Source organism: Lepidochelys kempii, chromosome 1, assembly GCF_965140265.1.
Source record: "Lepidochelys kempii isolate rLepKem1 chromosome 1, rLepKem1.hap2, whole genome shotgun sequence".
Classification (NCBI taxonomy): domain Eukaryota; kingdom Metazoa; phylum Chordata; order Testudines; family Cheloniidae; genus Lepidochelys; species Lepidochelys kempii.
In genome coordinates, this window is record NC_133256.1 from 141,772,077 (window position 1) to 141,916,255 (window position 144,179).

At 42.5% G+C, this 144,179-nt stretch overlaps 1 protein-coding gene across 1 annotated transcript; it reads left to right on the plus strand.

Annotated features, from left to right (window-relative positions):
- The first annotated feature begins 42,332 nt into the window (after nt 1-42,332).
- On the plus strand, nt 42,333-88,995 carry PTCHD1 (patched domain containing 1). Its single transcript, XM_073357350.1, has 4 exons — nt 42,333-42,634; nt 44,024-44,327; nt 58,270-58,930; nt 86,701-88,995. The coding sequence occupies exons 1-4, from the start codon at nt 42,519-42,521 to the stop codon at nt 88,353-88,355; spliced, it is 2,736 nt and encodes a 911-aa protein (XP_073213451.1). The 5' UTR covers nt 42,333-42,518; the 3' UTR covers nt 88,356-88,995.
- The last annotated feature ends 55,184 nt before the right edge of the window (nt 88,996-144,179 follow it).

Sequence of the window (144,179 nt, forward strand, 5' to 3'; positions counted from 1 at the left end):
AATTCTAATTTGGACACAGGGAATGTATGTGTGCAAATCCCTTTGCCCTGAGATGTGTAGGTACCTCCTTTAACATGACATTATTTCACATAGTGTACAATTAGACTATTATTAATAATAAAAATATTAAGAACCAGAATTTGCCATAGAATACATTAATCTTAGGAGAAATAAGACTGACCAAGGAAGGAAAGAGACACAAGGATCAAGGCACTCTTTCTGTCTTTGATGTTAAATCTGGCAGAAAAGAAGTGCAATGAACCCAAGAAGAACAAAATGAGTGATCTCTGAGGCAGTTCCTGTAAGTAATACCCTCCTAGGGTATGTCTACACTAGCAACTGTACACGTATACATATGCATAGTTGTGCCATAACCCCTTACTGTCTACATCTGAGTCCTTGAAGCATGTGCAGAGGGAACAGTGAAAAAGCTAGCATGCACGAGGGGTGTCGGTTTGCAGTGCTATAATCACCGCTATCAGGGAAGTATGTGGGCATAAGTGCCAATGTCATCTTGCGTTTTTCCCCAAAGCAGCGTAGGGTGACAAGTCCCTCCGCACAGTCACAGAAGTTACCTCCTGGATCCCCACTGTTCCAGGATTTGTGAACGTATGGCATCCTGGATTTCCCTTCCCTGCTGGGAAACCAGGACCAGTGTGCATGTGGGAGGGATCCAGTTATCCATACCAGCTTTGCACGCCTGCTCCATATGGAAGTATTCTCTTTCTCCTTCACAGCACAGCATGCCACGATAATGCAAACCATGTTGGCCACACTAGCCTCCAGCCGGGCATGCAGGCATTGTCAACAAGTTTCAGCCACTCAGACGCGCCCCCAACAATGATTCTGCAGCTACTCAGTCTACAGTTAAATTCCCTTTTGTCTCGGTCATTGATGTTGAGGTAAGGCTTCGTGAACCAAGTTTGGAATGGGTATGCAGGGTTCCCCAAAATAATCATAGAGAGACAAACACTGTACAGAACCACATCATGTCTGGGGGGAAAAGTCACTTCTTCCCCCATTAAATACAATCCCAATCTTCTGGAAGCATGAACCTTTCCTGTGTTCCAAATGTTTGTGTTCATAAATGCTGTTGCCCATGAAGCCCTGGAGAACAAGTGAATAGAATCCTTTTCAGTTCACGTATTCACTTGCGCCTTTCGGTGGGCAATGTATGGGGGTATGGTGCCATCAATGGCTCCTGCACAGTTTGGAAAACCCATCAGCTGAAATCCAGCTATAATTACTGGTACTTGGGCTATGGCAACCATCCATGGGTAGATGAGAGGATTGATTGCCTGGCAAACCTATACAGCCACCACCACCGACAGGGGACTTCTCTAACCCTGAACTGTTTGCAACTGAGTGAAGCTGTCAGGTGTTGCCAGCACGCAAAGAGCAATAGCCAGCTGCGTGTGTACTGGTACGGGTTTCCAAAAACAGGTGGTCTGGCGCTGGACGGTTGGTGCAAGTTCCTTGTGTAGCTCCATAAAGGTATACTTCCTCAAGTTATGAAGCTACTGTTTATCATCCTAGGTTTCCAAAATGATGTGATCCCATCACACCATGCTGGTTCTGAACCAGAAGAGGCAGTCCACCTATAGGCCGACCGTGGCAATACCAGCAGTGACAATCTCTGTTCCATGGGACTACAGTGGATTGTCACTCATTGTCTCAGTCAGCCATCTTAGGTGCATCAAAAAGTTCTGCTCTGATTCTGTCAAGTATCTAGTGGACTGAGTACTGCAGCACATGAACATTGGTACCATGAGAAGTAGCAGGAACAGAACCACATCATCCAGGACTTGGTCCATGTCTTCCAGCAGAAGGGAGAGGTAAGTGGGAACTGCCATCACCCAATGTGTGAAGGCAGCAGACAGTTCCAGCACCACACAGCAAGGCAGCTCCTAGAATGTCTCCTGGGATTCATAGAAATCTGGGATACTGCCCTAAAATGGTAGCACTAATGTCACGTGCTAACAAGGGGCAGTGTGGACACAGGTATACAGATGTACACAGTAGGTACCCATGTCCAGAGCAGCATATGTGGACATGCGGTGTGGCTACAGGGTACATGCACTAGCGGTACATGGACAACTACTTGTACAGCTCACAGGCATAGATGTAGCCTTAGAAACAAGTTAGGATTTTGAATACAGAAAAAGAAGTCTCACATGAGGTGGAGTTTCCTTGTAGCAGAAACAGATCTAGCTGCAAAAGAGCCCTTCTCTTCACTGATGTTGGAGTAACATCTTTAAACTCCTGAATGGTGGCATGGCCACCCTGCACCTCATGCAGTGGCAGAAGGGAGCTCTGGCACCGCTTTGTGGAAAGCTATATCATCACTCCCAGTGGGGAGAAGCTGTAGAAAAATCAGCTCTTCTTCTCTCCTTGTCAAAAGCAGCTAATCCCAGAGCAGGAGCCAGGAACTCTTCCTTAACCTTTCCCTGGGATGTACTGGGAATTCTCTTCTGCTCTGCTCAGCAAAACCAAGCAGGAGGGGGAAGTGATAATCTCCTTGCATTCTTCATTTAACATCTATCTGGTAGGCAATAATTACCAGCTTTCCTGGGAACTAGTATAATGGAACCATGTTATATCTCAGAGAAACTTCACTATATACTTCAACCTCCCTGGACACTCAGCTTTTAAAAAGTGTCAATTCTTCAACAAAAAAAAAACTTCAAAAACAGACTCCAACGAGAAACTGCAGAACTGGAATTAATTTGCAAACTGGATACCATCAAATTAGGCCTGAATAAAGACTGGGAATGGATGAGTCACTACCAGAAATAAAATAAAAAAAAATTAATTTCCCCATGCTAATTTGCCCCTACTGTTACTCACACCTTCTTGTTAATTGTTTGAAATGAGCCACCCTGATTACCAGTACAAAAGTGATTTTTTCATCCTGATGATAATAGTCCACTTTAATTGATTTGTCTCAACCGCCCACTCGGTAGAGCAACTCCCATCTTTTCATGTACCGCTATATATATCTTCCTACTGTATTTTCTACTCCATGCATCTGATGAAGTGGATTTTAGCCCATAAAAGCTTATGCCCAAATAAATTCGTCAGTCTATAAGATGCCACAAGTACTCCTTATTGTTTTCACTATATACTGTGCCACATGCAAAGCCATCATTACATGCCTGATTCAAATCCCACTGAAGGCAATGGAAAGATCCTATAGGGACTTGTCCTTCACTGCTGGTGAAATATGTCTGTCAGCTTAGGGAACAGGGAAGGCCCCAAACATGATGAACCATTGCTGATGTGTTCTACAGAGGAGCGCACCCAATGAGCAGCTGTGCAGAAGGATTCCCCACACACTGCAAGGAGCAGAGCTGGGCTTTGTGTCAGCTCCATATAGCAGACACAGAGCAGAGTGGCAGTGAGTTAGATGGATGGGGCATGGTCACTGGATCCACAGTTACATGGATCCAGTGGCTACAAATGCTCAGATAGGGAGTAGGGGTTATGCGCAGAGGTTACAGCTGCTACACAAGCACAACGGGGGTGGCAAGGGAGTTGGAGAACAGTCCTTCCTGTGCTTTGAGTATGCTATTATATTATTTGTATTACCATAGTTCCTAGAATTCCATCCCTGTCTCTTCCTGCAGAGTCTGTTCACACAGAGCTTGTGCCTAAGCAAAATTTAACTATCACCAAGTTCACTACAAGCAAGTTCCACTCTATCATTAATAATGCTAATAGCAGAACAAGTCCTATAACAGATGCTCACACTTTTTTTAAGGGTTGTTGTGCTGCGAGAAAGAAACGTGTGCCTGGGAAACAGAGAAAATAAAACGGAAGGAGCTATGTCGCTCCAAGAAAGGAGCATCCTGCAAAAGGACCTAAATTTAGAAGCACTGTGGGAATCACCCTGACTAAAATTATATTTTTTAAAGTACGCTCTTGGGGTTTTTTAAATATAACTATAAACACTATTGTTAATAATTAATACTATTTCAGTAGGATCTAGAGCCCCCCGGTGGGATTTTTGCATCATTGTGCTGGGCACTGGACAATCACATGTTGCGCAGCTCCAGAAACAGACTAGAAAACAGTGGGGTGGGAGGAGGTATTGTTTCATATTCTCTGTGTGTATATAAAGTCTGCTGCAGTTTCCACGGTATGCATCCGATGAAGTGAGCTGTAGCTCACGAAAGCTCATGCTCAAATAAATTGGTTAGTCTCTAAGGTGCCACAAGTACTCCTTTTCTTTTTGCGAATACAGACTAACATGGCTGTTACTCTAAAAGAAAACAGATTGTGACTCAGTGGGTCATAATCTGCCTTCCAGTCTCCCCCTGCTCTGTGAGAGATCTATCCTCTGCCAGATTTATCCCTGGTGCAATGTACTTTCCCCCCATGTACCGGCCAGCTGTGGGGTGAGCAGAACCAAGATTTCCTCTCTGCCCATATGGAGAGTAGAGGAGGTAGCATCTCTCACTGGCTACATCTCCCCATGTGCTGCTACCCATAGCATGAATAGACTGCATAGCAGAGTCAGGAAACACCGGATGCCCCTCACTCTACTATGTGCCACATGAGCTGGCCAATGAATTTACCCATAGTAAGAGACAGGGAACATTTATAATCTAAATAGACACCATCGACCTGGGATAAGAGAAAGGGGGTATTAGTGTCCTGTTTTTGAAGAGGAAATACAAGTCATTTTGCCCAAGGTTATTCAGTAAGAGTGTGGCAAAGCCAGGAACTAAGGCCAGATCTCCTGAGCCATAGTCCAGTGCCTTAAACACAAGACTATCTTTCCTGTTAAATAAAAAATTTGATCTCTATTGAAGAATAGGTAATCATGTTTTATGTCATTTTTAATAGAAACAGTTTGTGACAGGGTTTGGATCACTCAGCACTGGTAATGGGTTAGTAAGCCTTTCCACTTATAGGTTACCAGTTCAAATCCAACCGGGTTGGTGGAGACGAAAGGTGATTGCTCTCTTTGATCCTATGGCCACAGAAATAGCTGTGCAAATCAGTGCCCTGTTGCAGAATCCTGTCCCCAGCACTGCAGGCCAGCTCATGCTCTGCTATCCCTTGTATTGAACAAGTACATCTCTGCAGTGCCTCTAACAGGCACATACTGTCTCTATGGTAATGGGAGACAGGAAGCATCTATGAAAGATGCTGCAGAGAAACAGTGTGTATGGGGGCCAGCAGGAGAATGGAAGAGTATATAGAAGCCTGAAAGGAAACATTCCCTGCAAACTCAAAAAAGTGATCCTTAGTGCCAATAGGATGATATGGAGTGACAAAGAGGATCATAACAATAATTTGCTGTTGTTATCTCTTAGTTAATCTTTTAATCTACTACTGAGTGTTGTTCATCATTTCATTATTCTGTTTATAATATGTTAATTGTTAATTACCAAGTGCTACAAAAAGTGTTTACAGATATTATCCAGAACATTTAGATCAATTATTGCTGTAAATTGAAAAACGGGCCACAGAATTTACAGTTTTCTTTGGCAGAATTTAATAATACATTGTTTGCTTGTTTGTATTGCAGGAAGGGCTATTGTGAAATTTCAGGTATGGGTATAACTGTGCCGTTAAGGCACTCTCTGTATTTCTAGTTGTGCCGTGCTTTACTCAATCTGGAAGCGCGAAAATAAAAGGAAGTGTCCGGCTCAAAATCATATGTTAAAAAAATGAATTCCCTTACTTGTGTTACTAATAATGTGTCAAAATATTAAGGCAAATAATTATGAATGATTTAATTCACTCTTCATTCTGTTTGGCTCCTTTTTAATATTTCATTCAGACTGGACAATGAAATGGTCTAATCAGAGGCAATTTTTGTTTATAGTCCCTTTGTGGTTCTTATGCACTAGCACAATCTTACAGTGTTTGTACTGAAAAAATAGCATAGCTATTTTTAAAGTGAAAAAAAGTTTGTTTGTTTTTTAAAATGTCAATGAAAACATTAGCGTGAGATTCTATACCGCTTTGAGGGGCTAAAACTCCCATAGACTAAGCAGTTGTTTTCTGGACTGCAAGGCTGTATAGCTGGAGTTATTGCTCATCTTCATTGTTACAATTAATATTCCTTAACAGATAAGGAAATTAACAGAAAAGGGAATCCTGTGTGCACACAATTGCGCTCAAAAACTAACAGCATCAGAGAAGACAACTGTATATAGGACATTTTCTAAGTCCCCATTAGAAGGAAATTATCCACAGGTGCTAATGCAGTTTGCATGTATAATTTCAGGGAACAGATTAGGGAGCAGTGTAAATTTTGCCTGGTTATTTGTACCAAATAGAGCAAAAAGCAATACAGCATGTGTTTAAATGCTTATTCACCTTCTGTACATTCTTACTGCATGCTGTTTCATAGCCGCGTAATCTCTACATATGAAGGATAAAACACTGGGCACAGTACAAATATATAATATTGGAACCACCGAGGAAATTGGTGGCTATATCCAAATTACACATAGGTGTAACTACAAAGGATCAGAACGGAGCCATAAATATGCATGTGGTGTACAGGACATTTCCTGGAACACCTTCCTTAGGGCACACACTGCTGTCTGCTGCTGCACATTTTAAACCTTAATCTTATTTTAAGGGGATAATATCTGAGCCCAATGCATTCTAACTTTGTGTGGGTGTTTAATTGGCTCAGTTTCCAAAGAAACTGAGCCAGTTCTATACCATTAAATGTTCTATACCACTCAGAAGTAATATTACTGGTACAATAAATACTTCAAAGGGGAAAAAACACCCATGACTGCACTGCAGATTTGTAACAACCAATTAATGGCCAGAGAGAGAAATGTTTCTGGAAATGCCATAGCCTCTGTCACAAAATTTTCAGTCTGTCTCCCTGCACCAACCAAACAAGCCTTTGCTCTTGATGCAAATATTTCAAAACCAAACCTAGACTGCTGTCTTCATGCACCACTGCACTGCCTACATGACGTGTTTTCTGCATAAGTGAAAGAAAGTTGCAGACATCTTGTACTGTTGCCAAGACACTCTGACACTTGCTCAGAGACACTCCTCTGCTGCTGCTAGTCAAAGATGCTTTTACTCCAACACTTCAGCGTTGCATCAGTGTGCCCCTGGCCGTTTAAGCTTTATATATTATTTTTCAATGGTTTTGGATGTGCCTTCTTTCAGTGCAACAGGGTCCACCCATCTCAGAAAAATGCCCCCCAAGAAAAAACCCTGACAATTTCCCTTTGGCAAAAATATGTGTGTATAATTCCAATTATGGTATGCTAGATCAATAACCTCCACATATTTATTGCCGTTTAATGCAAGTGAATAATACATCCTCTTTCATCTGAACTGTTTCACTATTGTTTGGAGCTTTTGGTTTATAAGGCAGTATGTGATCCAGTGATGCTATGACAAATCCCATAGTTACTGTGCTTTTACAATCTGTTCAGTGCATATATTTGAGAGATGTGGGGGAAATGCTAGCACACAGTAAGAAGTTATTTGGACAACCACCATTATTATTTGTGTTTTGTTTTTATTGTGGGTTACTTAAATGCTCATTAAAGCGAAGTGAGAGACAGGAACAGAACCAAGCAGAATCTGTGCTAGCTTGGCTACTAAGCTTTGCCAAACCTTCTCAGTCTAACCCGTAGCATTGTTGTCAGCCTAGTACAGCCCCTTCTCTCAACCACTGACTGCCAATACAGCGTGGACCAGTATCCACTGGGGACTAGGATGAAATCACCAAACTCAGTGTCACTTGTGACCTAATAGATAGTGGAACCTGCCCTTCTTTAATGTGTTTCTTAATGGGAACGGTCAATGTAGTTCCCAATACTTCATGCTGGGAACTGTTCCCCTAATAAGAGAATACACTTGTGGGACTCAGCTTGATCATGCTGAAATTCACACCCCCAGACTCAGCGCCCCTTTTGAAAAATCATGGCCTTTCAGTTCTGTGCTCGTGGAAAGTGCCAGTTTATGGTGCTTTTTCTAATACTGGAACCAGAAGTTAGGTCTGGGGGGTGGGGAGCGGGAGCTGGGCAGCAAAGCCTTACCTCCACTGGTAAATTTAGTGGTAATGTCCCTCATCTTCTCCCTTCCCAGACCACACACCAGCACCTCTCCCACCTCCTGACAGTGGGCTGGACTGGCCTGTTCCTGGGCCTGGCTGGAGACAGCTCCACCGCCGTTTCTAGAGCACTCCCACTAGGGCTTGGCGTGGCTGCTGCGGGTGCTCCTCAGGCTGTGCCTGAGAGCATGCTGCACAATGCCGTTGAGCAGCTGCACTGCTGCAGCAGACCTGCTGGCCCTCCCTCTCCTCACCCCACCCCACCCCACCCCAAGAGAATACTAGCCTGGCCAGGGCACAGGAGTTGCAGAAAGGAACAGACAGTTTACAGATGCCCTTCTCCCAGAGGCCAGCGGCAAGGGGCAGCGAGCAATGGGAGGTGTGATGAACACACTGCCATCCCCGGAGTGTAAAGGGGAGTGTTGAGGGTGGAGATGCTCAAGGCACTTCCTACTATTCCCTGGGGCTCTCCCTTACTCCCACCTGGCTGGGTAAGAGAGGACTCGGCAGGCTCAGAAACCTGAAGTAGAAGCAGCAAAAAGAGCCAGTGTCTGGCTAGGAAGCATTTTGGGTTTCCGCACTTCCTATTAGTTGGCAGAAGAGCAGCAGCACCGGACAGAAAAAGAGGAGGTGTCCCAGCCAGGATTACCCTCTCTGCCTCTACTATGGGAAAATCTGTCCCTTCCCGCACATCATTTTCTCCACCCAGACCTCCAAAAGGTGAAACCATGTGGCATTTACTCCCCTTTCCCTCCGAGGCAAGAACAAATACAGCAAGAGACCTCCTACACTGTGACTGGCTCCCTCATCCTCTCACATGGAAGGGCTGCAGGTTACGAGAAGGTAGCAGGGAAAGAGAGAATTGGAAGAGAAACTCCACCACACTGTCAGCTACAAGCTCCTCCTTTCCTCTGTAGAGAAAGATGGGCTTAGTCAGATCCCAGTGGCAACAAAAAGAACATACAGAATGCAAGGGATGGACAGGAAGAGGAGAAAACTGGGATGGAGGAAACAGGGGGGATTGATCATAGGGTAAACTCAAAGACTAAGGAAAAGAGACAGGAAGATAGAGGAAAGGGGGGAAGAATAAGAGAAGGATGAGGAAGGACAGAAAACTCAGGAGTCAGAAGTCAAATATCGTTGTACTTTTGTATAGAACGGGAATAAACAACTGGTGGCACAGGAGCCGCATCTATCTTGCCAGATCATTTTATTTGGTCTGCCACAGCCTAGCTGGGGACAGGTGATCCAAAAGCACCAGGGCCAGGAGGGGGAAGGTGGTGCATGCACATCACATGACACTGTGGCAAGAACAGGCCAGAGAGGGGAGCCGGGTCCAGCCTGGCAGGACAGGAGCCAGCACTGCAGCCTGCATGCAGGATAGACTCACTATCCAGACCCACATCCACCCCTGGGGCAGGACTCAACACCCCTCCGCGTCACACGCACATCTCAGGGGCAGGATCTGAACCCACTGCCAAGGGGATGCGATGTTTTTATGGCCTTCTACTATCATAAAGGTGCCCACCCCTGTTACAGAAAGTCAAGTGCCAAGACAGGACCCTAAATTATACCTACGCTATGAAGGTTTATATTTTTATTAATAAATGTTGGTAAAAGTTGATTTCACTGTACACACACAAGCCAATAAAAAAAATATTTTATCAATAATAATCAAAATGTGCAATTAGCAAAAGAAACATGCTCCTTGAGAAATTAGCAGCATTTGATTTATGGATATTTACTTTGTATATTTTGATATGTGATGTGGGCAATTTGTAACTTTTTGAATCTCAGCATTTATTGGCCTTAAATAATTATTGTCTGACCCCCACTATTGTCTCACCACCATCCCATAATTTCTCACTTGACAAAAATGCTTAAAAATAAACATCAATATTATCTATCACAATTATACAGAAATAAAAATTGAATTCTGAAGGCCTAAATATTCTTTAATGTTAGATTTAAATGTCAGAGGCCATGACAGCGTAGAAAGAGTGGGTCTGGAAAGACCTACCTGTAGGTGGGAGATGAGTAAAGCTGGTCAGAAAATGGGAACACAATTTGTGAAAAATATATACTAAAAATACTTATCCCCATTTTCACTGAAAAAAAATTCAAAATGAGAAATGATTTGACCAGCTTTAGAGATGAGCCCAGTATTCTGACATATAAAGCCTATAAACACCAGGGTTCATTTCAACCAGGAACATCAGAGGCGCTCAGCTCGGGAAGGGAGCTGTGGGGGTGTACTAAATAAGTGTCATGGTGCACTCCCCAAGCAGCATCCATTAACTCTTTAGGCTTTGTTGGCTCCCCAGAAGCCCCAACTACAGGAGGGCTGAAGGCTGCAGCTGTCTTTTGCTATTGAAACACACCCCCTTGGTCAATTATGTGTCGCATGCGTCCTTCCAGCCTGGTTTGTCGTCAAAAGTCAGTGTAAAATAGGAATGAATTTGGTACATTACAGGTTTAATAAGCCTAACAAACCTTGGCCTTATTTTATTCTTTAACTTGTATTCATTTGTCAAATTAAATGCCCCAAATATGGGGAAAAAATTACCCTTGCTCCCTCAAATGCTCCTTTCCTCTTATGTACCGATAGATTATATGGTATATTCCTATATATTCACCTCCTTTTCTCCTTTCACACATGCACTATTTTTACTCTTTTGCTTTTTATTTTGCTCTATAGGGTGTTAATGAAAGGAAAGCTAAATTCAGGTGTCATCTGGGTTTGGACTGACTAGACAATGTGGTTGCATAGGAGTAAGACAGGATTTGGCCCAATGTGTTATTTCTTGCCATACTAAGCAGATCGCCTTTCCATTGTGTTTTTTTAAGTGTGGTGTGAGGTAAGCCTGCTGCAACCAGAGCAACTGTAAATGGAGGATGTTGTCTCTTTATACTAAGCAACCTTCTTCCTTCCAGTCATCAGTCCACTTAAACTCACCAGGTGCTGATGTGGGAACAGGCTGACGTTATCCAAAGCGACTGTGACCACTGCCAGTCTCAGTTATATTGCTGCCTAACGCTAAATAACCTGGGTAGAAATGAGAAAGAAATCGTCCCCAAGAGAAGATGTTTGGCAATCACTTTCATACTTAAAATTCCACCATACTGAATGGTCTCCCATTCAAAATATTTTTTAAATTAGATGCTGTGCTTATGACAAACTATCAGCTACTATTCATAGCATCCCCTTACATTTCTTCCTTCTCCCTGTCTTTCAGGCTAGAGTTGGTTTCATTTAGTTCCAGACTATAGATTCAATTAATTCCAGCCACCCAGGTTTCTGGCTCCAGATCAATGACCTGGGGATGGGTGCTTTTCTTATCTTGATTTTCTCTTTCCACTTCCAGACTGTCCCCCATCCCTGACAAGAAGATATATAGCAAATTTCAGGAGTCAAGGCTGAGTTCAGTCACCCAGTGCAGTTCTTTCACTACTGATGTATCCTCCCCATACACTTTAACACTGATGAAATTATACTTACTATATTTGTCAAGTGGTAAAGTACATGGGTAGGAAGACACAAATCCTCTTAACAGCACCCAGTCAAAGTAACTGGTCTTAGTGGTGGGGAGGAAAGGCTAGGTCAAACTCTGAGGCTCACCTCTTTGGGGAGGGACAACTGGAAGATACACATACTGCTTTTTCCACCTCACTAGGTCCTGCTCACCTTTTTGCACAACAGTTCCACTGTCAGGGGCTCTCCACAGAGAGATGAGGGCCAGATTTTCCAGACTTGAAGAAGAGCTCTGTGTAAGCTCAAAAGTTTGTCTCTTTTACCAACAGAAGTTGACCCAATAAAAGATATTACCCCACCCTCTTTGTCTCGCTAAGAACCTGGAACCAACCCAGCTACAACTACCCTACATGCACTACTTTTCACATGGGCATTTCTCTAGTGCTCTCCCTGCACTATCTGAGTATGTCAAAAATATCTGTGATTTTATCTTCACAACCTCTGTGAGATCAGGTGCTATCATTATCCCCATGTGCAGATGGGGAACTAAGACAGAGAGGTTAAAGCTAAAATTGTCATAAGTGTGCACTAATTTTGACTCCCCAATTTAAGACAACAAGGACCTAATTTTTCAGACTTTATATGTCCACAGTTCAGCTCCAGTTGACCTCAGTTGTAAGTGCTAGCATATGTGCAAATCAGACCCCAGAGTGCCAAGTCAGGCTCTCAGAAAATGAGGAACACAGAGTTAGTGGCCAATGTCAAAATTTTGGTTTAAATGATTAGCCCAGCATCACATACAAACTCCATGGCAGAAGCAGGGATAGAATCCAGTTCTCCAGGGTGGAATTCAATTGTCTAAGACCAGGGACGCTGGAATAATTTTTATAATGGGGGTGCTGATTATGGAAACCATGTATTTGGTGTTTGTCATTATTACTTCAAATCAGGAGGTGGCAGCAACCCCAGCACTCCTACTTCCAGCACCCCTGTCTAAGCCACAAGACCCTCAGTTCTCTTCCTACATTTTCCTGCCTCATTCACTACACACCTTCCAACTTCTGCAGCAATTGAGAGAAGGCACTACATTTTCACACAGTACACAACCCTGATTTGTTCCCCAAGTATCATTCATCTTGTGCAGTCAATGAGGAAGGGGTCCTGTGAAAAAAAAATAGTATGTGATCATGTATTTCAAATGCATAATCACAGGGGGGACAAACCAAGGTTGCATAGGCATAGTTAATTCTTACATTCCCTAACTTTTGAACACTTGACTTTGAAACTTTAATGTTCTTTTACTAGATATATATAATTTCCCAAGTTTTTAAAAATTCAAACTGAAAAAACAAAGTCCATCATGTTCACATCAAGGTGGGTAATCAGCAGATTTGGAACTTCCATGTCTCCGGCCACCACTACTTGAGCCAACAAATGATAGTAGTAGGCTGTCATCCTCTAGGTCAGTGGTGGGCAACCCGCGGCCCGTCAGGGTAATCTGCGGGCCACCAGGCAGTTTGTTTACATTTGCATGGCCGCCTGCAGCTCCCAGTGGCCACGGTTCACCATTCCCAGCCAATGGGAGCTGAGGGAAGCGGCATGGGCCACAGGGACATGCTGGCCGCCGCTTTCCACAGCTCCCATTGGCCGGGAACGGCAAACCACAGCCACTGGCAGCTGTGGGCGGTCGTGTAAATGTAAACAAACTGTCTGGCGGCCCGCCAACAAATTAACCTGATGGGCCGCATGCAGCCTGCAGGTTGCTCACCACTGCTCTAGGTGGACCAGCCACTAGCATGTGATGAGACACACACTTTGCTGGTAGCTTTCACAGCTGTTTGCTGACAGTAGAGGAATGCTCAGACTCATGAATACTGGGTTCTGGAGGGGGATAGTCTCTAGTGGTTAGACCCCTGTCCTAGCAGCCTGTATCCTTCTTCCTCTGTGCCCCCCACCCCATGTGTCCCTCCCAGCCTGCCCCCATCCTCCTCCCCTCCTCTATCCCCTTCTGGTCCTATTCCCCCAGCCTGCTCCTGTTTCCTCTCAACCTCCTCCTTGACCTCTTGCTTTCCCTTCTTCTTTCCAGTCAGGCTGATTCCTCCTTCACATTGTTAAGGTGTCAGTAGGAGGACCACTGAGATCACAGAAGAGGAAGTCTCCCTGCTCTCAGTTCCGGTGCCTGGCATCACAGCAGCCCCTAACAACCAGGAGAAGCAATTGCAGGGACAGTCTTATTCAACCCTTGCAGCCCTAGGCTGACGCATGCTCAGTGCTCAAGGAACACTCTGCAATTTTTAGTGGTCTGTCCCTAAGAACCTGCTACTGGTCATGTGTAATTTGTGATTTTTTAGATTCTTATAAATTGGCCAAGTTTGGGTAGATTTTGACAGGGACAGCAAAAGGCCCTAGTACAATGGGACCCTGCATTTGGCTGGTGCCTCTGGATACTACCATACCATAATAGCAATAATAATGCTGCTCTTAATCTTAGTAAGCACAAACATTTACCATAATCTGAAATGTATGCTTGTTGCAGCCTTGACTAAAAAGGCTTACAAATTGTTCAGACCTTCAAGCAAATTTCACTGAAATAGAAGAGCTTTTCCTGTTCTGATTTTCCCATACAGCCAAAAAAAAAAAAAAAGTGAGTGTTTTCAGGTGCAAAGCCAATCTCAATTAGTATTGTACACAAAACAGAACATAGCTTGAATTCTGATTAGAGTCAAACGGATGATTCATACTGCAATGGTCTTCATCTTCTTGTTTGTTAGGAAAGCCAGTGTATGAATGGATAAGGGTTTTCCAGGCTAGAAATAGGGATATATATCAATTTAAACATTTTCTCTACAAACTGAGATTTTGTCACTGTGGCTTTTATTTTATGTTGTCTAGCATTAAATGCCACACATCATGATAGAACACCAGCTCCCCAACTAAAATATAAAGTAACATGCTATAGTTACAATAATAATGTACGTCTATTTTCATCAGGGAAAGCTGTATTCTGTTTGGAAGGCAGCCTTTCATAGATGAAAAATAAAAATCATCATCAAACGTTCTTTGTACAGTAGTAAAATCCCTTGCTGCTGTTTATATCTCAGGAGCATTTAAGAGCTATTGGAAGATCAGCCCATCCCTACAAAAAACAGAGAGGAACACAAGCACCAGATGTGGTGTGTTTTTTCTTTTAACACACACCTGTTTAATTATTTCAAGCTCCTGGTCAACCAAATAACTGAATATATGCAATATATAAACAAGTACGTATTGTCAGAAATTGTATTTATACCTGTGGCCTGCTTCAGTGTTTTTACTTGCAATGCGGTTTTCTCCTGGGTACAAAACAAGACATTTTAATCCCATCTACACTTCTTATTTCTAAAAATAAAACACTCATGTTTTGTACACAACCATAACAAAAAGTTCTTTAAAGAGACCTTGTGTTAGTCTCCTGCACACCTCAATACAACAAAGGAAGTAGGAAGTTATCAGGGTTATTAATATGGCAGGTTTCAGAGTAGCAGCCATGTTAGTCTGTATTCACAAAAAGAAAAGTAACCAATTTATTTGAGCATAAGCTTTATGAGCTACAGCTCACTTCATCAGATGCATAAAGTGGAAAATACAGTGAGGAGATTTATATACACTCAGACCATGCAAAAATGGATGTTTACCATACACATTGTAAGGAGAGTGATCACTTAAGATGAGCTATTACCAGCAGGAGAGTGGGGTGGGGGGAGAGTAAACCTTTTGAAGTGATAATCAAGGTGGGCCATTTCCAGCACATTTGCAGGAGTTAACAAGAACGTCTGAGGAACAGTGTGGGGAGGGGGGGGAGGAATAAACAAGGGGAAATAGTTTTACTCTGTATAATGACTCAACCACTCCCAGTCTCTATTCAAGCCTAAGTTAATTGTATCCAATTTGCAAATTAATTCCAATTCAGCAGTCTCTAGTTGGAGTCTGTTTTCGAAGTTTTTTTGTTGAAGAATAGTCACTTTTAGATCAGAAATCGAGTGACCAGAGAGACTGAAGTGTTCTCCGACTGGTTTTTGAATGTTATAATTCTTGACATCTGATTTGTGTCCATTTATTCTTTTACGTAGAGACTGTCCAGTTTGACCAATGTACATTGCTGGCACATGATGGCATATATCACATTGGTAGATGTGCAGGTGAACGAGCCTCTGATAGTGTGGCTGCTGTGATTAGGCCCTATGATGGTGCCCCCTGAATAGATATGTGGGCAGTGTTGGCAACGGGCTTTGTTGCAAGGATAGGTTCCTGGGTTAGTGGTTCTGTTGTGTGGTATGTGGTTGCTGGTGAGTATTTGCTTCAGGTTGGGGGGCTGTCTGTAGGCAAGGACTGGCCTGTCTCCCAAGATTTGTGAGAGTGATGAGTCGTCCTTCAGGATAGGTTGTAGATCCTTGATAATGCGCTGGAGAGGTTTTAGTTGGGGGCTGAAGGTGACGGCTAGTGGCAGTCTGTTATTTTCTTTGTTGGTCCTGTCCTGTAGTAGGTGACTTCTGGGTACTCTTCTGGCTCTGTCAATCTGTTTCTTCACTTCAGCAGGTGGGTATTGTAGTTGTAAGAATGCTTGATAGAGATCTTGTAGGTGTTTGTCTCTGTCTGAGGGGTTGGAGCAAATGCGGTTGTATCGTAGAGCTTGGCTGTAGACAATGGATTGTGTGGTGTGGTCTGGGTGAAAGTCCCCCCCCCCCAACTTTCTTGTTAACTCCTGGAAATGTGCTGGAAATGGCCCACCTTGATTATCACTTCAAAAGGTTTACTCTCCCCCCACCCCACTCTCCTGCTGGTAATAGCTCATCTTAAGTGATCATTCTGCTTACAATGTGTATGGTAAACATCCATTTTTGCATGGTCTGAGTGTATATAAATCTCCTCACTGTATTTTCCACTTTATGCATCTGATGAAGTGAGCTGTAGCTCATGAAGCTTATGCTCAAATAAATTGGTTAGTCTCTAAGGTGCCACAAGTACTCCTTTGGTTATTAAAATGTGGCTACAGTCCATTTTTTAAAAGATTATCATCACTGTTCAGATAAGTGAAGGGCAAGATGTGTGAATGATGGAACTTAGCCTTTACAACTGTATTTATTTTTGGCATTTAGGTGTCCTGACTGTCCCTCCCCTCTCCCTTTTCTTCCTGATTGCAAGTAAAAGCCCTGACCTCTGGACTTCTACATTATGGCAGGGGGCATGCAAATCATTGCCTGCCCGAAGAGGCTGCAGTAGCCCTCACAAGACCAGGGAAAGAAAGTGGAGAAAGGCATACCCAGCCTCTCCTAGGCCTCAAAATAAAATAAAATAATAATAATAATCTAGTTCAGTTTAAGGGAAGAAAGCCTCCTCCCACAAGAAAGCAGCAAGGCGAATGGGCAGGATCATCTGTACCCTCTAATCACAGGGCCCTGGAGCAGTTTGAATAGCAGGGAGGGAATGCGCCCTGCCAAGAATGTAAGAGATAAGATCCTGGAGGGGGAGAGCTTGGGAAGAGGCACTTCGAAGGCAGGTTGGAAGCTGCGTGAGGCAGCTGTGGGAGCAAGGAAAGAGACAAGCTCCCCTCAAAAAATAAAAATAATAAAAGCAGATTGACAATTAAGCCACTCCAACTGTCACTTTTCTGAACAGCAATCACTGTGATGAGAACCACCCTTTTAAATTATTTGAAAAAACTGCACAGTGAGTCAGCACCAAGTTATATAGCACTATTATTTCTGTAGCTGTGACACCAAAAGAATAATCACAGTTTAAATGGGGCCCTCCAGCTCACACTTCTACATATGTGGTTGTGATGATTTAGGGAATCTATGTACAATTTATGAATTCAAGTTCGATTTTATGAACGGTCAGTATCCTTATGTCTTATGGCTGCCTTTTACTGTGGCCTTACTTTATGCTTTTTGTGCTGGGGGGAGGAGGCGGTGATGCCAGGATGTCTGTGTATGAATAGTCTGGGTGAGTGAGAGACACAAATTAAGCTTGAGGTAGGAGAGAGAAACAGAGGAATAGGCTTTTGGAGGGAGGGGGGATTTTTTGGCCGTGGAACCAGCCAAGGCTGAAGTAAGCTGGCTGTAGGAGAGAGAGGCACTCCATAAACCAAAGAAGCGATGCACAGCAGGATGGGAACCCTGGACACTCCAGAGGATGCTGACCAAATCCCAAAGAATGCACAGAAGTCACGAGGAACCTGAAGCAGGGAAGGTCCTGTAGGGTGTTTTACTGTTGTTACCTACATCTGTGTATCTCTTGTATTGTCTAAAGGTATAGAAACCCCTTATGAAAAGCCTACAACTATTTGTGTCAACATCATGTGTGAAGAGGTAAACTATTAAGCAGAGTGCCCACAAGACTGGAGCTCTAGGAAAGAGTGTGCTTAAGCACCTGAGGAGTTTGGGGGAGGCAATACCTAGTCTCAGGGCCTACGCACTTGGACTGTGGAATCTCAGAGGGGGGGCGGGTGTTAGAAAGAGTTTCAGGACCCGGGAAGTGTGCCTAGAAACCCTGTGTACCCTGAGTGTATGCCTGGACTCTGCTCAGACTCAGGAAAACTTAAAAGCACATGGGTTCCAGTGTGGTGGCCTGTGACAGGCTAGCTGGGCCTTTAAGGGAAGCCAGGCTCAGCCTTACCTGTGACCTAGCATCTAGCACATACACACACCCCCACTGATGGTGATATGGAAACCTAATGATAATTAGCCAGCCCAGTTTCAGGGACTCAGGCAAGACTACTTAAATAGAGCTGGAAATTCAGTGAAGGGCAAGAGACTGCCAAGGAGGTAGGATCTGGCTGCAAAGGAAGCCTGGGAGTTGGGTGCTGGCTGTGGCTAGAGCTGATCCCCAGAGGTAGAGCTAACTCCTGTGAGGGAGCTGCTGGAAGAAGGAGCAAGGTGTCCAGAAGAACAGTTCTGGGATCAGTGTTCTGGAAGTGAAACAGGGGATAGAGGAAACCAAAGAGAGCAGAGTAGCCTCCTGCGGGGAAGCACTGTGATAGGGATGTCATTGCTGTGAAGCTGCCAGCCTCCCTGGGGAAAGAAGGCTGTGGAGGAAGCTCTGCAGGAGATGAGGCCAAGAAGCAGAAAACTTTGGTTTCGGCATTTGATTTAGACCAGTTGTTCCCAAACTTGTTCCGCCGCTTGTGCAGGGAAAGACCCTGGCAAGCCGGGCCGGTCTGTTTACCTGCTGTGTCTGCAGGTTCGGCCAATCACGGCTCCCCGTGGCCACAGTTCGCTGCTCCAGGCCTGGCCCGCCAGGAGCTTTCACTTCACAAGCAGCATAACAAGTTTGGTAACTACTGTTTTAGACTTTCAGCTGGACCTTTTCTTATCCCAGAAAGAGAGTGAACTTTTGTGTGACTTGGCTGATGGGGCAGGTGATAGAAGACCCGGTGAGACAGGCCATTGCAGGAGTGAGGCAGTGACCATTGCGGGGGTACCAGAGATGAGGGCCTCTGGCACCCTGATACAAGGGGGCACTAGTCAGCATGAGGCTGTGCCATTACAGGGCCCAGACTCAGCAGCCTGGTGAATATTGAGAAGGGAGAACTTGACCAGCACTGTGGCAGGGTTTATTTATGATTAATATTTTGGATGGTGACATGAAAAACAGTGGCTGGCTCAAGGCCAGTTAAATCTTTCCCTCTTTTTTCTATTCTTTATTTCTTTCTTTAGCACATAACAGCAATCAACTAATTATTCTGATCCTGTAAACCCTTATTTACATAAATCCCATTGATTTCAATGGGATTACTAATAGGAGAAAGGGCTGTTCTTATGTGTAAAGGTTTCCCAGAGCAAGCTCTGTAAAGCTTACCAGTAATATAGCAGTATATTTTCGAATCACTGTAAAAGTATCAAGAAATTACCCTCACAACACTCCTGTAAAGTAACTGAGTAAACATTATCCAGGTATTAGAGATGGGGAAACAGATGCAAGATGCCCAAGATCACACAGTGAATCAGTAGCAGAATTAGCTCTTAGCAGATTCTAGTTACCTGTCCCATGCTCACCCCATTAGATCATGATGCATCATTAAATGATCTATAAACTATGTGATGAGATATAAACACAGATCATTTGAAGATGGGAAGAAAAGCCTTCTAAGAAGCCAAAATATGCAATTCATTTATTCTGAATCTGAAAATCTCTCATTTGATTGCAAAGTACATAGGCACAGGTGAAAGAATGTGCCTGAGGGTGACGATTCTGAGTCAGAAATACATTGTCCTGAAGTTGGGCATCTGTTGTTTATATTTACATAACTGGTTTTACTAACAGCATTAGAGATACAAAATCTAAGCAACAGACTAAAGGGAAAACAAGCCAGGTGGTGGAAAAAAAAAAAAAAACAAAGGTGGGGAGGCATGCTCACCATAAGGGAAAGCAACAAGCTATGTAGGCAGTATATAAATAGATTAACGTACAAATTAATCAATCATTACCCAGCATCTAGATATTCAGCAGATGGGTGTTTTAGAAATACTATAGATGAGAAAACAGATTAAAATTCAGTTTGTTTGTTAATTATACATTCAGCTACCCAGGACTGCCTTCTGGTGATCAGGGACCCCAATCTTGCAAAGACATACCCGCTGAAGTCTTTGGGACTATTCAATGTGTGTAAGTCTTTGCAGCATCAGGGCATATCCAATTAACTGACCTACCAGTGGTATTCAATCAGGCTTTATCTAACACCGATTGTCCTGGTGTCAACCAAGAATTAGCTTTCTCCTGATTGAAGGAGATTGTACCCTTGGAGCTGGGGAACTGTCCACTGTGCTGAAAAGTAAGTCCAATATTAGTCTTTGGTTTTAGATCCCTAAATATTAAACCAGGTGCCAATTAATCTGTTTGCATATGGTGAAATTTACATATTCAATGTGTCTATTTTATGTGAATAAATATAAACAGAAATGAAATAGTCAAGATGTATGGACAGAGTTATTCTTCCCCTGCCAAAATATTAATGTCTGCATACTTTAAATATCTACAGAACTTCCTAGTTATAGTCTGTGACACTGCACCCCATATGCTTCATAGTGATAGTATGATATGATTATGACATAGTTATGATGTATTTTATGCAAGATAAGTCTTGTGAGATGTCATAGAAAAGGTTATGATTTGCTGAATACAGTTATCCTATTTGTATGCATGTATCATTTTTGTATCTATTTCAAATGCAGTTATACCTGGGTAACGCCCACTAGACAAGATGTTTTCAGTCTAGATAGCTGGTTGGGAAGGGCCTATTTGGGGCAATGGGCCATCAGGAAAAAACAATAGGCCTAAGGAGAAGCTTATCTCCCACCTGGTGAGCCTTACTGTGAACGCTCCAAACAGCCTGTGAGTGATGGCTGCTATGACTCTACAAGGACATGTGATGAGACCACAGGTCTCTAGCCTCCATCTTGGAATGTCAGTATTTTTCCACAGACTGGTCTGGGAACCAAACTTTGAAACAAAGGGTTCCCACCCTATGCAAAAGCTATACAAAGTGAGGAGTGACATCATCTGATGTTCTTTGCTCCCCACCCAGGAAGACACCTGAGGAACAAAGACTGAACTGGGGGAAGTGCTGGACCCAGGCTAAAGGGATTTTTAGCCTGAGAATGAAACACCTGGGGATTCCAAGCTGTAAAGCAAGTGAAGCTTGCCCCTCAAGAATCTGTAGCCTGCTTGTATCATCTCTTAGGGTGAGAATCTGCTATTCATATCCAATCTATTTAGTGTATTAAGTTTAGTTTGTATTTTTAGTTTATTTGCTAGGTAATCTGCTTTGATCTGTTTGCTATCACTTAAAAAAAATCTATATTTTGTAGTTAAACTTGTTTTTGCTTTATCTAAACGGGGGGTGGAGGGAATCATAATTCAGGGGCAAAAGACTGTTGCATATTCCTCTCCCCACTGAGGGAGGGGGTGAATTCTATGAGCTTATCCTGTACAGTTCCCTGTGCAGCACAAGACAGTATAATTTTGGGTTTATACCCCGGAGGGGCTGTGTGCCTGAGGAGCTGGGAGTAACTTTCCCATGCAGGGGCTGGTCAGAAAATGCAGCTGAGCGTGTAGGGACTTGTATGAAGGCTGATGAAAGTTCAGGCTGAAGGGCTTTGTAGTTTGTTACAGCAGTACAGTGTGAGAGGGAACCCAGGCTGGTGGGTCAGGGGGCTCAGTGGTACCCCACTTCCAGGTGGCACCCCAGGAGGAACCCATCACATAGTTTACCCTGACTTTATAACTTGTTTGCCATTGTACTCTTAAACCAGACTAACTGAGTATTTTAAAGAATTAACTTTGATAGCTAGATAATGAAATCCTGTTTCCCCAAAATAACTGTACATGAATGCTGCCACATCCCCCGCTCTGTCTCTTTGGGTCACTTTTACATCTCAAATAGCAAAACTGTTTTACTAACATTCACACAGGAATCAGGATTACCATTAGGATGTGAATTTTGTGTTTGTGAACAAAGGACAGTATCTCTAGACCTGAATCTTTCATACTCATATAGCCTTTCATTTACATCAATATGTTTAAATCCATTCACAGCACCTTCATAAAAATTCATGTCCTTGATAAAAATATTTGCATTCTGTATTTTCTAGTAACTTCCATCACCCACCTATCTGATCTAATGCTGTTTAATGTCAACTGGAGTGGTCCACCCTAAAGGCAGAGTTATTGTGCAGTCCAGTCTGCTTGTTCTGTCTGTTAAAATGTAGTAGGAAAGCTGTAAGTTGACTCATTTTTTATATTTGCTATTCCCTTTCAGTACATTGAGATCATTAGGCTGCTTTTTAGAATACAAAGGTAATTCATCTTTCTGCAAAAAAAGGACATTGTGTCAGTCTATCATTGGTTTTGGTGAAGTAAAGACCCTCCTAACAGATCTGAATCAATACGGACATGGATGTCTGTCAATAGCCTGTGTTCTAAAATAAACAGATGAGGGGGCATCCTGAACAATCTGGACTGTCATAAATGCAAGCTATATGTGGTGAAGGTAAGAAATACAGTAAGAGCGGGATGCTGTGCTCCAAAGATTTTCATGTAACATCTGAAGAGCTCTGACTGATGAACTGTGTATTCATGCAGCCTGTGCCACTCTGTAAGTGGAATAATTTTCCCCACTATACGAGGCTTCATACAAGCAAGCACCCACACACACACACGTTTTTCTTTCCGTTCATACTAATGGGGAAGTCAGGGGAACTCCAATCCAATTTTAGTATCATCATGGCCAGAAGCAGGCTAATGGAGCGTCTCAGAGATGCCCATGAAACTGCATTTCTAACAACCTCAGGTATTTCCCTTTTTTTATTATACTTCATAAAAGATAAGTCACCCAGGCTCTCTCTTAGCAATTGTCATGAATCAGCAAAGAGCTGCCAAAGAGTGACCATTAGGGAGCACCCCATAAAGACTCATGTGCCAGCTGTCAAAGTATATCTTGGTGATTTATATTCTTTTAATATCTACTTATCTGGAAGGAGGGACAACCCAGGCAGAAGCATCAGGATTTGCATTTTATAGAACATGCTGCAAAAGATGATATTTTCAAGCAGTATTTAGATTTGGGCATTGCTTTAATTTTTGCTTATGCAAAAAGGAGCCAGTTCATGTGATTTCTCCCCACAAGGTAAATTTGCAAGTTCAGTTGGAATCTGTGTACTATTATCAATAGCAGACCATCAATGTATGAGGGCGTAAGGAATGCAGCTTTGAGGTATACCCAGAATTGAAGCATTAATTCATTCTTTACCCCCTTTTTCTTCCATTATCTGTAGTTAACACAAGAGGTTCATCTACCATAAATGAAAAGTCAGATGAAATTTTTCAGCTGTCCATTGCAGCAGAGGAAAGCAAAACTATGCCCTGCTCTAAATTGTGTCTGCCAGAAGTTAAGAAGGCCAACAATGAAATCTATGACTGCAAATTATCCGAGGTATAGCTACTCCTCAGAAAGCGTATAGTCTCCTTTTTGTATCCCAGGTCCATAAAGAAGCACATCCCTCAGAAAAATCTCAACCCTAATATTGTCATCCTAACTCCCTGAAAGGGCATGTTCTGAAGGATACTGCACATCCTTAAAATTCTTCTCCCTTAATCGGATCCTTCATTGGATTTCTATTCCCCCCCGCCCCCGCTGTTATCACCAGGATGAAAACAATCCCTCTGTGGCAGGGGTCCCCAGACTGTGGCCTGCACAGCACTTGCTTATGGTTTTAAGAGTGCTAGCTAGACCCATTAAGTTGGCTCTGCTCCTTGCTGCCAGCTGAGAGAGAGAGAGAACAGATGGGAAGGAGTAAGCAAATAAAGAGCAAAAGTAAACAGTGTGATTAATTTTATTCAAAAAGGAGAAAACATGTATCGCATCAAAACAAAGCTAAAAATGCAGCAATATCAATTTCCCGTATAAGCAATTCCTGTAGTTGCCACAGAGATACTATGTGAACATGGACAAAAGCTGGCAGGTGGGACTCAGCAGATATTCTGCCTATTAAAATGTGACTCACACTGTGAAGAAGTTTGAGATCCTCTGCTCTGTTTTATATGTTAATTACAAACTGTCTAAGACTAGAAGTGTGAACTTTCCTCATTCACCATTAGTAGGGTGTTACCTTTAGAGCCTTCTCTGCACAGTTAGTTTCTCCATTGACTTTTAAAAACCATCAGCTCAGATCCTCAGCTAAGGAGTGCACAGCAGAATTCACTGAGGGGATGTAAAAGTGGTCACTGTGCTCCTGTAATACTGACAGATGCTGTATCGAACCTGGGACCTCTGGAGCTAAATGCATGAGCCTCTACTGTATGGGTCAGGAACCTTTGGCATGTGGCCCATCAGGGTAATCCATTGGCAGGCTGTGAGAGGTTTTGTTTATGTTGACTGTCCACAGGCATGGCACCCCCAGCAGCTGCTGTTTGCTGTTCCTGGCCAATGGGAGCAGCAGAGAGTGGTGGCCAGCACATCCCTGTGGCCCATGCCACTTTCCACAGCTCCCATTGGTTGGGAACGGCAAACCGCAGCCACTGGGAGCTGCAGGGGGACCGTGCCTGCAGACGGTCAATGTAAACAAGATGTCTTGCAGCCCACCTGCTGATTACCCTGATGGGCCACATGCCAAAGGTTGCAGACCCTGCTCTACAAGTCACGTGGCCCTTAGCTAAGGCTGTAGAGCAGATGCATTAATCTTTAAGTGTTCTCTGTGCCACTAGAGGGGAAAAGAACACCGCACCCAGGAGGTGTGTGAGTTATATAACTTCCCCTAGCTGAGTAAGGGGATCTGGAGCTTCAGAGACTTCCTAGTTGATATCTTGGACGAGCCCCCACTTGTAACACTGCCAGACCCTGGTTGTCAGTGGGCAGGACTGAACCTGGGACCTCTCAAGCTAACTGCATGAGCCTCTATTGCATGAGCTAAACACCACCTGGCCCTTAGCTAAAGCTATAGAGCAGACTCATTAATCTTTAAGTGGTCTCGGGGTCATTGGAGGGGACAGAGCACCTCACCCAGGAGGTATGTAAATTACATTCCTAGCTGCATCTCAGTTTTGTCCCCCAGCACAAATTTGAGCACCTTCTTCATTAGTTCTTAGGTGTCACTCTCCTTCATATCCTCATATGGATGCTGGGCCAGATTTTCAGCTGGTGTAAACTGATGTAGCTCCAGTGACTTTGATGGAACTGATTTATACCAGTTTAAGGATCTGACCCTAGATCATGCAGACTTAATCTCCCCAACATCACTTAAAATCTTCCTTTTCCTCTCAACTGTCATCACAAAAATCTTTAGTATCATCTTCACCCTGGATTCCTGTAAGCCTAGTCTCTTCGGCTCCAGCTGAAGCCCACATCACACAATTTGCTCAGTAGTCTATTACAAAAATCACCTGCCTTTCCCCACACTAAGACCACAGTCAGATACTCCCAAGGTGTCTGCACTGACATCCTAAACCTAACAAAACAAATACAAGGTATGCACATTATCCGCCACATACTTCTGCTCATTACCTTTTATACCCTTTCATGCCTTCTTTGCACAGCCAAAGCTGCTATTGGGATGCTTTCCTTCATGTCTACCTCTTTTGGCTTAAGAAGGAAACTGAGATCATGTCAATCCTTATCTTATAAGTATCTACATGGGGAACTTAAATTTAATAAGGCTCTTCAACCTAGCAGACAAAAAATGTATCATGATCCAGCAGTTGGAGTTGAGACTAGACAAATTCAGACAAGAACTAAAGCACAATTTTTATTTTTTATTTTTTTAAACACGGAGGATAATTAACCATTGTGACAGTTTATCAACTGCTGAGGACGATTCTACATTAGTAGCAATTATTAAAAGAAAGATTGGATGTTTTCTGAAATATCTCCTCTAGTTCAGGGAATTAGTTCAGGGAAGTTCTGTGACCTGTGTTATCTAGTCTACCCTCTTAGATGAGCACTGTGGTCCCTTCTGGCCTTAGAAACTGTGAATGTCCTTACAGCTATCTATGCCCGGTTTTAAATGGAGCTCCCTCTTCATGAGCTAAATCTAACGTGTTAGTTGATGAACCAAACTCCCATGGTTCTCTGTACATGAACCAAGTTCCAGACTAAATCCTTGTGTGTTATCAAACAATGGATTGTGTGTCCTTTTGCTTTGATCTGTAGACCCTTAGAAAACATGTCCAGATGTGCAGGAACCCAAGAAATGGAATTGTTACACATGGCTTCTGTGATTAATGATATAATGACTTGCTGAACAGATGTCTTTAGCTTATTGAGTCTGTAAACTGAGATGTCACAAAAGGAACATCAACAAGTAGACCACGAGAATGAAAAGAGTAAGAAATTCCATAAACAAGTATATAAGGGGATAAATTTCTAAAAGATAGGTGGAACAGAGGGATGCAGAGCTGCTCCCTGGCTTGGTGCTGTATTAATCGATTTGTTATCTTTCTGTATTACACTGATTAATCTTTGACTGATAATATTTGATTAATAAAATTTAGCCTGCTTACCTGACCTCTTATTACTAATAGAGCTGAACCTTTATCCAATAAATATCTCCCACCTCTTGCCTCTTGTTTTCTCAAAAGAAACTCTTATCTCCCCAAAAGACACACTGTAACCTCAAAAGGGAATGCATATGCATATTTTCTTCCTCATTATCCTTCTTCCTATCCTATCCTTCCAGCCCACTGTGTTCTCTCTTCCTGTTCTTTTCTTAATTAGCTGTCTGGGTATGAAACATTGTGTTGTAAAGCACTATGAATATTTGTGGAAAGAATTAATAAATAGAAACTATTGTGACTTTGTATTCCATATGATTTTATAAAAATATGCTAATAAGTGTGAATATAATGTAACTGGAATATGCTTCATGCAAAAGGTCTCTTGTAAGGTATCATTTCAAAGTTTATAATCTACTGAGTGTGGTCATCCTATTTGTATAAATGTTTCACTCTTGTATCTGAAACTACAAATATGACTGAGGGCCTATTGTAATTATGTAAAGTGTGGGCCATTAATGGTGGTTTGGAATCTCGATGGCTCCCATCAACTAGAACAATTGACTGTAGATGGTTCTGTTTACTTGTAAGCCTTCTTGTATACCTGTGTGCTGACAAGTGGGTAATGAAGTGTTAGTGACATGTGATCATGTCATCTGAACTGGAATCCATCTTTAACCCTGGTGCTTTTCCATTTAGAGAGAGGGACAAAGGATTCCCGCCTTGTGCGACAGATATATAGGGGGCTGAAGTCATGAGAAAGCCCCTAGCTACCACCTGAGCTGGAACAAGGACTGTATCAGAGGCCAGGATTGTTCCCAGATTAGGAAGACATCCAGTCTGTGATAGAAGCTTATTGAAACGTCTGAGAGTTATATTTTATCTGTATTCAGTTTTCTTACTGAATTAAGCTTAGACTTGCGTGTTTTATTTTATTTTGCTTGGTAATTCACTTTGTTCTGTCTTATTACTTGGAACCAACCCATCACGATCATTCTTAAATTGCTCTTAAAAAAAAAGAAGATTTGTGATGGTAAAGCTGGTACTGTCTAATTCATGGGAAGCATAAGGGCTCTGAGCAGCAATAAAGAGATAAAGGCAATCAGCCCAGATCTTAGAATATGAGAATGGCCATACTAGGTCAGACCAAAGGTCCATCTAGCCCAGTATCCTGTCTTCTGACAGTGGCCAATGAACAGAACAGATAATCGTCAAGTGATCCTGTTGCTCGTTCCCAGATGCTATGGACACCATCCCTGCCCATCCTGGCTAATAGCGATTGATGGAACTATCCTCCATGAATTTATCTAGTTCTTTTTTGAACCCTGTTATAGTCTTGGCTTTCACAACATCCTCTGGCAAGGTTCCACAGGTTGACTGTGCATTGTGTGAAGAAGTTTTAAACCTGCTGCCTATTATTTTCATTTGGTGACCCATAGTTCTTGTGTTATGATGAGTTATTAACACTTCCTTATTTACTTTCTCAACTCTCATCATGATTTGAAAGATCTCTATGATATCCCCCCATAGTAGTCTCCTTTCCAAGCTGAAAAGTCCCAGTCTTATTAATCTCTCCTCATACAGAAGCCGTTCCATACCCCAGTCATTTTTGTTAACCTTTTCCAATATATCTTTTTATGAGATGGAGCAACCACATCTGGATGCAGTATTCAAGATGTGGGCATACCATGGGTTTATATGGAGGCAATATGACATTCTGTCTTATTAATGATTCCCAACATTCTTTTCGCTTTAACTGCTGCTGCACATTGAGTGGATGTTTTCAGAGGACTATCCACAATGACTCCAAGATCTTTCTTGAATGGTATCATTTTATACATATAGTTGGAACTATGTTTTCCAATGTGCATTACTTGGCATTTATCAACATTGAATTTCATCTGCCATTTTGTTATCCAGTCACCCAGTGTTGTGACATCCTTTTGTAGCTCTTTGCAGTCTGCCTGGGACTTAAGTATATTGAGTAGTTTTGCATCATCTGCAAATTTTACCACCTCACATTTTATCCCTTTTTCCAGATCATTTATGAATATGTTGAGCAGGACTGGTCCCAGTACAGACCCCTGGGGGACACCATTATTTATCTCTCTCCATTCTGAGATCTGACCATTTATTCCTACTGTTGTTTCCTATCTTTTAACCAGTTACCAATCCATGCGAGGACCATCCTTCTTATCCCATAACAGCTTACAGAAAAGGAGTACTTGTGGCACCTTAGAGACTAACCAATTTATTTGAGCATGAGCTTTCGTGAGCTACAGCTCACTTCATCAGTGATTAAGTGAGCTGTAGCTCATGAAAGCTCATGCTCAAGTAAATTGGTTAGTCTCTAAGGTGCCACAAGTACTCCTTTTCTTTTTGCGAATACAGACTAACATGGCTGTTACTCTGAAACATAACAGCTTACATTGCTTAAGAGCCTTTGGTGAGGGACCTTGTCAAAGGCTTTCTGAAAATCCAAGTACTGTACACTATATCCACTGATTCTCTTGTACACATGCTTGTGGACCCCCTCAAAGAATTCTAGTAGATTGGTGAGGCATGATTTCCCTTTACAAAAACCATGTTGACTCTTCCCCAACAAATTATGTTCATCTACGTGTCTGACAATTTTGTTCTTTACTATAGTTTCAACCAGTTTGCCCTGTTCTGAAGTCAGGCTTACCAACCTCTAATTGCCAGAATCACCTCTGGAGCCCTTTTAAAAAAATTACATTAGTTATCCTCCAATCATTTGGTACAGAAGCTGGTTTAAAGGATAGGTTACAGACTACAGTTAGTAGTACTGCAATTTCACATTTAAGTTCCTTCAGAACTCTTGGGTGAATACCATCTGGTCCTGGTAACTTACTATTTAGTTTATAAACTGGGGTCAGCACCATGTTGCACAACAGACACTTGACAAAATTACTGGACTTAGTGACAGACATTGGTGGGGGAGCCCTCTGGGCTGGAGTAGGGAGTTGTGGGGGAGGGCCCCAGCTGGGGGTGCAGACTCTGGGGTGGGGCTGGAGATGAGACACTTGGGGTACAAGAGAGTACTCTAGGCTGGGATAGAGAGATTTGGAGGGCGTGAGGAGGATCAGGGCTGGGGTGGGGGGTTGGGGCACAGGAGGGGGTTCAGGGGTGCACGTGCCAGGCAGCGCTTACCTCAAGCAGTTCCTGGCAGCAGCATGTCCACTCTCCAGCTCCTATGCAGAGGCGCAGCCAGGCAGTTCTGCATGCTTCCCGTCTGCAGGCGACACCCCTGCAGCTCCCATCGGCCACGGTTCCTGGCCAATGAGCTGGGAGCCGCAGAGTCAGTGCTCAGGGACGGGGGATAGAGGCAGCATGCCTGCAGAGCCCCCTGGACATGCCTCTGCCAGCAACAGCAGGGATGGGGAGCCACTTGCGGGGAGCTGCTAGAGGTGACCTTGAGCGCTCCCCATGGAGCTCAGAATTTTTTTTTTTTTAACCACAGACATGTTGCTGACTACTGTTTATCAATTATCTTCTTGCAGAGATAAGTGCTAGGCCTCAGCTAAGCTTCACTATCTAGGAAAGGACATTGGAGGGCCTGCAGCTGCTTGTGAACTGCTCTTCTCCTTTAGGCCATAGCACACCTCAGTTGGAGAGTGTGTAAGGCCTCTGTCCATCTGAGAGGGAGGCCATGCCCCCTTAATACAAGTCCTCTGGAAGAGCACAATTCAGGGGGAATTAGCATCAGGGTCTCCGCCACTTGGCAGGGTAACCCAGTATTGAGTCTAGGAACCCCAGTCCTCCGACCAGACAGGGCACTAAACACTTAGGGGGCTGTACCCTACAGTCAGGGTAGAGCAGTAGTGTCCATAAGCCAGGGGTGGGCAAACTTTTTAGCCTAAGGGCTACATCTGAGTATGGAAATTGTATGGCAGGCCATGAATGCTCACAAAATTAGGGTTGGGGTGTGGAAGGGGGATGAGCGCTCTGGCTGTGGATGCAGGCTCCAGGGTGGGGCCAGAAATGAGGAGTTCAGGGTGCGGGAGGGGGCTCTGGGCTGGGGCACAAGGGGGTGCAGGCTCTGAGGTGGGGATAAAGGGTTTGGGGTGTAGGAGGGTGCTCCGGGCTGGGACTGAGGGGATCGGAGCAGGGGCGGGGGGGATCAGGGCTGGGGCACAGGGAGCTGACTCAGGGGTGCAGGCTCCAGGCAGCACTTACCTCAAGCTGCTCCTGGAAGCAGCAGCATGCCCCACTCTGGCTCCTGTGCGGAGGTGCAGCCAGGCAGTACTGCTGCACGCTGCCCCGTCCACAGGCGCCACCCCACAGAGCCCATTGATCACGGTTCCCTGGCCAATCGGAGCTGCGGGAGCAGCACTCAGGCAGCCTGTGGAGCAGAGCCCCCTGCATGCCCCTATGTGTAGGAGCCAGGCAGGGGACATGCTGCTGCTTCTGGGAGCCATATGCAGTTGCCCCTGACCCTGCTCCCAAGTTGGAGCACCAGAGCAGGGCAAGCCCCAAACCCCGCTCCGCAGCAGGAGCTTGAGGGCCAAATTAATATTGCTGGCAGGCTGGATGCGGCCCACAGTTTGCCCACTGCTGCCATAAGCCCCAGCCCACTGGTAGGCCAAGGCAGCAAGCAGATAGGCAGCTCTGGCCGGTATTCAGGACAGAGCAATAATGAGTCCATCAGCCCAGGCCCTCAGGCAGGGCAGGGCCACAAAATCAGGAGACTCTGGCCCATAGTCAGGACAGAGCAGTAGTCTAGATGCTGGGCCCTCAAGCAGAGCAGGGCAGCAAAACCAGGGAGTTCTGGCCTGCAGTCAGGACAGCACAGTAACAAATCTATTAGCCTGGCCCTCAAACAGGGCAGGGCAGCAAAGTCAAGCCTGTACTCATAACAGAGAAACAACGAGTCTAAGCCCAGGCACCCAAACAGCACAGGTCAGCAAATCATTGGGGGTCCTGGCTCTCAGAGGCCACCAACAAACTACAGTCTCTTGGCCTGGGGTGGGGAGTCTGCTCCCCCCAGGGGTGGCATGGCAGGGGGATGCAGGCCCACCCAACTCCACTGCATCCCAGCCCAGGGCCCTACAGTGGCAGACTGGTCTGCCACTGGGTCAGCAGGGAAATCTGACCACAATACACTGGCCATCTGTCAGTCAGCAACACAACCAAATGGTATTCAGTTCCCCTGGGCTACATCCTACACTCCCATTCAAGGGGGGTACCTGGGTCCCAGGGTCTTCATCCATCTCACTGGGGTAAACAACTAACAGCAACTCCTCAATGTCTCCAGCAAACAGTAGCCCTGGCAGTCCCTCCATAGCTCAGGTACTGCAGTAGTTGCTGTCAGGGCTGAACTCCAGCAACAGATGAAAAATGTCCTTCTCCCCCTTTCCAATTGACCTGGAGGGCCAGCCTTTTATACTTCCGGTTTCTGTCCCGCCCCTCTGCTTCTGGTGGGGCAGGTGTGGGTGTCCCAGCTCTTCCCACCAGGGGGGGCTCACAGCTGTCCCTCCATCCATCCCCGAGGGAGGTCACATCCCCTCGCTACAGACAAGCAGAGCAAGGGGCAGCCCGTTTTGATGGGGTCTCATTTCTTGTGTGGTCTAAAGCATGCCAGCAGAATTCAATTGCCAACATTAAGACTGTGTCGAAAGTAAAATTGTGATTTTGTCAGACTCTCTTCTGACCCACTTACAACAATGATGATTGAGTTGTGTCTGCTCAGCAGCATTTTTCAAGCTACATTATGTCTGACACCAATGTATGTGCATGTCCATGTGTCCACTATGTGTCCCCTGGCGGCAGAATATGGTGTAATTTCCCTGCACTGGGGAGAGGTGGAATTTGATGGGGAAGGGGCATGACACCAACATCATGCAAATCTCTTCTCCAGGATGGCTCTCGGGATGACATTGTGCAAAAGACGTGAGGTGGTAGGACTGAGGCAAGAGTGGGAGGAGTGAGAAAGGCTCCAGATCTGAATCCTTCTAACCTCTCTGCCCGAGTAAAGTGATTGTTTTAGGATGGGGGGCTGTAGGATTCTTACAGGGTTCATGCGCTTGGCAACATTCAGGGCACACCCTGAGTGTTGTGTAGGAGCAGTGCACACACGGCTCCTCTCAAGGGCATGAACCTTGGAAACTCGCCCAGATGACATGAACCGTAGGAAGCCTCCCAGGACTGGGCTCAAGGCCCGAGAGCAAGGAATGCGGTAGATAGAAATTGTTAAATAACAATATTAAACAAAGCCAGTGTATTCCTTTTATCTGTTGGAGTATGTAATGCGCAGGAGGAGGGAGAGAAATAAAAGAAAGGGTGGAAAGCTGACAGGCAGACCAGCCCGTCGGCAGACCAGCCTGCTTGCTTGCTTAAAGCTTTGTGCTGTCTTGTATTTGAACCGCAACAACTGGCGCCCAAACGTGGGGCCCTCAGCACTCACCTCCCCCGGCCAGGGTTTCAGACACGTCACTCATCCGCTTCGCAGATCCCGGTGAGTATTTTTCGTCGTGGTAAGTATGGGAAGCTCCCTCTCTGCTTTGCAAGTGCAACACTGCAATGAGCTACAGTATTTGCTGCGTAAGGCTCAGCATGACTGCCCCACTCGAGAACTCACTCTTCTGCTACAGGAGGTGAGTGCCCAATGCCCATGGTACCCTGAAGCCGGAACCCTTAAGCTAGCGGACTGGGAGCGGTTGGGCCAGACATTGCACAAAGAGCCTCGGGCGGGCTTTACATGCCTGGCACCTCTGCCGCGACATGATACAGCGTGTCGCCTCGGACAGGCCCTCCGTCGCGCCAATAGAGACGCTGATGATCTCGCCACTCCCGTCCGCTCCTGCAGCCATCCCCCCGCCTGGCGATGCGACACAGCGTGTCGCCTCGGAAAGACCCTCTCCCACGCCAATAGAGGGGCTGCCGATCTCGCCACCCCCGTCCGCTCCTGCAGCCATCCCTCCTCCTGCTTTGCCCCCAGTGCCTCAATTACTGCTGCCTCCTTTGTCTTCCCCTCTGGAGCCAGTGAGTGGTCACCATCCCCCCGTGGGGCTCCATGCTCCGGGGCCCCCCGGGGGGTCATCCACATCTGCTCAGGGGCTTTCGCTGGTGCAACAAATGGTTCACGCAGCGAAGACTCGCCCAGATCTTACAACAGAGGAATTAGCTGATCTGGTCTCAGTTTGCCCGGTGACCTAGCAGGATGATGGCCAGGGCAATCAGCTTGCAAACTGGGTCAGTTTGCCTTACTCGGTGATCTGAGAGGTAAAGAAAGCGATTCGCGAGTTCGGCCTCACTAGCACATATGTACGTGGTCTCCTTGAAGGGCTAGGTACTGTGTACACCCTGATCCCTGAAGATTGGAAGGCGCTGTTGCGCATGATGCTGACGCCCAGTCAGTATGTTATTTGGCTTAGTGAGTATCAGCAGATGGCGGAACGCCAAGCCCAGGTATATATAGCGCAAGGTGTCACTTATGAGCAGTTAGCAGGGGAGGGCCCGTTTGCTACCGTTCAGATGCAGTCTCAACTCCCTCAGGCCGTCTTCCCCATTATTTCTGCCTGCGCCCAGCATGCTTTCCGGAAGGTCCCGGATTCTGGCAAGCCTACCAAAAGCTTTGCCAGTATTCGTCAGGATGCATCTGAGTCCTTTATGGATTTTACCAACAGATTGCAGGAGGCTATCCTCCGACAGGTAGATAACCCTGCGGCAGCTCAGGAGATTCTTTTAAAAATGGCGGTTGAAAATGCGAACGAGGATTGCCACCGTGCTCTCCAGGCGACACAAGCCGCTGGCGTTCTAGAGCTGTCGGACATGCTGCGGGCTTGCCAAAACATCGGCACACAAGCACATAATGCTGGGGTTCTGGCCGCCGCCCTGCGGAAAAGCGGGAAGGAGGGGAAGCGTTGTTATCGCTGTGGTAAGGAGGGTCACTTTCAATGGGAGTGCCGCTCATCGACAGCGCCCCGCCCGCCCCTCAAAGAAGTGCCCCAATTGTTGGAAGGGCTATCACTGGGCTAATCAGTGTCGTAGTGGGTCGGGAAACCACACGACGGGTCCCCCCCGAACTCAGGGCCAAACGGGGGTGTTCCCCACACAGACAACTGTTCCTCTGCCTTAAAATCCATAGACTCTATGAGGGTGGCGACTGCCGGAAGTGCAGGGCTTGATTTGATTATGCAGGAGGATGCTGATTTTCAGTTGCCGGGGGAGGTTTGTGCCATACCTACACAGGTGACGGGACCTCTACCTGCCGGATTTGTGGGTCTGGTTCTCCCTCGCTCACACGCTGGGAAACAGGGTTTTTTTGTCATCCCAGGGGTCATTGACGCTGATTACACCGGTGTTATTAAGGTTCAGGTGTGGACCCATCTTCCGCAGTCGCTCCCACGTGGACGGTCAATTGCACAATTGATTTTAGTCCCCTATCAGGTGCCAGCCACAGAGGATCGAGCCCGGGGCGGAGGCGGCTTTGGATCGACGCTGTCTCAGTCGCCGCCTCACAACACGTCCTCTCCACTTGTTGCTCTAACAATGTCGGTCCGCCCCTCGAAACCTCATTTAACACTTCTCTTAAATAATGTTCCTTTTACAGGGCTGGTGGACACTGGAGCTGACGTTACGGTGATTCGTGATCAGGACTGGCCGGTCAGTTGGCCAACAATTCCTTCTAAAGAGTTGTGGGGGATCAGGGGTAGCAAACCCGGGCGCCAAAGTTTGTCTTGGGTCACGGTCTCTAAACCGGGAGGCCGTGCCCTTGCTACAATCTGCCCTTTTGTGCTCCCTGTCCACCTCAATATCTCGGGGCCGTGACTTATTTGTAAAGCTGGACACCACCCTCGATATTAATATCTAATGGCCCCAAACCCTCCCCCACCCACCTTGCCTTCCACATTACCATTGGTATGGCAATCCTTAGAGCCCGTATGGATTGACCAGTGGCCCCTCCCTCTAGAGAAGCTAAAAGCGCTTCATTCACTTGTGCAGCAACATTTGCATGCACAGCGCTTGGAGAGCTCCACTAGTCCTTGGAACACCCCGGTGTTCGTTATTAAGAAAAAATCGGGTGCATGGCGGCTGTTACAAGATTTAAGGGAAATAAATAAACGCATCCAACCCATGGGCCCCTTGCAGTTTGGGTTGCCAAACCCGAATTTAATTCCTCAAACCGATCAGCTTTGTGTGTTAGATTTAAAAGATTGTTTTTTCATAATCCCCCTTTGCCCACAAGATCGCGAAAAATTCACGTTTACGGTGCCAGAATATAATAATCAGTGACCCTCTCAAAGGTATCAGTGGAAGGTCTTGCCCCAGGGAATGCAAAATAGTCCAACCTTGTATCAATTTTTTGTGGATCGGGTCCTTGCCCCTTTTCGTGCCTGATACCCCACACTAAAGGTCTACCATTATATGGATGATATTTTGCTTAGTGGTCCCCAGGTCACGGCACAACAGCTTGAATATTTGTCTCAGATTCTTGGCCAAAATGGCCTGTTAGTGGCACCAGAAAAAATTCAAAGCTCTTATCCCTACCAATATCTCAGGCATAAGGTTTTACAAACCTATGCTGCCCCTGTTCGCCCGGAAGTGGTCCTACCCCAACCCCTAACCCTCGTTAAATTACAACAAATTTTGGGTTATTTAAATTGGATTCAACCCTACTTCTGTCTCCCCACATCGATGCTGCAGCCGTTGTTCGAGCTCCTATGTGGAGCTCGGGCACCGGGCACAGTTATTGCCATCACTGAGGAGCACATTGCCTGCATTCGACAGATCAATGCAGTGTTGAGTCAGCAGTTTGTGGATAGACTCAATGAGGTTCGTCCCCTGCGGTTAGTTCTCCTTGCCACCCCTCATACGCCTACTGCAGCTCTGTTTGTACCTCATACAGACACAGCCGTCTCTATTATAGAGTGGATATATTTGTCATCCACTCTTCCTCGGAACATTTATCCTTATTTAGACGCCCTCTCCGACCTTGTTCGTAAAGCCCGCCACCGTGCAGTGCAACTCACGGGCACTGATTTAGTTGCCATTGTTTTCCCCTTATCACGTAGTGAATTTGATTCCTTGTACCACACCTCCTTGGCCTGGCAGGTTGCTCTTTGTGATTATGTGGGAGAGATTTCTTATAACCCCCCAAAAGATCCTCAGTTGGTGATCACACAAAAGGTGCCACTAATCGTACATCGTCTTAGCCGCTCTCGACCTATTGTTTCAGCTATCACTCTTTTTACTGATGGCTCTCCACATCGTGGTGTTGTCACCTATCAATTAGGTGACCCCCCCTCGTTGGCATTCTCGTTTTACGCTGCCTCAGCATTCTGCGCAGCGCTCAGAACTGGCTGTTGTTATTTTGGCCTTTCAACTTTTTGCTGATTGTCCCTTTAATTTAATTGTGGACACCCATTATGTTTATCAGGTAATTGATCATTTACCCCTTGCCCTCATTACCCCTCAGGTCGATGCGGACCTTCTTCGCCTGTTTTTGTCCTTACAGTATCTTATCACCACTCGTAATTTCCCTTATTTTGTTGCTCATATTCGCAGTCATACCCCTCTGCCTGGGCTACTCACTGAGGGCAATGCGCGCACTGATCGCGCATTACATGGTCAGGTAAATTCCCTTTTTTCTGACCCCATCGAAAGCCATTCCTTTTTTCATCAGTCTGCCTCTGCTTTGGCCCGACAGTTTCACATTCCTGCTGATCATGCACGTTCTATTGTTCGTTCCTGCCCCCACTGTGCCGCTGCTGCGCCTACCTTTTCTTATGCCGTTAACCCCAGAGGTACCACGGCGAATCAGCTGTGGCAAATGGATGTCACTCACGTGCCACAATTCCGCCCCTATTCGTTTTTACATGTTTCCATTGATACCTATTCGGGATTCCTCTGGGCGACCCCACAGCGTGGGGAAGCCACTCCCAAAGTTATTCACCATTTGCTAGCCTGTTTTGCTGTGGGGGGGTCGCCCGACCCAGATAAAAACGGATAATGCCCCAGCCTATTGCTCCACAGCCCTCTCCACCTTTTGTGCCCAATGGGACGTCCGTCTCAAACATGGGATCCCTTATAATTCCACAGGCCAAGCTATTGTTGAACGTGCAAATCGCACGCTAAAAACCTTGCTTGACAAACAATTAAAACAAGGGGAGCTACGTCTCCGAACCTTAGGAGACATTCAGCAACAATTGCATGTCCTTTTGTTTATTTTAAATAATTTAACCCTGAATACAGATCAGCAGACCCCCGCGGATTGGCATTTTCATAAGTCCAAGGTACTGGAAAGACCGCGTGTCTATTACCGTCAGCTGCCTGATCCGCAATGGTTGGGCCCAGTACCTTTAATCACTTGGGGTCGGGGATATGCTGCTGTGTCTCTCCCTGCAGGACCGTTGTGGGTTCCGGCCCGGTGTGTGCGACTGGCACTGATACAGCATGGCGTGGCACCAGGGACTATCGAACCCCATTCCGGAGTTTTAGCTGACCTTGGAGGAGAACGCGGTGCCTCCCGGGTCGACAATGGCGGGACGGAGAAGGAGGAGACGTAGCGTCCCAAGCCAGCCCGTGACATGAGGAGCAGTGAAAGCATTGGTCACCACGGCTCAACAAAGACTGGCAGCAAACCAACAGCCAGAGACTCCTGAGACTCTGTCTGTGGCCATTCTCGCCCAAATCACTGCTAATTCTGTATTGATTGTGTGCCTTATGTGCCTGCTATTTCCTGTAGAGGTTGACTCGGGAGCGCCTCCTCCGTTACGGGCCCGAATGACATATAACCTATGGGAAAGATTGGCCTCAATAGCAAATGTTACCCACTTTTGTTTATTTGATTTTGTAGCAGCAGAAGAATTGTTAGGTACGTGCCTTATTCCAGTATGTTGTCACCCTGAGGAAATTGGGAATGAGATGATGCTCGCTGCTTATGCGAACCTCTCTTCCCAGTACTCTAGCATGGCTAATTGGGGCCCAGCCAACTACACTTTACCTTCTTGGGCTTATTTCTTGCTGTTGCTGTGTGCAATGTATTTCCTTTTTTGTTAAGGCTTTGTCGAGAACCGCCCTGGCAGGCTCCACGAGTTATGACCTTGTCTGTCTGGGAGTTAATGGCTTGCAAAAGCAAATTGATGGCTACCATGAGTTGGCCGAGCACAAATAAAAAAGGAGGGGATGTAGGATTCTTACAGGGTTCATGCGCTTGGCAACATTCAGGGCACACCCTGAGTGTTGTGTAGGAGCAGTGCACACCCGGCTCCTCTCAAGGGCATGAACCTTGGAAACTCGCCCAGATGACATGAACCGTGGGAAGCCTCCCAGGACTGGGCTCAAGGCCCGAGAGCAAGGAATGCGGTAGATAGAAATTGGTAAATAACAATATTAAACAAAGCCAGTGTATTCCTTTTATCTGTTGGAATATGTAATGTGCAGGAAGAGGGAGAGAAATAAAAGAGAGGGTGGAAAGCTGACAGGCAGACCAGCCCATCTGCAGACCAGCCTGTTTGCTTGCTTAAAGCCTTGTTCTGTCTTATATTTGAACCGCAACAGAGGGGGGCTGCTGTAGTTTGGGACTGGATTAGTGACCCTGGAACTAATTAGATTGGGAATGGGTTGAGGATTTGGACCTTAAAGTCACATTACTGGAAGACCCCAGATTTACTTACCCAAAGTAAAACCCAGATTTGTGAATCAGCGGTTTGATATTAATAAGCAATACAATTATGTAGCCACATCATACAGAAGCACATAGTCACAACATTACTTTGTTACTCTACTAATTAAAAAACCTGACAAAGGCTAATACCAAAACATTGTTATGTGTCTGTGCAGGGCCAGCCTTTGGGGTGGGCCGCCAAAGAGGGCCAAGTGCTCAGGGTTTGGAGTCCCACCTGACCGGCTGAGGGCCAGCTAGGCTGATGGACGCGGCAGGCAGGCGAGCAGCAGTACTGGGAGTGGGGGAGCGGGGAGAGACCAAAGCTGCAGGGGACAGTTGGACGACCAGCCGTCCAAGCCAGGTGAACAGATGACTCCTCCTGCTCCACATATGCAGCCGCTGATGTTCCTGCCCAGAGCTGCCCGGCCACTGGGACTGGGAGCATCCTCCTGTCTGTTGGGGGAGGAGGGGCTGATGTTGGGGTGTCCCCTCACCCATGCAGCCGATTTCCACTGAGCTGGGGTGATGGGACATGGGGGATCAGTGTGTGTGCTGCTGCCCCACTGGGTTCCGAGCTGTGGCCGCTGCTTGTGTCTGAACACAAGCCTTCAGGTTACTGACCCCGAGTGCTTTCTTAAAGAGCCAGCACACTCATACACTCAGGCTCACACACATTCCCCTCAACACAACACACATACTCTGTCACACACCCACACATTCTCTCTCTCTCTCTCCCCCTCCCCCCCCTCCGCAACACACTCAACAGCAGGGGTCCTTGCATTCAGGTCACTTCCCCACCTGGGCTGTGCTGAGGCATCAGCAACTGCTGCTCTCCTGCCCTCTCCTTAGGCAGCCCCGGGGGTGCATAGGGCAGAGGAGCAGCAGTCCAGGGGGGAGCAAGCAGCAATGCTAGCTGGTTTGTGCAGCCAGATGTGTCAGTTTCCCCACGTGCATGCAGAAGGGGGATACAGAGGTTAGGGGCTCAGGAGGGAGGTGCAGGGGTAGGAGTGAAGGGGGCACAGTGAAGGTTAGGGGCGCAGAAGAGAGGTACAGGGGTTGGGCTGAAGGGGGAACAGTGCAGGGGTTGGGGGGAAGGGAGGGAGGGTGAGGAGCCCACGGGGGACCAGGGGCAATGGGGAGCACCATGTCCATGGGGGCCAGGGGCACCAAAATGCAAGTTCACCCAGGGTCCCTAAGGCCAGCTGTGTGTGTGTGTGTGTGTGTGTGTGACATTCCCAGTTAAAATAGCAAAGATCACTGTTCCACGCTGATGACAAATTACCATGCAAAGCATAAGGCGTGTAATGCAAATCAATTCTACACTGTAAGCCATCTATAGCTACAGAGAGGTGGCATAGTCTAGTTGATAAGGCACTGGACTAGGAGTCAGTAGGCGTGAGTTTTATCCCTATCTTTGCCACTGACCTGCTATGTGACCTTGAGCAAATCACTTCTTCTGTTTCCCTTCAGACCCTTTGTTTGTCTTGTCTCTTTTAGATTAAGTTCTTTGGTACATGGACTGTCTCTTACTATGTGTTTATACAGTGTCTAGCACAATGGGGCCTCTAGGCACTACCATCAAACAAATAATAATAACATATCAGTAGATTCAACAACATATATGAAATTGTATTATGGCAGGGTACTGGATATCACATTTGTTGCAACTGAAAAACACCTACAGACAAAAAAAGTATGAATTCTGGTGAAGCATTACAATTAATGAAAGCATGGCATGCAATAACTTAGTAGTGCCATACTGCTCAATCAAGCTCTCATTTCCATGGTTTTCACATTGGAAATCATCAGGGACAAGGTCTAATCCACATGAAACACAGAAACCAACTCTGCACTCAAGTTTGTATGGAGATGATATGAAACTTTTCATATGCCAGCTGTCCATCAACAGACCATTAATCATCATTGTAGATCACACACTACTGAAAGCTGATATTGCCATGAATACCAGCTTATTGTACAATAACCAAGACATGAAAGTGCCACTATTTGATTCAACAATATGTGCAAAACTAAATAGTCACCAAAAGTTTCCTTTTTCACTCATTTTAATATTTCAGGGATAGATAGTAATTGGTTTATTAACAATAAAGTCTCTATGATTTGGGCAGTGATGGCTGGGGTGAAGCTAAGAAAGATGGTTTAACTGTAACAGAAATACACATATGTGGATATCTGGGTATCCAAATATGAAAGCTTTAAACTAGCTGCTAATGTATTTCTGATTTTTTTAAAAATGATTTTATATGGGTATAGTTACACCATTTATTCAGATTAGACTGTAGGTGGAGCTAGGTATACAAATGTAATAGGTTATAATATTATACATTACTAGAAAAAAGTTGTTTTGTTTTTTTGAAGAAAGAAAGAAAGAAAGAAAGAAAGAAAGAAAGAAAGAAAGAAAGAAGCATTGGTAAGGTGCCCCATCAACTAAATCATTAATATCTATAACAGGCAGCAGATTTTTGACAGAAGCAACAGAAAATCTGTTAGTGAAAGAAGGGAAAAAATAAGCCTTAAACACCCAACTCAAGTTAAAATCCAGCCATAAAAATACTGAAAGGAAACCTGAATCAAAACCAAAATTTGAGTCACTCAAGAGAGACGCTAGTATAAATCTTAAATGACTCATCTGCTCACTACCCATACCTCACGCTATGTCATCTCCAAGGGAGAACCCCACTGTGACATCACTACACACCTACCAATTCATCAGAGGGGTGGGGGGAATGTCCAGGCACATGGGGATGCCTGTGTCAGTGCCGCTTCAACTTTTTATGGCACTCCTGCAGCCTTTGTATGCCCCACCCTCCCACGATGGCAAACCCCGACGGGAATTCGATACCCTGCTCCGATTTAAACATTCCTTCGGCTCTGCATCGCCTACACCCAACCTCCTCCCCCCTCCCGATCAGCTGCTCAGCTCGCCCTCTCACACGCCGCTCGCGGACCCTTTCCCGCGGCCGGCGGCTCGCCAAGGGTGCGTTTGGGGAAGGGGGGTTTTGCTGCCGCTCAGGGCAGAGGCCAGGGGAAGGGCACCAGCTTCAGCGGGGCTTCACTTTGGCAATGGGCATGTGCAGACACTGTGCACATGCCCATTAGGGCCGCATGAGGCCGGGCGGATTCTGCTGTTCCACCGGCAAAGCCCTCGCACAAGCCGCATCCTGAGAGAGCGGCAGAGCCAGACAGGGGGAGACCCACGCTCGCACTCACACGCGGCCAGACAGGGCGGGCGGAGGAATCGCCTAGACGTTTCTGGCTCCTGCTTTCTCCAGCGAGCGACTCCCCCGCTGCATGTGTTGGCCAAGCTAAAGGATCGCGTGATCCCAATGAAATACACAAAACTGTATCTCTGTGCTGATCCTGTGCCGGGAACAATGGGACCCGCGGCCGCCGGCGTGGGGCCCAGCCCCCAAAACGTGCTGCTAAGAGGATTTTTGGCGAGGTGAGGCTGGAAACTTTCCGGAGGAGCGTGAATGTACCAGTGACATGCCTGGCTCCCTCCTTCCCTGAGCGCCTGGTGATTTTCTGATTGGCAGCTTGTCCCTTGGAGGCTCACGGCGGCGCTGTCATGGGGCTGACATAAAGCGGTATCATCAGGTCCTCTTATTTCAAAGTGTGTGTGGTGGGTGGGGGGCGAGAGTCCTCTGCCTCGATCGACTCCGTTCTTAGTCATTTTGCTTTGCAACCGATCCGCTGTGACTTCTTCCAGCCAAGTTCCCCGCCCGACAGCTGCGGGAGGCGGTCAGCAACGCAACCCACCCGCTCCCGCGGCGGCCAGCTCCGGCGGGCAGGACACTAGGAGCCGCGGCTGAAGATGGGGCGAGGAGGCACCGCGGCGAGCCGCCGGCTGCCCTGAGGACTGACTAATCGTTTTCTGGGCGGCGGCAGGTGGGGAGGCAGAAGGGGGCGGGGGGTGGGGGCCGCCTGCTGAGCAACTCGTGCTGGAAAAGCCAGGAAGGCAACTGGCCCTGCGCTCCACGCGCGGCCACCTCCAGCCCCTCGGTGCCACGGGGCGCTGGTGTGATTCCCTCGCAAGCGGCGATTCCCCTCCGACGGGCGCGCTGCTTTAAAGCCAGACGGCGCGGAGTGTGTGGCAGGGGGCGGGGGACTGGCCGCCCGCAATCCATTCAGCCCAGCCCGGCTCACACGGGGGATCTACAACCGAGCAGCCGCAGCCCCCCTCCCCCCCCCCCCCCCGCTGTGTGCTGTGTGGGTCTGTGTGTGTGTGTGCGTGCGTGTGTGTGTATGAGGGGGATTGTTGTTGTTGTTGTTGTTGTGGCGAGCACGCCTCCCCTAGCCGCTCCATGAGGGGGAGTGGGCGCTCCGCTCTCCTCGCTGCCTGCGCGGGCTTGGAGACCAGGCGGCAACCAGCGGCCAGCCCCCGCCTCCCCGACAAACTCGGCTGTGCGCTGGCGACAGCCGCGGTGGGCTCGGGGCTTCTGGCGCTCGCCCGGGCTTCCCTTCGCCGCCCCAGCCCCGCTGCCCTTGGGTGCCTGCTCCCCGGGGCCGGCTGGCGGGTGGAAGTCAGACAATGAGGCGCTGGGAAACTCCTCTAGGGCACAGCCGCGTTCCGGGAGGCAACGAGCCTTAGCAGCCCCCCCCAGCGCACACACCCACCGAGCGCCTCGGCTCGGCCGGATTTTTTTTTTTTTTTTTTTTTTGCCCGGGTGTATTTCAGGCCGGAGGGGCAGCTCCCGTCTGCCTGGGCTCCCCCGATGATTTTGCCTCGGCTCCGGGAGAGCTTCAGATCGCACCTCGCCCTCCTGAGCTCCCTCTGCACTAGGATGTTGCGGCAGGTTTTGCACAGGGGGCTGAGGACGTCTTTTTCCAGACTCGGCCACTTCATTGCCAGTCACCCGGTGTTCTTCGCCTCCGCACCTGTGCTGATCTCGATTTTGCTGGGCGCCAGCTTCAGCAGGTACCAGATCGAGGAGAGCGTGGAGTATCTCCTGGCCCCCAAACACAGCCTGGCCAAGATCGAGAGGAACCTGGTGAACAGCCTTTTCCCGGTGAACCGCTCCAAACACCGGCTCTACTCTGACCTGCAGACCCCTGGGAGGTACGGCAGGGTCATCATCACATCCTTCAGGAAGGCGAACATGCTGGACCAACATCATACTGATCTGATCTTAAAGGTAAACCTCTGCTGTATTCCGAGTTATTCGCCTCCTCCACACCTCATCTCTCTCTCCATCCCATCCCTCTTCTTTGAGCCAACCTTCCCCACCTTCCCAATGTGTGTTATAATAACACAGACACTGTCCAGATACACATTTATGCCTCTTGGGGTATGCCCTACCTTCCATAGACAATGTGTGTCTTGTGAACACAGCTACTAAGTCACATCCCAGCAACAGTTGGGATGACTACTTATTTTAAAAATCAGAAATCTCCCTTATTTGTGGATGAAATAACCTAGACAACACTGTGTATTTTGGTGAATAAGGAGGTCAGGGCAGTTTGTTAAACAATTCTTCCAGCATTCTTTATTATTCTTACAGTCATGCCTGTGAGTTAAGTTCACTCTGAATTCAGTAACTGTTTTTGAAGTTTGAGTACAAATCTGTAAACTGCTTGGGGGAGAGGGGGGTTGCTCTGTATGGATTGCCAGGTATGGACTGCCTGTGACTTTCGGGTACAGAATAGCTTGAAACCTCCATTTCTCTTGGAACCAAATTACATACCAGATTGATCATTTTTAACTGGTAGTATTTCCTCCTACACTCATTCTCACAAGCCTTTTTTGCGTTTTTGTTTTTTTTTTATAGAAAAAACAGCCTGGTTGTAAATTTGAGGCATTGTACAGTTTGTGATGTAGAGGATCAAGTTACATCAGGTTGCATCTTGTCATATAATTTATGTTGCATGGAATATGTAATCTGATGTAATGTGACATTTCATAATACAATTTAGCCTAACGTGTCAGAAATATGAATTTCTTTAATTTCATTATCTGGTCTAGACTGCAATAGTTGAGTAGGTTTTGGGGGGCAGGGAGGGAAAGTGGGATGGATGTAAACATTGAGCTGCAAGAGGGTCGAGTTCCAGAAAGAAAGAAGAATCTCTGGAACATTTGGAAATATTCAAGGTGTGGCTCTTAGAATCTACACACTTTAGCATTAAACTGTACGAGTACATGTTAACATTGTTCCCCTGTGGAAAGCATAAAGACTGTCAACACTTTTCTCTTTGCTGAATGTCAAACCATCAAAACACGCAAAAGATAATGTTAATGTGAACAGTAGAGAGTGTCTCTCCTAAAATGAGAAGGGAAGTAAAAAAAAATATATTCTGACAGAGTTCTGGGAGATTTCACTCTTTTCACTAAACTAAATGAGTTTCAGTGGATTAATTTTTCTTATTTCAACTATAGTACTATTGCACTGATCCACCCAAGTATTTAATATTTTTCCTTTTTGTTGGTGACATATCAACAAACAGCAATCAGCAAATAGACTTAATGAATGTAGTCTCAGTAAGTCTAGTAACATTTCAGTGGTAAATAAGAAAACTCCAGAGAGGACAATTTTCATTCCTTCATTTTCCAGTTTTTTCTGAACTGCATTTGCATCCAGGATGTGCATATTCATTCAGTCACAGATTAAAAGTTATAATGGATTTTTCCTCTGTAGTGCTATCTCTAGAAATCTGTAGTTTAATCAATAGAATAGTGACACACAAATAAATGTTACCTTGAATCTTTCCACAAGCAAACTTCTGCATTCGATTTATCATATCAGGGAGAAAGCTATAATTTAGAAAGTTCTATCAGTTTTAAATGCTGCCTCTTTTTTTATAGCTGAAATGTTCCCACAAAATGATTATTTTTCACTTACTGAGATCATGATTAACCACGCTATTGTCATTTGACTCCATTTACTTATTGTTAATCTGACATCATCAAGCATATAAAATACATTTTTACAGAAAATACAAAATACATTTGTTCTAATTATTGGTCTGTTTGTGGGCAGACCCAGGCACAGATAGCAGCCTAAAGAACCCTGTAGATGGCTCAGGAGATTGGTTATGAGCAGTGGGTCTAAACAGATCAAAATAGGAGGCGGAGCTCACAGCTCTTGCTCTTATGTGGTCATGCGGCATTGCATCGTCTTGTGGTGACAGGGCGCAGCAAGTGAAAGAGAATGAGAACTAGATGTAGGTTTTTATGCTGTACCTATCACCACTATATCTGAGCACCAAAAAGAACAAGAGCACAAATGTAATCTGAGGGGAGTTCATGTTTCCATGCAGTCCAAAAGCCAGCCAAACAAAGTACTGTGACTACATATAGTGTGGGTGATGGCGAGGTGCTTACCCCACCTGTTTTATAACCGCTGCCACATAGACATGATCAGGATAGAAAATGTGTTTAATAATATCCTGCATTTTAAAAGGTTAAGACATTTCAAAGAGAGAATTTGAACAAATCATTGTGCATTGTTTGTCTTTTCTTCTGTAGTGGAGGGGAAGTTGGCCTAGGGACAACAAGCTTTAGAGCAGTGGTTCTCAAGCAGGTGTACGCATACCTCTAGGGGTACACAGAGGTCTTCCAGGGGGTACATCAACTTATTTAGATATTTTCCTGGTTTTATAACAGATTACATAAAAAAACCATAGTAAAGTCAGCACAAACTAGAATTTTCATACAGACAAAATGAGAAAGTAAGCAATTTTTCAGTAATAGTGTGCTGTGACACTTTTGTATTTTTATGTCTAATTTTGTAAGCAAGTAGTTTTTAAGTGAGATGAAACTTGGGTACCGCAAAACACATCAGACTCCTGAAAGTGTTACAGTACTCTGGAAAGTTTGAGAACCACTGCTTTAGAAGAGGCAGATGGGAGACTTCAGGATGGGACACCCTGTCTTCTCACATCAGTTGCTGCTGTTCCAGCTACTAGCTGAAGCACTGGGAGTCACAGAAACTCCCCAGCCAGGCACCAGCTGCTTTTGCTGCATCTCCTCCAGATTCCCCTACCTGCTTTCTCCTTCACCTCACCAGCCAAGGAGAAAGGGGAGAGCTTTGGAGTGCTCGCATTCCCCCACTCACAGAAGGAGAAGAAGGAGAGCTCTCCCCCTGCTTTTAGCAGAAGAATGTGTGCTCCCACACAGTCACCCTGGTAATGATATGAAACATTTAGTCTGGTTGGAATCAGAATAAGGTTGATAGCACTAATACTTACCATCTAACAGCTTTTTGGTGGCCTATCTAAAATGGTTTGGTGGTCTGTGTCCAGTTCCCAATGGACAGATGTCCACAGTGAAGCGGGGAGGGAGAAACTATCTTCACAACAGGCGCTGAAGGACACCTTGTTGGCAGTCTGGGAAATGAGGTATGAAATGGAGAATAGAATGGAGTCTGAATCACCCTATCACTGGACCAGTTCAGACAATGCTGCCAAACCTAGAGACACAGCCCTCTGCCCCCAGTGGGCATACTGAGTGTTAGTGTGGTGTAGGTGCTCACGCCTCAGAGCCAAGTACTGATGAGTATAGAAGCTACTACACATGTCCTAGCAGTTTTGTGATGATAACTAGTGCATTCTAGAGAATCAGGCCATCTTGCCCTGTATAACAGCCTGGCATGGACACAATGCTGATTACCCTTTTCCTATTTAAGAGGAAGCCTCCATCCACTGTTCTCCTAACTCCCACCACAAACCAGTTCTAAACACACTGCTTGTTGCCTCCCCGAACTAGCACAGAAATTACAAAGTAGCAACAAAATAGCTTTATGGGCCTGTGACATTCATGAAATGTCTAATCCCTCTCACATCACATTGAGATAGAGAGATAAAGGTAGTAGGGCAGCACAGGAATTTTATAATTCCATTGCCTATGCTGTGCCTGTTCAGTAGTTAAATACAGGGCACTGACATCCTGCATTGTCAATCCAGACCCCTTTTCTGTCCAAAATTCAGTATTTTGTAGAGAGGAGAGAGAAATGTAATAAAAATATAACCAAATATATTGTTTTCACATCTGCACCTCAACACAGACCTGCAAGAAGAAAAAAATATTTGGATATTTGGTCCAGGTCATCATCCAAAAACATTCAGAGATCTTATGCAAAACTTCTCCCATTCTCTTTCATCTAGAAATGAAGCTGACAATACTGCAAGGGCTTCTTCTATTTTAGTATGGTATTTCCACTTTCAGAGGAAACCAGGAAAATTAAAGGCACACAAAATCTGCAAAAAACACTAGTCAGGCACTTTAAAAAAAAAGTTTGATTTAGATTCAGCTGGAGTTTGATGTCAATATCTGGGTCTTTTGTTTGAGCCTCTTTGCTCAGCCCTAGTCACAGTGAGCCCACTGTATTGCACATTAATTTTAAATTAATCTTTTTTTCTACTCTACCTCTGTTATTATATTGATAAGAAACACTATAAGAATATTTTTGTTAAATTTAAAGTGGCTTAAAGTTAAGGTAAAAGAGTAATATGCCTGAGAGCAAAAAAGGATTTTTATATTCACAGTTGTGTATATACAGATATAGAGATGCTGAGTTTTTGAGAACTACACTAACCTCACATTTTCAGCAGCAATGTTTATTTACCCCTTCTTTCACATAGCCTGCCATAGTGAGAGATAGATATTTAAGTAAATATCTAGATATATGTGGAGGTAAAAATTAGGATAAAATATTTATTTCTGAAATTCATAGCTCCTACTTATTAATAAACAGGTTAATTGTAGGGGTTTTGTACCATTGTACTCCCCCTTGTTATTTGGTTGTTGTTTCTTTAATAGGTTGTTATTTAATTATTTCATATGTCAGTAAATATCACATCTGCATATGGTAGATAATATTTTCTACGATTTTCTCGTTCATATTCCGGATGGATAGTTTCTACAGATGGTGAAACTCATGGGGAAAATAATTCAGTTACGCTCCAATGTTTGCGTTATCTATAATCATTATCTTATAGATATGCTGCAAGTATAGAAAATCATTTTCAAAAGTCAATGGGGGCTGCTGGCTGCTCAGCACTTCTGAAAATAAGGACACCTAAGATTTTGGAGCGTAATTTTAGGTACCCATTTTTGACATCTTGGCCACCTCTTAGCTATAGTTAGTTTTACTAATACAAACACACATACAAATGTACAAGAAATATAGCTACGTGACACTGCATAGGTATGTATATAGCAAATTTTAACTATTTTGCTCAAAAGTTGAAAAACAGTTCTAACTGTGGCCAAACTGTGAAGTGAGCTGAAAATAAAGGGCCAAATCATGCCTTTAGGAAAAGGCTGCAGAAAGAAGGAAAGAATCCTCATGTAAGAGGAAAGTGTATGAAAGCAGTGGAAGTGCAAGACATTTGTCCTAACAGCACAATGTCATGAGGCTAAAATGTGCCTTATGCAAAAACCAAGTGGAATTAAGATATGCAGTTAAGATCTGGGTACAGCCAGGTGAGAAAGAAAAATACATAGGAACATGGTACAAGAACAGCAAGGAAATACAAGTGCAGAAACATCAATGTCAGCATTAAGTTACAGTGACTTCTGTGTGTGAGATGATACAGGCTGTCAGGAGCAGATCTGTCTGTACCAGGACCCATAAAGTTCCCTGCTGCCTTTAATTCACAAAGACCTCTAATTTACTCCCACACATGTATCCCCTTCTGCCACCATTTAACAATAGCTCCTCCAGCTATTCTTTGCCTTAAAGAGGTCCCCTCTGCACTTCTCCTTTGGCCCTTTGATGATTTTCAACAGCAGCCACTATCCCTTCCCTGGGATGGCAAAGATCATGGCACAACCTCAACAGCATGATGCCTCAGGAACTGAGTGGCTTCAAAGGCACAGAACTTTGAGTAATGCTCCTCTTCCAGTGGAGGAGATGACACGGACCAAAGTTTGAACTAAAATGATCATTGATGACTTTACAGCTTGTGACAGACTCCTTTCCCAAACAGAAAGAGAGTTTTATTTGGGACATTTGCCCTCTATAAAGACACGTACCAAGTTGCCAGCCTACCTTAATAATGACTCAAGAATTAGAACAAAAATTGGGGGGTGACCTAAATCTTCCCATCTGAGTGTTAAAGCTGCAGCATTTTATCTTAGCTGTAGCACAAATGTTCTTCTTTCAGATGCTCCAAACAGGGATCTACCTTGGCTGTGCACCATGTGCCTGTTGGAGCAACAGCATCTGAAACAGGGTAGCCAAATGAATCGTGTTCAGCTCAATGTAGCACACATTCAGCCTGAATTGTCATGACATTGGTTGAAATGAAGATCATATTGGGTACAAAAGCTTTTTTCCCTAGATTAGAAAAGAAAATTATTCATACAGTCTCCTTGAATTTGGAAAAAGAAAAGGAGTACTTGTGGCACCTTAGAGACGAACCAATTTATTTGAGCATGAGCTTTCGTGAGCTACAGCTCACTTCATCGGATGCATCCGATGAAGTGAGCTGTAGCTCACGAAAGCTCATGCTCAAATAAATTGGTTCGTCTCTAAGGTGCCACAAGTACTCCTTTTCTTTTTGCGAATACAGACTGACACGGCTGTTACTCTGAAACCTTGGATTTGGAGCCACTAGGAAAATGGATGGAAATATGTATACTGGAAAAGCACACATTCCTGTAATACTCAATTGTTAATGCAAATAATATAGTAACTTAAGTAACTTTCTGTATTTTGAAAATCACTGAAGGATTTTAATTACATTGAAAATTGTTTAGTAGTTCTGTTCCCCTCATGTTTTGTGCAGATTACAAATAGTGCTGGTGAAAACATGACTTATTTAATTAATTGTAATGTCTCATTCAGACTTTACAGTCTGGGTGAACATATATATATATATACACACACACATATATATAAAAGTCCAGTATCCCATACTGTTTGTTTATTGCATATTCTCAAGTTACAGGTGAATTGCCGTTAGTCTTTAATATTTACTTATGAACTGTTATGGTCTGTTGGTTTCATCCATCTGCTTTGCATGCAGGTTACAAACGCATACTGGAACTTCTTGTGCAAGACAGTGCTTTCCATCGCATTGGTGTACACTGTTACTGTAGACACACAAAAGTGAGGCTGAGAGTAGAATCTGGCCCATTATGAAATGTTTATGGCACAGTTACACATCTTTCCCCTTCATCCTTCATGTGTTCATGTTTTTATAATGAAGAACCCTTATTTAAAACATTGCTAAAGATTCAGGGCTCATTTCTGTCCACATTTGTACAATATGCAAAGTATTTCCCCCTGTAAATTAAGAGAGCTGTGTAAATATGTTCTCTCACTTAATTCAGATGGATGCATTCCTCTTTACTGGGACAATTTTCTGAAAATATTCAATCAAAAAGCACTATGCAAAAATAGATGGAGATCATAGAAAAACAGAAGAACTTTACAGTAGTTCAATAGAGGTTTTTTCCTCTTTTTCCTTTCCATTGGCACAAGTTACCCGTAAAAATTACCAACAAAATAAACTAGACAAAGGCAACTTTAACTTAAAATGAAACCATAGGCTTAAGTAGCATTGCCAGCCGCAAGCATTCAGAAAATCATGAGATTGTAAACAATAATACATTTGGAGTTCTTTGTTTGCCTTCTGGGTTTTAAGCTTTGCTCGATAGCCAGGAAGGTATACGTTTTTTGGTTTTGTTTCTTTTAATGAAAGTTGAGATGATCAAATAACCTACATGACTTCAGGAGCTGGGGCTTTAAAAGAAACACCAAATACTGTGAGAATCACAATACAATTGCAAGAGTTGGCAACATGTAAGGTCATCTCCAATACTGACCCATCAGATGCCCATTGATCCTGCAATTTAGAGACTAAACAAATTACAGTAAAAATATATTTATGATATGGCATCACAAAGCTCAGACTCTCATAACAACGTATGTCCCTATTTTTGTCAAATTACTCATTTTAGGAGGAAAATATTTCCATCTAACTAATTTTATTTAGCTAGCTATTTCTCTACGATAGGTCAAGTGACACAGCATAATCCAGTGTGACGCTATGTATTGTCACCCATAAAATATTATACCACATCATTTGAAAACAAAACCAAAAACAAGTACATTTTTGAAACCCAGACAGCAAGCTGCAAACATTGTGTGAATCAGGTAAAGCACAGTTCACGCATTACCACTATCCAAATTATGTCTGGCTAGTTTTACACATGCTTAGTTTTAATAATCTGACTCCATTAAAGTCAGAGTCTCTTTAATGGGAGTTGAATTAGGCCATAAGATTCCAGTTGATTTTTGGTAACTCATTTGCCTGGAAGTAAATTTATACCATTAACCACAGAGCCTTAAAACCTGTAACAGACATGGGACTATATGTGGTTCTTCAGCTGCTTTCTCTGTGCTGTTCAGCCATGACTTTGATCACAGTACCATGTTGTATAGCATGGTTTTACAGGATTTCTTGGAATGCATCATTTTGCAAATGAATCAGCAGTTTCAACCCTTTCATCTGGAATATAATTTGTTTACTTTAAAGGGACATTGCTAACTTGAATTTTTATAATATGTCTTTTGATAGAGCCCCATTTACATAGTATGTGCAGACTTCTAAATCAGAAAGTTCCTTTTTTAAAAGGGGAGGAGGATTTTTCCCCTTTCTGAGTTTAAAAGGGCCTTCTGAATAGGCATAAGGGCAAAAACAAACTGTCTCCTTTGTCCTGAGCATGCCCCTGACTGCTGCCTCTTTGCTTTCAGTTCCAGAGTTGCTGTTACTGATGCTACTGGTTAATGCCCTCTAGCAGTTCCTGGAGAAGGACTTCACCATCATCAGAACAGTGAAACTGACTGTAGAGAAAGGTCCTTATTCTCAGTTTCTCCATTCCTGCACTTGAGGCAGATATGGGGGGACTGGGAGCCAAACGTTACTTTAAACTACCTTTGCATTTCCCATATTTGGAGCTATGCAGGGATCTAGATGATCACAGTGGTCCCTTCTGGCCTTGGAATCTATGAATTCATGCCCTGCCCAACCCAACCCCTGCCCTAATGTAAGTTATAGCAGCCTTACATTCTATTTCCCTTTGACCTCCTATAGGTCTTGGGAAGCAGAAAAGTGGGGGGACTGGGAATGTGAATTTTAGTTGACAATGCCCCTCTAAGCAAGAAAACTTGAAGGTTGTCAATTATTATTTAATTCATGACAGATGCACTTTCAGGTACAAGAGCAAAACCAGCATGCTATCATGGCTGAAGTGATATTACAGAATTCTCATGTGCAGTGCTTTGCTGCACCAGCGATATGCTGGGTTCTAAAGTTACACCGTTAGTGAACTGAGAAACCTGTACGCCATGATGAACCAGCACCACTTGCCCTTTGAGGATCTCGGATAAAAAATATTTGTGCAGATTATATTCATATTACTTCAATTCTCCCTTTCTAGGTATAAGACTATGAGGGATGGGAAAACTGATTAGGAATAAATAAGACTGTCTGACCCGTCCTTACTCCAAGCTTCGAATGTCACATCTTTTTAAATCCTTATTACTCACCATTAAACTACTTTGCAATGTCTAAATGTATCCTCATGCTGTCCCAATTAAACAGTAGTCACAACTATTCACTAAACTAAACACTTTCCGGAAGGGATGTCATAATATACCTTGTTCAAATGAAGTTGTATATAGTGTAATCATTTAACTTCATAGCACCTTTCAGCACAAAGCATTTTACATATTCTGTATCCTACAAAACAAAGAGTTTGGATTTCTGCTCTAAATGAAAAATTCAATGCCAATCTAACAATCAAGTTCCTAAAATGCCTTCATATAAGGAGAGCCATGGAACTGCAGCTGTCTCTGGGAAAGAGGGAAGTAGCCAACTGACACACAGGCTGATGGATCAGCGTGGAGAGGTAGATATTCTATGATGCTGTTGCACCAAACCAAATTCTTCCCGAGTGTTCCTTAGTATTCACACACAAGCAAGAGTGGTTTAGTTTCTAAGATCTGGTCTGAAAACAGCACATAGTAAACTGGAGGGTACTGAATGTATCTGCTTCCAGGATGAAGGTGTGAGTCAACCTTCTTTATGGCTGAAACAGTGCTCAGTGCATGTAGTGGGTGGGGAGGATATGAAGGGAAAGGTGGTTTTACACCACTTTTCCACCCATCTCTGATTCTTGGCCAGGGGTCAATTTGGCTCTCGGCACAATTTAGAGCAGCCTCAGCGCTGCTCTAAATTGCACCATCTTGTAATAACCTTCAAGGGCCGTTATACTATCCAGGGATTGGCAGAGCACAGTGCATTCTGGTTGCTCCCCTTCCTTCCCTGATGCATCCCTGGAATGTTCCCTATGCTGGCAGAGTGGGGAAGCCCAATAGCCATCTCCAGGTTACTTGAGCCTTCTCCTAGGTCAGAAGATATCCCGTCTGTCTGGCTAAGCCAGTATTATAGCCCATTTGCTCTGCCAGTACGCAGAAAAAAGACCACACTACATGATATGATCTGGTCTCTGAATCAGAAATGATGGCCTCCAGGGAGAATGAGTATTTCAAATACCATGTTTAGCTACTAGCTTTTTAGTAAAGATAAACAGAATTGTTGGCAATACAAATTATTTTCTAACCTAAATAAGAAAAGGTTTCGGACACACAAGAAAAGGAAATACAAGAGAGTTGAGGCAAAATAGGTAAGTAGAGTAAATAATATATATTTTAAATTATATATAATATATATTATTTTAATATAGATTTTAAAATAATATATATTATTTTTAAAAGTTATATCATTGTTTGGGGGGGGTTAAATTGCAGCATCCTACTCTGTGCATCCTTCCTCAAAGAGATCAGTTGCTAATCTAATTCAGGCAGCAAATAATTCCATTTTAAAAAGTATTTTATTCTTGTCAGCTACACTTCTATAAATGGCATTTGTTTTTACAAATATAGTTGATGAAATATATTTATTGGCTGCTACCACAAAAACTCTAAACAGATATCTACATTTGATTTCAGGACACTTCCATAACACCATGAAGTTGAAGGATATATTCTGAAATAACTGTTGCATTAGTTTTCAAACAGAACAGAAGCCTTTCAACTTGGGACAGTCTCAGAAGACAGGAAGATGACCCATTACCTCCAGCATTTTCCTGTGAAGTCTTCTATTTTGTTTTGCAGGACTGTTGTGCAAAAATCTTTAATCACAAATTCCTATTTGTAATCTCTCCATGAGGGAGAACTTAGCCTGCATACTCTGGTTAACATTATATCCTTCCAATCCTCTGGAGAGGTTTGTTGTTTCATTTCCTTTTCCCAACCTAGCTTCACGTTGTCAGTATTGCACTATAATTTTACAGAAAATAAAAGTTACTCAAATACAAGTGAAACAAGCCACATAATTGCAAGACAAACAAGTTCAACGGGCAGGAATTTTGTTTCTTCTTACACATATTGTTTATATCATAAGAATTGGAGACAATTTCAACTAGATTTATCCCAATAGTGGACTATGTAAGATAATTACAAGATAATCGAATCACTGGTAAAATAAATAATACATGGTATGCACGTTTTTCTACAAATATGGTGAAATTCTGGCTACACTGAACCCACTGTGTTTAGACAGCTAATCCATCTCCACCAACAGAGCCTGCAAGCTCCATTGTTATTGTGGGTACCTTCTCTCATTTTCTTTTTCAATCACAGTTTTCTTCTACAGAAAACATGTGTGCTAAATATTGCTTGAATTCAGTCCCTTCACTGTCTGTATAAACAGAGAATCCCCCGGGATTCTGTGGATGGCAGCAAATGTAATATAAAGAGGAAAGGATTTTTTTCTTCCCTAGGACAGTGCTCTCTGTCCTGCCAGGCAGCAGGTCAGATTATAATTACTCATCATTTAAAAAAAATTAGAGACATTTCTAATTCAATCTCCCAACTCATCAGTAAATGTGTGTTAATATCCCTGCTTTACAGATGAGGAAACAAGAGACTTTCCTGACACCAAAGAATCAGGAGAACCAAGATCTTTTGATTTACTGGCAAACCCCTGCACTTTACAAGCAAGTCATTGAGCTTTTCCATCTGTCAGTTTTCCTGTCTTTAAAGTTGACCTAATGAGAACACTTTGCACCTACAGAGGGCTTTTCCATCTATAGATCTCAAAAACGGCAAATGTGGTCAAGCAAACATGAGTAGACAGCTTTCATAGGCTATACACACACAAGCACTTAGACTGGATCCTTTTTTTCTAAGAGGAACTGTGCTCAAGTGAATGAGACATGAGTCTATAATCTGATTCTGTTCACAGCTCTGCCACACACCAAGTGATCCTGGGCAAGTTAAGTCAGCTTTGTGCCTCAGTTAACCCATCTGAAAAATGTCAAAGATATTGTTGGTCTTCTGCAAGGAGTGTTGTGAGCCTTCACAAAAAAGGGATTGGGGAGTACATTGAATTATTAAAACCAGTCAGATAAAGGGATGGAAATTGAATTTGGGATATTCTGGCTCCCAGCCCCATGTTTACTCCCCTACACTTTGAGAAGGCAAGGGGTCCCTTTGACCAGATTCCATGTTTCCCTGAAGCATTTTCACAGCAGTCTTGATCATTTCAGAGTAATTCAGGGGCCTATGGAGTGTAGCACTTTGAGCTAGATCCCCAGGTGAGCCAGAGCAGTGCACCAGGAGAGGAAGGGAAGGACACCTTCCTACCTTCCTGATTTTGAGAGCTGCCAAAGACCAAGCCAGCTCCTGGTGCAAGTTAGAGCAACCTCAGCACTTTTCTAACTTGCACCAGCTGATGATGGCCCTCAAGCGGTTGCTCCATCAGCCAGGATGGTCGGAGTACATGACATTCTAGCCCAAGCCACTCCCATACCCTGTGTAAAGAGTGGCTATCATACGGGTGGCTTTTCATGGAATCTTGCCTCCTTATGGCAGGTTTAAGTACCCTTTGCACCACTACAGCAGCACAAAGAGGACTTAACTCGTCCTGAGGATCTGCCTCTATAAGTTTATCAGGGTACCATATGCAAAATAAACAATATAGTTTGCAAAGATTCCTAACACTGCCAAGTTAAAACATTTTTTCACCAGAATACTGAATGGGCCTTCACTACACTTAAGGCTATTCCCCTGCCAAATTTCAACCTTCTAACTCCACCTGATTTAGCTGGAAGCTGATTCAAAAGAAGTCACAAGATTTTATTTTATTTTTCCCATGGGGACAGTGCAATTTTCCCACTCTTTTCCTCTTTCAAAAATAACAGCCTTTTTTGCTCACATTTTCCAGAACAATTCACTTTTGGTCAGAGATTAACCATGGAAAATTTCAGCCTAAACAGTATGCTTCAGAAGAATACAAGCACCTCTGAAAAGGAGCTGGGATACAACTGTAATGTAGCAGGCCCCAACCAGCAACTCCTAAAATAAAAGGTTTTGCCAGCTAATATGTTCTTCCAGGAGGCTCTAACGTCTAACTTTAGCCTCCCTCATCATCTCAACTCTTTGCTGTAGTTTGGGTGGATAGGACTACAATTTAATTAATGCCGGATAGTTTGGTCCTGCTATCCTGACAATCCTGGCACATAGGACATGCAGCTGTGATCTTTCCTTTGTCCTGAGAGAGGGTTAACTCTCCCACTACCAGTCAACAGGGTCTACTACACTCACCCTAGTGGCACATTGAAATGACATGTCATGTTGCTTTTCTGTACTGCATTCCTGATAGTTGTCTGATGCAGTGGTCATTTAGCAATCCTGATTATTATTACATTGCCATAATGTAGCTGGTCTGTAGCTGTGTCTTTTGCTTCACTTGGAAATGAAGCATTCTAGTTTATTGGAATGATGTTTTGTTTTGGGAGAGGGTGAACAGCAGATGCACCTAGCATTTATAGAAGTCAAAACATAATTGAGTTATGAGTAAAGGAAATTGGGGGAAAATATCAGTACTTTAGTGCATGTTTTGCATTTTTATAATGTGCTTACTATTAATATTGTAGCAATTAGAAATTTTTTTTGCCTAGAGTAAATAGGAAATGGACCGAGATGACAAAGCTGCTGTCATTCTGCCTGCTATGGTGCACAATTAACTGATGAATAATGTGTGTGATTTTTCTCCTCCTTACAGTTGCACTCAGCTGTGACCAGGATCCAAGTACAAAGACCTGGTTTCAATTACACATTTGCCCATATATGTATCCTGAATAATGACAAGACTTGCATAGTGGACGACATAGTGCATGTACTGGAGGAGCTAAAGTCTGCTCGATCTTCTAATCGAACTAATTTTGTTATCACATATCCAATCACTCGCTTAAAGGATGGCAGGGAAGTGTATAACGGGCACCAGCTTGGCGGGGTTACCGTGCACAGCAAAGATCGGGTGAAGTCTGCAGAAGCCATCCAGCTCACCTACTACTTGCAGGCGATCAACTCTCTGAATGACATGGTAGCAGAAAAGTGGGAATCCATCTTTCGTGACACTGTCGAACTTTTCCAGAAATCCAACAGGAAAGTCAAAATGTATCCCTTCACTTCGTCTTCGCTGAGGGAGGATTTCCAAAAGACGAGCAGGGTGTCAGAACGTTACCTGACCACAAGCCTGGTCCTTGTGGTCACTTTGGCCATACTCTGCTGTTCCATGCAGGATTGTGTCCGCAGCAAACCTTGGCTTGGCCTTTTAGGATTGTTAACGGTGAGCTTAGCCACACTGACTGCAGCTGGAATCATCAATCTGACTGGTGGGAAATACAATTCCACCTTCCTGGGAATTCCCTTCATCATGTTAGGTAATTATCTCATTCTATTTTTTGGTGGGGGTTTCTGGTTCTTTGACATATTTCATGGGCAGCAGAAAAGAAGCCAAGTATCACTGCATGAATCCCAGTACCCATTCACTGTGACACTGCAGTGTACTCCTCCTCATCATGAATTCATCTGGTATTTGCAATAATAATGCTTATGGACATTAAAAAAAAAGGCTCCACAGGGACTCGGTTGTTCTGTAGCACCATTTGGTGTGACATTCTGCTCATGTGGCAGATAGAGACAAGTTTGTGCTAGTGAAGTATATTATGCAAGAGAGGGGAACCAACAGCAGCTTCTCTGTGGAAATTTGATTATGTTTTTTGGTACTCAGCTTTATAAGGAAACCTTTGCACAGGACCCTTTTGTGAAATTAAAATATCAGCTGCCTTGGTAAATAAAAGGGGCACTTTTCATTTACAGAACAATAACTGTATCCCCTTGAGTACACACTGTTGTTTTATCATGGGCTTATGTTTTAATCAGTCTGTTTAGGGAATAAATGCAGTAGTAGGCAGTTTTTTGTGGCATTTCACTTGAAAAAAGTGAATTTGCCAAGGCACTTTAAGTAGCAATATGCACTGTCTCTTGCTGACCAGGCCAGCTCACACCATTCAGCATCAAGCCCTGCAAATGATTAAAGTATTGACAGACAATGAAGATTGTCCTGTGCAGACCTGGTGGCTGGAGGCGTTAAAACAGAGATTTCTGTCTGTCTCTATTTTTATACTCCACTCACCCACCATAATTTTTTGGGTATCAAGACTAGGAGAGTCAGATTGTACCTGATCTGAAGTCAGTGGAAAGACTTTTATTGACTTCAAGTGTCTTTTGATTAGGCACATTTTGAGGAAACTTGGCACTAAATCAGAGCAGGCAGAGGACTTCACTAGTGGACATAAAAAAGATAGCTGGAAAGCTCATTCTGTTTGCTTTTGCATTTAGTCCATGAATGGTAAACACTTTGTACACTGCAGGTGTCTGATGTGTCCTTGTTCGCAACATTATTAATTTGTGAAGAATACCTCATGCATTGATTTGATAGTTTTCCCAGCTGAAAATCAGTGTGCAGTACTACACATTTTCAGCACAAGTGAATCTCCAATTATTAAGACACATCATGTAGTGATGTTACATGTTTCAGTAGGATTGTTTTATATTCAAAACTAGGCCTACTATGATGTTCATATAATATACTTGTGCTCCTGACATGTTTAATTGAAAGGATGTTACATTTTATAAAGCAGCCATTTAGGTGCAGAATATACGTAGTGAAAAACAGAAAGCAGACCCTCAAATGTCACATCAGAGGCAGCATGTAATTCTGATTTTCAAATCACATCCAAAAAATTAAAATAAAATGTAACATGATCAAAAAGAAATATCTTGCAGGAATTTTCAGTCACAGGGAGGCTAGCCATCTGCCCTGTTTTCATATATTTGACTTTATGTAATGTAAAAACGCCTTGATCAAACTAAGGAGATTATGCAAAATATCCTGTTTTTCTGTGTGTGTTATAAAGAGAATATTCACTGCAAAAATTAAATCTAAAAGTCCATCCATAGAAATGAAAGTATTTTGCATGGAGTGACTTTGAAATATGAAATGTTAGCTAGATTAAGGGATCAAATCTCACTCTGCTTGAAGACAACCTTTCACATTTTTAATTCATTGGCAATGAATATGCTGCAATATGCACTTCTTGGGGGGGTAGAAGGGGCGAAAAGTTAACTATGGTAAATTTGCATGCAGTGTTGTTCTAGCCACGTTGGTCACAGGATATTTGAGAGATAAGGTGGGTGAGCTAATACAGTTTTACTCCGGATCTCCTCTGATTGCCAAACACTATAGACCAACATTATTTTTTAATTCAATTGTATTACTCTTTTTTTAGGAGTGAGCTTCTAGCAAGTAATTAAACTCTAAATAACTGTCAGAACCTAATAGCCCATTTCACTTGAATCCTCCATATGCTTTGCATGGATTAATATAAACTCCTAAAAATCAGACATGGACATGAAGGACAGATATACATTTTTTTAATGAGAACTGGTTTAATCAAGGGGACAATTGGAAACACAATTTTTTTTCTTCTGACAGCAAAGTGAAGCAGGACATAGAATGATTCTGAACAGATTTCAACAAATATTTCACATATATACATTTAAAATATAAAGTCTCCCTTTAGGTAACTGAAGGCTAGAGGTTCAATCTAACATTGATTGTAGTCAGTGGAGATACTCTCAGTTAACTTCAGCAAGGACTAGATCAGACCCTAGATTTACTAACCTTCAGAGAATATAGATTTCTGATCTGTGGTTTAGTGTGGTAGCTACTACTTACCCATGTTTTCCTAGCTGAACATGGGCTCCCAGAGTAACACAGTGGCCTAAAGAGTGAGTGCGATCCTGGGATGCATAAACAGGGGAATCTCAAATAGGAGCAGAGAAGTTATTTTACCTCTGTATTTGGCACTGGTGGAATACTGTGTCTAGTCCTGGTACCCACAATTCAAGAAAGATGTTGGGAAATTAGAGAGGGTTTTGGAGAGCCACGAGAATGATTCAAGGATTAGAAAACATGCCTTACAGTGATAGAGCTCAATCAATTTAGTTTAACAAAGAGAAAGAAGGCTAAGGGGTGACTTGATTACAGTCTCTAAGTAGCTACATGGAGAGCAAATATTTAATAATGGGCTCTTCAGTCTAGGAGAGAAAGGTGTAACATGATCCAATGACTGGAAATTGAAGCTAGAGAAATTCAGACTGGAAATAAGGTGCAATTTTTTAAAAGTGAGGGAATTAACCATTGGAACAATTTACCATGGGTCATGGTATATTCTCCATCACTGACAGTTTTTAAATCAAGATTGGATATTTTTCTAAAAGATCTACCCTAAGAATTATTTTGGGGAAGTTCTGTGGCCCATCATATATAGGAGGTCAGACTAGATGATCACAGTTGTCCCTTCTGGCCTTGGAATCTATGAATCCATGATCTCATGACTACAAGCAAAAAGTTGACCGAAAAAAAAAACTTATTCCTGATACAAATCCTGACCTTACACAGATGCCACTATGCCACCACTGTGATCAACTACAGCTGGTCAAATAATATTTCTCAAATAATTTATTCATAACATTTCACAATATTTGTCCAGTTATTCACTGAATGTTTTTAGATGATTTGCCCAGTTACATACAGCCAGACTGATAATTCAGGTTTCAGAGGGGTAGCCGTGTTAGTCTGGATCAGAAAAAACAATGAGGAATCCTTGTGGCACCTTAGAGACTAACAAATTTATTTGGGCATAAGCTTTCATGGGCTACAGCTCACTTCATCAGATGCACGGAGTGGAAAATACAGTAGGCAGGTATAAAAATACAGCACATGAAAAGATGGGAGTTGCCTTCTAAGGTGCCACAAGGATTCCTCATTGTTTTTACTGATAATTCAGGCAATATATTTGCAAAACAAAGTATTCAGTTAATTTTGTACTATTTTTAATAGCTTATTGACAAATCCTTCTCTTAATTATTTACCTTGTGTCTGCCTCAACCCCTCCAACAGTGAACAATCTGTAGTGCAGAAAAGGTAGCTTCAGTTTCTGTATTTATTGAATTCTTTGCCTCACTAAGTCTTGATTGTGGTGGCTTTTATGTTGTTGTCAGGCTTCTGTACCACAATTAGGATTCATCAATGCTTATTAAAACAAAGCAGAAATCAAATGAAGTCATTGAAACAAACAGGCTTCTGAGATATGCTATTCAGTGAGCTTCAGCACTAGTCAGAAGTGCAACAGGAGCCTCTCCACCTGGTCCCAAAAGGGCAAGATTCTACTCTCACCATATACGAATGAGGTTTTAGGCACAGGGAGGACAGGAAGAGCTGCAAAGATTGGAATCTTATATGGCTCTGACAAGTGCTGTCTCAGCCATTGAGCTAAATATGGGAATTTTTGCAACAATCTTGTTTTCACTGTGAACATTTTGCACAGCTCTCGGTTAAATAACTGCTTCTTGGAGCAGCTAGTCCTGGAACCCACAAGAGGAGAGGCAGTTCTTGATTTAGTCCTAAGTGGAGCACAGGATCAGGTCCAAGAGGTGAGTATAGCTGGACTGCTTGGTAATAGTGACCATAATATAATTAAATTTAACATCCCTGTGGTGGGGAAAACACCACGGTAGCTCAACACTGTAGCATTTAATTTCAGAAAGGGGAACTACACAAAAATGAGAAGGTTAGTTAAACAGAAATTAAAAGGTACAGCGTCAAAAGTGAAATCCCTGCAAGCTGCATGGAAACTTTTTAAAGACACCATAATAGAGGCTCAATTTAAATGTACACCCTAAATTAAAAAACATAGTAAGAGAATCAAAAAAGAGCCACTGTGGCTAAACAACAAAGTAAAAGAAGTACTGAGAGGCACAGAGGCATCCTTTAAAATGTGGAAGTTAAATCCTAGTGAGGAAAATAGAAAGGAGCATAAACTCTGGCAAATGAGGTGTAAAAATACAATTAGGAAGGACAAAAAAGAATTTGAAGTACAGCTAGCCAAAGACTCAAAAAGTAATAGGAAAAATTTTTTAAGTACACCAGAAGCAGGAAGCCTGCTAAACAACCAGTGGAGCCACTGGACGATCGAGATGCTAAAGGAACACTCAAGGACGATAAGGCCATTGCAGAGAAACTAAATGAATTCTTTACATCAGTCTTCACAGCTGAGTATGTGAGGGAGATTCCCAAACCTGAGCCATTTTTTTTAGGTGACAAATCTGAGGAACTGTCCCAGATTGAGGTGTCATTAGAGGAGGTTTTGGAACAAATTGATAAACTAAACAGTAATAAGTCACCAGGACCAGATGGTATTCACCCAAGAGTTCTGAAGGAACTCAAATGTGAAATTGCAGAACTACTAACTGTGGTCTGTAACCCAGCTTCTGTACCAAATGACTGGAGGATAGCTAATGTAACGCTAATTTTTAAAAAGAGCTCCAGAGGTGATCCTGGCAATTACAGGTCAGTAACCTGACTTCAGTACCGGGCAAACTGTTTGGTTGAAACTATAGTAAAGAACAAAATTGTCAGACACGTAGATGAACATAATTTGTTGGGGAAGAGTCAACATGTTTTTTGTAAAGGGAAATCATGCCTCACCAATCTACTAGAATTCTTTGAGGGGGTCCACAAGCATGTGGACAAGGGGGATCCACTGGATATAGTATACTTAGAATTTCAGAAAGCCTTTGATACCGTCCCTCTCCAAAGGCTCTTAAGCAAAGTAAGCTGTCATGGGATAAGAGGGATGGTCCTCTCGTTGATTGGTAACTGGTTAAAAGATAGGAAACAAAGGGTACGAATAAATAGTCAGTTTTCAAAATGGAGAGAGGTAAATAGTGGTATCCCCCAGGGGTCTGTACTGTGCCCAGTCCTATTTAACATATTCACGAATGATCTGGAAAAAGGGGTAAACAGTGAGGTGGCAAAATTTGCAGATGATACAAAACTACTCAAGATAGTTAAGTCCCAGGCAGGCTGCGAAGAGTTACAAGAGGATCTCAAAACTGGGTGACTGGACAACAAAATGGCAAATGAAATTCAATGTTGATAAATGGAAAGTAATGCACATTGGAAAATATAATCCCAACTATACATATAAAATGATGGGGTCTAAATCAGCTGTTACTATTCAAGAAAGAGATCTTGGAGTCACTGTGGATAGTTCTCTGAAAACATCCACTCAATGTGCAGCAGCAGTCAAAAAAGCGAACAGAATGTTGGGAATCATTAAGAAAGGGATAGATAATAAGACACAAAATGTCATATTGCTTCTATATAAACCCATGGTATGCCCACATCTTAAATACTGCGTGCAAATGTGGTCGCCCCATCTCAAAAAAGATATATTAGAATTAGAAAAGGTTCAAAAAAGGGCAAAAAAATTATTAGAGGTATGGAATGGCCACTCTATGAGGAGAGATTAATAAAATTGGGACTTTTTAGCTTGGAAAAGAGACGACTAAGTGGGTATAGATAAGAGGTCTATAAAATCATGACTGGTATAGAGAAAGTAAATCAGGAAGTGTTACTTACTCTTCTCATAACACAAGAACTGGGGCCCACCAAATGAAATTAATAGGCAGCAGGTTTAAAACAAATAAAATGAAATATTTTTGCACACAACGCACAGTCAACCTGTGGAACTCCTTGCCAGAGGATGTTGTGAAGGCCAAGACTATAACAGGGGTTCAAAAAGAACTAGATAAATTCATGGAGGATAGGTCTATCAGTGGATATTAGCCAGGATGGGCAGAGACGGTGTCCCTAGCAGAGTGACCAGACAGAACCAATAAAACAAAATGTCAGACCAGAGACCCTTTTCTTGAATATCAGCCAGGTAAGGTTTGGACTAGAAGAGAGGGAGTTGGAAAGTCTGTGGGCTCACTGACATCTGGAAGAAGCAGATCGAGATGGGACAAGGGGCTATATGAAGTCAAGAGAAGGAAAATGGGGAATTAAGTTGATGACCAGATTGACGTGAGCATTGTGAGCAGGAGAAGGGAAATTAAAAAAGCAGGGTAGGAATTGGCTGTGTTTGAGGGAGAGAGGTACAAGGGCAGAATGTGAAAGTGAAAAATGGAAATGAAAGGAACTCTAAAGGTCTAAAGATGTTCAAGCTTGTGTGTAACTAAACAAAACCATGAAAATGTGAAGAGCAGTGGAGGTTCAGGTGGCCCTTCCTAGCATAGTTTGAAATACCAAGTGCAATTTCCTGCACTTTGGAAGATTTTAGACCAAGATTTGAACAAACAGGTAGTCTACCTGCCATTTCTCTGGAACTCTGAAGTAAACTACTAGTGGTGAACTGCATTCTGTTAAAATGTAACCATGCTCAAAAATATCCCGGGCTCTAAAAGCACTCATCATATTCTTCATCAGACACAAAAAATATTCATATATTCTTTTAAAACCCTGTGTCAACATTAATTTCACATACAGAAACATTAGTGTCCCATACTAAGTTCCTGAACAGCGCTCCCAAATTTCCTTCATTCCACATTTAAAGGTACAATACACACAAATGTTTGACTTTGTAGAGTATTTTGCCACCAATCTTTGTCATAAATTAATAAAAATGAGAAGCTTATGTGTCTCCCTTGTTTTTATTCTTTTCACTCAGCTTTCTTTCCTTCTCTATCAGCCTGTCTCTCTTCCATGTCTTTTTCTCCTAAGGAGAACTTTATCTCCCCTCTAAATGTGTGTCTCCCCAAGTTTCTGTCCCTCCACCTCTTCCCCTTCCATCTCATTCATTCCTGTTCTCACTTTCCCACAGTCTTCACTCCCACATCCCTTTACCCTGCCGAGGTTTGTTTTCCCTTGCTTCCACTCTGCTCTCTGTATCCTGTTTACTGTCTCTCCATGTTGTGTCTTCCAGCTCCCACTTCAACCCTATATTCTGATTTCTCTCCCTAAGCTTCCCTCATCATTTTTGCTATTTTTCTCTGCCTTTGCTTAGGCTCCCATCTCTTTCTTGACTTCATCTTCCATTTCTTTCCCATTCTCCACCAGCTCAGTCATCTGCCCCCAGTCTAACTTCAACAAACCCCAGCCTAAACAATCCATCCTCTGCCTCCTAAACTTCTAAAATTGCTACTTTGCCCACAATCCGTTCCCTTTCCCCTCGTCTCTCCAGTGAACGCTCTGGCCCTGAACAGTTCTTTGCCCTGATCCATCTTCTGCCCCCACTTCATCTCTGAATACAATATCTGCCTCCTCAGACCCCTGATCAGTTCCCCAGCCTGTCCTCCGCCCATCCCACCCCTGCTTATCCCCAATGCATTTTCTGCCCACAAAAGTCCATTCTGTTCTTCATCAATCCATCCTCTGAACCCCTCAGTCCCTCCTTTGCTCTTCCAATCCAATCTGATCCAACTGCATTCTGTCTCCAATTGATTTTTCTGCTTCTCTCATCTCCCTGCTCCCTAATCAATTGATTCCCTACCTACCCCAATCATATTCCTCTTCCCAATCCATCCTTTTCCCCTCACTCACTTTAACAAATTTTCAGACTTCCAATCCATCTTCCGCAGTCCCACCCCATCAGTCCTGGAGCAATGTTTCTAGTCCTTTGATTATATGAGCATAAATCCCCCCCACAGCCATGCCTGTCCCCCCGTTCCCCCGATCTCAACCTATACTTTGTCCCCACAGATCTCCAAACAAATTCATCCTCTACCCCCAAACCCACTGGCAATTGATCACCCTTCTTCCCCAAACAACTGCTGCTCTCCCTCCCTCCATTCTGCCTCCAGTCCATTGAGGAAAGCAAAGGAGGCATTAACATTTGAAAAAAATGTATTTAAAAATACAAATAGTTCCCAAACATTTTATGCCATGTTCTCCCAGCTCTCTTCAAGTGCAAAGAAAATACATAGCTTACAAACTGGGGTGAGATCCACGGCAAATATTAGTGCAGCAAGAACTGTGTTTTCCCCTATAAAAGGTCAGGAAGCAAAAGTATGTTGTACTCAGATACATATCCTTGTCCCAAGTGAAACATATCAGAGATGGTTCAGCATGGGTATAGGAATCAATTTAGGAATACAACCTCCGTTTGCCAGAAGCTGGGAATGAGTCACAGGGGATGGATCACTTGATGATTACCTGTTCTGTTCATTCCCTCTGGGGCACCTGGCATTGGCCACTGTTGGGAGACAGGATACTGGGCTAGATGGACCTTTGGTCTGACCCAGTGTGGCCATTCTTATGTTCTTAAAGGTGTTCCTTGCAAAAAAAAATTCTTTTTAAAAAAATCAATGAACCAAATTCTGATCTGTTACATCTGTGCAACCCCAGCAGCTTCTATGACTTGCCTGAATGTAAGTGGGAGCAGAATATGGCTGAATAATTTAAACATTATGGCCCCAAATCATCAGCACACTTAAGCATGGGCATAAATGCTTTGATAAACAGGAATATAATTATTTAAATGCTTGAAGTTAGATACTTGAATAATACTTTGCTAAATCAGGGCCTATATACTTTTAGCCTCCAGAAGTATGTAATGACAAATCAAATTCTTCATAATTATATTAAACAAATTATATAGGTGGGCATGAACTGCAAAGCAGAGATCCAGATTTTGATTTACCATAGCCTCCCCAACCAAAGTTTTGGGGTGTTTGTTATCTGGGCCCAGGCCAAAGTGATGTATCAAAATACCATGGATCACCATATCTAGTAAGTGTCATTTAATGATTCCTGATCCTTAAAAGTATATCCACTTCCTCAAAAGCACTGTGTGTTACATATCAAACCATTTAAAAATAAGCTGTGCTCATGAGACAGTCTACATGTTATTTCATATAGCTATAATTACACATTGATCTTAGACAACTGAAATGAAAATTTCAGTGTTAATCTTTCCATTTTAAAAAGGCAGTCTGTTATTCCTTTAGAAAAACTGTACAGTTTGTTCAAGAAGATTCAGCTCTTTTAACTAGCCACATTCACTGAAAGAAGCATCCATGTAAAATAATTGTGGGATGTCAGACTGCCAAATATGGGGAAAGATGCAGTAAATGTTCCACTGGCTTATATTTAGCTTCTGATTTAAAAGTGCATGTAATGCATTAAAATAGGCATGGAAAAAACAGTTCATCAGAAATAAAAATGGCCTAAACTTTCAGCCATCCATAAACTGATCAAACATTTTGCTAAGTTTGATAAAATACAGATATGTGCAGTGCCAACACTCACAGTCCTCTACAAGCCTCTTTCCTTTGTCAAAACATTCTTTGCAGTCTCAGCAAATTGAGGAATCTCTGCTGAGCCAGCAGCAATCTTCAAAATATGCAACTTCTCAAACTTCCTTAGGCTCAGAGGAGAAGGTAGTTCACATGGCAGTTAAAGGTCTAGAACATGTGAAATTTTAGCACGGGTATAGGCATCAATTTAGGAATACAACCTTTGAAGCAAAATTAAACATTGTCAGAATCTACCTGGTTTTGATCTCCTGGTGTTTTTCCCATGTTTCATGAAAAAATGTTCCATGACCATGAAAAAATTTAATCAAATTTGGGCATGAAACTTTGTTTTAAAAATAACTTTCTAGAATCTGAACATTTTGAGGAAGTTTTGTGATGCATTTTGAATTTTGAGCTGGGCTGGTCCCTGGGCAGAAAGGGAAGTTACATGGCATATATTTATGTTTGCTGATTGGCTGAGCCTGTCTCAGATACTCAAGAGGGTGAGCAGAAACCAATTTGACTCTTTTTCTCGGGGGGGGGGGAGAGTGTGTGTGTGTGTGTGAGAGAGAGAGAGAATCCCATGTGTCATAACAGTCTTGTGGAGGACAGCGGATGTATCCCTGAAATACCAGAGCGGGGAGCAGGCCCATCTCTCTCTCAACCTGATGTAGTCCAAGGATGCAGTATATGACAAAGGCCCAAAAGGAGAAGCATAGAAAATTATTTATTTAGGAAACATGCATAAATGCTGTGGGGTTCCTTCCTTTAGTGTAAATAACTTCAGTCATAACATCAGTTTCATGATCCTGTTGTAAATAATTTTCAAAAATAAAATGTCAGTTTTCAGCATAACAGCCGTGTTAGTCTGTATTTGCAAAAAGAAAAGGAGTACTTGTGGCACCTTAGAGACTAACCAATTTATTTGAGCATAAGCTTTCGTGAGCTACAGCTCACTTAGTGTACACTGTAGCTCACGAAAGCTTATGCTCAAATAAATTGGTTAGTCTCTAAGATGCCACAAGTACTCCTTTTCTTTTTTCAAAAATAAAATGAGACACCAAATTTGTATGGAATATAACTCATTTTGGACCTAAAGTGAATGACATTTCTCAAAATGAGAGACAACTGTGAGGTATGTGTAGGCCTGTCATCTTTGGGCAATCGGACAGGGTGCTGGGAGGGACAAAGGAAGAGAATCTGTGACTAGGCCTGTTGGGGCAAGGGTGACTGTGTAGGGACAGAGGTCCATGGCAGGTTCGGGGAGTTGCCTATAAATTTGGACATTTCAACTAAGTATCCAAGATAATCTCTAAACCTGAGATTTCCCCATCACTAAATTTACTCTGTCTCCTATTTTTATGAAGTTTTTCAATGTTATGGGCAGTTTACTGTATGGTTTTCTATGTTAATCTGTTCTATTCATTATCCTGGATGCAGGGCAAAAAGTATTTAAAGGGATAAAATTAGTGCATTATTGAATTATATTGGTTTCAGTTTTATTAGGCAGATGGGGAAATTGGAAGCGTTTAAACTACTCCATATTCCAGTAGACCATGGATCCAAAAAAGAAAAAACATAACCCAGAATCAAAGATGCTTTGGCTTCTGAATTCAGATCCAAAACCTAAGATTTTGCCCAAACTAAAATACACCCAGCCTCATTCCATCCTTTGGTAGTATTCCTGTGTACCATACCCAAACAGTGGTGTTTGGCTGTTGTGTTACACACAAAAATTATTTTTACATGGGCAGGTTGACACGGCCTCAGTTTTCTTTTTGATTGCTGTTGCTTCAATTTTATATATTTCATGTAAGGTCTGTCAAGAAAACTCATTTTATTCTCTGTTGAGAAGGTCAGCTCACAGTACCTTCTGCTCTTGCCTAACAGTTATTTTATTTAACTTTCATTTGCTAATCTCAAGTACTTTGAATATCAGTGGATAGAATAAAAGGACGAATCGGTAGTACTTTGCATATGGTGACATGACAGCAATGGGAATCTGTCTGGGAGGTCTGTCTTACCTTGTGCCTGCTGCCCTACGCCAGCTGCTGGCATTCATGCTGAAAGCTCTTCTCTCTTGATTAAACGTGGTTTGGCGCACCTGAATGCTAGGGAAACTTTCTCTGTTTGCTTTTGCTGTGTGTCTGCAGTACCAGTGTCCCCTTATGTTTCCTAGCAGCATGATTGAAGTCTCTCACATTCTATGCAACTCACCCCATTCCTCATGCAAGGTAAAGTATCCCTAGATATTCTGTGGTCCAAACCTCTGCACCATCCTCCATCCTCTGCAGCCACAGTATACTCCCCTCTTCTTCTCTGTATCCATAACAGGTGTGTGGTTAACCAAACAGAATGTTTCTCTTTCTGTTCCTTTCATGCTCTCTCCACAGCTAAGAACTCAGCCACAGTACTGTGTGTTGGAGGGGGTTTGCGCATTTTTCACACATTTCAATGTGAAAGACCACCCAGTGGCAGATTTTTGAGGGCACAAATGGCAATTAGGCCCCCAGCTCCCATTGAATATCAACATGAGTTAGACCCCTGGCTGTCTTTTGTGTCCTTGAAGATCTCCCCTTTAACAATCCAAAAGTTTGTTTTGAAGTGTAGACCAGTATTTATTAGTGATCAGCAAATCTCCAAAAAACTTTAAGAACAGATTCAGTTCAGAGAAGCATATAAAAAGTTTGGATCGTCATACATAAATAAATAACCAGCCAGCTAAAAGCACATAGCTAAAGAGCAGCACAAATCTTTTTCAATGTGCTAAAAGAAACATATGATCTGACATTTCAGCCTCAGCCAGTTCTCTCTCAGAGTGAGTGGAGTAATCCACAAGTTGAAATAGAATTGACATTCTGACGTTTAAACACCAAAACAAGCCTTTGACATGGAAGCGTATTGGATTATTTTCTTAAGACAAATATTTGAACTGTAGGAAAAAGTGGTTTTCTCAAACGGTTTTCTGCTACCAGATTAAATATTCAATTTAAATAAAAACAGATTTTGAACCATATTTTGCCTTGCTTATCTCTGCTTCTCAAAATAAACTTGTCTCTTAGATGTTTTTCTATTTATAAAATGTGCTGACATTTTGCTGTCACAATAACAAACACAAACATTGCATTGGATCAGTATCCAAAAATGAACGCTGCAAAAGAAACAGTTCCAACCCACATTAAAAATATCATCCTCTGAACTCCCAGTCTACCCAACCAGGTCTCTTGACTCCATTAAAGTCAATGGGACTACACAAAGGGCATAAAGTTAGCCATGTGCAAATGTCTTTGCTGGATCGGGTCATAATTCCTATACAAGCTCCACATGTAGAGCTTTTGTCCATTTATTTTAATTGGATTTGGTATGCTGCATCATACGCTGATTGGGAAACATAATATATGGATAGAGATTTTTTTGAAAGTGGACATGATTAAAATATGTTGTGTTCAAAGTTTAATGATTAAAACATAAAATAGAATCTATCAGATTATAGGTTTCTAGTGTTATTGCTCATGATCATATTAAAACTAGGAAGAGAGATTGTGACTAGATCATTGAAAAAAAAAAGAACTAGTTAAATTCATGGAGGATTGTTCCATCGATGGCTATTAGCCAAGATGGTCAGGGATGTAATCCCACGCTCAGATGACCCTACACCTCTGACTGCCAGAAACCAGGAGGGGAAGATAGGGTGAGTCTCGCCAAAGTTGCCCAGTTTTCTACTCTCCCCCTGAAGCTGTGGTACTGGCCGCTGGAGACTGGATACTGAGCTAGATGGACCAACGGTCTGACCCAGGATGGCTATTCTTATTTCACTCCAGTACTTTACACGTACTTCTCCTTTTCCATATTCCTCTATCTGTTATATAGATCAGGGTAGAGAGACAATGGAGATGAAGTATACATATCTTATGTGCATGTGTTTGTACATACTAAGGACTTACATCTAGACAGTAATTCTGGTTTGAATGGTACTACAGATAACATAGTTTGTTCTTTTTATAGCCATTCCTAAAGTGTATGTCCATTGTTATTTGTCTGTCATGATAAAATACTATTATTTATATTATAGTAATTTATATAAATATTTTCATTTTTAGCTTTAGAAAACTGACACCACTCACCCTGGTTTATTATTCTGTGATAGGAAATATTGGGGAAGAGTTGCATTTGCTAGAGCCCTCTTTGTGCAAGTTTGGGAGAGTAGAAATCAAAAAGGGTATGGCCTGACCAATATTAAGTGTTCCATCCCAGAACAGAAAGTTGGCCCTATGCCGCCTTTCCAAAAAGGTGCATTCTTCAGCAACGTAGGATGGGTGAAATATTCTGTGTCTACTGTGGAACACCCAAATGACCGAGGATGAAATTCATCCCGGGCAGAGGGCCCACACAAGTCCTATTCACCACCTAAATGCCATATCAAGTATTTTGAGGGCTTGTGTGGGTCCTAAGTGATACATAAGGCTTGTGCTAGTGAATTTCACCGTGAATGTGCAAGATAAAGTAGTGTATCAAGCAGTTTGACTAATGGCACATGCATGTCTGTTCCAAAGATCCAAATACTATAAGGTGAGTGCACAACTGGTTGAAAGACCATTCTCAAAGAGTAGTTATCTCTCACTGTCATACTGGGAGGGTATATCTAGTGGGGCTGCACATGGCTCAGTCCTGGGTCCGGTACTATTCAATATTTTCATTTATGACTTGGATAATGGAATGGAGAGTAGGTTTATAAAAAATTGTAGATGATGCCAAGCTTGCAGGGGTTGCAAGCACTTTGGAGGACAGGATTAGAATTAAAAATGACCTTAAACTGGAGAATTGGTCTGAAATCAACAAGATAAAGATAAGTGCAAAGTACTGCACTTAGGAAGGAAAAAAATCAAATGCACAACTACAAAATGGAGAATAACTGGATAGCGGTAGTACTGCTAAAAGGGAGGGGGGGCTATAATGGAGCAAAACTGAATATGAGTCAACAGTGTGATGCAATTGCGAAAAAGGCTAATATTCTGGGGTGCATTAACAGGAGTTATCCCACTCTACTCAGTACCAGTGAAGCCTCAGCTGGAGTACTGTGTCCGGTTCTGTGTGCACACTTTAGGAAACATGTGGACAAACTGGAGAGAGTTCTGAGGAGAGCAACAAAAATGATTAAAAGGTTCAGAAAACCTGAGCTAGAGCAAAGGCTACAAAAAACTGGACAGTTTAGTCCTGAGAAAAGACAACTGAGGGGGGACCTGATAACAGTCTCCAATATGTTAAAGGCTGATATAAAAAGAAGAGTGGTCAGTTGTTCTCCTTGTCCACTGAAGGTAGGACAAGAAGTAATGGGCTTAATCTGCAGTAAGGAGATTTAGGTTAGGTATTAGGACAAACTTTCTAACTATAAGGGTAATTAACCTCTGGAATAAGCTTCCAAAGTAGGTTGTGGAATCCCCATCATTGGAGGTTTTTAAGAACAGATTAGACAAACACCTGTCAGGGATGGTCTAGATTTATTTGATCCTGCCTCAGTGCTGGACTTGATGCCTTCTTTTGGTCCCTGCCAGCCCTACATGTCTATGATTTTATTATATTCTTCCTTGAGGTCCACAGACCCAGAAGAATGTTGTCCTCTAAGAAGAGCAAGCTATTGTACATTTGCTATAGTTTTCCTTATCAGCATGCATTGATCATGTTTGTACATGACAACTTTTACCTCTCACCAGTGTTCCTCTCTCAGTGCAACTAATTAACTGTGTGTAAATGCTGCAACATAGTCAACACAATCGCTACACAGGTGGACATTGTTAAACATTTCAATCTCTATTCCTTTTCTCCCAAATGGATCCCATATAGGACTCAGACAGACAATGTATCTGGAAACAAGGAGCCAGATTCTTAGTTCATGTAAATGAAAATCTGGCCAATGCACTCTAATTTTTGATCCATAGAATAAACCAATGAATGAACCCTAAACTGGGATGGATATGGGCATACCTGGGTTTGTGACTATGATAATGATAAAAGAGTAGAGTTATGAGCTTCTGTCAGGAAGGCAGCCATGTTTCAGACTTGGACAGCAGATAAGGTAGTATATGGTTTGCTGCCATCTGCAGTGTGGACATAAATGTTGTAGAGTGCTACCCAGGCCAGTAAACAGTTACAAACTCAGTAAAAAATGATAGTATAAATTAACTGTGGTTCTAGTTCAATCAGCTTCTTTGAATTTTATTTTTCTCGTCAGGAAGATTTTATCTAAACTGTGTGCTCACTCTTTTGCTCTATGTGCATGTTCATGAACATTTTGAGACTGCTATTCACTGGTGTGTTTTAAGTTCCAACCATATTTGAAGGGAGAGGTCACACCTGGCAAGTCAGATAAGATTTTTACTTTGTCTTTGATTGGCTGTTCTTAACCCTGGTGATCAGGAAGGCCAGCAGTGGCCTTTTCACTTAGCTTCACAGAGGGTGGAGCTGGGTTTTAGGTGAGCTGTCTGATCCTGCTGGAAAAATTATGGAGCGAATCATCCCAGGCTCTTTGTCTAATTCTGGAATGCAGTCACGTAGCTGAGCAGAGCACAGTTTTATTTTTTATTCTATCAGCTAGTGGAATCTAGTGTGTCTTCATTATATCATATACTATTACCTTTCTAGTTTTGTAAAAGAAAATTCCCTGGGCCTGATTCTGATATCCCTTACCTAGGTTAGCTCTTTTGACTTCAGTGGAATTATTTTGGATTTACACGGATGTAAGTGAGATCAGAATCAGGCCACCTGAATCCATGTGCAGCAGTTTCCCACACATGCATAAACCTTGCATCAACATCCATATCTAGTCCCTGTGACTGATTATCCCAGGAAGACAGTAGCCCAGATTAGCTCATTATTATTCTTAGTCTTTAATGCAGAGGTCAATCATTATTAATGTTTTGTGTACAAGTGTGCTAAGATGGGGCAAATAAAACTAATTATTCATAAAATCATGGGTGGAGTTTGGGGGGCAGGGTGGGGCATTGCACCCCCAAAACTGCAAGCATCAGGCAGGCAGCCTGAGTGTGCAATGAGTTCTGCAGAGGAGACAGGAGACTTCTCCCAGCTTGGGCCCCTGTGAGGCAGGGAGTCAGAATTTTGTTTATAAACAGTATCAGAGGGGTAGCTGTGTTAGTCTGTATCCACAAAAACAATGAGGAGTCTGGTGGCCCCTTAAAGGCTAACAGATTTATTTGGACATAATCTTTCATGGGTAAAAACCCCACTTCTTCAGGTGCAGGGAGTGAAAATTACAGATACAGGCATAAATATATTAGCACAAGAAGAGAAGGGAGTTACCTTACAAGTGGAGAGCCAGTGTTGACAGGGCCAATTCAGTCAGGGTGGATGTGGTCCACTCCCAATAATTGATGAGGAGGTGTCAATACCAAGAGAGGGAAAATTGCCCTTGTAGTGAGCCAGCCACTCCCAGTCCCTATTCAAGCCCAAATTAACGGTGTAAAGTTTGCAAATGAATTGTAGCTCAGCAGTTTCTCTTTGCAGTCTGCTTTTAATTTTTTTTGTTGAAGGATGTGTACTTTTAAATCTGTTATTGAGTGTCCAGGGAAATTGAAGTGTTCTCCTACTGGCTTTTGTATGTTGCCATTCCTGATGTCCGATTTGTGTCCATTTATTCTTTTATGTAGAGACTGTCCGGTTTGGCCTATGTACATGGCAGAGGGGCATTGCTGGCACATGATGGCTTATAGCACATTGGTAGATGTGCAGGTGAATGAGCCTCTGATGGTGTGGCTGATGTGGTTGGGTCCTATGGTGGTGTTGCTAGAGTAGATATGGGGACAGAGTAGGCAACGGGGTTTGTTATAGGGATTGGTTCCTGGGTTAGTGTTTCTGCGGTGTGGTGTGTGTTTGCTGGTGAGTATTTGCTTCAGGTTGGGGGGCTGTCTGTAAGCGAGGACTGGCCTGCCTCTCAAGGTCTGGGAGAGTGAGAGATCGTTTTCCAGGATAGGTTGTAGGTCGTTGATAATGTGCTGGAGAGGTTTTAGCTGGGGGCTGTACATGATGACCAGGGGTGTTCTGTTGTTTTCCTTGTTGGGCCTGTCCCGTAGTAGGTGACTTCTGGGTACCCCTCTCGCTCTGTCAATCTGTTTCCTCACTTTCCCAGGTGGGTATTGTAGTTTAAGAATGCTTGATAAAGATCTTGTAGGTGTTTGTCTCTATCTGAGGGATGGGAGCAAATACAGTTGTATCTTATTGGCTGTAGACAATGGATTGTGTGATGTGTCCTGGGTGGAAGCTGGAGGCATGTAGGTAAGTATAGTGGTCAGTTGGTTTCCAGTATAGGGTCAGTAGGTTTCTGGTATAGCCAGTAGGAGAACACTTCAATCTCCCTGGACATTCAATAACAGATTTAAAAGTAAACATCCTTGAACAACAACAAAACTAAAAAACAGACTGCAGAGAGAAACTACAGAGCTACAATTCATTTGCAAATTTAACACCATTAATTTGGGCTTGAATAGGGGCTGGGAGTGGCTGGCTCACTACAGAAGCAGTTTTCCCTCTCTTGGTATTGACACCTCCTCATCAATTATTGGGAGTGCACCACATCCACCCTGACTGAATTGGCCTTGTCAACACTGGGTCTCCACTTGTAAGGTAACTCCTTTCTCTTCATGTACCAATATATTTATACCTGTATCTGTAATTTTCACTCCATGCATCTGAAGAAGTGGGTTTTTTACCCACAAAAGCTTAGTCTTTAAGGAGCCACCAGACTCCTTCTTGTTTATAAACAGAGTGATTAACAGGTAATTAAGATAAGAAAGGGCTGTTAGGGTGTTTCCTAAAGTTAAATGATCTGTTCCAAGCTTGATGAACTGCAAAAAGAAAGTAGCCTACATGATAGAAAGTAATTGTAGATTTTTCTACAATTATTTCAGTTGTTGGATTCAAGTAACAAAGTTACTAATTTTTTTTGAGATGATAACTGATTTTTTAGACAAAGGAAATGCAGTAGATATAATCTACCTGGAAGTTAGTAAGGCATTTGATACAGTTCCACGTGAGAATTTATTAGTTAAATTGGAGAAGATGGGGACTAATATGAGAACTGAAAGGTGGATAAGGAACTGGTTGAAGGGGAGACTCCAATGGGTCATACTGAAAGGTGAACTGTCAGGCTAAAGGAAGGTTACTAGTGGAGTTCTTCATCAGTCTTGGGACCAATCTTATTTAACATTTTTATTACTGACCTTGGCACAAAAAGTGGAAGTGTGCTAATAAAATTTGCGAATGACACAAAGTTGGGAGGTATTGCCAATGTGGAGGAGGACCAGAATATCATAGAAGAAGATCTGGATGACCTTGTAAACTGGAGTAGTAGAAATGGGATGATTCTTAATAGTGCAAAGGGCAAGGTCATGCATTTAGGGACTAACAACAAGAATTTTTGCTGTAAGCTGGGGACTTATCAGTTTGAAGTGACAGAGGAGGAGAAAGACGTGGGTGTACTTGTTGATCACAGGATGACTATGAGCTGTGAATGTGATGCAGCCGTGAAAAAGGCTAACATGGTCTGGGGTGCATCAGGCCAGGTATATCCAGTAGAGACAGGAAAGTGTTAGTACCATTGTGTAAGGCACTGGTGAGACCTCATCTGGAGCACTGTGTACAATTCTCATCTCCCATGTTTAAGAAAGATTAATTCAAACTGGAACAGGTGCAGAGAAGGGCTACTAAGATGATCTGAGGAATCGAAAACCTACCTCATGAGAAGAGACTCAAAGAGCTTGGCTTGTTTAGCCTACCCAATAGAAGGCTGAGGAGAGATATGATTGCTCTCTATAAATACATCAAAGTGATAAATACCAGGGAGGGAGAGGCATTATTTAAGTTAAGCACCAATGTGGACCTCAAAACAAATGGATATAAACTGGCCATCAACAAGTTTTAGCCTTGAAATTAGGTGAAGGTTTCTAACCATCAAAGGAGTGAAATTCTGGAGCAGCCTCCCAAGGGGAGCAGTGGGGGCAAAAAACCTAACTGGCTTCAAGACTGAGCTTGATAAGTTTATGGAGGGGGTGGTATGACAGGACTGCCTACAATGGTGTGTGGCCCATCAGCAACTGTAGCAAAAATCCTGTAGCAAAAAGCCCAATGTCTGTAGATGGGACACTAGATGGGGTGGTTTCTGAGTTACTACAGATAATTCTTTTCCAGGTATCTTCTTGGTGGATCTTGCCCACATGCTCAGGGTCTAACTGATCACCATATTTGGGGTTGGGAAGGAATATTCCCCTGGGTCAGACTGGCAGAAACCCTGATGGTTTTTCGCTTCCTCTGCAGCATGGGGCATGAGTCACTTGCAGGTTTAAATTAGTGTAAATGGTGAATTCTCTGTAACTTGAAGTCTTTAAATAAGGAGGTGAGGACTTCAGTAACTCAGCCAGAGGTTAGGGGTCTATTACAGGAATGGGTGGGTGAGGTTCTGTGGCCTGCAACATGCAGGAGGTCAGACTAGATAACCATGATGGTCCCTTCTGACTTTAGTAAGAGTATCTGAAAAAGAATATACATTACAATTTTAAACCTAACCAGTGTCCCATAAGTGACTTGCCACAAGATGTCAGAACATGTAAGTATTAGAACTGAGTAGGTCTAATATTTATTTAATTTTCTTTCTTGATATAGGAATTAAATATAGTGCTCCTGTCAGATAATTTCTAAGTTATTATCTGCAAAAAAAAAAAAAAAAAAGAGAGAGAGAGAGTTTTCAGTTGCCTAAGTAGCCCCTGGAATCACAGTTAAAGTTCCCGCCCTCCCCCCAAAAAAATCTGAAATGGTGTCCCTGTGTGGTGGCACAGAATTTTTTTCCCTCCCCCTGCCCCGCCCCACCCATGCACGTCCCTGTTGGCTTGACTGGAGCCACCCTCCAAAATATAGAAGTCAAACTACACCTAAGCATAAAATGCTACCATGTGTAACAGACAGCCATGGAAGAGTAGAACTTCCTCCTCCATCTTTAGCGGGTGTCGCACTTTCCAAGGATAGTAAACAAACACTTGAAACCAACACAGGGCAGTTCCACACCACAACGTACTGCTATATTCTATCTATGTGCCTGTAAAACTAAAGTTATGTCTATACTCGCGTTTTTGTCGGTAAAACTTTTGTCGGGCAGGGGTGTGAAAAAACACATGCACCCCCCGCCTGACAAATGTTTTACTGACAAAAGCACTGGTGTGGACAGCGCTATGTCAGCGGGAGACACTCTCCCACCAACATGGCTACCACTCCTCATTAGGGGTGGTTTAATTATGCCGGCAGGAGAGCTCTCTGCTGCTGGCATAGAGCGGCTACACGGGAGACCTTGCAGAAGCACAGGAGCAGGGGTACAGCTGTGCCGCTGTAAGGCTCGTAGTGCAGACATAGCTTTGTGAAAGGGAACTAATATTTGATTCCCAGTCTCTCTCCCTGTTTTCCTTTCCTTTAAATACATACATTGAATCTTTTTATGGGGGCTGTGAGAAAACCCACATAATTTTTGTATAAAATTAAAGAGAGCACATTGCATTCTTTAAACAAAGACAATCTAACAGCAGCTGTTATTTTAGGCTGGCAGTGTTGCCTAGTGGAGAGAGCACTGGACTGGGACTCAGGAGACCTGCCACGGGGCAATTCATTTCACTTCCCTGTGCCTCAGTCTCCGTGTTGTAAAATAAGGATAATGATACTGACCTCCTTGATAAAGTACTTTGAGACCCTGATGAAAAGTGCTGTGTAAGAGCGAGGTATTATTTATTACCTTATTTTCTAAAGACAAAGATGAGTGAGATAAAAACCCCAGGCTGCTGCAGAAAGTACAGTCGAAATGTGTACAGCCTGAATTCACAGAAGGGCTTAAGCACTGCAACACAGACATGCATACACGCTCCCTCCCTCAGCCATTTTGTGTGGAGTTAGGTATACTTGGACCACACCTACTGGATGGCGTCCCATTCGGTGAGAAAGGTGGGGCAACACCTGTCTTAACCTGATTTGAGGATCAAACTGGAGTTTAGGTGTGAGATACGTATTCTGGGATTCCTGCCTGAGGCAGAAATACTGCAGACATTTACGCACCGAGTGAGTTTAGGCACCTACAGGTTTAGGCAGCAGCTGTGTAGGGGTTTTGTGGATTGCAGTAGCACCTAAATCAGGGGTGACTCTCTGTGACTCTGGGCCTACTCTCTGAGCTGCTTTAATCAGTATTGCTGTGATGGATCTCGAGCAACAGCAAACATGACAAGGGGAATCCTGTGTCCCAAAGGACTGGCTCTTTAGTGCAACAAGAGGATTTTTGCCTGACTTTCTCCAGTGCTATTATTAGTTATTTGTATTATTGTGGTGCCTAAGAGCGCCAATCACAGACCAGGACCCCATTGTGCTAGGTTTTGTAGAAACACAGAACAGACAGTCCCTCGCTCTCATTTTTCCAATACCTCATTGTCATTCCTCCAACAACCTCATTTTCCCCTTCAGATCACACTCTCCAGCCTCCACAGCCCTGTCTTGGCTCTATCTCTACTCATCTTCCTATTACTGGTGCCAGCTAATGCCACCAGGTCCTGCACCATCATGTCTCACTTTTCCTCTCCACCCAGAGTGAATAAATATTTGAGAGCGTATTCACGGCTCATTTATTATTGCTATTTACACAAAAGATTGGTTAAAAAGAGTTGTGAATAGTGAACAAACTGGTATAAACAGAAAAGGGGACTCTGCCTGATGATACAGTTAAAGTCACCCAGCCAAACAACAAAATCAATACCTTTTGATCTAGGTGACCAAGTGGAGGGTACACACAGTGAACTATGAATAGTAAGTAAATGTTTGTAGTGAACAGTTTGCTAATAACCCATTGGCTAAATGTGTTCGCACATTATTTACTGCACAATTGTGAAAAACAAATCAGTACAAATAATGTATTGGATAACTAATTAGCAGGAAAAGGTTTAAAATAACAGGATTATTTATTTGCAAGGAATGATTTGATCACCTCTAGCTGATGGCTTATAGGACAGACATCATAACATTGAGAGAGAGAGGAGCAATAGAAGTCAAAAATAGATGGGCAGATGGTGGTAAAAATGGAGAACATGAAATCAGCATAACCATAGAAGGAAAGCCAAATTCGTACAAAATGCCTCCATACACTGGACAACAAGAGCTGATCTTTAACATGCTGTGCCTAATTACCATATGAAATTAAGGCCTGCTCCTTTCCATGGACTTCTGTGGGCACTGCATCAGGCCCTGCGTGTGACTGCATGTAAAAACTGTGACTTTGGGTTAGACAATTAAGGACACTTCGCAGACTTCCCATTTTGAAAATTAGGCCTTCACTACCCTTCACAAATACTGTATGTTACAGAGCATGGTTGAGAAATACACAAAATTCAAACCGAAAATACCAATCCATAATGTACGGAATGTATATAAGACAAAAAAAGTAACCCATAAAATAGGATGATATGCGAGGCAATCATTTTTTTCAGTTAGCTTTCTAGATTATATGCATTTGAGCCTCACTCATTTACTTTAATCATTTTATTAATCCAGTTCCTTTTCAAGTTATCCTCCACAATTATGTAAAAGCAAAGTAGAAAAAGTATCCTAAAGTATTCTATTATTAAAATTTGTCCTTGTTGTAAATGGCAATCAGAAGCATAGGCGCAGAAATGAGGGGTATGTGGGTTGCTGCAGCATCCCCAGGTTTTATGAGTGGCCACGGGCCCCATGCCCAGGGCTCCACTCCCCGGCTTGTGTCCCTGGGTTCAGCCCCATGCCCCGCTCCCCAGCCACTGGCTCCACACATAAAACCTGGGGGTGCTTGCCATGCCTATGCCCTCCTCCCAGCCCTCTGTCTGCACTCCGCTCCCCAACCCCTCATCTGGGCTCGGGTCCTGGCCTCCGGCCCCACTCCCCAGCTGCTGGTCCTGTACCTGGGGCCCATGCCCAGGGCCCCACCCACCAGCCCCACTCCCTGGCCACTGGCCCTGTGCCTGCCTGGTCGCACCCCCCACTCTCAGGCCTCTGCTCCTGGGGCCCCACGCACCTGGCTCCATTCCTGGGGCCCCGCACAGCCGGGGCTCTGCTCTTGGCCCTGCACGTGGGGTCCCTGCTGCTGGCCCCTGCCTGGGGATCCACTCCTGCCCCCACACTCGCCCCCAGCTGTGGCCTCGGCCACCTTAATCCCTTAATCCTCTTGGTCCCCCCAGAGACACAGTCCTTCCCAGCCTCAACTCGGGGGGGTGGCAGCACGGACAGGAGTAAGGGGGCTGGCTTTCAGCACCCCCTCTACTAAAAATGTTCCAGCGCCACTGATCAGAAGTCAGTCATCAGACATTACTATTATCCAAAACATACAAACAAAAATCAGACCTTGCATCATTTTTAACTATATCTAAATTTTGGTGTATTGTAAGGACTAAAGCCTTCCAAATTAATGCTTCTGTTTGAAATTGTTATGCAAGACCTTATTATTGCTGGAGCATTTTTTTTTAAAATGTGTTCAAACTAAAGCTCATGGTGAAAGTAATTTGTAATACGATGCTGCGTGGAATAGTCAGACATGCCTGTCTGCAGGACTTATGGGAACCATAAAGAGATTAAACCTCTCATTCCTTGCTTTGGCAAGTGATCCGTGACTTTTAAATAAAGGTCAATCTGTCTTTACAAAGAACACAGTGAAAGCAAGTTTAATAGTTTTCCCTACTGAACCTAGAACATAACTATTTAAAACATAATTAACAACGGGGTGTCAGTCGCTGATTGTACTTTTTCCTTTTTCTATGTCTGGGAAGTTTTGGCATCCCCAATTAGTTTTAATAGGGGGCACTGTACTAGCTATCAAATTGACAGTCTTGACCTGCCCTCCAGAAGCAGCTGTAAAACAATATTTGGACAAATTAAGATAAATGCCTCATTGGAAATATGACTAATGTTACTACAAAATGGATATTCATGTTTTATGCCATGATGTAGATTTTTTTTAATCTGATATGCATGAGGGCAAGCACTCTGTTACTGTAAATAAGAGACGCTGGAGAGAAAAGACACTAGTTACATTAACTCATTTTAGTTCCATATTTCAAATTTCTCTGTTGTTTAAAAGTATCTGTGAATAGTGATTTCATTGTTTTCCGTTATTACCAGAATGGACAGCCATGCCATCAGCTCAAAACTTAGATATGCTAATTCCTGCAACAAGGCCAGGGTTGTTATTATCAGTTTTGTGGATAATCTGATTATGTAAAGGGGGCTGACTATAAGAACTACTTAGGCAGGGGTGTCAAACATACAGCCCACAGGCCAGATCTAGCCAATGGTATGTATGTATGTGGCCTTCATGACACACACATGCTCAAGCATCGATTTATTTTTTAAGAAAATTTTCAGCGCTAATGGTGGCAGAGATAACCTTCCAAATGTAAACCAAATGTAATCAATGCAAAGATGTCTGCCCAAGTTTGCAGACAGTATGAAACAGTAGTGCAGAGATGGAATGCCTCGGACCCTGAATCAATTATTACAATCCAATTTACACTTCGATGCCCTCATTAAATACGTTTTAATCACTGAACATTGGTAGGGGAAGGAATGAGGATGAAGATGAGAGCAAAGCAAGCCTACTGGGTTGGGAATTGGGCGTTGCTGAAGAGAAGGAAATGCAGAGAAAAAAGCAGAGTAGACTCACAAAGGCAGGGAGGGGGAGAAACACAAAGAAAGCAGGAAGGGAAAGGAAGAAAAACAAAAGGGAGATACAGTGGCTGGCCCAAAGGGGAAGTCTTATCACTGAATGACAAATGCAACAAGAAGAAGAAATCATAACTAACTAAATTTTTAGGCCCAAATTCACAAAGGGAGTTAGGCACGAGTCACCTAAGCTAGCCAGTGGGAGATGCTGACAAGAGGGGAGTATCCTAAACCCCACCCCGCTCAGAGTCAGGCACCTAAGTTTCCTGACTCTAGGAAGGAGGATCCCAGTTTGTGGCTCACCAGTGAGACAGTCACTTCTCTGCAGTCTGGACTTAGCACCGAAGTCAGTTTCTGAGAGAATGAGTTAGATCCTGCCCCACGCCACACAAAAGAGCCAGAGAAGGTGGTGTCACCACCACCCCATCTTATAACCTCTAGCTCAGTGGTTAGAGCACTCACCAGTGATGTGGGAGACCCATGTTCAGTTCATCCCTCTGCTGAGGGGGAGAAATGATTTGAACAGGGGTCTCTTAACCCTTTCAGGGTGGGGCTCTAACCACTGAGCTATGGGATATTCTGATGTGGGAATCTCTCCTGTTGAAGCTGTTCCACTGTGGATAAACACTTAAAGAGTCATTGGGTGAGAGAGTGTGAGCATGATTCTTCAGGTTAGTGGTCAGAGGACTCACCGGGGAGTGGGAGACCCAGTCCCACTGCTACAATAAATCCCACCCTTAGTTCCCACATAAAAACCATATTTTCATTTGATCTCTGTGCAAACTTCAAACTGAAACCAATGGGCATTCCACTATGAGAAGTATACAGTCCAGAATATGCACCCAGGCCCATAATTAGCTTAGAATTTAGCCTGGGGGAGGGCTCAAGGAATTGTTAAAGGGGTGCAGAGACACTGTCAAATCATCCAAGCCTAGGACTAGTATCCCAGAAATCCTGAGTCTAAACACTGACGCCCCTTCAGGAGTCACTCTATCTCAGTTTTCCTAGATCAAATCAGTTTAGTACTTACGTACTTCCCAGGAGTGTATTTTTAGAGTTGATTAGGTATCCATCAGCTGGCATTTTACAAACTTCAACTTATTTCTAAACATTATTTTTACAGAACTTTTCTCCTCTAAAATACGTCTAGTTGTGTCTCATAACTGTTCCCATCTGATAGCTCTTTGGTGATGTATGTAAACTGAATCTGTGTTCACAGTTTAGTTCTGCTGCAAATGAGTAGATGTCCACATCACCAAAACCATCATCACAATTGGTACCTTTGTTGGCAGGTCACAATAGAGAGACCAAGGATTTAATGGGCATATAGGACAAAAGAACCAGAGACACAGGGAAAGCCATGCATTTTGCCAATCCTATATTTGTTCTGTGGTTAAACAGAGGATTTCAGTCTCCAGGTCTTTCAGTTCAGCTCTTTCATGAACACTATATTTATTTTAAGAGGTAATTAAATAAATTACAACATTTAGGGTTTGTTGAAAAATTAAATGGATCTGCATTTAGTTTTGCAAACTGTGTAAGTATACACATTAAAGTAAGGAAAATAAAGCATTATGTAGTTTTGTACATATAAGCTTGTTATAATCCTCATTAATTCTGCTTTTGTAAAATTTATTCATGCTTTTTTGTTTGCTACATTTCTATGATTTATCTTTTTTTTAGCCAGAGGATGTGGCAAGGGACTGGGAAAGTCTGTGATTGATTCACCCAGCAAAACTCAACTCAGATACAGCATTCCTTCACTTTATTTTTTCCTAGTTTTTCAGCAAGAAGACCAAATAATGCCCAAGCTCATCCGGTTCCTAATCACTTGTTCTAATCACTAGTCAGATCTCACCACCTTAAAACATTACAAACTTATTGAATTTCAAAGCATCCTCCATCTCAGGCGCTCTTGAAAACTAAAACCAATGTCTGAGAAAAACAAGTATTTTACCTGGTTACCACCAACCCAGTAACACAGATGTGTGGAAACTCTAGTGAATTCTTTACAAAGACATTAGGCTTCCACATGTTGATCCTTACCAAAAATACATGATGAAAATACTTGGGTTTGCTAACGGCTTTTTTCATGATTAATGTGCTTCTGCAATTTACAAAATCTTAATATTTTTTATTCCACAAGACCTTTGCTACTTAAATTATAACTGGGGGCCAATTATAACTCCTTTGTGCCTTTTAGCATGTCCATGTTAAAATTTTTCCATGCTGTTTTGCCCTTCCTGACTAAAAAGATACAGACCTTAAACACTTGCTTTGTTCTTTATTCTAGGTCATGGGTTATATGGGACTTTTGAAATGTTGTCCTCCTGGAGGAAAACTAGAGAAGACCAACATGTTAAAGAGAGAACTGCAGCTGTGTTTGCAGACTCCATGCTCTCCTTTTCTCTCACCACTGCCATGTACCTGGTCACTTTTGGAATAGGTGCCAGTCCCTTCACTAACATTGAAGCAGCTAGGATTTTCTGCTGCAATTCCTGTATTGCAATTTTCTTCAACTACCTCTACGTACTCTCCTTTTATGGGTCCAGCCTGGTGTTTACTGGCTACATAGAAAACAACTACCAGCATAGTATCTTCTGCAGAAAGGTACCAAAGCCAGAGGTGTTGCAAGAGAAGCCTGCGTGGTATAGGTTTCTTCTGACAGCCAAATTCAGCGAGGACACAACCGATTCAGAGGAACCAAATACTTACGAAAGTCATCTTTTGGTGTGTTTCCTCAAACGCTATTACTGTGACTGGATAACAAACACTTATGTCAAGCCTTTTGTAGTTCTCTTTTACCTTGTTTATATTTCCTTTGCCTTAATGGGCTACCTGCAGGTCAATGAAGGGTCAGACCTTAGTAACATCGTAGCAACCGCGACACGAACCATTGAATACACTACTGCCCAGCAAAAGTATTTCAGTAACTACAGCCCAGTCATTGGGTTTTATATCTATGAGTCAATAGAATATTGGAACACAAGCGTTCAAGAAGATGTGCTAGAGTATACGAAAGGGTTTGTGAGGATATCTTGGTTTGAGAGCTATTTAAATTATCTAAGGAAACTCAACATATCTACTGGATTGCCCAAAAAGAATTTTACTGACATGTTGAGGAACTCATTCCTGAAAGCCCCCCAGTATGCCCATTTTTCAGAGGATATCATCTTTTCAAAGAAGTACAACAATGAAGTTGATGTAGTGGCTTCTAGGATGTTCTTGGTGGCTAAGACAATGGAAACCAAGAGAGAAGAACTTTATGATCTCCTGGAAACCTTGAGGAAACTCTCTCTCACATCCAAGGTGAAATTCATCGTTTTCAATCCATCATTTGTGTACATGGATCGTTATGCCTCCTCAGTGGGAGCCCCCTTACAAAACTCCTGCATCAGTGCTTTATTTCTGCTCTTCTTCTCGGCATTCCTGGTGGCAGACTCTCTAATCAATGTCTGGCTCACTCTAACTGTTGCCTCAGTCGAATTTGGAGTCATAGGTTTCATGACCTTGTGGAAAGTGGAACTGGACTGTATTTCTGTGTTGTGCTTAATTTATGGGATTAATTATACAATTGACAACTGTGCACCACTGTTATCAACCTTTATCCTGGGCAAAGATTTCACAAGAACTAAATGGGTAAAAAATGCCCTAGAAGTGCACGGGGTAGCTATTTTACAGAGCTACCTCTGCTATATTGTTGGTCTGATTCCTCTTGCAGCTGTGCCTTCAAATCTGACCCGTACACTGTTCAGGTGCTTGTTTTTAATAGCATTAGTCACCTTCTTTCACTGCTTTGCCATTTTACCTGTGATACTGACTTTTGTGCCACCATCCAAGAAAAAAAGGAAAGAGAAGAAGAATCCTGAAAACCGTGAGGAAATAGAGTGTGTCGAAATGGTGGATATGGATAGTACCCGAGTGGTTGACCAAATTACAACAGTTTGACTTGCTTGTTTGTTGTCTTTTCACAGTAGGTCTTATTGAGAGAAAAGAGATCATTATTGACTAAATATTGGATTTTTGATTTTTCTTTTCCTAAACTAAAACCAAGAATAGCCAAAATGGTGGGGGGAGGAAGGGAAATTGTACATTAATTGGCCTCCATAACAAAGGTATTATTAGTGAAAGAATTTATACACACACACAAAGAGTGTGAATTTTAGTCCCTTGACGTAAGATCTAATAAGGGAAGATCGGTTACTAAGAACTGTTCTGCCATCTCTATACTGCAGATACAGCTATTATTATTGCTGAGCCCAATCAAATTGAAAGGTCAACTGTCAAGGCTGAAGTAACGCTCAGTGTTCATCCGGAGGTAAAGGCTTTACAAACTTTCTGCACAGCAATAATTCAGCTCAATGAGTCAGCTCTGATAGGTCTTAGCCATCACATTGAACTTTTCTTTTCTCTTTTCCTCGAATGAAAACAGTCGTGCAAGTTTGTATAACAGAAAGCAAATTTAACTAGGGAAGAAGGCTGTATGCAGCAACCAGACACTTTCAGAACAAATTTGTGTTACAAATCATTTTCTTTTCTAAAAATACAGTTATTTTAAAATGTAATTCATCCCCAAGAACATTTTTAAAGTCATGGTTTTTGTAGCTGTTCCTTTTTAAAAAAACAAAAACAAAAAATGTCAGTGACTCTGGTATGGTAGAAGATGTACAATTCTATTTTATGAATGACTTGCTACTAGTTAAACAAGGGATCTGCTTTACCAACTGTAGTTTTGTTAGTACTGTACTAACATATGCCACTGGCTCTAACAGCAGATAAAAGATGGTGTACTGAATACTTCAGCACCAAAATCCATGAAACAAGCCTCAAATACCTAATGTCACCAAGGAAAAGTGAATGTTAGGGCTCCTTTAATAAGAGTCTCTTTCAGGCCATTCACTCGTAATGCACACTAAGAGGATTAATGGATAGTTTTACGTAATGTATAACTTAATCCCTCAATCTTCCTAGAGTAGCTGTAAAGCAATAGCCTTTACAGTTATGGGCTCTTCCAGGAGACAGCAGACCACAATGAGAGTTATATATTACAGTTCAAAGGTAGGACCACACTAACGGTATCATGTTTAACTGTCTCCCCAAAGAACCTGTATCAAAGGGGCCTATTGAAAACACCACATTTTTTTTTTTTACATATCTGAATCTTTTTGGAGCATTCTGTTCTAAATTAATAATTATGTCAGCATCCGTGATGTGGAGTAATGTGGATAAAGAAGCATCCTCATCCCCACCCCCACTTAAGAACCACAGGACACTGTTGTGCGGTTTTATACCAACCAGTCAGACCCCCTTCTGGGAACATAGATCAACTGACTTGGTTTTGCTAGAGCAGTCTAAATTAGTCAACTAAAACCAGTAACATGCAGCTGGCTTTTGTGTGAGATGTTTGAGTGACTATTCTCTGTTAACATCTGTCCAGAAAGTAAAAGTACTTGAAAGTATTTCAATAACTGGGAAATTGTTCACTTAAATCATGGGTTGTGGAACTCAAACTGATGTTTTCAGGTGCTGTGTGGCTTGGGCTAACCAGGGTGCTTTAGTTTCAGGAGGCTGCATGTGTTACACAATGATTAGTGCATCCATTGTAATGAATTGGTGGTTTGCCCATCACTGCCTAGTACCATGCTTTAGCACGAATTCAAAATGGCTCCCATTAGACCTGTATGAAATCCTCAGTTTCCATTTTGTGAATTTTAATTTTCAAAGAGATATTTCTTACAACTTTTTGCTTAGCCAAAAATTCAGACCTTTTACCATGAAGCAAAGTTTGATGACTATCTAAGAGCAACTGGAAGCTCTAATGCAACTTCATTCTCGGCAGAAAAACTGTCAGACGTTGTCAGACCTGTAGAAAGACAACAGAACCTGGGGATGGGTGGAAAGGTACTTTGAGGCGCGCTTGATAGCCTCCTTAAGGACCTGTTGTTTGAGGTTTTTGTTATGTTCTTTAGGCTCAAGCCTTGGTCTATAGTTTCCAGCCAGATGGGGGATGGGAAGAGATTTGGGAACACAGAAAATCAGCTTTGTTTTGGTAAAAATTCAAGAGTTTTCCTGTGATTGTCTACTCTAAAGTGTGATTCTTGTCTACCTGTTTCACTTCCACTGTCATTTTTTTCCACAGAACTCTAAGCACACTGTTGCTTTTTGTGAGCTGAACTTTGAGAGTCCTTTGAAAGGTCCAATGTTTCATATCTGTTTCTGAGCTTGATGTGAGTAAGTCTTTAAATTAGGTCCCCAGATGAATATTTATTTCAAATTTTATGTGACAGTCATTATTGTCATTCAAACAACACTTAATTACCCTGCATTAGAACTGTTCAACAGATAGATAAATACCTATTTATTGAAGTTTAAAAGCTAGTGTAACTATCAGTAGATTTACCAACACACACTATTATAAACTTCTTTACATTTAAGTTAAATGAATAGCTGGGACTGTCTTTAAGTGCTCCTGAGGGAAGAGATGCTTGTAGCTTCATAGGTCTCTCATTAAATCTGAGTAAAGTGGGACATTTTGATATCTCCAAGAAAGAAGGCAAAAAAGAGTTAGAACACCTACTCTTTTGTCCCAAAATCTGCTGGAGGGAGGATGTTGAGGCAAAGTGGTATCACCCTGTTTTAGAAGGCCATCTTAGTTTAAGCAACCAGTTTTTGTCACACCCCTGAGTGATCCCTTGCCATGGGTTTCACTGTGTTTTTAACTGCAGTACAGAAGATCCCTTTTCTGGGGGAAAAAAAAAAAAAAAAAAGGTTCAGTCAGTGTCTAATACTGGGTTTCTGTCAGGCACTGACTGAAAGTTAAATGAGATATTTTATTATCCTCAGATAAAGCTATTATTCTGACTTTTTATTTTAAACAGGTATAAATATGATTACCCTTCTATTCAGAACATAAATTACAAACATTAAAATTTCCATTTAATACCTTATTGTTCAGAGCAAATTTCTAATAATGGACAAGCATCTTAAAAAAAAAAAGAAAGAAAAGAAAAGAAAAACCAAAATGCATATGACCATCAAGTTCAGTCTAGTCTTTCTTGCAAGATTATTCCCTATGGTGGCTTAACATGAGTTCATTTTCAGTTTACAAGTATTCCATTCTGCGAAAACACTGAGAGAGAAAAACTGGAAAATCTGGAATAACTTCACTGTAAACAGAAATTGGCCATGGCAGAATTTTCTGCCCAAAGCTTTATCAGAGAATTTTCTAGTTGGATTAAAATTAGAACTGTGAAAGCTGAGAAAAACCTATCTGGCAAGGAACAGCTCCTTTTCCAAAAACAAAGAAGCTCAGTGAGGTCAGTTTTATGAGCCTAAAGGGAGAGTGCATCACTGAAGCAGCTTGATATGTCTATGAAACATACCAGCATTTTCTTCAGATCTGAGAGCCTTCCTGATCCAGGGCTGAATTCAGACAAAATGGATGAAGAAGTGGCAGGCTGTAAAGTGACTGTTTGTCTTTTTAAATGCTGTTCTGGATTCAGTCTTCTCCTTCCTGCCAGTTGCCACATCCTACCCCAACCAAAAATTTGATTTCATTCGTTTAAAAAAAATAAAAGTTAAAGCAATGTCACAACCTGATAGTCCGTGTTAAGAATGATGCCCACATCCTTAAACAATAGAGAAGCAAAGCCCTCTGTTAAGGCTGAGTTCTACAAAAGGAAACACTAGTTATTTCTAGCTTTCAAATGTTAACAGATACATGGTTTCCTGTTTCTTAAAGTTTGAAAGTAGATAAAATTACTATGGGCCAAATCCTCCCACAGTAGGCCTTGTATACAGTTCTACTTCATGGGGATGTGGAGACTGGAAGCAGAGGGCATGGATAAAGAGTCCAGGCTCCCTGTGCTTAACGGAAAGGCTACAGCTATTCTAGTGTGGATAGATTTTGGAGACCAGATTGAGGTACACACTGGGGAAAGTGTAAGCTGTGCTCCTTGCATTAGTGACTGTTGCAGGACCCCAACGATAAACCCACTCCCCACTTTTTTCAAGACTTTGCATAGTGGAGAGGATTTGTCCCCAAATATTTCCTGTATAGTATTACTTAGATATCAATACTTAATGCACTAAGTATCAAATGATACTATTATCTCCAAACAAGATGTATTTTTCCCCCTTTTTATAAATACTTAAATTTGCTAATAAATATTTCTAGTGATAAAGTTATCTACCTTTGAATGTTATTAAATTAGGAACAGTATCTATTCATTTCAATTCCAGTCATGAAAACTGACTACCCAATATGTCTTTGGTGAAGCAGACTGGTAGCATCAGCAGGAAACAAACAACTAATCCACTTACCATAGGTGTACGTATGGGCCCTGATCCTGCATTCACCCACACACAGATGGACCCTTGTCCCACTGGGGCACTGCACCGGCACAGGGGTCGACCTTCCTGACTCGGATAGCAGGATTGGGGCCTTAGGTTTAAATTCTGGCAGAGCATTGCGTATAGGAACCCACCCATGAAATTCATTCACCGCAGGGCAGAACTCTTCTGATCCTATCCTTGCTAGAGCCATGGTAGAGGCTGCTCGGCAAGCCTTGCCTACTTGCAGATGCAGAGAGGCGCTCCTGACTGCTTACGCTGAATCACGGGGCATGGCTCACATATTTTTGCAGATATTCCCCCTTATCCAGCAGTGGCACCTAGGCGTGCACACACACACATAGCCCTACATAGTTTAGTCATGCTTCTAGCTGTTGCTACATAAAGGATGGGTGCATAATGATGATTCATTTGCAAGCATATATTGTGTGGCCTTTTGGGAGGCACATATTTGTTAAACTTGAATTTGTCTCTGATAGTCTGCCTTCTAAAAATCTTCACAACCATTTGTTTGGGGGGGGAAACAGATACAAAAAATTCTAGGTCATTTTGAATTTTCCAGCTCCAAGATATTCACAGGTCTTAATCCATGTGGTAAATTAATGTCTTGCAAAATTTCAGGTGATTTTTGGTTACTATTTTTGTATTAATTGAGGGAAAAAATTGTATAACAAATCTCAATGTACAGCCAATGCCTAAAATAAAATGTCTCTCTCTCGCGCGCACGCTCTCTGCTTCCTGTGCTCCCAAACTGCTGCAGAATCATATTCTGTCCCCTAATTAAGAAACTGATTTATCGGGCCAAATCTTAAAGCTGTGCACTAGGTTCTCCACGAGGGCCAGGTGGAGAAGGAATCTTCCCACAAGTCTGCACATTAACAGCAGAATTAGCAAATCTCTCTCTCTCTCTCTCTCTCTCTCTCTCTCACACACACACACACACACACACTTTTCCTCCATTGGCCTTTTCATGCTATAAGTAGGGCCCTACCAAATTCACGGCCATGAAATCTGGTCTCCCCCCAAGAAATCTGGCCTTTTCTGTGCTTTTACCCTATACTATACAGATTTCATGGGGGGAGACCAGTGTTTCTCAAGTTTGAGGGTTCAGACCCAAAAGGGAGTTAAGGGGGGGTCACAAGGTTAATTTAGGGGGGTTGTGGTATTGCCACCCTTACTTCTGAGCTGCCTTCAGAGCTGGGTTCCTGGCCAGCAGCTGCTGCTCTCCGGCTGCCTATCTCTGAAGGCAGCGCTGTCACCAGCAGCAGCACAGAAGTCAGGGTAGCAGTACTGCAACCCCCCTAAATTAACCTTGTGACCCCCCCTGCAACTCCTTTTCGGGTCAGGACCTCTACAGTCACAACACTGTGAAATTTCAGATTGAAATAGCTGAAATCCTGAAATTTATTATTTTTAAAATCCTATAACCACAAAATTGCCCAAAATGGACCATGAATTTCAGGCCCTACCTATAAGAGGCCCCCACAGCACATAGCCCAACAGCAGCACTGGGACATTCACTCTCTACGCAGGGTCCCCATTACTTGGTACAATGGAACAAAGACAACTCCACAGCAGGCAGGTCCCTCCATGTTCATAGGATTAGCCCTTTAAATATAAACAATAATATTATTCCTTTGCCTTAGCCAATTCCTGCAGCAGAATTCCAGCCCAACCGTGATTTTAACCAATTATTTAAAATTAAAATCTGGAGATAGCTGCAATTTGTTTGAGTGGCTCAAAATGCAGCATTATCTTGATGGCCTGAACAATGGTTCCACCATTATTGCCAAAAAGACTGCTCTTAAAATCTTCCTTACCAACATCCCCAGATCTGAGAGATACACTCCTCCTGACATTTGATAACACAGAGGACATCAAGGCAGATCCCTGTCCATTCACAGCTGTGAATTCTTCCTGTGCATGTCTTTCTTCCCTCTCTCACACACACAGGCCAGTCATTGATTTGTAAAGCATTGTCATTTAATGTATGTGGCCAGATTTTCAGAGGGCCCAGCTCCCATTTACACATCTAGATGAAATGACCAGGGAAGCCGCTGAGTTCTTTTTCAAATCTGCCCAGTAATTACCACCTTTATTCACCTTCCCTCCTTTTCCCACTCAGAGCCTCCCACCAATACTGGAAAGCCAGAAGCCAGCTTCCCTCCGTGCTTTCCCTGAGCTGATTGTCATTCCTTGAGGTCCATTTGGACCGACTGCTTCAGAACTGAAGTAAACAATTACACTGAGTGACAAGTGTGTTAGCAGCAATTGCTATGTCACATCTGGGTGCAGCAATCAGCTGAAAAATATGTCCACTCAAAAGAGCAAACGAGCCAGACACAAGCCTAAGACACAATGAGAAGCAGGAAGTCTGGGAGTTGCAGAGGGTTTGACTGCCGGAGTTTTGCTCTTGGACACTTTAATTTAAATGGAGATTGTGAGTCTGGAAGACAAATGTCAAATTCAGAGGTAGATTGTCAACTTAGTTACCATTGCTGCTCTAGTCCATTTCAATAATTCTTTATCAAATTATTTTACAATCTAGATTTTTAAGCATCGATAGCATAAATTCTGGCTGTAACAAAAAAAACCATTGATTTTCTGATTGCTAATCTAATGTAAGAGAGGCTACATCATCTTTCAAGAACTCAAGGAACAAAATTTTAGTACAGTGCTAATGTGTATCTCCCGACGTTACCAAGAGCTGTGTGACTAATTCTCCATGCATGTAACTGACTAATAATACCTTTTTTAAATGTACTAATATATTATTCCTGAAACACACATTCCTGCCTATAGTCATATCTTTAGGAGGTAGGCACATTGGATCTGATTTTTAAATAAGTGAGGTGTGCAGTTGTGCAAAAATGACATGTCCACATTTCATGTGCAATTCCTATGTTAGGGCATGCAAATCAGATAGTTTTAACTACAGATTAGCATAATTAGTCACTTATGCAATTACCTGATTTGCATGAGCAATTGCAGTAACTTGCACACATAAACAAGGCGTAAATTTCCTGTGCACATAGAAACTCCTGTGTGCTAACATTTGCACTCACCATTTAAGGACGTGCAAGTGTTAGCATTTGACTCATTAGAAAGAACTGGGTTTATTTTGTTAGTGAAAATATGAATACTTGCTGGTGTTAGACAACAAGCTCGTGCACAAGTGTTCCCTTTGTAGCAGGTGTTTGTGTGTGGGAAGTACAGATGCATAAGAAATTTTACACACACACACACACACACAGGTGGTGGTATAGGTCCAGTTTAAAGTTTACCCCTAAAGGAGATAAAGAGTTGTATAGCTAAAGAGCTATCTTGCCATTTGTCATATCCTATGTGTATATAACCTTGTAGCATAAAGGTATGCAAAGTATTCCATAAATGTTCTCTTTGGCCAAGTGCACTACACTTTGTGTCTGAGTTGAGCAGGCACAAATGTTCCCAGAAAGCAAATTTCAAAGTTGCATCAGTGAGTTTGCATAGAATCAAAATTTTAAATGTATACATATAAAGATTTGTGCCAGAAGTATTTGAACACTGTCCAACCAGGGAACAGAAGCAATACCATGTGACTTATCTGACCTATCACAAATGAACAATCTAGGAATAACAAATGCCAAATATTTACAGAGCACTGTTCACAATCAATCTATGGACAGTTATAAATAGTGTTCAAAAAAAATCAGTCAAATGCTTTCACAAAGTGACTACATTTGAGAATATACCAATGTGTTTGCTGATACTATAAACAAAAGTGGTTAAAATTGTCAGATAAATTATTTAACAACCAAATGTCCAACAAATACATATGCACTTTATATAATATTTATACATACACACACACAGATTGCAGTATGAAATGTTGAATACATTTCAGCCCATATGCCCAACTCAACTCAGGCTGATAAGAGTAGCAGGAACAGCCAATCCAGCAATACATTTGAGTGTTGGTTGGCAAAGCTACTTTAGTGGCCTTGAAAGCAGTAATGAATCAGCACAGGGGGAGCAACAGGGAAGCTGTCAAGGAGTTCAGGAAAAAAGAAGCTGGATGAACAGATGCACAGCCAGAGGTGTTGAGGAAGAAATAAACAGACTATCAAGTGACCAAGACAGAAATGGTGTAGAAGCTGTTGAGTTTGAAAGAGAAAGGATGCACTGGTGAGCAGACGGAGATAGAAGTATTGCTTGAGTGTGTGTGCAGGATATGGAGCTGGAACATATATTAAGATTACCTAACATAATTTATACAGTAAAAAAAAGTCTATAATTCCATCTCTTATTTGTACTGGTAACTATAGAAGATGGTCCAGCTTGACTCTCATTGTATGTGGCATCAAATTTCACAGCTGCCTATATAAATAACATATATAAAATCAAATCAGAAGTAGACTTAACATCCCTGAGCTTTTGGGTAAAATATGGAATCTCAGAATTGGAACCCAGATCCAGAACTAAATTCTGGAGAACTCAAAACAGAACTCCTCACTGATATTTATAACATAATTTGGAATGAAAAAACAATCTGATAATTTGACCCTTTGGGTCAAAACTCATTGGCCAATTATTCCCTTTCAAAATGTCTGTATTCTAATAATTGAATGAGAGAGAAAGAGAGAGAGATTTAGAATCCTAGCAAAAGGATTTTTATTTTATATATATAAAGAATTATTGAGGATTATAAATTCTAAAGAAGCAAATGACTTAACATTTTTAAAACCTACATCTTCCCTATAAAATATTCATGTGTTGGATGGTTTTGGTTTTTTTTAAATGTCATCAATCTTTTTTCGTGCTTAAAAGTGAATCCATGTGGTACATTACCTGTCACAGGAAGTGGGAAATGTCAGTTCTCTCAGAAGATTCTTGAGTCAGGATCATCTGCAATTGAATTTTTCCCTTTTTTTTTCTTTTTTTTTCCCCTTTTTTCTTCTTCTCAGCGTGTTATTTATTGATCAGATTGTGAGCTGTCCCAGCATTGCCTATTCACACCACTATACAATTCAACATACCGTGACTCTTATTGTGACTTTTGAATCTCTCCATCTCTGCTGATTCCTTCACCTGTTCTTACTGTGAGCGTCCCTACTGCAACTCCCAGGGGAAGTCAGACACTGTGCTGCTCTCATGCCTCTGATATGGGTAACTAACACTGTGAAGCTCACTTGGGTTATTCTGGGGAACACTTCAAAGCCGTATGTCCAATACACACCTTGTTATTGTTTATTGCCCATGTACATGCATACGTAGTTTCTAGACAGACATTAGACTATTATAATGCGGCACTAGCAGAGGAATGGAATACAAAACAAAAGAGGTGATGCCACTTTAGCTATTTGTTAGACACATCTGAAATACCTTGTGCAGCAATGAGGGAAAGATCACTGCCTTGCGGACAGTGACAGCCAAGCCTGAAGAAACTGGTTTATAAGGAAAGGTTAAAGGAACTGGGCTTGTTCTCTTTGGGAAAAGAGAAACTTGAAGTTGATGTAATAAGAGATTTCAAGGCTTACAGAGTTCATTTCCGCCTCCCCTGCCCGCTGGTATGTAGTTCAAAAACTAAGGTACTGAGTCTAAAACAATGTACGGAATGAAAATATATAAGAATATTTAGGGATAGGTATTTCACAGAAAGGATAACAAACACACATTTGAAATGGGTAGTTGACAGGAAAGACAAGTGACATGGAGACAAAAAGTGAAATCAAAAAACACCTAGATTTATTTTAGAGAAGACAATAGAAGAGCATTATGTAAAAGCCAAGCAGAGAAGAAGCATTCAAATATACTCACAGCCCTGAACAAATCTTCAGGTGGTCTGTTCCATCAGCTTGCTGAAAATAAGGTAAGAATTTTAAATTATTGATTTTTACAGCCTACCTCACTTTAAACTGGGGGACTGGGGAGAGAGAAAAATGTAAAACGTGACTGGGGAAATTCTTTTCAACAAATAACTCTTGGTGATTAATTAGCTGCAAGTGAAGAGATGAAATTTAAATATACTTAAAACTAAAAGACCAGAAATTCAGCTAGTATAAATCAGTATATCTCCATTGGAACTATGAAGATTTACGCTGGCTGAAAATTTGGCTTTCTATGTTAAAAAATCAGGTCCTCCTTCACTTAGCTGCCAAGGGCTGAGAGTACAGTTATTGGTTTCTCCTCTAAAGTTGGTAGTATCTCTTAACATTGTCTGGAATAGTTGGAAGTACAAGAAATGCATCCCTATAATACCTCAGTGGGTAGGAGACCATCAGCTGTTGAAAGAGAAGCAACCTGAGCCCACTTGGAAGTGCAAAAGGCCTTTAGTTAACCTTTTGTTTAAAAAAAAATGAAAACATATTTTAAAGGAAACTATTTTTAAAAGTGTTCTTTAAAAAACTTACAAAAAAACCCAGCTGTGTCTTTCTTTAACTTGTATAATGTTTTATAAAAGCAGTAACAGAGACACCTGTACTGGATGCCTGCACATCTCTAGCACTTAATGGCACTCAGCCTTTGGCTTCATACCTTGCAACCCAGCTGAGAGTCATGTGACAAGATTTTGTTCTCACAGTTGCTTGCTGAAAAAAACTTTATTTGTCTGTGAACAAGTATTTACATGCATGAATTAGTATATTTGCACTACAAGTGCTCACCCACATATCCTACTTTTACTGGGTTTGTGTGTTTGGAAAAGAGGGTGTCAGAGACAGGAAGAGAATAGGAATTTGAGAAAAACCATTTTTAAAACGAACAAAGGCCCAGATTTGGAAAGTGGCATCTGATTCAGGTGCATGATTTTTAGGTATCTAACTTCATGTACCTATGGCCTGATTGTTAAAGGTGTTGAACATTCACAAATCCAGCTGAAGTCAATGGGAAGCTGGTGTTTTCTGTACTTCTGAAAATCAGACTATGGCAAGTACTACTGCTGGCTGGAAAACATTTTTCCCATGGAAAATATCAACAAACATGAAAAAAATTGCGTTCTTTGAAATTTTCAGCAGAAATTTTTGATTTTTCAATAAAAAAAACTCTGAAAACCAACAATTTTCAGATTTCATCCTTCCTGATCAAAAAAATAAAAATTTTGAGGAAACGGACACATTCTGCCGAAAATTTCATTTGGTCAAAACCCCAATTCTCCATTAAGAAAAAAAAGTGTTGATGGAAAGTTGTCTACCAACCCTTGAGGCACACAAAATCAGTGGACATTTTCCTTAAAAGTGGCCTAAATAAACACAACTGAGTGATCACTCATCATGAGCAATTAAGAGAAGCTAAAGGTAGGTAGAAAGGGGATGTCACTGCAGAAGAATCTCTGTTCTGAAGTCATGAAATGTTTCAGCCCAAGCCATGGAGCAAGGTATTTGCAGTGTGGCCAGATATTAAGGCAGTTGTGGAATCAGTGTCTAGATAGAACTGCCCTATGGAACAACCTCTAAGTGTATGTAGTCCTGTGGTAACAAGGATATCCATCAGGTTGATTTCAAGATGCTGCTGGAAGGAATGATAGCCACCAGCCCTAACTCCATCAACAGGGAAAAACAGGAGGGGGCAGGGAGCACAGCAAGCAGCAGTATCAGTCAGGAAAGGGGAGGCCCACAGCGACAGTAATTAGCTGGTGTGAATGTGACAAGAGAGAACTGAATGCAGACAGCCAATAAATCTAGGTTACAGCTTTCTCTATCCCTCAGTAAGGAAAGAGTCCAGCTATTTAAAAATCTGGGCTCCACCATTTGTTACCAAATATTCATACTTGTGCAAAAAAGGACAAGAAAAGCTTTTCAAAGTCCTAAAATTTCTTAGACTTGTTTACCTCCTGCTACTGTCTCTCTCACTGAAGTAGCTCCAACTAACGCTCTCTCTCTGTCTCAAATCCTCAGTTATTTCTTTAGGTACTACCATAGCTCCTATTGATATGTTAGGTCATCCAATAAGCAAACATAATCCATAGCACATGATCTAGCTGACCATGCACAGAGCTCAAATAGCAAATACCAAAAACTGATTGCTTGAAAGAGCACTTGCTACATACAGCTTGTAAACATTCCAGAGGTCCACGTTTGCTCATAAAACTGTTCTTTTAACAATTATGAATAATGAACAAATCTGTAGAAATGAGAATCTATTTGTGGGCAATTTGCTTATAAAAAATAGGCCAAATAAAATGAACAAATAATTTTCCCAACAAATAATTTCACTATGTCTAATTGTGAAGATAAAGTATCTCTGTTCAGATCCATCTAAAGAGAATGCTGGCAAGATGTACAGAATACATAAAGAAGAAAGCAAGAATGCATATGATCCCAGCGTACCTCTTTAGAACCTGGCAGTTGACCTTCCCGGGCTGAGAATAATGAGCTGTTTGGATGACTAGTACTGCATCCAGTGGCTGATTATATTTTCCCCCCACAAAAAATGTAATCCAACTCTGCTAAAGAGTGCCAAAGATAAATATTGGCCATGGGAGGCTTCGCCATTAGCATCCTTTCAAGGAGCATGAAAAAGAATCAGAACATTGTAATCAAATGAATTTGTGATAGCTCTTCACTTTGAATTTCTTTAGAGGAGGTTTTTTAAACCATTGCCAGGGGGGAGGATCAGAAATAAAAATGTTTCAAAGCCCAGAATTTACTTTAATATATTTTTCCTTACAGACAAACTGTCCTCAGCCCCTTCTTCTTTTTCTCTTATGAAATTCCCAGTCTTCAGCTATTGTGGCTCAATAGCTCCCCTAACATACTTTTGCAATTGTAAGCACTCAGGGGTTCCACTAAAAGGGTGGCTGGATGCAGCTTCAGGACTAATTGTATCCTACAAGGTATAGAATTATGCACCAACAGCTAAAAGGACACAATTACAAGTTGAACTATTGTGACACACACTGTGTAATGTCATACAATCAAATGCAATGTTTAGTAAACATAAACCTCTTTGTCATTTTGTATTTATTTATACAGGTTTAAAAAATAAAGCACACATTTAAAAAATATAATTTCTCTACTGTATCTCTGTAATAATATGCACTTTTCTGAGAGGCTGAAAGATGAGGCAAAGATGAGTTTGAGAAATAGGGAATGACTATTAGATTGCATTAAACTGCAAAGAGAATATTTTCATTCAGCAGCCTGCCATAGCTTCTTTGGGAGCTGTTTCAACCTACCAGGCCAAATAAGAATTGGCTTGTTGAGGAACCAAAATTCTACTGATTAGCGAGACCTTAACTAGGTCATCACATAGAAGAGTGAAATGCTCCAAAGAAGCTGTTACGATCCATTGGGTTGATAAAAAAAATACTGAAGAGCTTATAAAGTTAGATTCCCCCTTCTGCTACACAGCACATGTGGGAGTAAAAGGAAAAGAAAATGGATTGAAAAGCTGTGAAGCTAGTGGACAAGGAGACACATCATGACACACTCCTTCCCCTTCCCATAAGCCAGTGGAAGTCACTCTGCAAGGACACCAAATGGTGGGCTGCCTGGAGGTTTGAGGGAATACTATGGCTTCATGAGGATGAACTTGGGGAAGAGCTGCTGTCTGCAGCAGGCTCCTTTCCAACTCAGCAGATTTCCAAGAGAAAATTTCAAGGGGGGTTAATACTGTTCTAAGCAGCAAACCTTCCAACCTGAGTCTTTCGTACGGCAGAGAGGATGATAAAGCACTGGGACAGCCAAGCAGCACAGGTCCTCAAAGCAGGAGGAGGACAGGGACCAGTATGGAGAGCCAGGGACTCAAAAAGTTGTCTCAAGATCCACGGATTTAGAGCATGATATTCCTCCATAAACTCAGATTCCATGGAATTTAAAGGGGGTGCCTCTCATTCATATGAAGATTTTTTCCTATCTGTATCTTCCTACTCCCTTTCCCTTCTCTTCTCCCCCTCCCCCCCACCTGTCCCCAGCCAGCCCACCACATCCCCTTGTGGGACATACCACAGCAAAGGGAGCACATAGGTCAATTTCTACATTTACACAACAGCCCTTTCAGGCCAAATACAGCTCTGACTGAAATGGGCATAACATCCATTGATTTCAATGGAAGGTCAATGATGTTTTTCATGCAATAGGACTGACTACATGCTCCTCTTTCCATGTGAAAAACACAAGAAAGAGTAGGGGAGCATATGCCCCAAACAATAGTATCTTAAGCACCAGTAAGAAAGCTATCATGCATGACATTTTTATTAGTACTTTTAAAAGGAGACTTACTACCTTAAAAACAAATTAAGGCCTCAATCCTGCAAACACAATGGATTCAATGGGACTATCCACAGGCTTAAAGTTAAGCATGTAAGTAAGTGTTTGCAGGAATCTGGCCTTAACTAAAATAAAATTAACCACAAAGAAAGGAAATTTAGAGTTGACTCCTTTATAAATCTCCTTCCATTACTCATCCCTTCAAATGCAAATACTGGCATGGGATTTGATGTATAGTGGCCACCACTAAACAAAATAAATCATTATTTGCCAGTGGTTGCCATGCAGTTTTTGAGAGGCCAGTTTTTTTACCTATTCTTAGAATAAGGCCATGTCTACACTACTACTTATGTCAGCAAAACATATGTCGTTCAGGGGTGTGAAAAAACACCCCCCCCCCAAGCAACATAAGTTACAGTGACATAAGGGCCGGTGTGGACAGTGCTATGTTCACTGTCTATGTTGGCTTAATAAGACTAAAATAAAGAGCTCTTTCGTAGCTGGTATTTTCTCCCTGCAAAGATACTTACGGTAATGAAGTCACCTCTCAGTCTTCTTTCTGATAAACTAAATCAATTAAGTTCACTATCAGCCATTTTCTCCAGCCCTCACATTATTTGTGTGGCTCTTTTCTGCACTCTCTCCAATTTTTCAACATCCTTTTAAAAATATGGAAGCCAGAACTTATGCAGTATTCCAGTATTTGTCTGGACAATGCTATATACAGAGGTAAAATCACCTTACTACTCCTACCCTATTTGTATATCCACGAATCATATCAGCTCTTTTTGCCACAGCATTGCACTAGGAGCTCATGTTGAGTTGATTGTCCACTCTGACCCCTAAATCCTTTCCAGAGGAACTGCTTTCCTGGAGAACGGCCATTGTTCTGTAGGCATGGCCTGCATTCCTTGTTCCTCGACTTATAACTTTGGATTTGGCTTCATTAAAATGCATCTTGTTTGAATGGGCCCAGCTTACCAAGTGATCCAGATTGCTCTCTATAACTGCCCTGTCTTCATCAGTAGTTACTGCTCTGCCAATCTTTGTGTCATCTGCAAATTTTATCAATAGTGATTTTATATTTACTTCCAGATCATTCATGGAAATAGCATTAGGCCTGGTATGGACTCCTGCAGAACCCCAATAACACCACCCCCATTTAATGATGATTCGCCACTGACAACTATTTTTAGATTCATCTGTTAACCAGTTCTTAATCCATACAACATATGTTTTGTTGATATTGCATAATGCTATCTTTTTTTTTCAGAATGGCATGTTGTACTATGGCAGGTGCCTATCATAAGTCTATCAACCAAACTTACAGTCTCATCAAAGAATGAAATCAGATTAGTTTGACAAGATCTATTTTCAGTGTTGACTGCATTAATCATATTCCTATCCTTTAATTCTTTATTAATTGAATCTCATATAAGCTTTTTCATTATTTTGCTAGGATGACCTACAGTTACCCAGGTCACCCTGCTTGCCCTTTCTCAATATTGGCACAACATTACAACTCTTCTAGTCTTCTGGAATTTTTCCCAGTAATCCAAGACATTAAACATTAATAACACTGAGCCAGAGAGCTCCTCAGACAGATTTCAGGAGCTCTTGGGTGCAAGTTATTGGGGACTTTTGATTTAAAAAATGATTATCCATAGCAGATTTTGTCTAACATCCTCTTCGGTTACTAATGGACTGGAAAGTACTACATCAGATACAAGTATATCATCCAGATTCTTTCCAAATACAGAACAGAAATATTTATTGAATATTTCTGCCTTTTCAGCATCATTATTCACAGTACTACCACATCCATCTAGTAATGGTCTATACCACTGTTATTTCCTTTGTTTCTGATATACTTTAAAAAAACTTGTCCTTGGCCCTGCCAAATATGGATTTTTCCCTGCTGTCTTTAGCTTCCCTTATCAATTTTCTATACCTCGTTACTTCTAATTTATTCTGATTGCAGTCTGCTTCCTCTTTTTTCCATATGTTATTTTTTTTTCCACTTTCCTTCTTAATGAGGATGGGCTTTTAACCAAAGTTATTTCTCTTTTTCAACTGTGGATAGATCAAAGAGCTATCTATCATCAGAAATCCCTTCCACATGTAGGTACTTTTAGATAAGGATGTTGAGAAAAGGGGGTTCTGTGCAAGGATCAGGGGGTGAGGCTAAGAAGAGAAAATGAGGATTGTGTGCAAGGAAGCCCTGTGTTAGGGAGACTGGGCTTTGCCTCTGGGACTGGAATGGGGAGCACAATCCCTCTGCAAAACATTAGAGCTTGAACAACTCCCCACAGAGCTGCTGAGAGAGAACAGACAGGTATGCAGGAGGAGTCATTAAAGTCCAGAAACATCAGTGCTTATAAGTGACCCCCCCGACTCCATCCATCCACCTATTTATCTAGCCCCAGTCTTTCCAATATAGTCCTTCTCCCCACTCAGGACAGTGCACCTACTGTTTCCCCATCTGCCCCTTCCCAATCATCTCTATCCTTTCACAGCTCTGCTCACCCTCCTCCCAAGCTGCCTCAACCCCAGAAAGAAGCAATGTGGGAAGTCACCACTGTGTCTTGACGCTTGAGGAGACACTTAACATGTGTGAGGAGAGCACAGAGATGTGAGGGGTCACAGAAGAGTCAGTGGATAAGTGAGAAGTTGAGGCCGAGAGCAGGGAATGGGGGAGGGGAACATCTGTATTCTACTATCCATCATCTCCTCAGTTCTAGAAGAAAAACAACGAGGAGTCCCTGTGGCACCTTAGAGACTAGCACATTTATTTGGGCATAAGCTTTCGTGGGCTAAAACCCACTTAATCAGATGCATGGAGTGAAAAATACGGTAAGCAGTATAAATATTACAGCACATGAAAAGATGGGAGTTGCCTTACCAGTGCTAACGAGGCCAATGCAATCAAGGTGGACGTCACCCATTTCCCAACAGCTGACAAGAAGATGTGAGTATCAGCAGAGGGAAAATTACTTTTTGTAGTGACCCATCCACTCCCAGTCTTTATGCAGGTCTAATTTGATGATGTCCAGTTTGCAAATTAATTCCAGTTCTGCAGTTTCTCACTGAAATCTGTTTTGGAAGTTTTTTGTTGAAAAAATGCCACTTTTAAGTCTGTTATTGAGTGTCCAGGGAGACTGAAGTGCTCTCCTACTGGTTTTTGAAAGTTACAATTCTTGACATCTGATTTGTGTCCATTTATTCTTTTATGTAGGGACTGTCCGGTTTGGCCTATGTACATGGCAGAGGGGCATTGCTGGCACATGATGGCATATATCACATTGGTAGATGTGCAGGTGAATGAGCCCCGATGATGTGGTTAGGTCCTATGATGGTGTCCCTTGAATAGATATGCAGACAGAGTTGGCAACAGGATTTGTTGCAGGGATTGGTTCCTCGGTTAGTGTTTTTGTTGTGTGGCGTATAGTTGCTGGTGAGTATTTGCTTCAGGTTGGGGGGCTGTCTGTAAGAAAGGACTGGCCTGTCTCCCAAGGTCTGTGAGAGTGAGGGATCCTCCTTCAGGATAGGTTGTAGATCCTTGATGATGCGCTGGAGAGGTCTTAGGTGGGGCCACTTCCACCTTAATTGAATTGGCCTCGTTAGCACTGACCCCCCCACACTTAGTAAGGCAACTCCCATCTTTTCATGTGCTTTAATATTTATACTGCTTACTGTATTTTTCACTCCATGCATCTGATTCAGTGGGTTTTAGCCTACAAAAGTTTATGCCCAAATAAATTTGTTAGTCTCTAAGGTGCCACAAGGACTCCTCGTTGTTTTTGCTGATACAGACTAACATAGCTACCACTCTGAAATCAGTTCTAGAGGGATGTTTGACCTTGTGGAGCAGGAGTCTGCGTGAATGCATCCAATGAAGTGAGCTGTAGCTTACGAAAGCTTATGCTTAAATAAATTTGTTAGTCTCTAAGGTGCCACAAGTCCTCCTTTTCTTTTTGCGGATACAGACTAACACGGCTGCTACTCTGAAACCTGTCAATAGTTAAGGCTGTAGCAGGGTTTCTGTTTAAAGCCCAATTTTCAAACCTCTTTGAAATCCACATGCATGATTAGATTGTCTTCAAATCTGGCATGGCAATTCAGGATCTGGGATAGTTTTTGTGAGCCAAGTCTGCAGTCATTTTCTCAAGGACCCACCAAACATTGTGTGATTTTAAAATTAAAACCTTTGCACACGGGTAGGAGGAAGAACCTAAAACTGACAGGACTGGGCTGCCCCGTGTGTGAGCTAATATCCAGCATAAGCTCTAAAATTTACAAAAAGAAGCTAGTTATTGGAGCTGGTTTTGTGTTCTGGAGAGTGCAACACCACAATGGCTGAATATCTGGGTTCTACTGGGCCTAAGCACATAGTCATAATGAATAATTTATCTGATGAGTTTGGACTCTTTTTCTGTTCATAGAATATCTACAAGCAGATCAGTTTTCTCAAATATACTCAAATTATTTAATATTATTTAACAAAATTTTGATGAATTTTTTAACTCTATGGATTAACTGCAGTCATTCTTTCCAAGTGTATGCTTGTGAAATTCACTGCAGTGAAGAGATGTATACCACTACAAGGCTTAAGTAGGACATACATGGTGCATAGGTCTGGTGGGGGGTTACTGCATAAAGGTGAAATTTACATCCAATTTTACATCTACTTGAGCTGTGTTGTGTAGTTATGATTGGTCAGGTAAGACACAAGGTTTTGTTTCTGTTCTCTGTCTGGGACCCCAGTCCTGCAAGGGTATGAGCTTTCTGGGGCCCGTCCAGCAAAGCCCTTAAGCATGTGTTTAACTTGATGCATAAGTAGTGTCACTGCACTCAATGGGATTACTCATATGTTTAAAGTTAAGCTAATGCAGAAGTACTTCACTGGATCATAAACAGGCGCTCAGTACCTAGAAAGACTGAGCCCTGAATGTGCATGTGAACATTTCTAGTGCAAATACCCACATATTTGAATTTCCACAAGTACTTGCACATGAGACTTGGAAACTGAGTTTTCTGGACCATTCATAGCAGTTCACTTCAATTTCACTAATGTTCACAAATATTAAAAGGGACATGAACATGATCTGGGGGGATACGTTTTAAAATTAATTTGCACAGAAAATGTTTAATGTTGAATTTTTTCTTCTAATCACCTCCTGCAAGGATCCAAATTTCAATTCTCTTTCCCCACAGCTGACGTCTTATCCTAATCCCATTAGAGTCAATGGGCCTAATTTACCATTGCACTGCATCATGTGGAGTCATTTGCACTTGCTCTGTACAGGAGTAAATGAGGACAAAATCTCAGGGCAATGGTGAATCTGGCCCAATGGGAGCTTTGCTGTTGACTTCAGCAGAAATAATGTAAGGCTCCTGCCTGTAAAATAAAGGGCTAGTCCAAAGGGGCTTATAAGGTTTCCTGCCATTTCATTCAAGCATAAAAAATCCATCTTTATATTCTCCATGTAATGTACAGATAATTGCACTATTCCTTCAGTAGAAGGTTAGTGAGCACTTTCCCTTGAGGTTGATGGTAATCTATACACTAGCCAACAGGAGGAGCTTTCATTCGACTCTCTCCTTTAGAATTGTCTGAGATGAGAAAAATCAAAGTTGTCTCTTCCAGGAGATTTTGGGTGGCCAGTGAACATTATAAAGGTGAACATTATGAAATACATGTGCTGCAATTAGTACTTCACAGCAGCACCTGCTGTATTATTTGCTTAATATATATCAGTGCATTAAACACCTCATCATATTCTTTCAGAATATCTTTTGCAACCTTTTCAGTAGATAAGTTAGATACCCTGTATTCAGGAGTTAACGTTATACAAGCTGCATTACCTACATTTACAGAATGCTCTTCAACCCAAGCACACTTGGGACCACCTTCTTTCTCTATTTCAACCTGCCAGAAAAAGTCATTTCCAAATGTCAAGAACACATTGATCCAGGGAAGAATGCCACTTGGAAAAGGCATGCTTTCTTTACAAGAAACCAGATGTCAGCTGAGACCACTGATCATTCTGTTACCAACCTATCTATTAAAGTTAAGTCATGTAAATCTGAATAGTGATTAGTTGGCCTAATTACAGTCAGGAGTTTGTTTGTGGGAGGAGGGGTGTCTCGGACAAAAAAAGGAGGGAAGGATGGGGAAGATCAGAGAAAAGGAAGAAGAGATTGAGGGGAGAAAATATACTAAAAGAACACAACAGAAATAAAAAGACAAGATGGGAAACAGGTGCGATAGAGGGAAAGAAAAAGACAGAAATTACATTAGAGACAAATGTTTGGGGAAAACCAGAAAGAAAGAAAAAAGAGAAAAGATGTACCACAATATACTCTCAATGGAAAGAAAATAAGAGTGAAGGAAAGGAAAAAGGAAGAAGAAGGAAGAAAAATACAAAGGAAAATTGGTAAGTTCAAAAACAATTACAACTTAAAAGAAAGTGTAATGTCAAAATCCTAGGGGTGAAATCCTGGCCCTATTGACGTCAATGGGAGGTTTGCGCTAACATTTAAATCTCTACCTGAAATCAAAGCTATGGGTCCTTGCATGTGTGTATATCTCACCGAAGTCAATAAGAGTTGTGCGCAAAAGGACAAAATGTGAACGTATGCCTTTTTTTGGCATAGAAAACGTAAACATACTGTTCTTTCCTCACCTGTACTACTTTGCCGTCTGATTATTTGTGGCCTACGATACCCATTTGTAGTCCCTCTCCAAGAGGAAGAGAAGGCAGAAAGCACATATTGTCTGTGCTGAGCACAGAATCATTAATAGACCCAGCAGCAGCACCACAGCAATCTCAGACAACTGGTCCACTAGCCTTGAGTCAGCTCTTCTGTGCTTTTTCCTGCTGCTTGCATAATTGACCACATTTTACTTATTTATTTTGTCCATAAATACTGTTCTCAGCTGAAAAGTGTTGCAAACTCATTCACATTTCATGAATTCACAATGGGTCTTCTGCAATGTATCTGTGAAGAAAAAAAAACTAAAACAAAACTCTTTTTCCCCTAATTTTCAAAGGACAGTGACAAATGTCTGAATAACTGAAAATGATTCAACTATTTCATCCTTCAGATTTGTAGCTTTACCCACGTACAATGTCAATTCAAATGTCTGGAATATTATACCATGACCCCTGGAGGAGCTAATGCATATCCAGCACATCCACTAGATCAGTGTCTTTCAACCTGTGGTCCATGGACCCCTGGAGGTCCGCAAACTATGTTTAAGGGGTCCACAAAAGGTTGTCATTACTATAGAACAGTTATTTTCAACCTATGATCTAAGGACAGGTTTCAGAGTAGCAGCCGTGTTAGTCTGTATCCGTAAAAAGAAAAGGAGGACTTGTCGCACCTTAGAGACTAACAAATTTGTTAGTCTCTAAGGTGCCACAAGTCCTCCTTTTCTTTCTATGGTCTAAGGACTCCCTGGGAATCCGCAGACTATGACTAAGATTTCCAAGAAGGCCCATACCTCCCTTTGAAATATTTTAGGAGTCTACAAATGAAAAAAGGTTGAAAACCAGTGCCATAGATGTCTCCGGTCTGATGAGTCGCAGTGTGGTAAGGAACAATATTGCAAAGTAAGTGTGTTCAGAACAAGAATTCAAAGTTACTGTTGCATTGACATAAATTAGAGACAATAACACCTCTCAGTGTAACCCTTTCTAAGTATATTACTAATATACTCAAAAACACAACAGTTTAGATTTTCAAGGCTGATTTGTTAATGAGAAGGGCTAGAAACTTTTTTTTATTTTTATAGTAGTTCTGAGGCAACCCATCAAAATCTGCAGGAAGTCTCCAAATCTGTGAACTTCACTATTTTTTCCCTGTTTGGGGATAAGATAGATAAAATGCATACATATCAACTGGTGGAGAAGACTGGTTTTCACCTTCTTATATAGTGGGCGCAGTTTTACACTTACAATTAGTTGTGACTACAAATATTTGAGGGTGCAAATTATAGTATTGAGGCATGTAGCTATCTGCCTATGCAATCAGGTAGTTAGATATAGAAATAACCCAGTTTGTGCCTTGTGTTGAGAAGGCAGTGTTGAGGTCCCTTTAAAAATCAAGGCTTTCAAGCACAAATTAATGAAAGGAGGAGGACTTGACTCTATGCTTACACTATAATATCCTCAATGATGTTTCACAAAGATGCTCTCTAAGTAGAGCGAACATACATATTTAAAGAAAATAAATAGCAACTGAATGAAAAATACAGAACAAGATTTATTTTTTCCTAATACAAATTCATATATTTGAATCACATTGTATCCTTACATGATTACTACATAAAAACCTATTTTTATCTAATCAACTTCATAGCATCTCCTTAATAAATACGGGTTATGGGACCTTAAGTAGTAAATAAAAGACATCCATTAAAAAAATCAGAGCAAGTGGTCATCTTATTAAGAGAAATACAGTTAATCAAAACAATTAATAAGGGTGAGGTACGTGGAATTCCAGTTAAATGAATAAACTAAATGCCATACTCCTCCTAAGGGCACCATGATTGCACTCAAAAACCCCTCAGAGTTTCCATGCACGTTTCAATCATGATTTTACAAGCAGCAGATTCTCCGAGGTGTCACACTCAGGAAGTAGAATGTAATAATTGTGGTGAACATGAATGTGATACTAGAGTGTGCCACTTTGCAAGAACGAACACTATGAAACATTAGTGCCAGATTTCACTGTACTGAATATTATATACTATCCATAACGTCCCATCTGCAAAACGTATAATTATTTGCATTGTGAGGAGCTCCTGGAGAGTTTGCTATCTCTCTGATCTAAACATCTTTTCTATTCCTGTCTTCTCCTTTTAATGGAGATTTCCTTCGCCAGCCTGCCCCTTTGACAATAATAATATACCATTTCCCACCAGATTTAAATGGAGAGCAGCCAAATCCCAACTGCCTTACTCATGCAAGATGACTTCAGTAGGACTACTTCTGTGATTAAGGCAAGCAGGATTTGGACCCAGTCTTTAACATTTCTCTGACAGATTTCTCTTATGGAAAAATTATTTGTTGGGATTTCATTCCTTAACACCAATAAGTCCCATTCCTGCTCCTCTCTGCATGATTACAACTACAAACCTTATTACAATGTGTCTTTTTGATGCATAATAGTCCTTTCATGTACACCTGCCAGAAGGGACTGTATATTAGCTCTGAAGATGGAAAAGAACAAGAATCTCTGCTGGCTACCAAATTGGATTAGGAACAGCTTCTGATGCATTCCCAAGTATTCACTCTTTGTCTGGGGCTCCCTAGACATTCCAATGCAAACTATTTTCAGAACTTTTACAGGGGAAGTGACATTTCAAAATACGAAATTCATTTCAGAGTAAATGAGGCAAATGATCATTTGTGACAGAAATGCATTATTGTGGCACTCAAGATTTTGCTCAAACATTTCCAAATAATGAAATGTATCTAACTCAGTAACTACATTAGTTACTTTTCAAATTTAATCCTGCCACTGAACACCTACAGGTACACACTAAACAAACACACATACATTCTGTCATTCTATCTATGTTCTCTCACTGTCTCTGTGGCACATGGGTGCTTTTCCACATACTAGTGTATACTGCACATGGTAGAGCACCCCAAAATATTTACCCTAAAACTATTAGTCATTGGACATTCTCTCAATCTTGAAAGAACATATGACGACACCTAGAGACAGCTAACAGTATCCAAGCCAGGGAGCAACTATTACATCTAAATAACACATTAAAGGAATGCTAAGGTTCCAAAGTCAAGTGAACCAAAATTAGAGAACACCAAAATTAAGCTTGCCCATACAACCTTAATTCAACCCTCTTGTGCATATGCATTATGATATCACTTTTAATTACATGATCACTTGTGATTTTTTCCACAGAACCCCTGTTTCATTCAGTGCACGAGAGGGATGGTGCTCACTAAAGAAGCAGCTACTCAATATTTTCTTTTAACCTCATTGTGCAACATATTTTATCAAACTAACAGGAGTGTTTTTAGGAGTCTTAATTAATGTTTGTAAATTGCTTTGAGATCCTTGAATGAAAGGTGCCAAACATGTATAAAAACCCCATGATTTATTATTAGATACTCCAGAACATATTAAAGATGTCTTAATATGGCCAGCTGTTTTCTCCCAAGAGGTTAATAAAAATGTATTTGTTTTAGTCCTCTTTTAAAAGTTATTTTCTAATTGGATACAGTACTGTCAATTATTCTACAGCTTATGATGTGAAAAATAAAAGGAAATATGGCTGATGCCTTTGGTGAAGTAATTATCTTTTTTGACATGTCATTAGATGCGTGCTTCTTGTGTAGCTATCTTGCAGGTTAATAAAATCAGGACCAAGATGCCTTTGAGACAGGGTAGCTATTTCCTATCAATAAAATGTAATGTTGCACAGTTAATTTATAGGAAACATGGACTTTGTTAAGTGCTCTGGGCTACTCATCTCGCAATATAGGGTTATCCAGCAACAGAAGCCGCCTTGTTGTTATGGCTCTGCTACCACAGGGTGTTTGTCCCTAAGCACTGAAAATGCATTTTATCTGAATAAAAGTTATGACCAATTTGAGGTTGTTCTGCACCAAAACGACCCACAGGATTTTGTATTTGTTTAATTATTCTCCAATTCATTTTTAATTTACAGGACTGATCATATACATCCCCAAACCCAGGAAGGATAATGTTTTAATAATGACAGGTTTTGGTATTGCAAGCAAACTGGTATTTGTTTCTGTAAAGATTCCTCTGGTCAGCCTAAATACTCTCTTGAAAGATGATACACCTGTTAATGGACAATCTAGGAATTACAAAGACAAATGGTTTAAAAAAAAAAATCTGACCTCCTCAACTTCCTTGCCATCCTCGTGTATTTATATGAAGCACTGCATCCCTCTACACTTTCACTGTAGTCTGTTTGCGGAAGATGTTTATGATCCAGTCTACCTGTATTAAAACTAAGGGCATGTTTTAGACTGCAATCTCTGGGTGGCATTGCAGCTCACGTAGACATACCTGAGCTAGCTTTAATCTATCTAGCTTGGTTACTGGAGCAATGAAGCTGTGGAAGCACTAATTTCAGTGCAGGCTAGCCCCATAAGTCATTACCCAGGGTTCCAGGTGGGTTTGTATAGCCCATGCTCGCACTGCCATGACTTCACTGTTCCGGGACCTGTGCTAGCTAGGTTAAAGCTAGCTTGAGTATGTCAGTGTGGAGTGGTTAGAGAGTCCCACAGTTACCAGAGAGGACCAGGACATACTGCAGCAGGGATCTTAGTAAACAGGGGAACTTCCTGGTTAGGGAGCTCTCTAGTCGCTACTTACAGCATGGCTCTTTGTGATTATGTTTTCGCTCTACATGGTGTCAGAAGTAAGTGAATTCCTCTCTCTAAAGAAGGAGTAAAGGAAAGGAAAGAGACACCACCACACATAGACTGCCAGCATGGTGAGTGAATGAGGAAAGTGGAAAATCAGACAGGAGACCTGTGAAAGCTGCATCAGGAAGGAGGCAGAACCCTGTCTCAGCACAGCAATGGAGCCCATAGTACAAATGCCTCAGTTAGAGAAGTTTGATTTTTGGCAAGGCAGACAAGTGGCCTTGATGTAGTTGTAGGTTTGAGCAATTATGATGGGGAGTGCTCCCCACACTAGCCCTGCAAGAGCTGAATTAGACCCGGTGGGCCCAATCAGCTAATTAGGCTGCAAACAGGAAAGCTATTGGCTGGAGGCAACTAATTAGAGAGAGACTCACCTGTGCAGGAACAGGGGGGCCTATAAAGCCAGAAAGCTGGCTGCAGTAGGAGTCTGCTGGGAATGGCTGGAGGAAGGCAGGCAGCAGCCACTCCCTGGAGTGGGAGGAAAGTTTGGAGCTGCTATGCCCAGAGAAAGGAGGAGAATCAGAAGTGTAGGAAGCAGTCCAGGGAAGGAGCAGTGAGGGCAGAAAGAGGAAGCCCAGATCTGCTGAGCTGAGGTTCCCTGGACTGGAACCCAAAGAATAGGGCAGGACCTGGATTTCCTACCAGCCATCGAGGATGTGATGTAGACCTGAGGCAGTGAATGGGAAGACTGCCTAGGACTGGTGATAGATTGAACCCCAAAAGGGAGAATGCTGAGTGACCTGCCGGAGGGCTAAGTCATGAAGGAGACGCTGAAGGTCCTGGAGCAAGAAGAGATGCAGACTAGAGTCGGAGTGACAGCGTGCAAACCGTGGAAGGAGGCGTCTACCTCACTAGCTAATTCCCACAGTGACCAGGAGGAGGAGGTGCCAGCCCAGCAGTGAGTATTGCAACCCTGTTACACAGATAGTTTCTGGTTTAACAGAGAAAGCACAAGAATACCAGGTGAACCTCCTGATATTTGCCCTGGGTGATGCTAATGATGGTATCCTATGTGCCTACTGCTCATTGATGAGGGAAAAGAAAGAATACTCCAAACTGAAAGAGGCTTTTGATGCCCATTTCATATTCAAGCAGAATATTCTATATGAAAGGGCCAAACTGAACAGGCGGTGCCAGGAACAAGGAGAAATAGCTGACACTCTTATTATTGCAGTTCATCGCCTTACTGAACGCTGCAAATATGGAATGTTTAAAGAACTAATACGAGTCAGAATAGCTGTTGCTGTAAAAGACACCAATTTATTGGCACAGCTTCAGTTAGACTCAGCTATCACACTAGCAAAAACTAGAAGGCAAGAAACCATAACGAAACAGCGGTGTGACTTACATGATAGCAGCACAGGACAGACTGCATCAGACAATAGTGACACAGCAAAGAGAAAAGACACAAATGTGAAAGGAGCAGACAGATCCAATTTACAACATCAGAATAGCTCACAATTAGAGAGTGGGAAACCAAAGAACCTTAATAGAAGGGAAGCTTGGAAAAGCTGTGGAAGATGTGGCAAGACCCCAAGCCACAGCTGGCAACAGTGTCCAGATAAAGAAACAAGATGTAGGAGATGCCACAAAACAGGACATTTAGCAATAGCAAATGGGTCATTGGGACTTGTCGAAACATTCCACGAGGGAGTGTTATCATCAGATGATGATAAGCCCATACTTCTAGGGACTCTAACCTCAATAGCACAGACAGCACCTGGTACACAAATAGGAATCTACATGGTTGAAACTTTACATTTAGAATTGATACTAGGGCAGCAATTCCAAAAAATAATTATAAATGATCTCAGGATGGAGAGCTGCAAAGATTCTACATGGGGCTAACAACACTACATTGGATGTCTGCCACCAGTTCCTTGGGAAACTGGAGAAAAGATGGAAAGGTCTTCAACAAATGATATCCGTAAGACAAGGACTGACAACTCCCCTACTTAGGTTGCCAGCAAGACAAGAACTACACCTAGCAGAGAAACTGGAATTCATTAATGGCAAAAAAAAAAAAAAAAAGAACTATGCAAGAGATATATCCACCCATCTTCACGGGGCCAGGAAAGGTGTCAGGAGAGTACAAACAAAACTGACTCCCTTTGCTGTCATGGACCCATACCACTTCCCTATTTCCTTGCTAGGGAAAATCAAAGAAGAATTAAAGAGAATGGATGGCATGGGATTATTTCCCATATGGAAGAACCAACTGACTGGTGTGGGGGATGATTGTAGCACCAAAGCCCAATGGCAAAACCTGGATTTGTGTGGCCTTTATACAACTGAATAAAAGCATCTGCAGAGAAAGACCTACTTCCTGCAGTTGACCAGACATTAGCTCAGTTATCAAAAGTCAAAGTCTTCGCAAAGTTAGATGCTACAGCAGGCTTCTGGCAAATGCCCCTTGCTAAAGAATCTATACCATTAACTATATTCATATGCCATTTGGCAGGTACCATTTCAATCTTTTTCCCTTTGGCATATCTTGAGCACCATAACATTTCCAGATGAACAGCTCTTGGATCTTTTGGCATGCAGGCACGTTGGTAGATAGAGGGCAAAGATAAGAATGATCATGATGAGCGACTACATGCAGTATTAAGACACTGCCAACAAACTGGGCTCACTCTGAATGAGAAATGTGAATTTGGAAAGGAGAGGATAAAATGTGTAGATCACATAATTAGCAAACAGGGAATTTAGCCAGATTCAGACAAACTGAAGGCATTACTTGCTTTACCTAACCCAAAGATATTCTTGCTGTAAGGATATTCCTGGGTAAAAACAAATTATTTTGGGAAATTCTTACCAACTGTGGCTCATCTAACAAAATCTTTACAAGATTGCCTTAATAGTCTCAATGTGTAGATCTGGGCTAGCCCACAACAAAAATAATTTAATACAATAAAAGAACTAATGACATCTCCACCTGTTTTGACAATGTTCAGTAAGTATCGCATAACAGTAACAGCAGATGCATCTTCATATGGCTTAGGAGCAGTGCTCACACAAAAGCAGCAAGAAGGAGACCAGAGACCTGTTGCATACCCAGAAGCCTCACAAAAACTAAGCAGCAGCATGCTCAGTCCAAAAGAAAGCTCTAGCAGTCACTTGGGCCTGTGAGCAGCTCAGTCCATGTCTGTTTGGCTTGAATATTAACCCAGAAACAGATCACAAGCACTTAGGGGCATTATTGGGTTCAAAACCACTGGATTACTTTCCACTTACGATTCAAAAATGTTGCCTGTGGCTGATGCAATTTTCTTTCAACACTGAACACATACCAGAGAAAAGCAAGCATAGTTCCCCAATTGAAGAGCCACCAATGAAAGAAGATAAGGCTCTAGAGCAGTGATGGGCAACTTGCGGCCCGTCAGGGTAATCCGCTGGTGAGCCGCGAGATAGTTTGTTTACATTGACTGTCCGCAGACACGGCCCTCTGTAGCTCCCAGTGGCTGCAGTTCACCACTCCTGGCCAATAGGAGCTGCAGGAAGCAGCAGCCAGCACGTTCCTGAGGCCCACACCGCTTCCCGCAGCTCCCATTGGCCGGGAGTGGTGAACTGCAGCCACTGGGAGCTATGGGCAGCCATGCCTGTGAATGGTCAATATAAACAAACTGTCCACCACTGCTCTAGAGAGAGATGTCAAAATCTACACTGACCTTTTCTGGCAACAATTCCAGTAACTGCCATCTAACTTCAGCAAATTAGAGATGAAAAACTAAAGGATGAGACTTGCCAGAAACTCAGCCAAAGAAGGTGGGTTTGAAGGCATCAACTTCCAACAGACCTAGTACCATATTTGCAGGACTGAAATGACCCTCATGTGGCCAATGGCCTAGTTCTGAAAGGATAGTGCGTTCTGATCCCTACAGTACTTCAGAAAGAGATATTCTCCAAAATCCATGAGACACCAAGAAGTAAACAAGTGCAGGGCACAAACACAACAATCTGTATGGTGGCCTGGTCTGAGTAGGTGAAGTAATACCTTAGTAGAAGGCTGTGAGCTATTTAACAAGGGGGAGAGGGGCAATTGCCAGAACCGTTACTCTCGACATAGCTACCTGACAGACCTTGGCAGGAGATAGCAACATATTTGTTTTTCTGGAAGGGACACACAGATATTATTGTAGTTAATTACTTCTCCAAATATATTGACTTGTCTATACTTACACAGCTTTCAACTGCACAGGTCATCCAGAAACCAATGTGAATACTTGCAAGACATGGAGTTCCTGAAATCTTTATAACTGATAACGGGACTCAGTTTACCTCTATAACATTCCTAGCATTTGCACAGGTCTTTGATTTTGAACTTCGTATGAGTAGTCCATGTTACTCCCAGAGCAATGGGGAGGTGGAGAGAGCAGTGCAGACTTTGTTTTTGCTAAAAAACACATCAAGCACACTTTGCATTTTAGTCAACACCACTTGGGTCTCAACTATCTCCAGAAAAAATATTGCTGGGAAGACAACTAAGGACGCCTTTACCTGTGGCACCTATACAGCTGAAACCAAAATGTTCATGCTTTGAGTCTTATGATTTTTTTGAGCCCCTTTATCTCAAAAAAGACAAAATATAGGAAGTCAAAAATATGTACCTATTGAGAGTTTGGTGGGCTCTCTGTGGTTATGTAATTTTCTAATTAACCGAAAGAAAGACATTGCATTTTTCATCATAACTGAATTCTTATGTGCCATGCTCAGCTAACTGAGAAAAGATTTACTACAGCTTCTTTAGTTCTATAACACAGTACAAGGAAGCTTTTTTAAACAGGAGAGAAATACAAAATGGCCTTTTGACATATGCTCTCAGTAATGTTCCCTTCATCCAAAACTGGGCACTTAGGGAATGGATTTTGCTAGTCCTTGGCCATTTCTGTTGCATCAGAGAAGTTCTTCTACACAGTACCTGCTTGTTTGACGAACAAGGGCTTCTGTGAAACTAGAGGTCGTGAACTGGCTGACTGTGACCAATTTTGTGACAACCAGGATCTTCTATTGATTTGTCCAAGACTATGATCTCAATGAAAACTATTCAGTCTGTTCTTGAAAAGTTTCATGAAGAATTGGATCTTTGACATGGTTGCTTTAATAAAGATCTGGATCATTGAACTCTACTCCTGAATCAGCTGAATAGTAAAGTGTAGTGGGTTAGTGGTGGTCCCTCCCCTTCTGGGTCAGTGGGACGCCACTCCACCCAGGGCTGGATTACCCAATAGGCAAACTAAACACGTGCTTAGGGCACCAACAAAGCGGGGGGCACCAAAAAAAGAGGTTTTTTTAAATTTGATATTTCAAAAAAGGAACGAAAGTAGTCATCATGGGAAAAATCAGAACTTTGTTAGACTTCCTTTCATTCCACTACACACTCTTCCCCCGTTTCTGTTCTCTTTTCTAAACCAGGGGGGCATCCTACTAACGTAGATCGAAATAATGCGAGGAAATCAGATCCTGTCATGTATTGCAATGAATTTGTTTTATTATTGTATATTCTTCTGAGTTATATGTACTTGATTTGTTTTCTTTCTTTCTGATTTTATATATATATATATATATATATATATATATATATACACACACATAAAATAGTGTATGTTGCGTAATTTGGGGGGGGTTAAGTTCAGATAACTGAGATAAGGGGCAGGATGAGTGGAGCACAGAAATGTAAACTGACAGAAGAAACAAAGAACTAGTGAAATTTTCCAAAATCTTCCAAACCTAACTTTTTCAAAGCGAATCCATCAGAAGCAACATCTTCTCTCAGTAGCACAGACATCATTCCAAAACCTGTAGGTGTTTCAGAGACTGACCCTTCTTCTATTGGTGAAACAAACACCATTCCAGAACATATGGATGTGTCAGAGACTGTAACTGATCATCCTACTCCTGATGGTAAAACAGACATTGTTAAGAAGGTGTGGATGTGTCAGACTGAACCTGCTCATGCTGTAGATCCTGGTATGTGGGTTGACTTCAGTACCGATGTTGCAGCTTACGGATAGATCGTAGACCAAATGACTGTCAACACCACACTGGGCCATTTGAGAAATAATGTCGGACTTTTACCAATGGCAAACAAACAAGATATTGTCCACAAAAAGTATTTTTGCATGAAAGCGAATGGTGAGAAATACACTTGAGAATGGCTACTGTATTTACCATCAACAGGGTTTGTGTACTGTTTTGTTTGCAAATTTTTTGTATATAAACCTTCAACATCCTGGTTTGTGGCAGATGGATTTAGTGACTGGCAAATACTGTTTTAATTGAACAACATGAAAATAGCACTACTCACAGAGATTCAATGTTGACATATTTAAATTGAAGACAGGGCTTTGCATTGACACAAAAATTGGAAGAACAAATTAAAGGGGAGCGTGAATACTGACAACACGTCTGGCAGTGTGTTGTAGCTATTATTCAAACATTAGTTGAATGTGGTTGCTTTTCCGGCCATCAAATGACACATTTGGATCATTGCAGAGTGGAAATTTCTTGGGATTGTTGGAGCTTGTGGCTCAGTTTGACCCATTTTTAGCAGGCCATATCTCAAAATATAGGAATGCTGGCAAAGGTAACCCATCATACTTATCCAAGACAATATGTGATGAACTCATTGGTCTAATGAATGACAAAGTTCGTTCAGCTATTGTGGATGAAATAAGTACTGCTGGGTACTTCAGTTTATCTGTCGTCTCTACACTTGATCTTTCACATATTGATCAATTGAGTATTGTACCAAGGTATGTATCTTCCACAGCTGGAAAACCAGTTGAACGATTTATAACATTCCTCAATTTGAAAAGCCACACTGGTGAAGAAATGGCAAATCAAGTACTGCATTAGCCCTGCCAAGTTTGCAGAATGCAGAAGAAGCTTTTAGAACAGAACAAATATGCCATATTCATACCATGCGCTGCACACTCTCTCAATCTTGTTGGCCGCAGTGCTGTTGATTGTTGTCCGGTGGCAGTAAGTTTTTTCTCAACAGTCCAGTTACTTTATACATTTTTCTCTGCCTCAACACACCGATGGGCAGTTCTTAAAACATATTTGGGCAATGATCGTGTATTGAAATCTCTTTCTAATACTCGCTGGGAGGCACATGCAGTGGCAACAAGTGCAATTCTGGAGTCCTACTCAAAGATTGTGGATGCATTGAAAAGTACAGCTGAAGACCAATCACAAAAAGGAGAAACTATATCCGAGGCAGAAAATGCAAGATGCAAGAACTAGAGTTTGTATTCATGTTGACCATGTGGAATGAAATTTTACAACACTTTTACCACCCAAGCTCTCCAAGAAAAAGAATTGCATTTGAAAACATATGCAGACCTCTGTCAATCATTAGCAGACAACTTACACGCTTTGAGGAATGATTTCGAAAGATCTGAAGACATATCAAAAATATCTTGCCTCATACTAACTACAAAGAAGCCCAGTCCCACAAGCGAATCAGGAAAAAACAAGCAAATGATAGCTGTGCAGCATTGAAATCCCTAGAGACAAATTTCGCGTATCTACTTACTACGCTATAATTGATACACTTGAAGCTCATATGAAAAGGACAGGTGAAGCGTACAAAGAAGTATCAAGTAGATTTTTCTTTTCTAAACTATATGGACTTATCTGACAAACAATATTCATAAGTTCCCAAAAGCTAGTTGACTCGTACCCTGTTGACTTGAACATGAATCTCTGTGGAGAAGTACGGCAGTTCCACTATTATATGCATGCAAAGTTTAATGAAACAAGAAAAATGAAATTCAGTCACATTGATCTTCATAACACAATATTGAAAGATGGAATACAATGTGTATTTCCAAATGTAGGGATCGCACTATGTATTTTTCTAACATTGATGATTACTAACTGCTCCACAGAACGCTCTTTTTCTCAGCTGAAAAGAATAAAAAACCCTCAGAGAACAACAGTGTGTCAGGACAGACTTGATTCACTTTCCCTATTGTGTATGGAAGCAGACATGCTTCATTGAGTCAGCTTCAATTAACTTATCCAGAATTTTGCAATCAGAAAATCTAGAAAGAAGCTATTTTAATATCAGCATACATGTAAGTTTTGTGTCATTTCAAAAAATAAAATTTTATTTTACGGTATAGTATTGTTTTTATTTTGAATTACATATGGATTACATAATCTTTTCAGTGCTTAGGGCCTCTAAAGGTCTTAATCCGGTCCTGATTCCGCCTCACTACATTGCTGGGCATTGCTGGTAATTAGCTGGGCAAAACACAGTCTGGGGCTCTGGCTGGCAGTCTGGTCAGAGCAGCAGTCAGTTAGGGTCTCTAGCCTGCAATCAGGGCAGAGGAGCAAACAGTTACAAATCCAAGCCCTTAGTCAGGGAGGGGACAGTAAAGAGTCTATGGCTCAGGCCTGTATTCAGAGTTGAGCAGCAAGAGGGTCAGCCTCTGCTGCTCAGCTGATTTAGAAGTGGAGCTCTTGAGCCATCTGATGAGTTTAATGAAGACCAGAATCTTTGACAAAGCAATGGCTACTTCCATGGAGAACAAGAGCGCTGCTGTTAATCCAGCTGGTCTCTTTGAGGAAGATCCTGTTGTGTGCGAAATTGCTTTGTGAAGGATGCTATTTTTTTAAAAATGGGAAACATACACAAAAACACTGTGTTGCTTGACAGTTAAGATTGCTCTCTTGAAGTTGACCTTATTTAAGTCACTGGATCAATGCCAATTTAAACCAGCAAAGAATCAGGTCTATATTTTTTTTAAAGTGAAGTATATGGTTATATTCAAATTAGCTTATTAAATGATGCCAGGCTACAGTGACTAATTGCTTTTAACTTTCTTTCCCAAAAAAGCTGGCAATCCCAGGTAAAAACCATAGCAGACAGAGAACCCCTTCTCCTCCCACTTCCGCTCACTGACCCAACTATTCACCCCCAACTCCTTCCTGTTTCCACACACAAAAAGACCTCCTAAGTTATGCAACAGGTCTCCTTCTCAACATATTAACTTTTGCCTTTAAAAAAAAAGGGGTGGGGGGCAATAAGGGTGGTGGGGTGGAATGGAAACAGGTACAGAAATTGTCCAAGGAATTGACAAAGCATAAGAATTTTTATATTCATTTGCAGCCAGACAGCATTTGTCTGTTCTGTATAAAAAAGAAAAACTCCTGAAAACTGGGTTAATATAGATAGAAACTTAACTCTAGTTATCAACTTTGCAACTATACTTTTGGTCCATTTATATGTAGCTTCCTAGCCAGCTGAATTTTTATAGACCATCATTTAATTTTATGCACAATTATAAAGCTCTAAAGGCAAATTTAGTTGTAGCAAATAGACTCTGAACAGAAAGGAAAATACTTCCTAATATTCCATGGAAAATGATTTCCTGGTGTTTTAAAGCAGGATTCATCTAGTCAGCACCAATGTATTATGCATGAGTTACAGATTGATAGATTTTGTCTGATAGGTTGTGCTTTCTATTATATTTATATCCTCGGGGTTATTGGAGGAGTGGGGAAAGCTTAACATCACTCCACCAAAAAACTGTTTATGTAAATGGGCTTATTACATAATCTATTTGCACCAGCCAGTTCTCAGTGGAAAGAGCATTTATGCAGCCCAGTAGATTGGTTTCAAAGGCCATGAAAATACACTCCAGGACATAATGCAGTATAATGAAAAAAAATGTCATCTTTGCTGCAAGCTATCGCAGTGGTCAACTTGTTTATAATTAGACTTTCCATCTTTAAAAAACTACAGTGGGTTATTAACGCAACAGCCTTTGCAGCAAATGCTTTATGCTTCATAGTTTGGCATTTTTCATGCCACTGCTAAAACGAGTCAGTATTGCTCAATTCCATCACTAAAGAAAATGTCATCAAGGTCAAATGACATTTTTGGAATTCACAAGTGGTTGTTTTTATCCCAAGAGGCAGAGAAACTACTCAAAAAACTAGAAAGAAAATCTCAAAGTGATAAATTAAGCAATTTTTTTGATTTAGTAGCTCCTCAATTCCTTTCTGGATTTTTTTTGGGGGGCGGGGGTGGGAGAATTGTCTGGTTTTTGTTTGCTTTTTTTTTTTTTTTTTGCAGAACCTAGTAACAACTACACTGTGCCTCCATTAATTACATTTCTGCAGGTAAATGTGAATTGAACACTCTATATAATATAAAGGTGTTTTTGTCTGCAGATACTGACGTCGTAATGAAGGTTAAATTGACTGATATTTCAAGCCAGCATCTACACTTTGGGTGTCAGAGCTTTGTGAATCAATCAAAATGTGATATGTTTTTTATTATGGATAGAAACTAGATTCTTAACATTATAATGAAATAGGATTTTTCCTTCTACTTTCCTGTTTTAACAGCAGTTGTTTATATTAGAAATATGTGCTCAAAATTGGATTTTTATGAAAAATCCCAATATTTTACTAATCTTCTGTTGGTATCAGACTGATTCCTTGGGTTTTTCATTTGCTTCTCCTGAGTAATGCTGCTTACAAGGCAAGTTGTCATGTTTACCATCTTCAGTTTCCAGATTGATTTAACCATCATGTAGGGCATATTGCAGTAGTCTACGCTTGAGGCAATACAATTATAGATGGTGATAGCAGGGTCTGCGTCCTGAAATCATGGTAACAACAATCTGATCCACAAAAGATGGAAGAAAAGGACTGGCCTGCCTCCCAAAGTCTGTGAGAGTGCGGAATCATTTTCCAGGATAGGATGTCGATCGTTGATAATGTGCTGGAGAGGTTTTAGCTGGGGGCTGTACATGATGGCCAGTGGTGTTCTGTTATTTTCCTTATTTGGGCCTGTCCTGTAGTAGGTGATTTATGGGTCCCTGTCTCGCTCTGTCAATCTGTTTCCTCACTTCCCCAGGTGGGTAGTGTAGTTTTAAGAATGCTTGATAACGATCTTGTAGGTGTTTGTCTCTGTCTGAGGGATGGGAGCAAATTCGGTTGTATCTTAGGGTTTGGCTGTAGACAGTGGATCGTGTGATGTGTCCTGGATGGAAGCTGGAGGCATGTAGGTAAGTATAGCGGTCAGTAGGTTTCCAGTATAGGGTGGTGTTTATGTGACGATCACTTATTTGCACTGTAGTGTCCAGGAAGTGGATCTCTTGGGTGGACTGGTCCAGGCTGAGGTTGATGGTGGGGTGGAAGTTGTTGAAATCCAGGTGGAATTCTTCAAGGGCCTCCTTCCCATGAGTCCAGATGATGAAGATGTCATCAATATAGCGCAAGTAGAGTAGGGGCGTTAGGGGATGAGAGCTGAGGAAGCGTTGTTCTAAGTCAGCCATAAAAATGTTAGCATACTGTGGGGCCATGCGGGTACCCATAGCAGTACCACTGACTTGAAGGTATAAGTTGTCTCCAAATCTGAAATGGTTGTGAGTGAGGACAAAGTCACAAAGCTCAGCCACCAGTTGTGCCGTGGCCTTATCAGTGACACTGTTCCTGACAGCTTGTAGTCCATCCTCATGTGGAATATTGGTGTAAAGAGCTTCTACATCCATGGTGACCAGGATGGTGTTTTCACCAGGATGGTGTAGTGTCTCGAAGTTAGCAAGGAGTGCTGGTAGTGTAGGGTCTGAAGAGAGTCCAAATAGCCAGATAATCCTGCTGTAAGAGTGCTGATGCCTGAGATGATGGGGCGTCCAGGGTTTCCAGGTTTATGGCTACAGCACCTCCTTTTGAACAGGTCAGATTATGAACAGGAGGCTGCCAGGCAACTCTCCAGCACCACTTTCTACAGGCCACTATCCTCTGATCCCACTGAGGAGTACCAAAAGAAACTCCACCAGCTGCTCAAGAAACTCCGTGCTTCCGCATAGGAACAAATCCATATGGACACACCCCCAGAGCCCTGACCAGGGGTATTCTATCCACTACCCAAGATCCATAAACCTGGAAACCCTGAAACCATCATCTCAGGCATCGGCTGAGGATGGACTACAAGCTGCCAAGAACAGTATCCCTGATGAGGCCATGGCACACCTAGTGGCTGAGCTTTGTGACTTTGTCCTCACTCACAACCATTTCAGATTTGGGGACAACTTATACCTTCAAGTCAGCGGCACTGCTATGGGTATCCGCATGGCCCCACAGTATGCTAACATTTTTATGGCTGACTTAGAACAACGCTTCCTCAGCTCTCATCCCCTAGTGCCCCTCTTCTACTTGCACTACATTGATGACATCTTCATCATATGGACTCATGGGAAGGAGGCCCCTGAAGAATTCCACCTGGATTTTAACAACTTCCACCCCACCATCAACCTGAGCCTGGACCAGTCCACCCAAGAGATCCACATCCTGGACACTACAGTGCAAATAAGTGATCGTCACATAAACACCACCCTATACTGGAAACCTACTGACCGCTATACTTACCTACATGCCTCCAGCTTCCATCCAGGACACATCACACGATCCACTATCTACAGCCAAACCCTAAGATACAACCGAATTTGCTCCCATCCCTCAGACAGAGACAAACACCTACAAGATCTTTATCAAGCATTCTTAAAACTACACTACCCACCTGGGGAAGTGAGGAAACAGATTGACAGAGCGAGACAGGGACCCAGAAATCACCTGCTACAGGACAGGCCCAAACAAGGAAAATAACAGAACACCACTGGCCATCACGTACAGCCCCCAGCTAAAACCTCTCCAGCACGATTATCAGCAATCTACAACCTATCCTGGAAAATGATCCCTCACTCTCACAGAGCTTGGGAGGCAGGCCAGCTGTCACTTACAGACAGCCCCCAACCTGAAGCAAATACTCACCAGCAACTACACACCACACCACAGAAACACTAACCCAGGGACCAATCCCTGTAGCAAACCTTGTTGCCTACTCTGTCCCCATATCTACTCTAGCGATACCATCAGAAGACCCAACCACATCAACCACACCATCAGAGGCTCATTCACCTGCATGTCTACTGTTATATATGCCATCATGTGCCAGCAATATCCCTCTGCCATGTACATTGGCCAAACCGGACATTCCCTACGTAAAAGAATAAATGGACACAAATTGGACATCAGGAATGGTAACATACAAAAGCCAGTAGGAGAATACTTCAATCTTCCTGGACATTCTATAACTGATTTAAAAGTAGCTATACTTGAACAAAAAAAACTTCAGAAACAGACTTCAAAGAGAAACAGCAGAACTAAAATTCATTTGCAAATTTAACACCATTAATTTGGGCCTGAATAGGGATTGGGAATGGCTGGCTCATTACAAAAGCAGCTTTGCCTCTCCTGGAATTGACACCTCCTCATCTGTTATTGGGCGTGGACTACATCCACCCTGATCGAATTGGACCTATCAACTCTGGTTCTCCACTTTTGAGTTAACTCCCTTCTCTTTATGTGTCAGGATAATAATGCCTGAATCTGTAATTTTCACTCCATGCATCCAATGAAGTGGGTTCTAGCCCACGAAAGCTTATACCCAAATAAATCTGTTAGTCTTTTGGCGCCACCGGACTCCTTGTTGTTCCTTTTACCTTCAAGGAATGATGTGGACTTCCTCCACGACATAAAACTTAATCTGTTAATTCCCCATGTACTGTCTGCTCACCATAAACTATTTAGTCTAATAGATAAAGTGACGTATTTTAAAAGTACCTAGTTCAAACCCTGTAAAGATTGTAATTTTATTTTTTAAAATCTATATGCATTTTTCTCTGGTCAAATGTATTCCCATTCTTTCACTGCAACACCTGTCTTGAACAGGTTTTTGACATATATTAGAAAAATGTATATTAGCTAAATAGCTCCATATGTGTCATCACTCTTTTTCTTTCCCCTCGTCATTATAATCTGCGGATTTGGAGATTCTACACTGGATAGTAATGTCATTCTCCAAGTCACTTCTAGAATAATAAAAGCTGCAGACCTAACAACAATGCCTATACTGCATCATAAGTACCTTTGTCTAGTCAGAATATTACTGTGTGTATTGCAGTAGTGCCTACCGACATAAGTCATAGGCCAGACAGCATTATTCTAGGACTGTACGAACACAGAACAAAAAGAAAGCCAGGAACAATTCCTGATTACTGATGGTTTCTTCCCCTGTAGTCATTAATACATGAGCCAAATTTTTCTCTCTCCACTGTCTTCTTCCCCAGTTAAATTATATATTTACACTTCTATTGTGTTTTTAATAAAATTAGCAAAAAGCTGTTAACGGTATTTAAGGCCCATTTTAACTCCAGCTGAGCCAATGGAAGGATGGATTGATTTCAGTGGGAGTTGGAGCCAGTCTACATACAGCAAGGTTTGGCAATTTAATCAATTAAGGTTCACCTCACAGCAATTTCAGCTTTCTACCTCCCCGTGGATAACCTGTTCTGTGTTTTCACACAAAATGTCCATCCGTCTCCCCAAGAGCCTAAAAAGGCTATACCCACAAATACGAGGGCCCATCCCTCCGTGGGACCTAAACCTGGTCTTATCAAGGTTTACGGGTCCCCCGCTTGAGCTGCTGGTAATGTGGCCCTGGTCATACCTTTCCTGGAAGGTGGCCTTTCTGGTGGCTATTACTTCAGCAAGATAGGTATTGGAGATACGTGCCCTTATGTCAGAGCCCCCGTACACAATCTTTTTTAAGGACAAGGTTCAGCTATACCCTGATCCTGCCTTTCTCCCAAACATGGTTTTGCAGTTCCACAGAAATCAGGCAAGTTTCTTGACAGTTTTCTACCCAAAACCACATGGAAACAGGAAGGAGCAATGTCTCCATACCTTGGACGTTAGACAGGCCCTAGCGTTCTACATAGAGAGGACCAAACTGTTCCAAAGATCCATCCAACTCTTCATAGCAATGGCTGACAGGATGAAAGGCCTTCCCATCTTGGCCCAGAGTATTTTGTCCTGGATCACATCATTCATTTGTACATGATATAAACAGGTGGTTGTTCCATCACCTGCTATTCTGACGACCCATTCAATTACTCTACCCTGCTGTAGTGGGGTGGTTACCCTGCTCCGGCCCTGAAGGGGTTAAAACAGACCTGGAGAGGGCTGCAGTTGGGGAAAAGCTAGGTTGATTGGGGAAAGTAGCCACAGCTGGGGCCATGCCCCAATCAGGCCACAACTGGCCCTATACGAGGGCTGAGGGCCAGAAGCTGGAGGAGTCTCAGTCTAGCCCTGGAGTGGGAAGGGCTAGCTGCCTGAGAGCGAGGTACCATAAGTGGAGCAGTGCTGGGGAAGGCCAAAGGGAGCTGGGGAGCTGGTAAACCCCCAGGCTGCAGGCCTTGGTAAAGGCCCAGAAAGGTACTGGGGCTGCAGAGGGGCAGCCTGGGAATAGGCAGAAGCAGCTGGTCCTAACCCCTTGCCAATGATGAGTGGCCATTACACTGCAGTCTGTCCCAGTGAGCGGGGGTTAGATGATGACTGGCAGTAGCCACTGAGGCAAGGTGGGTGTAGAGGGTTGGGGGTTCCCCTGGGAAGGGAGACCCAGAGTGGGGGTACTGCTGGGGCAGAACCCCGAGGGAAAGGGGCAGCGGGGTCCGGGAAGGACACGGGGCCAGCAGCAGGCGAGACACCAGCCTGCAGAGGGTGCTCCAGGCTGGCAGAGCTAATTCCCAAGATAACCAGCAGGAGGCGCCACGCTGGTGAGTCATCACCCCGCTACACCTGCATACCCCACTCAATCCACCTCAAGGCTTCTCACCATCAGGGAGCACAAAGCAAACTGGTAGATCACCTCAGCAGGTCTTTCTTCAGTCACCATGAGTGATCCCTTCACTCAGACTCAAGGCTCAAGCATCATCAGCGGCATTCCTGGCTCAAGTCCCTATCCAGGACATCTGCAGAGCAGCAACTTGGTCATCTGTGCACACATTTTCTACTCATTACACCATCATGCAACAGACTAGGGAAAATGCCAGTTTTGGTCAAGCTGATTTACAGTCAACATGTCCATGAACTCTGATGCCACCATCCTTTGTTATTGGTTGGGAGTCACGTACAGTGGAATGGACATGTGCAAGCACTCAAAAAAGAAAAAATGGTTACTAACCATTCTGTAACTGTTGTTGTTCGAGATGTGTTGCACACTTCTATTCCATGACCCGTCCTCCTATCCCCCCTCAGAATTGGCCAGAAAGAAGGAACTTAAAGAGGTACAGGGTCGGTCGAGCCCTTTATACTGGTGCTATGAGTGCAACACATATCAAAGAACAACCGTTATGGAAAGGTTAGTAACAGTTTTATTTGTGACATACAGTGAACCGCAAATCTCCATTCCCAAATTACAGCACGGCACTGGCCACTTGCCAAGCCCCTCTCGCTTCTTCCTGAATTTACAATCTCAGCCACAGATTTTCTATTTCCTTTTGTTTACATTCCCCGTAAGTGGTCTTTTCTTAGTACCTTATTCAGTAAAGAATTTTTTGTAATAACAATTGTGGGCTCTTGTGGAGATTGCTTAATTCATCTTCAACCCTGTAAATCTGATTTCAGAAAGGTTGCTTCCTGTCCTTTTAAAGACAAATTAAAAATAATCACTTGATTTCATTGCTATAATTTTTCTTTTGCTTCTGCTTCTCTGCTACCTCTTGTACAAAGGACAAACATTTCCATTTTGACATCACACTGTAATATGAGAAAGGTGGTGTCCTATGACTTTTTCTTTTATGTTTGCATATTCTAAGATACATCTTGTTAGATCCTTTGCAATGTGGCTACTAAAGCAGGGAGAAGTCTAAAAAACATCTCGGGAAAAGTACATATTAAAATATATTTGTTCATTTTACTTTCTTTTAAAGACTTGTCAACAAATCTTCACATAGGACTTGATTCAGGAAAGCATCCATGGGACACCTTCTTCTACCCAAAAAACCCTAACCAACCAACCAACAAAAAACCCTGAAACAAATGAACCTTAAAAAAAAAAGTAAGAAAATTTTAAAACCAAAAAAAAAAACCCTATCCCAAGCAGAGTTTTTACCCCAAAAAGGAAGAAGTCTTAGGGTATCTCTACACTGCAACTAGACACCTGTGGCTGGCCGATGCCAACTGACTCAGGCTTGTGGGGCTCCAGCTGAAGGGCTGTTTAATTGCAGGGTAGACTTCCAGCCTCGGGATGTAGCCTGGGCTCTGGGACCCTCCCACTTCACAGAGTCCTGCCAGTCTCATGATCAATAACAGGGTCAATCTGTGAATTATTTCCATTTTGCAATGGTGCATGCAATACAGCAGATCAGGAAGGTTGCGGGAATGCCCAGAGAGACTGATGGAGACATGTTAACCTATAAATAATAACATGGGGCCAGATTGCATGGAACGAGTGAATGAGAAACCTGTCCCCCTTCTTCGTATGGCTATGCAAGGGCCGTTCACAACAGCAGTCCTGTTGTCTAGGGCATGCAGGGACTACTTACTCTTGTACCCTTCGCAGAGGGCAGGACTCCACAAAGGAAAAGAGGAGGTACTGGCAGGAAACAGGGCCATCACAAGGTTCCCCTCCACACTGGCCACAGCGTGAGGTCAGCATACTGAGGGAAGCAATCTTCTCCATTGCCCCTATGTGTATGGAGCAGCACTGGGAGAACTCTCTCTGCCAGAGACACAATCCATCACCAGGCTCCTCCTGGCGGGGAACAACTCTGCACTGCACCTTCTAAAGATTTAAAAGCCACATGCTAACATAATGGTGTCCTGAAACAGTTAAATGCAATGCAGAATCATTTTAAAGTTTCAATTAGTAACTCGCACTGAGTTATCCTCAATTACTTATTAAAGGAAGAACATCATCCATATTATAAATGTTACATGAGTAAACTAGGCATATAAAAAAGTGAAATATATTCATTGCTTTATGAACACAAACCTTCCAGAGATTGATACAAATCCACAGGATGTCCCAGAGTGCCAGAATTTGCTGTCTCATCTCAAAGATGAAAGACATGCAAAAGCATGTGTATCTAGATTGCTTCTGTTCTTAGTTACTCTGTCTCTGAGGAGATGCATGTCTGTTGCTTATTCCAGGAAAAGCCTGTGCTAGGTTGTGCCCAAGATACTTACCACTTAAAGGGCAATTTTGATTTTCTGCAAAGTACTTTAAAAGCATCAGCTATCAGTCATCAGAGTGAGATAATAAGTATCGTTATCCCAATGGTACAGCTGGGGAAACTGGGACATAACAGTTAAGGCCCAGATTGATACCCTTACATTGAGTGGTATCTTATTCTGCAACCAGCCCCTTGGAAACCATTGAGACCAGCTGTGAAGAAAGGCACCCCTCCATTAGAACAAGGCTTGCTCTATCTAGCCCTGAAGGACTTTCCCAGATGACAGGAGTCACTGTGAAAACTAGGATTATATCTTTGCAGTTCCTATCTCTCAGTTCTGTGTTCAGACCACTTCTCTCTATATCAATTGCTTGTTCCTCATATGTTTCTGTGGGCTGATAGCCTGGGATGCTACAGGACGTAGGGCTAAAACATCATAATTTTGGGGTAAAGCATGTTCCAGTCTATCGTCTTTGAACACAGGCATATTTGGTATCTGCATCTAATCTAATACAGTTTTTCTAAGATGGAAAATTTCCCAGATCACCACACTTCTCAAACTTTCTTTTGCATTAACGAAAATTTTTGCTGTGAGAGTTTTTTATTTTCTTAAAATAATTATTTAGCATTTGGTTTCTTTAACATACTTCCTACTTCGGTAGAGCAGGCAAAAAAAAGAATAGCACTTTATTATGCAATTGTTTACTGCAGAGGTGAGAACTGCAGTGCGGCAATACTTTTCATAGCAACTTTGAATTCTTCTCCACAGACTCACAGAGCCAGATCTTCACGTTTACTTTGCTACCATAGAGCTCCAAATCCCGGCTAACCCTTGAATAGCTGTGCGGAGCTGGAGGGAAGGGGTGAGTAAGGAGCCTCTCCCCCTGCATGACCCATATAAGGGCTGTACAGAACTTCAGACCCTCCCAACTAGGCTATTGGAGGGGGCAGCTGCTTCAACCCTCAGTTTGCACCATTCTAGTCCTTGAACTGGGAGTTATGATAAAAAGGGAGTTCTCTTTCTCTGGTCTAGAAACTCACCGCCATCACAGTATTGTGGCTACAGAGGGGCAGGGGCGGCGAGTTGTATGGACCCGTGGTGCCTGGGCTTCAGCAAATTCAGGGCCCCAGCAGGCCTGGATCCACTAATGTTTGGGGCCAGGTCTCTCCCCAAGCCCCGTCAGCTGCCTCCGCGCGCCTTGCCCGGATCATCCCCCGGCCGTGCCTGCTAACCCACCCACCTCCCCCAAGGGTCCCTGCCTGCCCTGGGCAGTGGGAGACTGCCCCCTGCAGCTCCATGCTGTGCTCCCTCAACGGCCACTGCCAGCTACAAGGGAGCAGTGCTGGGGGCAGGCCAAGGCAGCTGCTGTGCCTGAGGAGGGAGGAAGCGCATGGCAGTCCCTCCTAGCAAGCAACTCCGAGGGGGGGTTAACCTGGCTGGACGTTCTGAGCAGCAGCCTGGGGGAGCTTGGGTGAGTGTCATGCTGGGGGGGCCGGGGAGGGCTCCCCCTCCCCCGGAGCTCGCTGCTGCTAGCTGGGAGGAGTCCTCCTCTCTGGCCCCCTGCCCCAGCCCCAGGAAGTCTGCCTGATGCACCCCAAACTCCTCATCCCTGACCCAGCCCCACACTCCCTCCTGCATCCCAACCCTCTGTACCAGCCCAGAGCCCGCACCCAAGCCCCCTCCCAGAGCCCGCACCCAGCACCCCAAACCCCCTTGCACACCCCCTCCTGCACCCCAACCCCCTGTCCCAGCCCAGAGCCCACACCCAGTACCCAAACTCCGTCCCAGAGCCCGCACCCCTCCCACACATAAACTCTCTCCCAGAGCCTTCATCCCAAACCCCTTCCTGCACCCAAACTCCCTCCCAGAGCCTTACGCAGGTGTGGGGGGTGCGGGCGGGACTTGGACCCGTTCTGGGCACCACCAAAAATTATACAAACCTGCCACCCCTGCAGAAAGGGTAAATGAAAGCTTTCAATCACAGTGATTCAATTTCAGACAAATGCATCTTTTTCTCTGAGCTGCTTTCTTAACCCTTTCTTAGACTTTAGCATGGGAAGAGAGGTGATAAAGGAAGTATAGAAATACATCCCACCTATACCATTGCTGCACAGCCAGTCACATAAAACCTTTGACAGCCAATTACTAAGCACTCCTACAATACACATTTTATTTAATTAATCTCTCGTATATCCTGTATTCCTGACCTGAAGAAGAGCTCTGTGAAGCTTGAAACTTGTAACTTCCACCAGTAGAAATTGGTCCAATAAAAGATATTCCCTCACCCACCTTGTCTCTCTCTTATACCCTATCCTTACCTTTTGTGATTGAATACTCACACATTCCAACAGGTTGTTTTAGCCTGTGGCAACCTGGAATTTCTGCACTGTGCTTAGGCAGGCCATTCATCTGGACAGTCCTGTTTTTGTTTGGTTTGTCCCTGCCTGGTACTGATATAAAACTGGACGTTGTTTTGTTCAGTATCACAGACTGAGGATGCCATTTTGAGAAGCGCATCCCTTTGCCCCGGGAAGGTTCCATTGACTTCTCACGTGGGGTGACGCTCTCTGCAAATGGCATCCTCTGTGCCCCATGGTGCATGTGAGATCACGGCAGTGGGGGTGCAGTCAGCGAGGGCAGGCCCACACTGTTCCCAGAAGTACCAAAATGTTGGGTATTCTGAGGATGCATCAGTGACCACCCTAACTGTGATATTATGAATATTTCCAAAGGATTCCAGTATCTAGAATGAAAAGATTTGTACTACAAACTCTGTTCTGTCCAAATTAGTTTTACAGTTTCAAAACTGAAATCCAATGTTTGAAATGGAAATATCCATCTTAAAATCTTGAAGAGTAATTGATTGATTTCTTACTAGTCTATGAACATGGGAAATCAACTTCATTTTTTTCTAAAATTAACCCCCTTTTTTTAACAGTACTCTTCGGTCCTGCAGCTACGCACAGTGACAAGATTCCCTGCCTCAGTACCATGGTAACTGGCATTTTCTATCTGACTAGACTAGGTAGATATGGGAAGGGAGAGCCATTTTCCTCTACACAGGAATAACCTAGGTAGGACAGAGGAAACTCCATGAGTTTCAGCTGACAAAGTTTCCTTTCAGTTCTTCCATCGAAAGGATGGGACATGGTTTGCTCCTCCATAGAGGAAGCAGGGGTTCTCTGATGGATTAGGATTGAGTTGGTGGAGGGACTATGGAGACATCCCCCCTGGAGTGAGCCAGGGTGGTTTCCATCCGAACCAGAGGGTAAAGAGCCACCCTCTCAGCCTGAGGGGGCAGGGCCAGACCAAGCTTACGCCAACCCCTGGAAGGGCCGGGGTAGAATAGGAAATTCAAAGGGCGGGGCCCTTTGCCCAGTCAGGGCAGCACCAGGGAGGGAGACAGACACAGGCTGCTGGCTGTTCCCTCCAGACCCTGCTGCCGAGCCAGGGGAGGCCCTGGGCCAGGAGAAACCTGACCCGGAGGAAGGATTGAGGCAACCAGGACTGCCAGCCGCCGAGGACCTGGAGGGGCCAGGCTGTAGCCCGGGCCAGCGTGAGCCCGACACAGAGGGGGAGCTGGAGCGGCCAGCAGCGGAATACCCGGACGAGCTGGAGGGACCAGAAAGGCCCTCTTGAGAGGCCGGGTAGGAAGTAGCCCAGGGGCAGAACTGCACAGCATTGAGGGTGTATTTGATCAGCGTGGTGCGGATGGTTCCCCGCTGACCCAGCGGTGGGACCCTCTCCTCCCGCCACTGTCAGGCTCCTGGGCTGGAACGCAGTGGAGTTGGGTAGGCCTGCATTCCCCTACCCCGGCCAGCCCGCCTCGGGGAGAAGAATCCCGAACGCCGCGGACTCGGGCCGGCGCACCTTCTCCGCTAATTCCCCAGTGCCCGAAAGGTGTGACTAAGGCCTGCCAGTAGGACAGTAGCTCCCCATCGCCCCGTAGAGGCTCAGTGGACCGATTGAAACCTGTCACACCCCCTTATATAGTCCAAGAAGGGCCAGCCAAAAATGCAGTTCCTGTATTCAGGAGAGTGCAGAGGCCATGATTAGTTACTCCCAGGGGTGGGAAAGAAAGGGTTAGAAAAATAAACACAGTCACGGCCCTACTGTGGGGTTCCCTGTGTACATAGCAGGAGAGACAGGATGAGAGTGAGATAGCTGCATTCCCTCCTGGCCTGCTGGTACATGGGAAAGCCAGGTGGAAGGAGAAAGTTGCACTCTTAAAGAAGTGTAGCAGCTTGTGCCCTATTCAAAGTGCACAGTCAAGTCTTTATCCTGCAGGGAAACCACTGGAGGCAAAAGGCATCTTTCCTTGCTTCTGGCCTGCTCCTGCAAACAAGGCTCCTACAGGAACCCTACTTCTTGGATCTTCCCCTACAACAGCTTCCTCTAGAAACCTCCCTAAATTAGGTTTCCAGCACAGGTTAATACATCCTGAGAATCTGGAGGGTATGCAGCTACTTCACTCTCATCCTGTCTCTCCTGCTATGTACACAGGGAACCCCACAGTATCCCCTAGTGAGGACTGCCACAGGACTCATATGGAACTCCCCCACATACCCCTCTTATTTTGCAGGGGGCTAATCGAATTGATAGACACATAGATTAGGTTGAGGATTTGTTGGTTTGTTTTTGAATATTTGTGAAGTCTTCTCACAAAATGCTTTAATTAGAAGTCTGGTGTCAGAGTATGTGACTCCGGCGGGCATGTCAGAATCCACAGCAGTATGTTAACTGTAACTGTTAATGGACATTGACACAAAGCCCCTATCAGTTAAAAGCTTGCCATCCACTGCATGAATTGTCACATGGTCCTCAGCATGGTTTTGGATAGAAATCTATGAGATTCAAGAAGTCGGGAACTTTATGAGACATTAAACTGGTCTGTTTCTGAAATGTACTGCCATATATGATGCTACTGCAAAAGAAAACACCACATGCAGTTAATATAGTCTCTGTAAAACTCCCCTGTTACTAATTAATATAATAAATTACCAAGCAATCTGAATTGTGCCTGCTGACATCAAACCCAGGACAAAGCCTCCAGTGCTGTTAATTCCCAAATGTATATTTTAATCCAGTATTGATTTGTGAGTTTCTCTCCAGTATGCTAGAATTAAAAATGGTTTTGCCTCCCCCTGCTTTCTCTTGATCCCCAGCAACCAAATAATCTTAATTCATTAATAAAATCATATACAAACTATAATATGCACACACACATGCACACACAAACATACTGCATAGTAATATACACAATATGTATTTATACTCTGAACTCATCTATTTTAAATAGATAACTACTATGTATATATGTGAAGTGTGTGTATATACATATGTACAGCATCTAGACACATACTTAGTCTTTCATTAGTTGGGGGGAAACACTTATAATTAAAATGTAGGAACTGCACTTCAATTTAATTACAAAATAAGACCAATTTAAATTGGCAGGTGAGAAGTGGCAATGATGAAATGAATTAGATTATTCTAAAGCATAGTACAACAAGAATAGCAGGGGCGTTGCCCTCCTGTTTGGTTCCATTTTCTCCTGTAAGAACAGAGTGTGGTATTTGGGAGGGTGATGGGGATTGTGAAAACCAACACACGTGCGCACACGCACACACACACTTTTGCTTCTCACAGTGCTGCAGAAGCTTTCCAAATGAAGAAGCTGTTTCCATGACACCAAACCCTTAATTTGAAGCCTACATATAAACAGCCTAGGAATGTGATCGCACAATGCACCGTTTCATATTTATTTTATTCTTTCTAGGTTCAGCTTTGGACAGAGACAGAGAATCCACATGAAATCTAACATAAAAGTTACTCATTATAACTGGCAAACAGTCTCACCTTTACAATTCTACAAATACCTTGATTTTGTTCCCTATTAAATTTTCTGTCATGGTTAATAAATCTTTGGCAATACGAAACAAGACTAGTAGATTAATTTGACTGCTTTGTATATATGCCTCGTTCCTTTAGTCAAATTAGTGTACCCAGTGCTTATGGCTTTTTTTCTGTGTAGTCTTAGCTCAATTTATCCTTTTCCTTAATATTTGTTTTTCTTTAGGAAGCTATTTTCCCTTCTTTTTTTCCTCCTAGCAAGCTATTTTCTAGTCTTCTATCATTGCAAACATATAGTAGGAAGTAGGAAATGTAAATATATATCCTCACTCATCTGAAAAGTAAATAAAGGCAAATCCTCCTCTGTACAACATTTGTAATCATAAATATGCCATCATAGGAAAGACATAATCTGAACTGAAGTACTGGCAACTGAATGACATTAATGCCAGCTCACTAAGATATGGATCACATCCTATGCCCCCAAGTCTATCTTATTCTCTATTTCTTCAGCTTGATTTAATTTATAGTTTGGGGTTTTTTTTAAAGAAAACGTAGCGTAAATATCCTCTGTTTTAAAACACTGTAACCATTTGTTTTATAAATGGACAGGATTAAGACATAAAGAATAGGAATGAAGGGATGGGTAGGATTTCCTGCACACATAGTATGCTGAGTATCACACAACTACAGATACAAATGTACTGCATTGTCAGAAACATCACGCAATAGCAGTCAAATATTATTCATGGCCTTAGCTTCATCAGCAAACCCAAGACACTTCCAGTATATACGCCCACACACACCAAGTAAACTGCTAGAGAAAGAATTTATTTCCTGAATGCATTATTCTAAATTGCTTCGAGCAGCTATGGTGGTTGAATATAGGATCCAGTGCACTCAGCTCACTGTTCTTAAGAAAAGTACAGTAGTTCAATTTCCAGCATTGCAGAGTATGACCCATACTGTAGCTGTAGTTCACCTTGCATTTCTAAACATACCTGGAGTATTCAGGGGAAAGTGGCATATTTCTATCTGGACTTCATTCATAGGTTAGTTGCTGAAGAGCAGCTATTACCTTTAGCCCAGATGTTTCTCTGCCCTGGAAACCATGGAGCAATGAAAATAATAATATTAGGAACTCATCTTAATATGAATGTTTGCAAATTGTTGCCAAAAAACTAGTGCTCAGGCTATGCAGTATCAGATCTGACCCTCAAAGGTTTCAGTAAATAATCCACAAATTCCTACAGGCATGAGAAAGGGTCATGGTCTGTGTCTCTGGGGGCGGAAACTTGTGATGACAGCTGATTGACTAATATTCAGATAACTGAGTCAATGAATTTCAGGGCTGATTAAAAATAAATTATTTGATGAATATCTGCTCATTATCCACTCAGCTCTCCTTGTGACATGCCTCCCCCAGAAATGGGGCTTGATCCAAAGGCCATTGAAGTCAATGAGAGTCTTTCTACTGATATCAATAGGCTTTGGATTATGCTATGAATGGCACAGATGCAGTTGCACACTCACCAGCAATGCATTCACAGTACCTTACCGGAAACAGCCAGGCTAGGAGTGTTTGAGACTCCTGAATGCTGCTGAAGGAGCCCCAGGTTGTAGAGATAAAACACAAACGCAACCAGCAAAATATAATGAAGGGCAGTACAAAGCTGAGCAATATTTGCTCTTGGGAAGGTGAAGCCTTGGTGCATTCACTCCTGTACTAACTCCTTTCTGTGGTGGCTCCCCAGGTCTCCTCTCTCACAGGTCTCCAAACAGCCCAAATTCACAAACCTGGCCATGCTGCAATCACCTGTGTCACCTTTGCATTTCCCCTACTCCCAGGGCTGTTAAGGCAGGTTCAGCCCCCAGCCACTTGCAATTTTTCGCCCAAAATATTTTTTATGCCACAAAATGCAGATTCTGGTCCGTGGAAACAATATGAGAACTCAGGTTGAATTGGCCAGATTGTTCAGGTTGGGGGAAAAAACCCCTAGAAAAATTCAAAAAATTTCAAAATATTTTGATATTTTCAAAAACATTCTGATTTTGCAATGTGAAATGCCTTTTTATTTCAAAGCTGACTGCAGTTTCATGTTTTTATTTTTAAAAAGCATTTAAAAAAAACAGGAAACAAAACATTTGGCTTGACTGCAAGTGAAATTTTTGTTTAGATTTTTCATTTTGGCCACTGGACCAAAAAAATCAGTTATTCGTACAACTCTAGTTGTGAGGACAAATGCCTTAAAAACCTGAGTGGGGCTCAAATGCTCCAGGAATGGGAGCCATGTAAGCACTTTAGATAGAAAGTGCCAATTTGAAAATGTTTCTGTTTGTAGTCGCCATTCCAAAAAGGCCGTATTAATACTGGGGCAAATCTCACAGATAACCTGAACTGAAACCGGTGCCAGCAGGTGCCTGCAGAGCCCCAGTGTGGGGTCAGGGCCTCCAAATGGAAGTCCTCACTCACCACACTTGTTGGAGGTGGGAGAGAAAGGCAAGTCAGAGAACAGTGGCTTCGGGTGGGAGAAGGAAATGCCCAAACTTAATTTTAAATTGAAACTGAAAACCAACCTGTAAGAAAGAGCAGTAGTAACTAAAACAAAGAGCAGACACACTTGCTGCAGCACACAAATGGAAAGAGGCTAGCTACGGATGGATTTGAACTGTGAGGGCGACAAAGGACTTTTTAACTACACAGCAGGTTACACATAGGCTTGGCAGAATTTGATCTATTTTTTTTTATTTCAAAGGAAGATATCTGTCTATTTTTAAGCTTTTTTTTTTTTTCAATTTTTATCAGTTTTTATTTTCACAGTTGCAGGAAATTATGGGGAGTCAGACAATGGGAGAGATCAGACAATGATTTAATGATAATAGACACTTAGAGGCAAAAAGATTCAAAGTCTTATAACTGTTGAAACACAAATTGTCAATATCACGTCAGATATTACAAAGTAAATATCCTTAAATCAAACTCGAAGAAGTTTTCAAGCAGCATTTTTCTTACTTTGCCAGTCTGTAAATTTTGATTATCCCTGGAAATATTTTTTTCATTGGCTTGTGTGTGTGCAGTGAAATCAACATTTACCAATAAAAATCTCATCTTTCCAAACCTAGTTATATACCATTAGGCTCCAGCCTAGCTATTTTTAGCAACATTATTCTGAAGGGTGTTTGTGGTTTGTTATCTTCTATTTGAATGATTGTGTCTATTTTTCCTAACAAACCTGCTTGCTATATGACACAATCACACTTGAGGAGAAATTTTGGTTTAATGTACATGTCCTGCTTATCTGCTTTAAGCCCTCTTACATATTTGTTGCTCCCTTTTCCCTACCCATTGTCAGTGTGCTTACTTATCTGTCATTAGACTGAACCCCTTGAGGCAAGGATGGTACCTTCTCCTATTTTTGGAAACCACCTACAGGGACTAAATTATGGCAATTAAGTCAACCAGAATTGGCTGGTGGAGACTGTCAGATTTGGAATAATCATTGTCAGATATTCTCATCCTGGGATTTAGATATCCAGTTTTACAATTTCATAGGAGAAAGAAACAAAGAAGAGGTAAGGAGCATTAGGTCAAAGCTAGGGAACTGTGGATCCATTCTGTGAAAAAGTGCATAGAGCAGGGATCGGCAACCTTTGGCACGTGGCCCGCCAGGGTAACCCCTTAGCTTACCAATTGATCCAGATTGCTCTGTGTCATTACCTGTCCTCTTCATTATTTATCACTCCCCTAATTTTTGTGTCATCTGCAAACTTTAGCAGTTGTGATTTTATGTTCTCTTCCAAGTCATTAAGAAAACTATTAAATAGTGTAGGCCCAAGAACCCATCCCTGCAGGACTCTAGTAGAAATACACCTGTTCTATGTTCTAAGGTGCCACAAGTCCTCCTTTTCTTTTTACCTGTTCCATGGTAATTCTCATATACAATTACATTTTGAGACCTATCCAAATCTTTACCCGCTCCCCATGTTTACTTACCTGTAAGCAGGTTTCAGAGTAGCAGCCGTGTTAGTCTGTATCTGCAAAAAGAAAAGGAGTACTTGTGGCACCTTAGAGACAAACCAATTTATTTGAGCATAAGCTTTTGTAAGCTACAGCTCACTTCATTGGATGCATTCAGTAGAAAATACAGTGGGGAGATTTATATACACAGAGAACATGAAACAATGGGTGTTACCATACACACTGTAATGAGAGTGATCAGGTAGGGTGAGCTATTACCAGCTGGGGGGGCGAGGGGGGGACCTTTTGTAGTGATAATCACGGTGGGCCATTTCCAGCAGTTGACAAGAACATCTGAGGAACAGTGCTGGGGAGGGGAATAAACATGAGGAAATAGTTTTACTTTGTGTAATGACCCATCCACTCCCAGTCTTTATTCAAGCCTAAGTTAATTGTATCCAGTTTGCAAATTAATTCCAATTCAGCAGTCTCTCGTTGGAGTCTGTTTTTGAAGTTTTTTTGTTGAAGAATTGCCACTTTTAGGTCTGTAATCGAGTGACCGAAGAGATTGAAGTGTTCTCCGACTGGTTTTTGAATGTTATAATTCTTGACGTCTAATTTGTGTCCATTTATTCTTTTAAGTAGAGACTGTCCAGTTTGGCCAATGTACATGGCAGAGGGGCATTGCTGGCACATGATGGCATATATCACATTGGTAGATGTGCAGGTGAACGAGCCTCTGATAGTGTGGCTGATGTGATTAGGCCCTATGATGGTGTCCCCTGAATAGATACGTGGACACAGTTGGCAACGGGCTTTGTTGCAAGGATAGGTTCCTGGGTTAGTGGCTCTGTTGTGTGGTGTGTGGTTACTGGTGAGTATTTGCTTCAGGCTGGGGGACTGTCTGTAAGCAAGGACTGGCCTGTCTCCCAAGATCTGTGAGAGTGATGCGTCATCCTTCAGGATAGGTTGTAGGTCCTTGATGATGCTTTGGAGAGGTTTTAGTTGGGGGCTGAAGGTAATGGCTAGTGGCGTTCTGTTATTTTCTTTGTTGGGCCTGTCCTGTAGCAGATAACTTCTTCTGGCTCTGTCAATCTGTTTCTTCACTTCAGCAGGTGGGTATTGTAGTTGTAAGAATGCTTGATAGAGATCTTGTAGGTGTTTGTCTCTGTCTGAGGGGTTGGAGCAAATGTGGTTGTATCGTAGAGCTTGGCTGTAGACAATGGATCGTGTGGTGTGGTCTGGATGAAAGCTGGAGGCGTGTAGGTAAGCATAGCGGTCAGTAGGTTTCCGGTATAGGGTGGTGTTTATGTGACCATCGCTTACTAGCATCGTAGTGTCCAGGAAGTGGATCTCTTGTGTGGACTGGTCCAGGCTGGGGTTGATGGTGGGATGGAAATTGTTGAAATCATGGTGGAATTCCTCAAGGGCTTCTTTTCCATGGGTCCAGATGATGAAGATGTCATCAATGTAGCGCAAGTAGAGTAGGGGCGTTAGGGGACGAGAGCTGAGGAAGCGTTGTTCTAAGTCAGCCATAAAATTGTTGGCATACTGTAGGGCCATGCGGGTACCCATAGCAGTGCCGCTGATTTGGAGGTATACATTGTCCCCAAATGTGAAATAGTTATGGGTAAGGACAAAGTCACGAAGTTCAGCCACCAGGTTTGCCGTGACATTATCGGGGATACTGTTCCTGACGGCTTGTGGTCCATCTTTGTGTGGAATGTTGGTGTAGAGGGCTTCTACATCCATAGTGGCCAGGATGGTGTTTTCAGGAAGATCACTGATGGATTGTAGTTTCCTCAGGAAGTCAGTGGTGTCTCGAATGTAGCTGGGAGTGCTGGTAGCGTAGGGCCTGAGGAGGGAGTCTACATAGCCAGACAATCCTGCTGTCAGGGTGCCAATGCCTGAGATGACGGGGCCTCCAGGATTTCCAGGTTTATGG

Excerpts from the sequence above, each read along its gene's own strand:
- PTCHD1 (XM_073357350.1), top strand. The coding sequence starts at position 42,519 with ATGAAATACACAAAACTGTATCTCTGTGCTGATCCTGTGCCGGGAACA. Across the intron at positions 42,635-44,023 it reads CTAAGAGGATTTTTGGCGAG|ACTCGGCCACTTCATTGCCA; the intron begins GTGAGGCTGGAA and ends GTCTTTTTCCAG. Across the intron at positions 58,931-86,700 it reads AATTCCCTTCATCATGTTAG|GTCATGGGTTATATGGGACT; the intron begins GTAATTATCTCA and ends TCTTTATTCTAG.